The 144,179-nt window shown below is 36.5% G+C and overlaps 5 protein-coding genes across 5 annotated transcripts in view; 3 read left to right on the forward strand and 2 right to left on the reverse strand.

Moving 5' to 3' along the window:
• The first annotated feature begins 4,598 nt into the window (after positions 1-4,598).
• Positions 4,599-24,138, forward strand: Ldhb (lactate dehydrogenase B). The gene is made up of 8 exons (XM_026391918.2): positions 4,599-4,706; positions 7,357-7,491; positions 14,648-14,765; positions 16,616-16,789; positions 19,476-19,649; positions 21,102-21,219; positions 22,224-22,347; positions 23,794-24,138. The coding sequence occupies exons 2-8, from the start codon at positions 7,363-7,365 to the stop codon at positions 23,959-23,961; spliced, it is 1,005 nt and encodes a 334-aa protein (XP_026247703.1). The 5' UTR covers positions 4,599-4,706; positions 7,357-7,362; the 3' UTR covers positions 23,962-24,138.
• Positions 24,139-36,005: 11,867 nt separating this feature from the next.
• Gys2 (glycogen synthase 2) lies at positions 36,006-93,560 on the forward strand. The gene is made up of 16 exons (XM_026391934.2): positions 36,006-36,126; positions 46,222-46,403; positions 50,238-50,429; positions 52,783-52,965; positions 57,140-57,284; positions 62,500-62,617; positions 62,922-63,042; positions 65,413-65,519; positions 66,160-66,219; positions 66,928-67,006; positions 67,751-67,864; positions 77,929-78,055; positions 88,330-88,425; positions 89,364-89,527; positions 90,707-90,787; positions 93,339-93,560. The coding sequence occupies exons 1-16, from the start codon at positions 36,006-36,008 to the stop codon at positions 93,558-93,560; spliced, it is 2,112 nt and encodes a 703-aa protein (XP_026247719.2).
• A 7,153-nt stretch (positions 93,561-100,713) lies between these two features.
• On the reverse strand, positions 100,714-109,151 carry Spx (spexin hormone). The gene is made up of 5 exons (XM_026391952.2): positions 109,071-109,151; positions 108,846-108,903; positions 108,235-108,297; positions 106,755-106,838; positions 100,714-101,973 (listed from the first exon to the last, which is right to left on the reverse strand). Exons 1-5 carry the CDS (start codon positions 109,149-109,151, stop codon positions 101,915-101,917), a joined length of 345 nt encoding a protein of 114 aa, XP_026247737.1. The 3' UTR covers positions 100,714-101,914.
• Positions 109,152-115,617: 6,466 nt separating this feature from the next.
• On the reverse strand, positions 115,618-130,569 carry Golt1b (golgi transport 1B). The gene is made up of 5 exons (XM_077798554.1): positions 130,429-130,569; positions 124,934-125,025; positions 123,432-123,610; positions 120,857-120,938; positions 115,618-118,190 (listed from the first exon to the last, which is right to left on the reverse strand). The coding sequence occupies exons 1-5, from the start codon at positions 130,451-130,453 to the stop codon at positions 118,152-118,154; spliced, it is 417 nt and encodes a 138-aa protein (XP_077654680.1). The 5' UTR covers positions 130,454-130,569; the 3' UTR covers positions 115,618-118,151.
• A 153-nt stretch (positions 130,570-130,722) lies between these two features.
• Recql (RecQ like helicase) overlaps positions 130,723-144,179 on the forward strand; it is a 34,452-nt gene continuing 20,995 nt past the window's right edge. Inside the window, exons 1-3 of the mRNA XM_026391925.2 lie at positions 130,723-130,794; positions 132,799-132,846; positions 143,376-143,573. Coding sequence (XP_026247710.2) covers positions 132,831-132,846; positions 143,376-143,573 — 214 coding nt within the window. The 5' untranslated portion in view covers positions 130,723-130,794; positions 132,799-132,830. The remainder of the gene's footprint in view (positions 130,795-132,798; positions 132,847-143,375; positions 143,574-144,179) is intronic.

A 144,179-nucleotide genomic window follows, 5' to 3' on the forward strand; every position in this document is an offset into this window, starting at 1 on the left:
AATATGAAAAATTGCAGAGAAAAATGTAAGAGACTATGGCCAGGGGTGTGGTTCAGTGGTAGAACACAGGCTTAGCATGTAGTGGCCCTGGGTTTCATTCCTAGCTAAAAATAGACCTAAGGAAGGAAGGGAAGATGGGAGGGAGGGATACTAAACCAAAGGATGTCCTAACTCTAAATCTTGACTTGGGATTCATTTGCTCACATTGAATCTAAGTTTATGGGTGTCTGCTGGGGGACATAAAAATATCTTGTCCAAGTTTTTTTGCTACTTGGAAATATAAAGATGAATAAAATATTCTCAATAAATTTATCAATCTGATGATGTAAGTGAATCTGGTGTGTACCTACAGAAGAATAAAAACAGAAAGTAGAATTGAGAAAAAGATTTCTACAAACAGGAACACAGTGCCAAGAGCAAAACTATTTTTGGTTTTATTCTTTTTATTGGCAAATAATTAATGTACATATTTATGGGGTACAGGGTGACATTTTGATACACAATACAGTGACTGTTGGCCTCACTGAAATTGCTCTATAGGTAATTGCTATATCCTTTGCCTCAAACATTTACCATTTCTTTATGTTAGGAATATTCAAAATCCCAACACAAGATTAATTTTTAAAGCTTTTATAAATAGGTAAAATCATGAGGTGTTTCTCTTTGTAGCCCGACTCATTTAATTTTAACATAGGAATTTTTTTTTTTTTTAACCACTGAGCCACATGCCTGGCCGTTTTCATTTTTTATTTTAAGATAGTATCTTACTAAATTTCTTAGGGCCTCACTAAATTGCTGAGGCTTTCCTGGAACTTGAGATCTTCCTGCCTCAGCCTCCCAAATTGCTGGGGTTACAGATGTATGCCATTGTACCTGGCTTCTGGTTTCATTCTTAACTCATAGAATAATTTAAGGCCAGTCACTCAAATACTGAATATTCATTTAGATTAGATTATCTCCAAAGATACTATTCCTTTCTACAGTTCAATGACCATAGTTTGAAAATAGTTGACCATCTAATAACAGTAGACTGTAAGGCACAGAAGGTTAAAACAAAAACAGCAGTTTAGGGGCTGGGGATGTGGCTCAAGCGGTAGCGCACTCCCCTGGCATGTGTGAGGCCTGGGTTCGATCCTCAGCACCACATACAAACAAAGATGTTGTGTCCGCCGAAAACTAAAAAGAAAATAAATATTTTTTAAAAAAATTCTCTCTAAAAAAAAAAAAAAAAACAGCAGTTTAGTGTCATTCACTACAGAAGCAAACTACTCTGCCCTGTGCCATAGGCTGTACATAGTACATCATAAATAAATTGTCTCCAAGGATCCACAGGCCAGACAGTATGCTGTCATGTTTTTGTTGTTGTTGTTGTTTGTTTGTTTTTGTACTGGGGATTGAATCCAGGTGTGCTTCACCACTGAGCTACATCCCCAACCCTTTTTATTTTAAGTTTTGAGACAGGATTCCACAGTGTTGCTTAGGGCATTGATATATTGCTGACTTTGGCTTTGCTTAGGGCATTGATATATTGCTGACTTTGGCTTCGAATTTGCAATTCTCCTGCCTCAGTCTCCTCAGTCACTGGGATTACAGGTATAGACCACCATGATTGGCTACATTCTTTATCCTACTATTTTTATTCATGAACGTGCTTATCATTTATAATTCTCTACTAGAATGACATTTGCAGGCATTTTGTCCCTCTTTATCCCTAAAACAGTGCTTGTCACATAGGAAATTTGTCACTACACATTTAAAAAAAAATCTCTCGACAAAAAACAGGGGCTGGGATTGTGGCTCAAGCGGTAGCGCGCTCGCCTGGCATGCGTGGGCCCGGGTTCGATCCTCAGCACCACATACAAACAGAGATGTTGTGTCTGCCGAAAACTAAAAAATAAATATTAAAATTTAAAAAATAAAAAAAACAGAAGAAACAAAACTCCTTTTCAGTTTTATAACTCATTTTCTGGGAAATATTTATCCGTATCTCTAAAATATTTGGCCATCATTGCCTGTGTGTTTTTTGTTTTTGTTTTGTGTTTGGGTTTTTTTTTTTTTTTTTTTTTTTTTTTTTTTTTTTTTTTTTAAAGAGAGAGTGAGAGAGGGGAGAGAGAGAGAGAGAGAGAGAGAATTTTCAATATTTATTTTCTAGTTCTCGGGGGACACACATCTTTGTTGGTATGTGGTGCTGAGGATGGAACCCGGGCCGCAGGCATGCCAGGCGAGCGCGCTACCGCTTGAGCCACATCCCCAGCCCTCCAAATGATTTCTTATAGAATGGAATGGCATGAGGAGTATATTATTGCTGGACATGGTGGCGCATGCAGCTCTGGAGACTGAGGCAAGAGGATAGCAAGTTCAAAGCCAGCCTCAGCAACTTAACAAAGTCCTAGGCAATTTAGCAAGATCCTGTCTCAAAATAAAAAAATAAAAAGGGATAGGGATGTGGCTCAGTGATTGAGTACCCCTGGTTCAATCCCAATACAAAAAAAAAAAAAAAAAAAAGTGGGCTGGGGATGTGGCTCAAGCGGTAGCGCGCTCCCCTGGCATGCGTGTGGCCGGGGTTTGATCCTCAGCACCACATACAAACAAAGTGTTGTGTCCGCCGAAATCTAAAAATAAATATTAAAAAATTCTTTCTCTCTCTCTCTCTCTCTCTCTCTCCCTCCCTCCCTCCCTCTCTTAAAAAAAAAGTATATTGTTGTGACCATTGTATATATAAAACTGTCCTTCGATACTCACACTTAAAAATAAAAGATTACTTGTCTGGCATACAATTTTAAGAATGTTTCAGAGTGGTACCATGTGCTCCCTTCTCTCATGTATGGGCACAAATTGAAGAATTTGCTTTGCTCAATCAGATTGGCATTTTGTGGGGAATAATGGGGACTGAGTAGAAGAAATAGAAACCTCTTGTCATTTTTCCGCCCCACACTCAAAGACTCACATCCCTTTGTAAAAGGGAGAAGAGGAAGGGGAATAATTGTGGAGATAATTAGAAATAAAGTCTATGGAATCTGGATACTATTGGGAAAGTAGATGAGAAAAAGATGAAGGTATATTTTAAGTTTCTTGTGGTGTCTTGCTAATCTGGCTTCAAACTTGTATTCAATGTGATTGTAATACTTTTGAGATTATCCCTTAAGTTTTTTCTTTCCCTTATCATTATCTTTTCATTTATAACTGAGATGTATTTTTCCCCCTCAATATTCAAAAGGAGGCTTTATTAGGACTTATACTGCAGCATAAGGAGAAAAGTACACAGACATCCCTGTAACTAGCCCACAACTTCAGACTCATGCCAAGTCCTTACTACCAGGATGTTAAAATCAGAGAGATGCTGGGAGAGTTAAGGCTTATCAATTCCTCCCAAGACACCTCTTCTTTAGTGATTCCTTTCTTTGAAATTGATTGTGCTATTTAACCAAATTTCTATTACCATGTATCACATTGTATTGCATGCGAAATAGTTTGCCTACTTGGACTAGAAGCATCTGAATGAGCATAGGTTATAGTTATATTTGTGCCTTCAATGCTTGACACTTAGAAGAAACTAAAGCAGTTGTTTATAGAATTACATACATTTACCAACATAATAAAACAAAAAACAGGGGCTGGGGATGTGGCTGAAGCGATAGCGCGCTTGCCTGGCATGCGTGGGCCCTGGCTCGATCCTCAGCACCACATACAAACAGAGATGTTGTGTCTGCCGAAAACTAAAAAATAAATATTAAAATTTAAAAAATAAAAAAACCAGAAGAAACAAAACTCCTTTTCACATATAGTGAGTTTGTGAGATTGCTATATTTAGAAGCAATTTAATTAGAAGAAAATACAATAGAAACTGAAATCTTCAGAATACCTCCAATTGCTTAATCACTCATTTGTTAATACTGAATTAATGTACCCAGGACCGGGCTGGGTGTTGAAGACAGAGATGATAACATCCAGCTTTATTCAGCTTTAGAATTATTCAGGAACTAACAGAAACTGCGTCTTGCTTAGTGGACCCCTTATCTCCCTTCACTGCAAGGTTGGCCCTTGTTGACCTTGAAGATTTGTGAAGGAACAGCAGAGTGCAGAAACCAGGCAGGCCTCATTCAATTTTTTTTAAAATTAGTTGAATTAAGGTGGGGGGGAAAAGTCACAGTTTCATCAAATGAACTTTAAATGCTGATGATTAAAATTCAGTTGTATTTTTAAAAAGGTTCAGAAGCAGTGCTACCCATTGGAGAGAAACACATCTAGGATTGGTCCTCTAAAGTTGAACCTCAATGCAACCTAGAAATGTGTATCTATTTGTATTAAGTCTATCCACACAAGATGGTGAGAGTCCAGAAGAGTCAGCGACAGGCAGGCAGGTTTTAGAAATTACTCGGCGACCGCATTGAAGAAAGAGCCTGTACGCTGTGACATTAGCTGAGAGCGGAGGCTGCCTCATCCGCGAGAAGGTGACCTCCTCAATTGGGGAGTGGGGGAGGGCGTGCGCCTACTGGAGCCCTTGTCCTTGAAGGGGATTGAGCGAGCCGAGGGGAGGGGGTAGGCGGTGCTCGGGTTTCCAATCACAATAGAGAAACCTAAGAGGCTGCGGAGGGTGTGGGCCCCGCCTCCTCCTTGGCTGCAGATCAGGCGCCCGAGGAGACGCGCGCAGCTGACATTGTCTTCGCAAGACTCTTCCTGCGGTCTCAAGAGCCTTCTATCTCCTGGTAGGTTTCTGTCCAGGACCCCGAATCCTGGCTCACAGACAAACTGGATGGGATGTGCAAGGGAGTAATTGAGGGGCAAAACGGGAGGAGGGAACGAGAAGCACATCTGCTCTCTGGGGCTTGTGCTCCTGAGCATCCCCACTTGGGCCCTGACCCTCGGTTTGGGACCCGGACCTTGTGCGAGTCCCGGGAACCGAAGCTGGGGAGGAGAGGCTGCGACGGAGCCCCAGGCTTTGTCCTCATCGCTGCAGGCTCGTCTTCGGCCTGCGTTCTACCTGGGGAGAGACTTGTTGCATTTTTTGCCAAAACCCAGGCCCTACCGTGCCCTAGATCAGCTCAGGGCGGGTGCCATCCCCTGTGCCTACTGGTGGGATCCGGGACACGTGCTGGAGGAGCTAGGGGTGGGGGAAGGAACCAGATGGGTTATGAAGGCTGGACGATTTTGAACCTAGATTCCAGGGTAGTGGAAAACTGCTCCTGCGTTTGCTGGGATGAGGGTAAAGGTATCCAGTGATCTGCAAATTTGGCCCCGCACTACATTTTTTTTCTCCCCTGGCCGCAGGAACCCTATGCGGGCATTTTCCTGGCCTCTTGATGCTCAGGAGCTTTGTTTACTGTGCCAGCATTGGGTGCTGAGAGGAAGGAGGGCCTAGACTTCTCCTCGGAGACTTTATCCAAGGAGATCTGGGTGTGCTGCCCGCCCTCCTCGTGACCTGCCCTTCTCCGCTGCCGCGCGCCTGGAGAAGAGGTGGCTTGTGGGCAGGGAACCATGCACACTGCAGGTGGGGCCTGCGCTGTGGGGGAAGGGGAGAGCCGGCACGCACTTCGTGGAGGAATTAGATGGCTGTACCCTGTTTTAAAGGGTTAGGGTGAGAGAGATTCTGTAAAGAGGATCTTTGTTCCTGAACTTGAGGCACTGGCTCATTTCTAGTAGTTTATTTATATCCCCAAGGGTGAGGGATGTAAAGGACCATGAGTCCCTGGTTGCTTTTACGTAGTTTGTCATTCTTCTTCCCAACAGCCACCACTCTGATTTGGCAGAGGACTTAAAAAAAAAAAAAAGACATTCTAAAAACAAGTAAAAATAAATAAATATTGCCTATTAGAATACCACTCTATTTTTATATGGCAGCTAATTCTGGATTTTTGTTTTTCCATGGCTAACTGGAACCCCTGTGTACCTAAAGGATCTTAAACTAACAAACAAAAATAAGCTTAATGGGAGGAAGTTGCAGTTTTAACTGAGTTCTGCAAGAAGAGATGTAGCATTCTTATGATTCTGCCCAAGTGCAGGACAGGTTTGAATTTCATTTTAAGGTCATCCATTTGTGGAGGCCTTTGCAGGACATTGTATCTTTTAGCATTCACTAGAAAACTGTAAGTGGGATCTGAAAAGGCAAAAATCTCTCAATTTAGTTGTTACCGATTGGGGAAAATAGTTTTCAGAAAGAAAAAAAAAATAGAACATGGAACCAAAATAGTTATTACATGATTATCTCCGAATTCAGGTACTTTATTCCAACTGAGAGTCTTATTGACTCTACAACATGTACAATTACTAAATCTGATTTTGTTACTTAAAGTCCATTGGAGAGTAGAAGCAAAAATAAGACTAGGGTGAGTTGACTCAGTTCGAAACAGGTACAGTAGCCTCAGATGCAACAGTCTATCACAAAAATGGAAAACAAACTTAAATATTAGACATGTTGGGTAACCATTTATAATACATAAATTATGAAGAAAAGGCTTATTAAAGGACTGCAACCTATTTAAAAGGCAGGAGAGTATATTTTGTGTACTAAATTGCCACAGAATTTTTAAGTTTCAGTAAATTTTCTCATTTATTTCAACTACCTAGAAAATTTATCTGATGGCATAGATAAATTGGGTGGTACTGTATAAAATGCTTTCCAACAGGTTGATTTTTTAAAAAAAATTTATTGCTTTATTTCAAATGGTTTGCAGAGTTTTCATTAATATTATTCATCACCATTTTGTTGTCATCATGTACTTATTAAGCACTTACTGTGTGTTCAGTACATTGTGACACATTCTATATGAAATTTAAGAACACCATATATGATACAATTTCACTATAAGAACCAGCCCTTATAATAGTTATTAATAGAATATATTCATGACTGGCCATTGTTTTTGACCAATCTTAAATATGGGTTAAATAGTTTACATAGTTACATATAGATAGGGGCAAAAGAAACAAATTAGCTTGTTTAAATATAAATGTTCCTGTGTTTTAGCCAGTAAATGAATGATTACAACAAAAATGGGAATAAGACTAATTAAATATATGGAGTGGTAGGCTAAAGAGAAAAATCTCAATTCTAAGGGATTTCTTGGAGGTTTTGTCCTTGATTAAATTTTCCAGTATATAAGTCACTTGATTCCTTAAAATATATTCTGTGTTCTAGAATGTTATTGGGATTTTAAATTTTTTATTATTTATTTTTGTGTGGTATTTGTGATTGCATCCAGGGCTTTGTGAATGCTAGGCAAGTGCTCTACAACTGTTAATTAGGCTCATTTTAAGTTGTACTTTAATTCAAAATCGCAACAGTAACATTTTAAGGGCAACTTCCATTCAGATTTCTTATGTGGACATATGTATAATGTTTTGATTCTTTTCTTGCAGTTTGAAATGGCAACCCTCAAGGAAAAACTCATTGCACCAGTTGCAGAAGAAGAGACCACAGTCCCAAACAATAAGATTACTGTAGTGGGTGTTGGTCAAGTTGGTATGGCGTGTGCTATCAGCATTCTGGGAAAGGTAAATTTTAAGAACACCATACATGATACAATTTCAGCTTGTAAACAGTCTCTTTATGCATCATAGGATATTATTTTGTCCTTTAAAAGATTTTTCTTTTTCCTGAAAAATTTGAAGTAAGTTATGGTCATCATGGCACTTCATTTAAGTACTTGAACATGCATCTGCTAAGAGAATTGTATTCTCCTGTGTAAACTTAACAGAGTTACTACACTCAGGGAATTTAACATTCTTACAATACTATTATGTAACATAGAGCATACATATTTAAAATTCTCCATGTTCTCAAAATTATGTCCTTTATAGCTATTTTCACATCAATCCAAGATCAACTACTTCATATACTTGTGATGTCTCTGCTTCTTTAATCTGGAACAGTTACTCAGCTCCTCCTTTTTAGCATTGCTGGAGATTGAACCCAGGGTCTCATGCATACTAGGCAAGTGTTCCACCATTGAGCTACACCCTCAGCCCCAAACCAGCTTTCTTTTCTTTTCTTTTTTTTTTTTTGTAAGGGGCACTTAATCACTGAACCACACCCCCAACCTTTTTTTTTTTTAATGTATTTTATTTAGATATAGGGTCTCCCTGAGTTGCTTAGGACCTCATTAAATTACTGAGGCTGGCTTTGAACTTGCAATCCTCCTGCCTCAGCTTCCTGAGCTGCTGAGATTACAGCACCACCATACCTGTGCCACCATACCTGGCTCCCCAACCCAACTTTACTCCTTGTATCACTGACATTTTTATAGGGTTCATTCAGTTTTGTAGCATGTTCCCCAAGTTATGTTTGTCTAATATTTCCTTGTGATTAGGTTCAGGTTATATTTTGAGGGATGAGATTAGAACCATGTGATATCATGTTCTTCTTGGCACATCACATCAGGAGACACTTGATATTCAACTCATCTCATTTCCAGGAATGCTGAATTTATTCCCTTGGTTAATAGGATGGGTGTAACATTTTTTATTGCAATGGTCTCTATATCCTTTATAATTAAGTAATCTGGTTTGTTGTTTTTTTTTTTTTGAGATTGTGAGAATATCTATAATTCCTCTTAAACTTTCAACTAGTAGTTTTATTTTGAAATAATTTCAAACCTACAGAAAATCTGCAAGAATAGTAAGAAAATTAAAATTTTTGTATGCCGTTTACCCCAAATTACTAATTCTCAACATTGTGTTATTCTGTCAGGCATATATTTGAGAATAAATTGCAGACATTATGTTCTTACTTCTAAGTCTCTCAGTAGATTTCCTCAAGTAGGACATACTCTTACACAATCAGTGCAATTTGCAATTGCAACACAGCTGCAATACCATTTTCACCTACTTCTCAAGCCTTTGCTCTCTGTACAACTCCATAGACTTTTGGCTGGCCTCATACATACCCCTTGTAATCCAAACCAGTTTGTTTTCTTTAGTTCCTCAGAGCTTTTGAGGAAATGAGCCTTTTTCTTATTTACCTCACTGAATTGGTTCGTTGTTTGTATAGATGGCTGCCTTAAAAGTAGGAAGAGGGAAAGGAAAACAAGCAAGCTCTTTTTACCCTCAGTAGAGCACATGGACCACTTTGTATCATGTGTGAGAAACTCCTAGCCAAGCCTAATTCTGTTTGCAAAGTTTTTTTATGCTAGAGATTGAACCTAGGGCCTTGCACATGCTAGGCAAGCGTTGTACCATCGGGCTTTATGCCCAGCTTCTACAAGTTTAAATTCTAAAGGAATAAATTTTGAATCTTTGCTGAGAAAGATACCAGAAAAATCATTTGAAATATGAAGTACACCACAAAAGGGGGAAAAAAAAAATGAAGTGTACTAGTGAAAGTTTTATTCTTTGGCATATATTTCTAGATAGTTTGATTGAGTAGATACCGGTAATTTGAGTAAAGTAATACAAATTCAGTAGTCACTGTTCTTTGGCAGCTTACATTTCTGTATTCAAAGTATTTAATTTAAAATAATTTAAAAAATTTTAAACAACTTCAAGATAGGGACTATTCATATTCTTGTTTTCAGATAAGGTGGCTGAAGCTGAATAAATTACACAGCCTGTCACAGCTAGCTTGATAAACCTATACGTTGAAAATAAAAGAAAAATGCATTTAATACACTTATTAACCTACTGAATATCATAGCTCAGCAACATGGTATACTGGAGAATATTGTGATTGTGAGGTTGACTGGGAACTGCAGCGAGGCCAGGAAAAGATCAATAGGCAAAAATAAAAGTGTGCTTCCTAGGGGGCATGTATTTTCCCACACTTGGAAAGTTAAAAAACCTGGAGTCAAAACTTGGTATGTTGGAGTCCATGTCTATTTTGAAGCCAGCACTCTCACCTCTTACCAACAGACTCCAGTTTTTTTTTTTTTTTTCCTATGCCAGTATTTAGGCAGTTAAAAACATAAATATATTAATAAAATACTAGTAAAGGAGTTTTCTTTCCTACTGCTGATCTCAAAACTTGTACTTTTCAGGAAAATCTATTCATAAGAAATGTGGCTATGATTATTTTAGTCAAATTTTAAAACATCTCCAGTAAATATATCGAGACTACATAATAATTTGGCCAGGCCAGTGCTTGAGAACAATCCCTGCTGCTAGAACAGCTGAAGTTTTCAAATTTAAATGCTATGATTTCTGTTTTTCAATGTTATACTCCTTTTCCCTTAATTTTTCACGAAATGCCTTAGAAATTATGTGGAGACCATCTAAGGATAGTTTTGAAAACATAAACAATGTAAGAAAGAGTTACCTTGTTGAAAACCATTTGCTAGCTAATGTTAAGATATTTTTTAATGGATAAGACTAAAGTAGTTCAAAATTGTTGAAATATTTGGGAAAGATTAGAGAAAGGTTAATAGAGAAAGAAAACAGTCCATCAGGTGTTTGCTTATCATTTTATTAATTTCTTTGTGAAATCTGTCAGCAGGTATTAACATCTCTTACTGTTGGGGAGAAAAACCTCACAGGGGCTAAGAGCACCCAGACTGTAAGTGCCAGGCCTGGCCTTTTTGAACGCATGGCTACAGAATACACATTTTACTGTGCCTCCAGAAGGTGGTTGAAGTTGTAGTATCAGAGCAAGAGGTTGTGAAGGCACAAGCCTTCTCTAGACTAGGAAGAAAACTGAGTCTTCCTTGCACAGTGCCCTACCATTAAGAGGATTCCTTTATCTTCCGCTTCTCCTTTTATCTGCTTACCCCCCAGCCATTGCCTACATAGCAACCAAAGTAGTGGCTCGCCTACTGAAATTCTGTAGGGCCATATGGATCGCCTCTGCCTGTCTCAGAGCAAGGCAAAGGTGTGCACAGCTCCAGGGGTACCAGCAGCACAGCATAGCCACTCCTTCTAGTGCATGATCACGGTACCATCTCTGACTTCATCTCTTACTCCCAAACGCCGAGTTCATTTCTGACTTGAACCCTTTTATGTGGTTTTCTCTTGGATGTTCTTCCCTAGACCTCAGAGTTGCATGCTCATGAATGATAAACTCAGGGATCTCATTCAAGGGCATGACCTTTGCAGGCAGGCCTGCACTGATATCACTTCTCCTTTTGGTCTTTTTTTTTAAACAAGTGTGTTATTTCTTTTAATTTTTTTTTTTTTTTTTTTTTTTTTGCTGTATATAATTTGTCTTAATTAGTTACACATGACAGTACAATGATCTTGTCCTTTTGGTCTTAATAGCACTTCTACCATTAGAAATTCCTATTCCCTTCCTATATATCCTGAGAAAGCAAAAATTACTGGATTTGTTCTTGATTCTGTTCTTTTTTATTTATTCACTTATTTATTATTTTTGAGTAATGGGGATCACATCCAGGGCCGTTATGTATGCTAGGCAAGTGCTCTACACTGAACTGCACCCATCCCTATTCGTGACTGTATTCTTGATTAGTAGAATAATGTCTGGCATATTCCATAGGAAATATGCATTACACTAATGAATACTCTGGATATTACTGATTAATTGCACTTAAATTTTGTCAAATTTTGGCCCAAGTTTGCCTTTTCAGCTTCTTTTACCAAATATGCCTTGCCAATCTCAGACTCTGCATTTTAGCTTCCAGGAGGAGGATCTGAATGTCAGCTCATCATGTTGCCAGGATTGTGCAAAGCTTTCAGGCAAGATCACCACTATCCCCCAGCCTGAATCCCACTGTCTTGATTTGGGTGTCCTTGCTTCAGTCAACTATAACTGCATATATATCCTGTCTTGGGATATAAACATAACACAACTCTTAGGAGAAGCAACATTGTAGACATGTTGTAAAGTAATTTTTATTTTATTTTTTATTTTATACTTCTAGGGATTGAACTCAGGGCTGCATGCATGCTAAGCAAGGACTTTACCACTGAGCTATATCCCCATGCCTTTTTAAATTTTTATTTTGAGACAGTGTTTTGCTGTTTCCCAGGCTGACCTTGAGCTCACATTCTTCCTGCCTCAGCCTCCTGAGTAGGTGGGATTGCAGGTATACACCACTGTGCCCAACAACAAAGTAGTTTTTTCAGTGCCAGGTTTTGCTTGACAGTAGTATATACTTAAATTTTGGTATTTGTACAAGGATAGATAGATGAATGAAACAAACTAAAAGCCTGAGAAGGACCCAAATTATATTCAATAATATGGTAAAAGTGACATTTCCGAGGGGAAGAAAATAAGTTATTGAATAAATGGTGCATGTCCGTTTAGTTAGGTATTTGGAAAAATAATTTCATGCACATTAACCACTTGACCATAAAAATGAAACCATCAAATATTAAGGCATTGGTGCTAGTAATTTATTAGCTAAAAGAACCAAAAGGCAGAACACAAGACCCTGCCCAATCCACATTGGACTTGAGATTCAAAGACACTTTTGTGGTACATTTAACAAGATGTCAACAGTGGTATTCTTATCTTCTAGCTGGTCTTACTCCTTAATAAGATTATTGCTTTTGCAGTTAATGTAAACCTTGCTGTTTCAAACAGTTTTAAATATAACTTAACAGCTTAAGTGGAAAATGTGTACGATAAATTCATAGGATATAGAACATGTGAATAGAAGTGGATTTATTTAAGTCAAACAACAGCATCAGTACTTGGTCACACTTGTTCTATTTGTGTGCCTCCACCTTTGGAGGACATTCAGTCATACAGATCTAGCTAAATTTGGCACTGCGGTTCTTTTTTTTTTTAGCGCTGGATCTCTTCCTTCCTTGTTAGCTAAAAATGCACTTCTCAGCCAATTCTCTGCACCCACTCAAAAAGAGAGACAGGATCTCAGATCCTGTGACATCCTTTTGTACTTAAGCAGTAAACACTGTTGCTCTGTTGACTCGAGCCACATACACTTGACGTTTCTAAAATAAGATTGATATTCCTAGTGTTCAGTACCTTGACTGAATGTTATAGCTATTATTAAGTTTATTGTATTTGTTAGGACTTAGAAAACACAAATGGGGATTTTGTGTGATCTTATCAGAGGCTGCAAAGGAACAAAACGGTTTTTAAAATGCCAAAATGTGTTTAAGTAAAAATGGATTTTAAAAAAATCAATACCAGTATTTGATATATACTCATCCCAGGACCCCTGTGACACCAAAATCTAAGGATCTCATACAATGGCATAGTGTTTGTACATAACCTACACATTTCCTTTATACTGTACATTTGAAATCATCTCTAGATTCCTTATAATACCTAATGCAATGTAAATGCTATGTAAGTTGCTGTTATATTTTTTAAGGAATAATGACAAGAAAAAAAATCTGTACATGTTCACTATAGATGTAGTCTTAAAATAAAAATAAAAAAAGTGTTATTGGCTGTTTGGCACTGTGGTGCAAGCCTGTAATCCCAGTGACTTTGGACGGTGAGGCAGGAGGATCACAAGTTCAAGGCCAGTCTCAGCAATTTAGCAAGACTCTAAGCCACCTAGTGAGACCCCCTGTATCAAAAAATGAAAAAGGTGCTGGAGTTAAAAAATTATAAAAGGGCTCAGTGGTAAAGTACCCTGGGTTCAATCCAGTACCAAAAATAAAAAAAAATAAAAAATATTTTTGATCCAAGTTTATTTGAATTCTTGAATGTGGAACCCTCAGAGACAGGACTGACTACCTGGAAATGAGAAAATATTTTTATAAGTATCCCACAGTTCACAAATTGGCCATATCAAAAGTTTTCAAGTACTGCACTTCAGTTGTTTAACATTAAACTCGCATCCATCCAGTTACAGGGAGCCTTCCCTCTCAGAGAGGCTCCTCCCCATCAAGTCCACTGAAACACTTTTGAGGTTAGCCGGCCCTTTTCATTCTGGCATCTTGGGACCCTGCCCATTTGTAGTCCTACAGCAACCAGGGCCTGCTTCCAGCTAAAGTAGGTCAAGTTTCTCATTGCCTTCTCACTTCTCTGCTGCTTCTCCTCTGCTGGCCTGTGCCCTCCTGACTCCTCCACTTCCACCTGGCCTGCTGTATCTGACCCTTCACACTGCATCCTAGACCCCAGTGGCCTACCTTTTCCTTCATCAATACCCTTTGCCTACGTGGATGATCACACTACTCTTCCTGGAGGGAGTATTTACATTTTTAAATTAACTCTAATATTGACATATCCTATTATTCATTATTTTACTAACAGTCCTAAAAACAGTAGAGGCAAGAACTTTAGTGGTATTTTAATAGTGGTATTTTAATGGGAGGGATAACCACTTCTAAATATTTTGTTTTAGTTGTAGGTGAACACAATACCTTTATTTTATTCTTATGTGGTGCTGAGGATCAAACCCAGCACCCCGCACGTGCTAGGCAGCGCTCTACTGCTGAGCCACAACATCAGCCCCAGCCACTTTTTAAATAGTTTGTAAATTATGGGCATCCATAAGAGATGGGAATTTCAAAGGTTGGTTGAGATGCATCTTCACACATAAGGATTTTCTTGGTGTTCCCATTGAAGTGTCTGAATTAATCAGCTTTTAAGTCCACATGTTTTTAAAGCATAATTGTATTATGGAATCATGGTTGAATGCCTAACCCCAAGGTAGAATGTTGAGGATTTTAGCTACATGGTGCTTAGCATTTAAATGGTCTCTCTGAGTCAGACCATGTGTGGAGGCATCCTAGCATGGCTTTAGGTACTAATGCCTGCTTTTTTGTTTTGTTTTGTTTTTAGTCTCTGGCTGATGAACTTGCCCTGGTGGATGTTTTGGAAGATAAGCTCAAAGGAGAAATGATGGATCTGCAGCATGGAAGCTTATTTCTTCAAACACCTAAAATTGTGGCAGATAAAGGTAGTTTAATTTCATGCCCAATGTGATCTGATATTAAATTGATGTTTTTAGTGAGGAAAAAAAATGCACTTGGAATGCACCTTACAGCATCATAAACTTAACTTTTATTTTGAATTTATCATTATTGTTATTTTGCAGTGCTAGGAATCAAACCCAGTGTCCTTGTACATGCTAGACAAGTGCTGTAACACTGAGGTATACCCCTGTCCTAAACTTATTAATTAGCAAAACTCAAACTTTTGGAACAGTTACTTCAGTGACTGTCAACAGTGAAATGTTGATGACCTATTTTAGTATTTTCTTCAAAAACTACAAAATTTCCATCTAATTATAATTTTTTTCTCCTTTAAAAAAACTTATTTCTGTATTATGTTCTAATTTTCATCCTTAAGGCATTAATTTTACCTTCCCTTGTCAATGGACAGTTATTAGAAATGAGTTTATTAGCCAACAATGATCATGGCTATATATATCACTAAGAGAAAATAACCCATTATGATAAATAGCATTGTTTGGGTTGTTGTGTACCATATTTCTCCTATAGTCCAGTTTTCTTTCACCAGTTTCTAGAAACCCATTTTCCATCCACTTTGCTAAAAAGCACATTGACCTTTTCACATTGGAAGAACATGTACAAAATGATCATGGATTCTACATTCCATGTAACTGCACTTGTTATTTTTACACCCCAATTTGATGATGCTTTTCCTCAAATGAAAGTTTGAATATACTTATTTCTTTAAAAGATCTCCTGCCTTTGCATAGGCTCTTGTCTGTGTCCTAAGACCTCTAGCAGGGCCTACATACATCTTCACAATTTGAAATGACCTGCATTTCCATGTGTCTCAGCTGCTTCTTCTCCTCCCTCATTCCCTGATGGGAAATTGGTCTTCCCATCCTGGTGAATCCAGTGTTGGCAGTTTCTTTTTTTCCTCCAATTCTAGCAATTTGAATGCCTCGAAGAAACCAAATAATAGGTATTGTTAGTTGAATTAGTAATGTGGAAGGGAACATGTAGAGCATTTTTTTTTCCATGTATTATCTTACTTCACAAGAGTCCTATGAGGGATCAATACTATTATTACCTCCACTTTATGGGAGAGGAGTGTTAATAACTGTTAAAAGTCACATTATATCAGTTCAGTTCTGTGACCCCCTCCATGGCTATTGCATGCAAGGATCACATTAAATCTTCAAGTCCAAAGGTTTTGAAACGACATACTTTGACCAAAAAAATGAAATGTTTTTCAGAGAAGTTCACACTGCTGAAAAGTGAATATGCTCCTTTAAAATTTCAGTTTATAGCCCAAAACAGTGTCTTCTCCTGAGATCTTATTAGCCTTCTATGCCTAAAAACAACTTAAAATTGATTTTCTTTATTTTACTTAATTTTTCTTCCTTTACTAAGAGTACAAAAATAGATTTTTGTTGTTGGAAGTCTGCCTATTGTACTTTAGACTCACTTTGTATGCTTTGGTTTATTCCTGAAAATTCAATAAATTTCTTAGGTAGAAACATAATTTAGGGTCATCTTTATTTCCTTGATTGATTTTTTTGAGTCAGTTTTACAGTTGGATTGCTTCAGTGTAGCTCAAGGAGGAAAATGGCTGCAGGGACATTGGACTTGAAAGTCTGTTTTGTTTTGTGGTACTAGGGATTGAACTCAGGGCCTTGTGGATGCTCAGGAAGCACTCTGCCACTGAGCTGCATCGCTAGCCCAAACTTTCAATACTGAAAACTTAATTGTCATTGAGTTCTAGAAGCTTATGTCTAGTTAGAGTGCTAGAGCATATCATATATGTTTGATGAAAAGTTGTATTTAAGGAATGCCTTTTCTTCCTTTTTTCAAGATTACTCTGTGACTGCCAATTCTAAGATCGTGGTAGTAACTGCAGGAGTCCGTCAGCAGGAGGGGGAGAGTCGTCTCAATCTGGTGCAGAGAAATGTCAATGTCTTCAAATTCATTATTCCTCAGATTGTCAAGTACAGTCCCGATTGCATCATAATTGTGGTTTCCAACCCAGGTATTATAATATTTTAAGTCTCAGTTTTGTTCCGTTTAATGTTTGGATTTTTGTGTTGTTGTTTTGGACTTAAAGTCGGTCCCTGTGTTTGCTAGCAGAGGTGGCTCACATGTCTTTTGTTTTTACCTACAAAAGGATGATGTTTGCAAAATAAATGACACTGCCCTCTTTTTCTTTCATCTGGGTTTATTGTAAAGTCTAAAGGCTTTCAAAATTTTTTAAAAGATTATCCTGGTAGGAAGAATAAAAAAGGGCTGAACCATTTGAACAGGGCTTCAATTTGTTTAAAAAAAAAAAGAAAGAAAGAAAAATTAACTTTTTGACCTTCTCTCTTCTAGAAAACCCAATCTGGTGTCCTAATCTCTAAAAAAAATTTTAGGATTGCCAGGTAAAATGGCACATGCCTGTAATCCCAATGTATCTGGAGGCTGAGGTAAGAGGATTACAAATTCAAGGCCAGCCTCAGCATGTTAGCAAGAACCTGTCTCAAAAAATAAAAAGGATTGGGAATGTGGCTCAATGGTTAAGGATCCCTGGGGTCAATCCCAGGTACCAAGAAAACAACAACAAAAACTTTTAGGATTGAATCAGATTGAAATTTGAAAAAAAAATTTTAAAAGTTACTAATCAGTTCCATTTTAAAAATAGAAATTTACTATATTGATGGACAAATATTTGCTGACACCAAATGTTATAACTTAAAAACTGCTTTCCTTGCTAAATCTATCCTCAAACTATGTGGATAAATTGCATGCAAGGATCACATTCTGACTGGAAACAATGCTACTTTTTTTTGCCTTCTAGAATAAAGGAGGCCATTGTTATGGACCAGGCTCCTGCACAAGGCTCTAACAGATCCTAGGGTAAAAGTCAAAATGGAGTCACTCAGGAGTTCCACATCACCACAGTGAAACTAAGCCATTCATCAGATCAGATAAATCTGGACTGGAGAGATATCAGCCAATTTTCCCAAACAGGCAGTTTCAACTGGCATGCTGTGTTGTTAATCCTTTTTTTTTTTTTTTGGTACTGAATATTTACCTTAAGGGTGCTTACCACTGAGTCACATCCCCAGCCCTTTTTTAATATTTTATTTAGAGATGAATTGTGCTTTTTAATGTTTTATTTAGAGACAGGGTCTCCCTAAGTTGCTTAGGGCCTTGCTAAATTGCTGAGGCTGTTTTTTGAACTTGCAATCCTTCTGCCTCAGCTTCTCAGGCCAGTGGGATTACAGGTGAGCACCACCATGCTTGGCTCTGTTTTAATCTTGACACAGAAGAAGTCATCTAAAATAGTCTGAAGTTAACTGGTTATTTTTCACTGTTCTGTCCTCACTTTATAAGGAATGTAACTGAAATGACCCATCCACTTCTTGTTGTTTTATCACTGCTTTTTTCAGCCTTTCTCTGCTTATAAAACCAAACTTTTCTGCTCAGCCAAGTAGACACTATAATTTATGGGATGAAGTGCTGCCTAATTCTCGAGTCAAAAATAAAGTCAATTAAGATCCTTAAACTAAGTTGTAATTTTGTTCTCTGACAGCTTAAATGGTTCATATTTACTCTATAATGTCTACAATTTGCCGTGTTGGTGAGCACAGCAGACACATTGATAAGATGGTGAAACTGATTATCTTTGGTATTTTACCTAAAGGAAGACTGTGACTAAGAGCCAGGGGAATCTTTACAGTTTATTGAACATTGTGAGTAGGAAGCTAGCAAGGACAGAGATGACTTCAGTATTATTCTTACCCACTTTAAACCTAGATTGGGCCTTACTAAATGGTTCTGTCTTGTTTATAAATATGTATGTGATAGGCAGATATAAAACAGGAATGACAACTAGCCCTATTAAGTTGTTGTACCCTGTGCCTCAGGCAGGTGTCACTAACTGATTATATATCTTTCTAGCTTAAGATAGCCTAGCCAGCATGTACAGACGAGTGGAGGTGGAGGATGCAGAGTTGACTTGGAGCTTCTTGTGTGCATATTTTTCTGCTCTTTCCAGCTTCTCCTCTATCTAAGTGCTGTGATCCTATCTGAGCCAACAGAAGTTTTACCTCTGTGGAGTTGTAAGGCTGTGCCACACTGAAACAAAGGTTATGTCATGGATGTCCTTTCATTAAATAGCAGAAAAATTTAATATCACCTACTGTCAACAAGAGGCTGAGGCAGCAGGATCCCAAGTTCTAGGGACTTCAAGTCAAGTTCATGGCAACTTAGTGAGATCCTTTCTCAAAACAAGATTTTTTAAAAAGTTTACTGAATAATATATGATAACATGCCTGGGTAATTTAGTGATAAATGGTTTTTGGTTTGTGATGGCAATTGTCATCATCATAGAATGTTAGAATTGGTGAAAATCTATGTGAGGATCTGATTCAACCCTTTTCTTTCAACTTAATCCATCTGCAAGGTTCCTAAGTATTCTTATGTCAGGTAATGATATAAATAGAAAGTCATAATTCATTGTGTGTTCCATATTTTACAGTCTCTCTCTAATAATGCTTCAAGGTTTGTTCTTGTTTCTCTCTCACCCATTATCTCTAATTATGAAAAGTGAAAAGTATTACATCTTTCTGGCCACATCTCCTTAGAGAAATGAGGAAGTTGGGGAGGAGGAAGCCAGGGATAGCAGTTAAAGTCAGTTTTTATTTACTTACCCGTATTTTTTCTAAAATACTCAGTGGACATTCTTACATATGTTACCTGGAAACTAAGTGGATTACCCAAGCACCGTGTGATTGGAAGTGGGTGTAATCTGGATTCTGCTAGATTTCGCTATCTTATGGCTGAGAAACTTGGCATTCATCCCAGCAGCTGCCACGGATGGATTCTGGGAGAACATGGCGACTCAAGTGGTAAAAAAAAAATAGAAAATGTTTACTGTATTCTTATGGTCTTAGTCTTGCCATTATTTACTCTGATTTGTTAAGTATAAATCATAGTCCTCTGGCTCTTTCTCCAAAAGTCCCTTAGTGTGTACTTACTAAAAACAAGGGTTTTCTTTTTTCTGACCATAGTACTGTTACCAAAATCAAAAAATGTGTCATTGATGCCGTAATATCTAATCTGCAGTTCATTGCGGATGTCTCTGTCTGTCACTAATATTACCTAAGCCCTTTTTCTCAGTTCAGGAGCCATCCTAACATTACATATTAATTACATCTAGCTCTATCTCCTTACTCTTTTTAATCTGGAATACTTTCTCAACCTTTATTTTTTTTTTTTTAATAATCTTGACATTTTTGAAAAATCAGATGAGTTATTTTGTAGAATGTCCATCAATAGGTTTGTCTTATGGTTTCCTCATGGTTAGGTTTAATTTTTGTACTTTTGATAAACACCACAAAAGTGATGTTGTCGTACCCTGGAGCATCGTAACAGGAAGCCCATGACTGTTGTCCACTGCTCTGTTCTCTCATTACTCTTTGATTTTTCCCCAAATATGATGATGATGATGATGATGATGATGATGATGATTTCCATATTGATATTGATCTGTATTGTCTACATGAAATGAAAGAGAATTAAACTGATCTCACATGGACACCATTATGCAGATTTCACCAAAGACCCTGAAAACGCCAAACTGGCTTGATGTGGCAAACTTCATGAATTAATGGGGTCTTACTTGACTGTGAGCAGCTTTGCCTTCATAGCTGTTAGCTACCCTAGACTTCACCCTGCCTCCACTTGTACTTCCTGAGTCTGGGTGTTCTCCAGAGGTTTCCAAGGAGCACATAACTTAAGTTTACAGGTCCAGTTCACATGCCAGTCTTTGTAACACTTTCTAATATTCTTCTCCCCTAAATTAAACAGACCCTTACATATTTCATTGTATCTGGGTGTAATTATTCTGTTTGGGGCTCTTACCCTAGATGAATTGATTAATTAATTAATTAATTTTTTACTTAGAAGAAATGGGTTCTATTAGAAAAAAGTAAGCAGTAGGCAAGTTTGAAAACTACTCAAATCAAAAATTCAGGATGGTCCCAAACTAGAATACATTGTGATTTGACAAACCTAGAGAGAGGCAAAGAATTTCCATATTCTTTGTAACTATGACATGGCGATTGTTTTGCACCAAACTTGTTGAAAATTAAAAGTTCAGAAATGTTGCTATTTGAAGGCAAGTGTCAGATCAAATGTCTTGGGGGGGACTGTTCTAGAGGCATTTATTTGTCATTGGAGTGGTATCAACCAGTATTCTGTGACTTGCATTAGAGGCAGAATCTGGAATAAGAGATTTTAAAGATAGAAATATTTAGAATGCCTGTCTTTTTTTTTTTTTTTTTTTTTTTTTTTAATAGTGGCTGTGTGGAGTGGAGTGAACGTGGCTGGTGTTTCTCTCCAGGAACTAAATCCAGAAATGGGAACAGACAACGATAGTGAAAACTGGAAGGAAGTGCATAAGATGGTGGTTGAAAGGCAAGTGGAAGGGAGCTTGGTTTAAGATGATTTCTTTTCCTGTTTACCTAGGTAAAATTGCCAGTAGTTTTCATGGCTGCTTAAACTGATTAAATGTAGTCAGTAGGTAGTTATCATCTTAGATTGGTCAAGCTTGCTATTTCAGTCCCCCTAGGGAAAGCAAATATTTTCTCTCTAGAGAGAGATCTATTACAGAGGTAACCCTAGCCCAACATGGAATTAACAAGGGAGGAGGGACTTCATGTTGCCTCCTGTCAACAAATAAGTTTAGTTTACTTAGGAAGGTAAACCTAGACACATGTCATCTCATAATTGCCTTTGAAAAGTACCAAAGGCAAATTGCTGAAAGTATTTAAACTGTCCTCTGCTGATCTTTTACATTCAACTAAAGATTACCCCCATCCTTTTTCTGTGGCCTTTGCCCATCGTAAAATAAAGTGTATTTCAAAATAGTCAATAATATGGGTCTAGGTTTACATCACGACACTGACATTGTGTAATCTTGGGAGCCTTTCAGCCTTTAAAGTGAATCTCCTCTGTAGAGTTGTATAGTCATAGTCTTACTGCTGAAATCAAGTAAAAGCATACTCACATGGGGACACATTTATCATTGATAAGCATTCAACAGGGTATACATTATTTGCAGACAATTTTTACAGTAAGACTAACTGACATCTCATAGAAAATTTTGTCGAATTTAATTTTAATGGCTTTTTTTTGAGGAATTTGACATGTAGAAAAAATAATCTCCAATTTGAAAACCTCTTCATAAATTATCAATACATTAATAGATTGCCTATCATATGCTATTTGCAGTTTGTGCATTTTGAATTAATTTAACACTACTTAGTTTATGAAATAGATAACATTACGTCCATTTTAAAGAAGAGGGAACAAGCAAGAAACATAAAATAATTTATTCAAGATTGTAGTTGGTAAGAAATAAAGCAGAAGTCAAACCCAGGGCTCTGGTTTTAGTGATCCTTATGATTTATTTTCCTTAGTGCCTATGAAGTCATCAAGCTAAAAGGATACACCAACTGGGCTATTGGGTTAAGTGTGGCTGACCTCATTGAATCCATGTTTAAAAATCTATCCAGAATTCACCCAGTATCAACCATGGTAAAGGTAAGTCATATAGTGAAAAATATATAAATGTGAGCATTATATTCTAAAACAAATTTATTTTTTAAAGGATAAGGTAAAATTACAGTTCACAATTTTTTCTGTATTTCAAAGTTTTGTATAAACTCTTTCCTTATTCCAACAGAAGTCTAGAACAACAGCACAAAACTTGAGGAAGTTATGACATCTGACAATTTTTTATAATTTTTTCTTCTATGATGTGGCAAATTAAACATTACGAATGAATCTTTTTCAGCATACCCTTACAATACATGATTATTTGCATGTGTATAACAGTTTCATTTTAAGTTGGTGTGATGAACTTGTAGACCCACTTGTCATGTGTATTTGATACCTTAATAAATTTACCATCATTCAAAAGCTGTGGAGCAAAACCACAAAATAGTTCAGATTATATTGAAGCATTGTGTAAGACAGCTGACTCATTTTCCACAAGTCAATGTCAAGGGTGAAAAAAATCAGTGGGGAGTGCAGTAAGCAAAAACAAACACGCAGAAGGGAGACACAGAAGTCTTTAGGGATAAAACATGGTATCTCTAGATGTTTGTTTTATAATAGTAACTTTAAAAAGCAAGTATGGCAAAAATTGAGTAATGGCAACGTCTTGGGATATGTACTGTACTTTTATATATGTACAAAAAATTTTGAAATTAAAAGTTTAAAAGATTGTATTGAAGTAACCTTAATATAATTAAGTAATCTGACTAGTTTTAGAGTTAAATTGACCCTTTGAATAAATTACCTAATATGACTAGTAAAGTGCTTTTGGAAATGATAATTTTTTGTCAGCAACTCTTGGGTGCGACAAGAATCTCAGCTTTTAGTGGCCTCCAGCTACTCCTTAGGACATCAGGTTGGCCATCCTCATTCATTGTTCCTTCTGCTTATTAAATATTACCACCTATTTAATTCCTTCCTTAACTAAAAATCTTTAAGAAACCTGGGGATTTGTGAAAGTAATCCATTAAGAACTGAAGTTGGGCTGGGGATGTGGCTCAACGGTAGCACACTCGCCTGGATGCACGGGGCGCTGGGTTCGATCCTCAGCACCACATAAAAATAAAATAAAGATGTTGTGTCCACCAAAAACTAAAAAATAAATATTAAAAATTTTTCTCTTTCTCTTTAAAAAAAAAGAACTGAAATTGGCAACAATCTAATTTGAAGATTCATTTATCAAATTTTATTCAAGTGCATCTAAATAGAGAGCAATGTTCAATAAAGCACATTCAGTAAAGCTCAGTCAAGGACTTATTATTTTCTTATAGCTATCTAGTTTTATCATAGTTCATGTTTGCATTCTTCATGTAGAAACCCTACTTCAAAACATGAGTCTAGAATGAGTTTGTGCTTATCCAGTTTTCTACAATTCTCTGTTCAAACACAGTTCCTTTGATCATTTTTAATCAAATGCATTTTTTCTTGCAGGGGATGTATGGCATTGAAAATGAAGTCTTCCTGAGCCTTCCATGTGTCCTCAATGCTCGGGGATTAACCAGTGTCATCAACCAGAAGCTGAAGGATGATGAGGTTGCTCAGCTCAAGAAAAGTGCAGATACCTTGTGGGACATCCAGAAGGACCTAAAAGACCTGTGACTACCGAGCTCCAGGCTATAGAAATTGGAAAACCTGAGCCTTTAGTCTGCATCCATGTACGTGGGTCAGTTTGCTGCTTCTTTAATATGCGATATGGGCTACAGGATCAAAGCCCAGGCTCGTTTTAGTGCTTGCAATAAGAGCTCTTGAACAAATAAAATTAACTGTTCTAGTGTGCTTCCATTTCTGGAATGATTTCTGAACGATTTTAGTCAGTCTTTCAAATTGTTTTTCCCATGCCCCTAAATCCCAGTACCAGTTACATTGCATCTTCTGTTTTCCTCCCTCCAGACAGCACAAAAGTTCTGTTTCACAATATATTCCATAATTTCATGGTGGTTGTCCTGAGAGTATGGTTACTGCTTTAAGGTTACAACCAAAGTTGTAATAGAGTTCAACAGGTATGAACTCTTCTCTGAAAGGAAAAACCTCTAAAATAGAGCTTTGTAAACTTGGAGTTAACTGTATGTGAGAATTACTTTTCTTTGATAGTGAAAGAAAATGGAAGTTTGGGTTAAATCATCCAGATCCAAGCTACTGGAAGACAGAATAATATGGAGATTTAGAGGGAACATAAAGCAGATTTTTTTTTTTTAACAGAACTTGTAATTTACATGTAATCTCTAGTGTTTAGTTTAGAAAGTGGTTTTTTTGTTGTTTTGTTTTTTTTAAGCATGGGCTTTGGCTTCATGTATACTTAGGTTTGAGTGCTGGCACTGTCATTCAGTAACTGTGATTTTGGGCAGTTCAGCTGCTCTTCTCTCTTCTGAAGCACTCTTAATCCTCAAATTCTTTACCTATGAAACCGTGATGATAGTATTCCCTTTCGATGTGATTGCATTAATTCAAGAAAATTACATAAAATTTCTAGCACAAAGTTTGGTCATAATGGTAGCTAATATTTAAGTAGTTTTTACTATTCCAACCATTTTTTAGATATTAAAGGTAAAGGACATGGAGAAAAAATTAGCACATTTTCTATGGAAGAATAAACATTTTAATGTCCAAAGAATAGGGAGATCATATTTGTTGGAGACTGTGAGCAGAAAGCAAAACATTTTGGATGCAGAGCCAAGAGCTGGGTCCTTCATATTCAAGGAGCTGCTCTACCAGCTACAGCCTGCTTCCAAACTGCCTTTACATGAAGAGGAAAGAAACTCCTGTCACTATTATTGGAAATATCTCCCTCAGCTAACCAGACCTAATTATAAATGACACATGCCAAGATTTTATTGGTAATAACCAATCCTAAGGCAAAGTAGCTGAAAGCAGGTAACTTCAACGAGATAGGCATAATGACAAATAGCAAAAGAAAGTGCCATAAAATCAAGAAAAGTCTGAATACCCACATATTTAGTTGGAGCACATTATTTTCTTGGGAAAATGGAACTGTTCACATTCCTTAGGAATTAAGTGGAGGTCCAATAACACCCGACTAGTTAATACATGGATTCAGGTATTTTGTAAGTTATTCAAAATGTGAAAACTACATATTGATTCAGATCATGATGTTAGAATTTAAAGTCATCTTTGCCCAACCTATTTCACAGAAGAGAAACATACCCCCCGAGTACTTTGGTGAATCAATGGTTTAGTACAAACAAACAAAACAGGGTGGAATTTATTGGTGCACCTACCTGAAAAATCAAGGAATAGTACTGACATTAAGCAAGATTATTTTGAAGGACAAAGAAATGTCATCAGAATTAGGAAGTTTTTCCTGACCTAACTCTTCTTTGTGTGTATATTTATTTAACTCTTGGGTTCCGCTGATGGTAAATTGTTTATAGCAGCTCCGGGGTCATATCCTCACTGGTTTAGAACTAATTTCTATTGCCTGCTTTGGAATTCCAGAAAATATCTCACTGCATCTTATTGGCTGTCATGGAATAAAAGGCATGTCTCTGAGCTCCTGTGTCTTGGAAGATGTAGTGATCTCATTGATAAGTAACTTGTTTTTTCTCAAGGCAAAGTGAACTGAGTGGTGGAAGGGATGGGTCCCAGAAGAATTTTAAGGTATCCTCTTCAGTCATAAGGAAAATAATTTTTGAGGTGATAAAACAACAAAACCAACAAATGTCTTCTATCTTGGCTGAACTGGAGCCAAAATTCTCAAATCCTGACACCCAATTTGCATCTCCTTTCTTCCTTCCTTTCTTTCTTCTTAAATGGTACTGGGGACTGAACCAAGGCACATTCTACCACTAATCTGTAATCCGGGCTTTTAAAAATTTTTTTTTGTAAGAGAGATTTTTTGCTGAGACTGACTTTGAGTTTACAATCCTCTTGCCTCAGTCTCGAAAGTCACTAGGATTACAGGCTTAATACCACACCAGGTCTTTCTATTAAGACACTTTACTATTACTGTATTACTGTTCCCTAACAGCTACCTGCTAAATTCTTTCTGTTATATCTGGATTCTGTCTTGGTGAAAATTTTCAGGTAGAATGAAGATCTTTTGGAGGAAAAAAGACTTTTATTCTGGTGTCGGCTCAACCTGATTCTTATTATTGGAGCTCCCACATAGAAATACTACTCTGCATTAACAAACTGAGCCCAGTGGGAAGCAAGAATGCCTTACCTGGTTTTGGAACACTGGTTTCTGTGGGAACAAAGTTAAAGAAGTATCTATCACAGGAAGCCATGACACATGAAATGTTTATTGAGTACCTGGTATAAGTAATTCTTCTAGCTGCTATGATAGTTCTATCTTCAGGGAAACAAAACATAAACACGCACAATCAGAAAAATGAGAAATTATACCCCATTTATGTGTGATACGTAAGTGCACGAATGCATTCTACTGTCGCTTATAACTAATTCAAGCAAATTTTAAAATTTATAAAGAAAGAAAATTTCAATTCATATCGCAAGCAATGGGTGAGCTGCCTTTTTGTGTAAAGACTTCTTAGAGATTGATATTGGAAATATGGAGAAAAATTAAAGAGATGTGAATAGATAATGTCATTAAGAACCAAATTGAAGCCCAGGGCTGAGGTGCATGCCTGTAATCCCAGTGGCTCGGGAGACTGAGGCAGGAGGATTGCAAGTTCAAAGCCAGCCTCAGCAAGGGCTAGACACTAAGCAACTCAGTGAGACTGCCTCTAAATAAAATACAAAATAGGCCTGGGGATATGGCTCAGTGGTGGAGTGTCCTGAGTTCAATCCCTGGTACCCCCCTACCCCAAATAAAATAGAACCAAAAGAATTGCTGTTAAGTATGTGAAAAAATAAATTTATTTACAAATGTATACTAAAAGTATATGTAAGTAATTTACCAGTGTAAACTAAAGTTTCTCTCACCTAAAAGGAAAAATCCAAATGTTGGTAACACATTCTATTATTCATGGGGAAATGGAACTCATAGATTGCTGGAAAGAGTATGATGGTAGGCAATTTAGCAATATCTACCGAAATGAAAAGTGTATGCTCTTTTACTCCGTTTCATTTTGGGGGATTAACCTGCATTCTAGCAAAAGAACAACATGATATAGTCAGTATGTGCTGTTTTATAATAGCAAAAGATAAAAACTGAAATGTCCACATAAGGTTTTTCTATTCAGTAGAATAGGGTTCCATTACATAAAAGAATGAGCATGCTCTCTGCATATCAATACAGAAAGATGTAGAAATAGTTTCAGGGAGAAAAAGTGTATTTTTTTTTTTAGTTGTAGATAGACACAATACCTTTATTTTGTTTATTAATTTTTATGTGGTGCCGAGGATCAAACCCAGTGCCTCAGACACGCTAGGTGAGTGCTCTGCCACTGAGCCACAACCCCAGCTCAGAAAAAGTATATTTTTATCTGATTGTGTTTATATTAAGAAATTAAAAAGCTACAGCTGGGCATGGTGGCACACTCCTGCAATGCCAGCTATTTGGCGAGACTGATGCAAGAGGATTGTACCATTCAAGGTCAGCCTGTGTGCCAGAAAGAACGAAATTTTAAAAAATAAAAAATAAAAGGAAAGAGGAAGCAAACAGGCAAGCTAGATTGAGAATAAGGCTACAAAAATGTCTATGAATCTTTAAAGTTCAGGGGGTGGTGTTTGGGAAAAGGGAAAGTGCTAAGCCTTGGACAGATAAAAGAGAATTTAAAGGTGTTATTTTTGTAGTTTATGGTTTTTGAACTAAGTGAACATATTGTTTATTTATTCTTTTTTAATGAAACAAGAAATGTTAGAAATTCCTTTCCAAGTCATTAAGTATGACATGAGGGTAGTAGGTCAGATGGTGGAATGAGATGAACATCACGACCCTAGGTTCAGGTATGACTGCATATACGGTACAACTCTATGTTGTGTACGACCCGAGAAAGGAAAAGTTGTGCTCCATTTGTGTACAATGAATCAAAATGCATTCTGCTGTCATGTATAACTAATTAGAACACATTTTTAAAAAGTCAATAATAATAGCAAGGACATTAAAATCTTCAGAAATTCTGAGAGATTAATATTATCTTCTTGTTTCTTTTTTTCAGCCTTCTACCTTAGAAAAACAACAACTTTTTTCTTTTATAATGTGCTTTTTACAAACATTCTTAAAGTTCTAGTGATGATTGATTCCTTCATTCTTGTCCAGATGATGAAATAAAGCTACCTATGACAATTCATTCATGAGATTTTTAAAGAGCTGTTTGTTAGAGTTTATAGCAATCAGAGCTCACAAAAATTTTCAAGGTTAGTGAGTAATTTTCTCTTTGGGAAATTTTGAAATTCCACTAAATGTTACACTTTATAAAGTGTTTTCATTATATAACACATAATAAGCATTAATTAATAGCAAATAATTCTGTTCCCCTTTTCAAGCCCACAGAACAGGCTCTATCTGAATAGACACAAGGTAAAGTGAATGTAGCATTGAGGTGGACATTTCCTTATTTCTAGATTACTAGCTTGAAACCCATAGAAGCTGATGATGGAAGAACTATCATTTCCTTTAAATGTCCTACATTTAAATATCCTGTGCCCATATCATTAAGGACAGGTTTACAATGTCAAAACCAATACATTTAACTTACATCCCTAAAAGACAGATTTAATTAAATTTATTTTAATACAACCAAGAAATTTTATTACTAGGGATAGAAGAAGAACAGACACACAGTTGGTGAGATTATTCTGAGATGAACCTGTGTTCAGGTAAAAACAACTTTCCAGGAAATGTCGAAAGCCTAGAGGTTACAAAGGGTTAAATAACACAGTACATTTTTCTCCCAAAGGGGAAAAATCAATCAAAAGGGGATGACATCTTGCTTCCCAAGTTCTCTCTTGTTTGCTCTATTGACATGGAACTAGGCACCCACATTACAAAACACTGATGGTTGCCAGGCACGTCCTCTGAGCTGTGAGGAACTAGATGACTAGCCTGGACATCATGCCTCACACCTGACACCAGGCAGCTGGCGCTTTCAATTCATGCTGAAGGCACAGTCATTTCTAATCAGTGACACAATTCAAAGAAAACAATGCTTAAGATATTTTTAACTGTAGATAAAAATAACATAATATGTACTAGTCAAGGTCTTTGCAAGGAGATTACCTGAGCTGCTTATTTAATATTGAAAAATGTATTGTAATTTGTCTACCCCTAATACTAGTAAGCAGTCAGTAGGGAGGGAAGGTTGCACAATGCAATCTTTGTAACAAATATTAGTTTGATTGCATATTTACAGAACATAGACTGATGTTAAAAGCCGATGTTAAACCTAAATATTATATTTAGTTAACATCCACATAGATAAGAAAATATATTTTTGTCTTTACGTTAATTTTGAATACTTTTTAAGCCCAATAATGCATTTGCATATTACCTTAAAAGTAAATGACTTTTAAATACTTTCTTAACTGCCTTGACTCATAAATATTAAGGCCATTTAAATTTCAAAAATAAAAATGTTTTAGAGCATCCAAAACTCATTTAAAGATAAAAACAGGATCTACTAAAAAACTGATTTTTTTTTGTATTTGTTCTAACTAGTTATACATGACAGTAGAATGTATTGTCATACATCATACATAAATGGAGTATAATTTCTCATTCTTCTGGTTGTACATGATGTAGAATCACACCAGCTGTATAGTCATATATGTACATAGGGTAATAATGTCTGATTCATTCTAGTATCCTTCCTATCCCCATACTTCCTCTCCTATCTTCACTCCCCTCCCTTCACTCCCCTCTGCCTAATTCAAAGTACCTCTATTTTTTCCTATCCCTCTGCCCCCTTATTGTGAATTAGTATCCACCTATCAGAGAAAATATTTGGCCTTTGATTTTTTGGTATTGGCTTATTTCTTTTAGCATTATATTCTCCTGCTCCATCCATTTACCTCAAATTCCATAATTTCATTCTTCTTTAAGGCTGAGTAATATTTCATTGTGTGTATATACCACATTTTTTAATCCATTCATTTGTTGAAGGGCATCTAGGTCGGTTCTGTATTTTGGCTACTATTAATTGAGCTGCTATAAACTTTGATGTGGCTATGTCACTGTGTATGCTAATTTTCAGTCCTTTGGGTATAAACCAAGGAGTGGGATAACTGGGTCAAATGGAGTCTTGTTAAAGCAGTCAGTTCCTAAGCCAACATGGTGAAGATTTGGGCCTACTGTTTCTTCTATTAGGTGCAGGGTCTCTGTTCTAGTGCTTAAGTCTTTGATCCACTTTGAGTTTTGTGCATGGTGAGAGATAGGGGTTTAATTTCATTTTGTTACATATGGATTTCCAGTTTTCCCAGCACCATTTGTTAAGAGGTATCTTTTCTCCAATGAATGTTTTTGATGATTTTTTTCTAGTATGAAATAACTGTATTTACATGGGTTTGTCTTTGTGTCCTCTATTCTGTACCATTGGTCTACATGTCTATTTGGTATCAATCATGCTGGAGAAACTGATTTTTTAAAACATGATCATTGAAAATAGAATAAGACACATTATATCCTGTCTCATGTGGACTGACAGGAAACATATTTTGCAGCATATTTTGAAGTCAATTCAGGGTGTAAAGAGTTTCAAGTGACAATATTCAGTTTTAATCTTATTCTTGGATATGCTTTATCACTGCTGTTGTTTTCTTTTTTAACCCTACGTTCTCACTATTCTATGAATCATTGATGCTGGTGTTGAGAATCATGGCTCAAATCCTGTACTCCCAGCACTAAAGATTGAACACCCGATAACTGACAAGGCAAGCACAAAAGATTTTATTTAAAGGATGGGGTGGGGAGGAGATCCTCTGCAGAGGAGGGAGTCCAAGTTGGTGCCCAGGGGAGTAGGAGTGTCCTGCCCCTTTTATAGATATTAGATTTCTTTTTGTTCTCATGCCCTCTCTTCCCATCCAACCTATTTGACCCAAAAGGTGGAGTGATCCAAGGGAAGGAACAAAGCCACCCAGGGGTAGGTGCAAGAAGGGAGCTACCCCGGGGCTACTCATTAACAACTCCTTGCAGAGAGAAACAATTCCCTAGAGGCAGGTAACCTTAGCAACAGGTTAGAGGAGGGGAAAGTGCTCTGGAGGTATTAGCATTTTATTTCCTTTGAATTAGTCCCTATCTTCCTGACCCAGTCATTTACTACCTACACTGACTGTCCTTCTGTCCCCCATCATTGAAATATTGTCTCACAAATGTGGACAATATCATATAAAACTACCCATGAAACAGCAACAGCCTACACCTTCTGACTTTTATGGAGTGCTGTGCTATGCCCTGTGCTGGAAGCTACAGTTTGAAGATAGAAACAATAGAGTTTCAGCTTCTTTGGACTTGGTGTAGAGGAGAAACAAATGCAAACACTGAACTTCATTATAAAATGTGCTATGACAGGTGTACTTATAAATATGCCCATGGCAATCAAGGAGCATTAGGAGGATTACATAACAGAATCTATGGGGATGGAACTCAGGAAAGCCTTGTTCTCCGTGAAAGAGTCAGAGAATGAAAGAGCTGGCTAGGTATGGGATGATGGCAGACAGGCTATTCCTGGCAGCTGGAACAATATCAGCACTGGAAGAGAAGCAGGCCACAGCATGGTGCAGGGGCTTTGATGTCACTGGGGAACACTGGATTTGTGGTTCTGAGTGTTAGATGATAAAGTTGGATGGAGCAAGTGGCAGGTGCCCACTTCCACAGAGATCAGTCAATTTACAACATTGTGATGATAAAAAGATGAACAGGGACATCTCAAAATCTAGTGAATACTGACAACATTAGACTACTTTAACATTATTATTTTTCAAGATTATTGGATTTCTGAAAAATATACTCATAGGAAACTCTGAAAGAAAAATATTCATTGACATACATATTTTATTATAAAACATAAATAATCTCTTCCTTAGTTCCTTAATCTAGGAATCAACTGCTCCACCCACAGTGGGTACATCATTAATACACTAACAAAGTCATTCTGAATATGCAGGTCCAGGCTAATCAAACCTTGGAAGTCCTTTAAAGACTTTCAAAAAGATTCCAAAATGTCAAAGCAAATGTGTGTTCTTCTAAATGTATCTAGTGACCTCTGCTGGAATATTTATTTATCAAGGAAACCAAATACAAGTTGTCTTCTTTTCTTTCTTTTTTTCCTCCTAATTTGCCCTCTTGCCTCTTCCCATTGAAAGATAAGATTTTAGTGTGGGAGTGAAATTAGGAATCAGGGTCTTTTGAGCACCTTTTTCCTACCTTAGAGAAGTCCTGTCTCCCTTTCTGCCTCAACAGCTCTTATCTTTCTGCTGCCAACTCATTTATTTGTGCTGTTAGCATAAACCTTATAGGACAGTATTCAGGGATTTGGGAAGCAGAGAACTTTGTCTGATCCTCCTCCAAATCTGCAGAAATGACTGCCTTTCTCTGCACATACATATGGAAGAAGGCACTTCATCCAGAGAGCAAGGATAGATGAAAACATGGACATATTTCTTTTAGTTCTATTTATTTCACTTCTCTTGACTCCAGGAGCAATTTTGAAAATAGCATTTGCCACTAAAAAGCCAAGAATTGGTGAAGAGTGACCTCATGTTGAGAATAACAAGGTTAAAAAAAAGTACAGAAGCCTGATGGGAGGTGTCATTAGGAGATGATATGTGCTGAAAATACTGGTACTTGATATTAAAAATAAGTCAAATGGGAACTAAGGACAAGGAATTTCAAAACATCACAATAACAAGAGTAGAATTGTGCAAAACCTTATGATACGATTAAATTTGAAAACCGTTTTGATTTATCCCGTGCATGGTGTGCATATCTGTAATTCATGATTATTACAGAAAATTTGTAAAACACAAATAAGCCAAAAGACCACATAAATACTGGTCATAACCACTATCACTTACAGACAATAACTGTAAGAGTTTTGGCATGTATCCTCCCAATTTTTTGTTCGTGTCTATTTTAGTCTTCTCTTCATATATACTTCAGGACTACACACACACACACACACACACACACACACACACACGTTATTACAACATTGATTCAGACATACTACTTATGTTATCTTGTATCTTAGTTATTTTCAGTTACCACATTATAAAATATATTTATTAATCTAAGGTCATTTTCTTCCAAAGTGTTTAATATAATAAAATACCAAACAGGTAACAAACATGTATAGTACAATATAAAAAAATTAAGAAAATTAGCCTCCCATTCCTCTCCATTGGTAACCAATGCCCTTTGGGGAAGGTTTTAATAGGCCACCATATGTTTTAAAAATAAGGCTGAGCATTACTAAAGTGTTTGGCATAGTGCCAGGCACTACATTAATTCTCTTATGTAAATTATCTCATCCTCATTATAATAAGTAAACTAAAGCTTATATAAACATCTGCTCAAGGTTACATATCTGATAAGTGGCTGAATGGACGGTTCCAGACCAAGCACTTGCCACCTGGAACATACTGTAAATGAATAAATCACTCTTTTGGTATATGTTGAATAATGTGAATCAGCTCTCCCTTGGCTTGTTCAATCCTGGAAAAACCAATCTCAAGGTTGTTGAGAGGAAGCACTGCAAACGCAAAGGTCTATCATGTCCTTGTCATCCCATCTCATTCCTCATCAACATGTCCTTCTGTTGGGCTTTATTGGAATTTGTATTTGCAGAACACTCAGAAGTTAAGTCAACACAAACAAATAAATCATTATGTAAAAAAGTCTTTTCAACAACATAGCCTCATATCTCTATTATTTTAGTACTTGATTTTTTGATTAGCCATGTAGCCTTTTTTTTCCACAATTCAAACAAATGGATAATAAACTGTGTATGTATATTTACATTTGTAGAAAAAGATAATCAAATATGTTGCTGAATCACGGAAGACATGTTTATTTTTCTTGATTTACATAAATTATTAATATCACATAATAAAATATGATTTTACCTATCTTGAGTCATTAAAACAGGCTTAAGTCAAATAGGCCAACTACATGGAGTGAGACTACAGACCCACTAAATGTTTCTAAAATAGTATTATAATAAGGAACAAATTATGCTTTGACAATGTACTTATAATTCTAACCTGAACATTATTTTGTATGAGCTTCAATTCTGCTACTACATGGTATAATAAAAATACAGACTGCCAGGTAAATCTGTAAAGCAAGATGGTTCAAATTAAAACATGCTGTGAATGTCCTTACTTTAGAAACAAAATTGTGTGTGTGTGTGTGAATATATTGATACAAATACACATACAAACACATGATAAAGCAAATATATGGCATTTATTGGCAGTGTTATCCTAATGATATTTCTATTGTAACTTTTTCCCTGTATTTGAACATATTCCCATCCACATCCATTAAATTATTATTATTAATAATATTTTTTTTAGCACTGGGGATGGAACTCAGGTGTGCTCAGCCATTGAGCTACATCTCTAGCCCTTTTTTTAATTTTAATTTTGAGACAGGGTCTTGCTAAGTTGCAGAGACTGTCTTCAAACTTGTGATCTTCCTGCCTCAACTTCCCAAGGTCCTAAGATCATAGGTGTGTGAAACCACACTGGGATCATTGCATCATTCTTTATCAATTTGATCATATTTGTAAATATACAGTGTGACTAAAATTAATTTCTACTAGCTCATTTAACTGTGGACTGATAATGATTGACCAGTCAAAAATACATTTATTATATGCTATACCTAAAGACACACTGAGATTTATACTTTTGATATGGGGGGGGGGAATTTAAGTTATTAAGAAAGAGATAAACAAGAGCTATGCTTATCATCAAAATTAAATTTGTAAGTGTAGAAGGAAATAACCAGAAATAAAATTTTTTAAAGCTCTAGAAAAAAGTGTTAAAAAAGAAAGAACGGAGCCAGGCGCTGTGATGCACACCTGTAATCCCAGCGGCTTGGGAGGCTAAGGCAGGAGGATCTCAAGTTTAAAGCCAGCCTCAGCAAAGGTGAGTTGCTAAGCAACTCAGTGAGACCCTCTCTCTAAACAAAATAGGGCTGGAGATGTGCCTCTGTGGTTGAGTGCTCTTGAGTTCAATCCCTGGTACCCGCTCCCCCTCAAAAAACAAGAAAGAAACAAAGAATAGAAAGCTAAAAGAATTTAAAACTGGAAACATATCTCAACCAGTTCTACATGTAGTCTGCAAACTTTATGAGGGAAATTGCTTTGCTAATATTGGGTTGCTCTGGAAATGATGAAACAAGCCCTGGAGACAGTGTGAGTCTAGCTTGGTCAAAAGGACAAGGGCTAAAGGGCTGGATTTGTATCACGCTCAATCTGTCCCAGGAGGAGCCTGCTCAAGCTCTGAACAGCAGGATTTTACTCGAGATTGCTCTGGGTCATTTAGGTAGATAGTAGTAAGGGATAGTGTCCTCATTGGACAAAAAGATAAGCCCTCCTTCAATTGGGAGTTCTCTGGGAAGCACTGGAGATTTTGTTCTACTGGTTTACTTCTTTGAGTATCTACTAGAGCTTGATACCTACCGGCTCTAAACTTCTGTGTTTCTAAGTGCACCTAGCAGGAATTGCAATTAATTGAAACAGGGAATCCATCAAGGGTTTTTGAAGACTGGAAGAAGAATGCTTCGAGGCCGATCATTATCTGTAACATCCCTAAGTGGGCTTCCTCAGTGGGAAGCTGAAAAACTTCCTGTGGAGGATTTACTGCTCTTTGAAGTTTCTTGGGAGGTGACCAATAAAGGTTGGTGCTGCTCCTGATGGTAACTATTTCTCAGGTTGTTGAAGAATATAGATTCGGATTTCATAGGTGATGCTTCAGTGATAATGCATGAGCAAGGGTGACATTTGATCTAATCTATTTCAACAGGCAGTGACAACTTAAGACTTGTGTATGTGTTGAAGAGGAGTAAGTGAAAAAATTAGTCATTGCCAGAAAATGTGAATTCAAATAATAATTTTAAATCCATGTTACAATAAAATAAGAATGAAAAGTTTATTTCTTGTTGTTTTATGATTTTTTTCATCAACAAAATCTTCATAAGCACTTTAAGTACTTTTAAGTCCTTTATTTTGGGAAGTACTATATGAAGAAACTTTAACTCCATAGCAGTTGTATGAAACGTTTCATAGTATTTCTAATAATTCAAGATTAGTTTTGAATTAAAGTTTTAATGTAAAAGCTGATCAGAAGACAAAATGCTGTACTGCTACTCAAAAGACTGAAAGTATTTTTCTTCAATGCGATGCATACACAGAAATTATAAAATAAAAAAGAAAGTCAAATTGATCAAATAATTTCCTAATAAGATATAACCTGATTATGCTGGGTTAGAGAAGGCAACTTAAATGGGTTTTAATAACAGAGGTACCTGTATAATTATCAAAGAACAATTCTTATAGATTGATAGACTCTAGTTTAAAAGTGTTATGAAGGAAAAAACATTAACTGAGAAGAGATAATGGTTTTGAAGGCTGCGTCCTTTAATATTATGAAGGAACAGGTCCAGAGATTGATGGGTAAATAGCAGTGACAAGCTGTATAATTTGAAGAAGCTGAAATGAAAACATAAATGTGATGCATGACTTTTCTGCTTTTTGACTAGTTAGAGCCAAAATAATCCCAAATTACAATTACACTTGGCTTCTGTTCTGATTTTGATCTTATGCCAACTGTTGAAAAATTGCATTTGTAAAATTCCTTAAATCAAAATTATCAATTAATTCTGCCTATGCAAAAGGGCAAATAATTCAGGTGAGAGAGCAAAATCCAGTCTTCCTGGCTGCATTGAGAAGGAGCAAGGAGAAAAGGGACTTTACTGTAGAGTTAGAGAAGTATTTTACAAGTAGATCTTTCCAATGTTCTTTTTCCTGTCACAATTTTTTTCTGCCCAGTTTTTATTTTATTTTATTTTTATTGTCAGCAAACAAGTTTTATTTTGCAAAATATTATGTAATATGAACTCCACTGCAAAAGAAGGGAATCAATTAATTTTAATTACGTAATCCAGAGGAAAAAGAACAGGTCGAATGAAGGTCCTGGATCTAATGGATCTCTCTATAGGGACAAGAAGAGACAAAAATATATCATCCAATATCAGCTAAAAGAAAACAGAAACCACATGAAAACTATTCCTTTTTGCCCAGTTTTAAAATATGGCCAAGGTTTCTGGCATAGAGCCACCACCACAATACATGAATCCCAGGGTGTACCTTGAAATGAAGATTTCCTCAATGGAGTAGGCAAGAGCCCAAGGACATAGCTCCTTGGTGGAAAAAACTGGGGTGAGTGGTTCTTAGCAAACAGAGTCAGCCCAGATGACTTCAGCCCAGTGGCCGCACTTTAGCAAGCCCCCTTTCTTTCCTTCTCTGCTCTCCATTTATCAAACATTAATGGAACTAATGAAAACTTATCCCATGGGTCTTAAATCCCAATCGTGTGCATGCTGATTTCTGTCCTGATATTTTTAATATCTCACTCGGCCTGATTTTGTCAAAAATTTTAATAGAGACATACAATGATTCCATTCATCCCTGACAATATAAATTTGCTTTGAACTTGACTTTCCTGCAGTTCATAGCCACAGTTTGAGGCATCTTGGAGATTTTAAATCCAACCCCTCTATTTAATACACAAAATAGATGAATAGAGGCACTAAATGAACAAGCAAACGGGAGACAGAGGACTAAGATGTAGGTCTCTTCCCAGTCTGATTCCCCTTTTTACTGCCACATAAGAATTAAATATTGAGACCTCTACTGTCTAAGGATATGTCCTATAGATGAAAAAGCTCTGTCTTGCAGTTAAATGTTAGAGACCTCTGAATAATAAAAAAAAAAACCCTCTTGAACTATCTCAGTATCAGATTATTCATGAATAAAATGAAAATAATATGTTCGAGTCATCTTACAATTTCTATGGCAAACAAGGAAGTTTATTCATAACAAAGAAAAAAAAGGGTTTTTTAGAGAGGAACAAAATTTCTCACTACCAGGACTTTGCCAGTGAGTTATGGAAATGTTTAAAGTATAACGGGGCAGGGGATGTGGCTCAAGCGGTAGCGTGCTCACCTGGCATGCGTGCGGCCCGGGTTCGATCCTCAGCACCACATACCAACAAAGAAGTTGTGTCTGCCAAAAACCAAAAAAAAAAATAAATAAATATTAAAAAAATATTCTCTCTCTCTCTCTCTTAAAAAAATAAAATAAAATAAAGTATAACTAACAAAGGAGTCACAATTAAACTATTGGTTGTTAATAATAACATCCAAATAACCTTTCAGTGGTACATATTAACCTTAAATTTCTTGCTTTTATTAATTTATCCATTTTTTTGTTATTATCCATCTATTATTCAAAAAAGATTTATCAAGTATCTGTTAGGTGTCAGACACTAAAAGACTAGAGAGACAGAATTTAACAAAATAGAATTGAGCTGGGCAGGGTGGCACACACCCATAATCCCAGCAGCTTGGGAGGCTGAGGCAAAAGGATCTCGAGTTCAAAGCCAGCCTCAGCAAAAGCAAGGTGCTAAACAATTCTGTGAGACCCTGTCTCTAAATAAAATAAAAAATAGGGTTTTGGAATGTGGCTCCATGGTTGAATGCCCTTGAGTTCAATCTCTGGTACCCCAAACAAACAAACAAACAACAAAAAAACAGAATTGATTTCCAATTTTCCAGCATTTATAGACTTGTAGGAAGATTGACATTGAACATGTAGCTATAGACACATGCAGTAGTGTAAGGGTTAGAGAGAAAGGTGCTTGAAGATTATGTGTGGTGCTATTTTGGTAGTGGTTATGGTGGGATTCTTAATTGAGTTTGGGGTTTGTGGAGAACCTTTCTAATGAAGAGAAATTTGAGTTGATATTTAAGTTTGAACTGCTGTGGGGCAAATATGACAGAGGAGGCAATAAAGATAGAGAGTTCTGTGTGAGAGACTTACACAGGCTGAGATGCATTGGTACACATGCCAAGGTGCAGAAGTGCGCCCTGTTCAGAGATCTCAGTGCAGCTCAGAGAGGGAAGAGGAGGGAATATGAAGGAAGACAGGAGAAACCTTCAGGGGCTAGATTGTGAAGCTCCTGATGAATTATTATCTTTAAGGATAATAATTTTATCTCCAATCCATGAAAAATAAACAGAGCCATTAACTTCTAAATAGTGGGAAGTGCTAAATATCTGATATTTTTTTTTAAAAAAAAGTACTGTTAAAAATTGGGAGAAAAGAATAGCAGAAAAGTTGCACTGCCTAAGATGGGAAGTTTTTTCCAAATGTTGGGGGCAGGGAGGAAGTTTACTTTCTCTCTCTTTGCTCAGGCCTTACTACAGTCATTTCTTCTGCACAGACTTTCCCCAAACCTTGTCAACTATAGCCAGATTATCATATTGAAGATTTTGGATCATAAAGAATTTAATGGAATCTGTCACAAATAAAATGAAACTAAGAGGTATAAAGACTTTTGAAATTTAATCCTAAAATAAAAGCTTTCTTCTCAAAACAGACCAGACACAAATTGTTTAGTCCCAAGTCAGCATGTTACTGGACATAATACCTTTACCTGCTGCCTCATCAAACTGGAAATCACAGCTCTAGGTCACATGGCACAAGGGCACATGGACAAACTCAAAACTTGTAGTCAAATGGCCTGGTAGAAACCCAGTCTAACCACAAGTTTACTCTTCTGAGGGAGGCATTCTGTCGGAGAGAACCTTGATATATGTGGGCCTCAAGGAGTCTGTGAATCTTTAGAAATTGTATCTGAAAAGATGTGTGCATATATTTTTAAGAGTTTTTTTTTTTGAGAAGAAGACTACACACTTTTGTAAGATCTACAGAGATTTCTATGATTGATGTAGGAACCATGATTCATATGAAATGTCTATATAAGATCTATATTGCCCATTTTTAAATTGGATTTCTTTTTTGCTAGTGTGTTATTTGTTTTCCTTATATATTTTTATCTTAATCCCTTACTAGGTTGTATAGTTTGCAAATATTTTCTCCCATTCTGTGGGTTCTCTTGTTATTCTGTTCTTTTTCTTTGCTTTGCAGAAGATTTGCACACATGTAATAAAATCACATTTGTCTAATTTCACTATGTTGTATCCACAAATCCTTGCCTATTCCAATGTCCTGAAAAGTTTCTCCTGTTTTCTACTAGTGGTTTCATAGTTTCAGATCTCACATCTAAGTATTATATTTTGACTTGATTTTTGTAACTGGTGCAAGGTTGAGGTTTAGTTTCATTCTTTTGCTTGTGGATACCCAATTTTCACAGCATCATTTATTAAAGAAACTGTCCTTTCCCCCGTATATGTTCATACACTTTTGTCAAAAATCTCTTAGCTATAAATGAATGGTTTGTTCCTAGAATTTCTTTTTTGTTCCACTACTCTGTCTTTGTGACAGTAAAATGCTGTTTTGATCACTTTAACTTTGTTGTATATTTTAGAGTCTGTTAGTGTGATGCCTCCTGCTTTTTTGTTTCTCCCTGCTCAAGATTTCTTTGGTTATTTGGGTTCTTTTATGCTTCGATATGAATTTTAAGACTGCTGTTTAAGTTTCTGTTATGAATGCCATTGGTATTTCAATAGGAATTTCATTGAATATTATGGCCATTTTAACAATATTAATTATTACAACCCATGAACATTGTATAGCTTTTCTTTTTTAGTGTCTTCTTCAATTTTGTCATCAATGTTTCATTTAAAATTTTTTTTTGTAGTAGTGAATAGACAGAATGCCTTTATTTTATTTTTTTATTTTTATGTGGTGCTAAGGATCGAACCCAGTGCCTCATACATGCTTGACAAGTTCTGGGCTGGGGCTGTAGCTCAGCAGCAGAACTCTACAGTGAAAACTATAAAGATCTTTTACCTCTTTGGGTAGATTATTTCGTAGATATTTAATTTTGTGTGTAGTTATTGTAAATAGAAATGCTTTCTTGATTTCTTTTTTCAGATAAGTTGCTATTGGCATATAGAAATGTTTGTTGATTTTTGCAAATAGAAAACTATTTAGAACTTTGCTGAAGTCATTTATGTTCTAATAATTTTTTTTTTTTTTTGGTGGAGTCTTTGGAAGTTTCTACATCTGCAAGGAGTGACAATTTGACTTCTTTTTTCCAATTTGGATGCCACTATTGCTTTCTCTTGCCTGATGCTCTGGTACTTTATAAATAAATAAAAGGGTTAAAAGTTTGCATACTTGTCCTGTTACAGATCTTAAATAGAAAGCTTTCAGCTTTTACCTATTTGGAAGGATCTTAGCTGTGGGTATGCTTACCCTGATTTGAACATTATGCAATCTATACATATACTGAATCATCATATAGTACCCCATAAATATGTATAATATTTATACGTCAGTTACAAACAAAAAAAAAAAAAGAAAGAAAGAAAAGAAAAAAGAAAGAAGATTCGTGGTTCCAAAATACTCCAAGCCCCTAAATTCCTTTTTGTCAATTCAGAAGATTCTAGAGCAAAAATAAAGTAAAACAAAAGAACTCTGTTTCCTTCCTTCCCCACACCATTTTTGAGAAACCCATCAATTTGTTGCTCCATACATTTACTTATGATTTTGCTGACTTTAGCCTGGGGATTCTGGTGTCAGGCTATTTAAGTGGAAATCCCAACTTGTCCATTATCTGTGTGATGATGTATCCATTTCAAACCTCTCTTTGTCTCAGTGTCACCATTTAAAAAATAATGATTGCATTTACCTATAGTGCTGTTGTGAAAGTTTTAAAAAATATCAACCATAAGTTATTTGCAACAGTACCTGCATTTAATAAATAGCTTATTGCTATTAATTTTTCATAAAATTTATTTATAAGAAGAGAAAATTAAATAATCAATTATCATATTGGCTTTCTCTTTGAGTGATTCCATGATTTTATTTTAAACACAAGATTAGAAAGAATAAATAAAAGATACAGGTCATGGTTAATTAAATCATGGATGACATAGTAATTTAGGGTTGCAGTTTCTTTGCCTGGCAGAGATAAGTTAATGGCATCCTAAGCCATACCACATGAGCCACACAATTCAAGCAAAATCTGCATAGCACACACAGATTCAAGACAAATATCAGTCTCCCCACTTCCTAGAATACCATGTTTTCCAGAATATCAAGCTTATCCTATATAGAACATTTGAAAATATCATTGTAGATGTATCAGGGTTGGTGTGCTTTGCCCAAAGTTGAATATCGCCTCTCACTGTGGAGACTGCAGCTACTTTGATTTAAACCACAGACTTAATAAAATGCTGGGAACACAAATATTTAGGGAGGGACTGCCTCAGAGAATGATGTCCTACCTGCATAATGACTGTCTTTGCTCCTGCAAATGTGTCTTGGTACAGGAGGGTCCGATTAACAATTACATATCCTGAAGTAGACAAATGGCTTCCAAATTCTGTAACCTGAGCATTTTAAAATAGTCAAGATTTAATCAGTTTTATTATGGAAGTACATAATAATAAATACTAATGGGTGCGCGCACACACACACACACATATGGAGAGAGTGAGGTCATTATTATGGCTAGTGTCCATTCTATTTTGCTTTGGAATAGTGATTTTTAGTGAAATTAGCAGTGCTCTTAGGTGAAAAGTTAGGGGTTTAGCTCCTCTTTGCTATATGTGCCATGGTAGCTCATCTTTTCTTGCTTATGAAAGGCTTGATATTTTGTCCTCACACTAAAGACAACTCCCATGTTGTTTCAGGAAAACACAAATCAATAAGATACAAAGTACTTGTTTGAAAGTGAAGGTGAAGTCCAGATTCAATGATCTAAACTGTGGAAAACCAATAATTGACTAATAATATTGAATGTGTCTTTTGAAACATAAAATGGCATTTATTTGCTGATTTTAAAAAAGAAGTATGTGTTGGTGAACCTCTGACTTATACCTCAAATTTGAAGATGAGAGACTCTATCTCTATGCCCTGCACTTAGTAATACTCCAGCATGCTAAGAAAGAAGGCTGGGGCAAAGTGTGGTAACAGTAAAAGCCGAGGGAAACTAATTGACAAATAATTATGCAGGGGACAAGGAGAGGCAACCGGTGCTGAGTATATGAAATAGCAAGAAGAGGATGTCCCCACAGGATTGTGGAGTGGAACCTGTATTTATAATCAGGTCTCAATCCAACCTAGGTTGTAATTTTTTTAAGTTTCATATTTTCATTCTAGAAACTCTAAAAGAGCATAGCCATTCTATTTATAAACACACTGGCTATTTTGGAAATATCTATATAAAGGAAATGAAGTAGCAAATGAATTCACTGATTATCTTTGTATTTTGATTCTGAAATCTTATCATTTGTTTTTTCAAATAAAGAATTTCAGAAACTGGGGGTATAGCTTAGTGGTAGAGTGCTTGTATAATATGCACAAGTCCCTGGGTTTATCCCCAGCACCATTAAAATATTTTTTTTCTTTCTCCTTACCTTCTTTAGCAAATAAAAATATATTTTAATTCACTCAAATCGATTTGAATTTGAAACATATAACATAATGAACATCGAGGATGCTCTAAAATCTATGGGTGAGACACATAGTTACAAATAAGGATTTTCAAGAATAAAAGTGAAGGTATGGCATTTAATAAATATGTACCACCAAAACTCTGTAGCCTATTCCCCTGATAGGGTGAGAATATAGAAGAGGAGAAATTAATTGAAAATTTTGCATTTTTGTAGGTAGTGGTTTTGAATAAAACATACATGTATTTAAATGTGTTGCCAAGATGTGACTCTCACACTTCAGAGTTCCTTTTACTTGCTCTTGCAAATTGCTTCTCTAAAGTAATTTTCCTTAGCAAATAATGTCAACAGTTCACAAAAATTTCCAGAATTTAGGGAAATATTTACATATAGTTGACCTGGACATAAATTTACATAGATGTAGACCCATGGTTGAATGGGGTAAGTGAATCACATCAATTCTGATCCAAGCAAGAAGCTCTTACCAGTACGTTTTGCACAGCCTCTTCAGGTGTTCCCTGCTCCCTCCTTACGGGCTGTGTGTGATTGATTATGTTCTCATTAGACTGTTCAAATGACAGTTCAACTTTCTTTTGTGTAAAGACAAAACGTCTTTCTTTACAGATGAAGAGGTCATTGCGTAAGTGCATGAAAATGGTTTGCATTACATTTTTGGAGTCACATTAGCTCTTTGATATATTAATGAATCTGGTTAGCATCACATAATAGTACCAACGTTTGCCTTTTGTGTCTCACTCCCTCAAAAGGGAATTTTCCAAAAAGTGTATTTTGAGTGCCTCAGGTTTAAAGAAAATTTCACAGCAATGATGACCATTGGTTAAAACTATTGAGAAGACTAATGATTTAAAGTCTACTGAAATAAGAAATTTAAGAAATACAGTAGTTATCAAAATCCATATTCCAATTAATTAGAAATTTTTTTGTAAAACAGCAGTAGAAAATGAGAAGAAACTTTCTTTTCATTGTACAAGGAGTAAAATCTATCTATCTATCTATCATCTATCTATCTATCTATTTATTTGGCGGGGGGGATACCAGGGATTGAATCCGGGAGCACTCGGCCACTGAGCCACATCCCCAGCCCTATTTTGTGTGTTATTTAGAGACAGGGTCTCACTTAGCACCTGGCTGTTGCTGAGGCTGGCTTTGAACATGTGATTCTCCCGTGTCAGCCTCACGAGCCGCTGGGATTACAGGCGTGCTTTTAATTGAGTTGAAAATTGGTGCCCAATTCTTATTAGTTCCAGAATTTCACACTGAATTTCTTGAGTCAATCCCTTGCTTATAGCTCATTCCTAATTTTTTCATCCGTTTTAAGTGACATCTTACTTGTTTTGTTTTTGTAGTGCTGGGGATCAAACACCAGAGTCTTAGACATGCTAGGCAGGTACTTACCATTGAGTCACATCCCAGCCAATGAGACCTGGTTTTTAACACTGCCACTACAATCACTCTTTCTGCCTAAGCTAACTACTACTTAACCCTCATATAACAGATGAGATAATTGAGCCTTAGGCTAGTTAAGAGAGTTAACTAATTCAATCTAAGTCGGTGTTAATTTTTTGCCATTATATCGCTTCAATAGATACCCTGCACACATATCTTTGGTCACTCTTCTTATTTTCCCCCAGGATAATTTTCTAGATTTGGAAGTGCTGAATCCAGGAGTACACACAGTTTTTTTGGTTTTATGTTTTAATACTGGTAGCAGCAATGCCCAAGGGGGGAAATAAAGCAATGACACGAGCCTGAAAATTTGTGTCACTGATTGCCATCAGAGTTGGCCCCGCATTTCCCATCAAAATCTATCATGTTTTTCCCCTTGTCAAAAGGAACCTTGCCTAGGCCTTAGAAAGGGAATGCACCTTAGCCTGGGAGATTTTTCTCCCAATTGCAAGCAACAATGGCCATGACTTGAACATGCCTGAGCCCTTTCTTGGAGAAGGGAGAAGAGGTGAAAGGTGACTACTGCAGAGGACATGTGACAATGGCTGTTTGTCCTTACTTTGAGGCTTCACTGTGAATGGAACTTTAAACCAAGCGCTGTTTTACTCCAAGCCTCTCTTCAGATTCCTTGGAAATGTCCCTATCTGCTTCTGCCCAGAAGCGGCTTTAAAATTGACCCAGACTTGAACCAAACAGTAGCCTTTTGTTAGCATCCCTCAACAACATGTCAAACCCTGTTCTTTGAGAAAGTTAAATAAACTTTTGTGCTGAGAGGATCCCAAATGTTAAATTTAAAATGAGAGTGAACTTCCATCCCTTAGTCACTTGAAATGAATTACTAACCCCAATGATAATAGGGCCTTTTTTTTTTTTAACAGTTGGAGGTATCTATACTGTGATTCAGACAAAGGCCAAAACAACAGCAGATGAATGGGGAGAAAATTATTTTCTGATAGGTCCATATTTTGAGCATAACGTGAAGACTCAGGTGGAACAATGTGAACCCATGAATGACGCTGTCAGAAAAGCTGTGGATGCAATGAACCAACACGGCTGCCAGGTAAAGGACTGACATTGAACCTCACAACTCTCAGTAAACTGTTATGGGAAACAGGACGAAAATTTCAGCAACTCCTAGGAGAAGACCCTCCACCTACTTAGGGAAAAGAGAGGGTTTGTGAGAAGGTTGATGAACTTGGTCTTGAATAGATTGCACTTGAGACACCTCATGAAGACCAAGGTGAACTGTCTAACAGGGCAATGGATTTGGAGTTCTGCAGAAGGTAAAGGGTAGAGATGGTTTTGAGGAAGTTATTTGTATTTAAATTGTGAAGTCAGTGATGTTAAACAAAGTGTTCAGTGGAAGTTTATAGACAAAGAGCAAAAGTTTTGAGCCAAATCTCAGGAAATGTCAATATGTTAGAGCATTCTTTAAAAATGAGCCAGAGATTGTAAGCATAGAAACAACGTTACAAGGATCTCCTAATCCTCAGAACCTCTGAATATGTTACCTTACCTAAAAAAAGGGACTTTGTAGATATGGCTGAGTTAAGGAAGTTGAAATGGGCAATAATCCTGAATTATCGGAGTGAGTTTAGTGTAAGTATAGGAGACCTCAGAAGAGGGAGGCAGTAGAATTAGAATTGCAGAAGTGTTGACTATGGAAGGAGAGGGTGGAGTGATGTACTTTGAAGAAAGAGGAAGAGGCCACAATGAACATAGGTGGCCTTTAGAATCAGGAAAAGGCAAGATAACATATTCTCTCCTAGAGACTCCAGATTGAAGGCAGCGTCTGCCAACTTTGTCCTGTAATGTTGACTTTGTCCTGTAATACCTGTTTTGGATGACTGACCTCCATACCTGTAAGATAATAAATTTGTGCTGTTTTAAGTCACTAGGTTTGTGGTTCTTCATTACAACGGCAATAGGAATAATGATGTTAAGACAAGGGAGGAGAAAGTTTCAAGTATGAAAAAAGGATTAAGGTAACAAATGATTGAGCAAAGGTCAACTGGGTTGGGAGATATTCAGGTTATTGGTAGCATTGCTGAATACAGGTGTTTTTTTTTTTTTTAGGAGAAGGAGAAGTTAAATCAGATAGCAATGGGTTAAGAAATGAATGAGTGGTGAGAAAAAGGGTATAGAAGTTATAGCTGTGAGATTTTTCTTTGAAAGGGGAAAGATAATAGTTTCAGATAACATGGTTTTGAGAATTGATGTCTTATTAAATATGGGTGAAACCTGAGCATATTTATATGCCAAAACGAAATGTACTAAGATAGGGAGAAGTTGCAAGGTCAGAATAAATACATGATTGAAGAGAGTAAGGTTAATGAGAATGGTAGGAAAAAACATGATCCAAAGCAATATTGAAAGAATTGTTCTTCACCCTTTTCACTTAAACAGGAAATAAAATATGAATGCAAAGAGTTGACTCAGGCTTATCTCACTCAATATTTTCAATGATCTTACTAAAGTAGGAGTTAAAGGTCATCTTGTAAGAACTGGAGGCAAGCGTTGAAATAAGAGAACTTGAAGGAAGAAGTACTGAAAAAATATGTAAGGAATATATAAGAATTTCTAGATATCTTTGAAGTGTAGTCAGAACTTTTTACTAAAACAAATGTATTTGACAGTGATTATTTGTAGCAGAAACCAGCAGCCTGAGTGAAAGAGTGGGGAGTTGAATAGATGGAGATCCAATGTTGTTTGATTTCAGGGTTCATATAAAAGGCAAAGCAGCACAGTGTTGGAGGTAATTGTGAGAGGGATTGGATTGATGTGCCTTGGTATCTAAATGGACAGGAAAGGAGGTGATAATGTAGGAACAGATGGAGGATTCCAGGAACTGAACGTTTTAAAGAAAAAAGAATACATACACCAGGAGACACACTGAGAGAAATAGAATTGTAGAAGTTGTGTAGTAATAGGGTGCTGGAGTGGAATGTTTCAGAGCAGCAACAGTTCAGGTTGACAAGGGTAAGACCATAGCCATGAACCTAGGTGGCTGGAACCAGATGTACATGAAGTTCTTTGATTTCTACAAGATCAAGCAACTATGGAGTAAATGTGTAGGTTAAGAAACTTGAGATATTGCCTAGGATAAGGTAAAAAAGAAACTAGAAAAAGTAAAAGTAATTATGTTTGGATAGCATATGCAAATAAAGAAGAAGGCTTTAAATGTTTCAGAGCAGTTAAAAAAAAATAACTTTCCCTCTTACTTACTTATTTCCCAAGAAATACAGTTTCTGGAGATGAAAAAAAATGAGAAGTCCTCACTTGAGGGGTCTGTACATAGTGGTGTCTAGGAGGTACATGCAGTTTAAGAAGCACAGTATGTAATTAACGAAGGAACTGGAGGTCCCAGAAGCACTAGGAGAGAAAATAGCACAGAGAATGTGAGGGAAGTGACAGAAGGGTGCATGTTGTACTATTGGGATAAAAGTAAGGGTTTTTCCAAGGCAGAGGAAGATGAGAAGAACTTTGGACTGACTGGTCTCATGATTCGAAATCCAGGCCATATTCTCCTCAAACAGCTGGGCCAGAGATTCCAGCAGCCTCAAAACTCTATGTGCTTATCTAACCTGCTTCTTTGTTTGTAACGGCCCCTAGGAAATTGGAAAGCATCAAGTCCCAATCCTTATTGCCTGGAGAGAGGTGGAATAGAAGCCAGTTCCTTAGCATGCAGCTAAAGGGGTTGGGATATTAGAAGTGCATTTCGGTTCCTTTTGACAAAGGTATTGAAAATTCAATCCTGAAAGGAAAGAGTGGCATGATGAATACTAAATTACAATGGAAGCAACTTAAATGAGGTCTTTCAAGGTTGGTCAAAGTTTGGATAGGGTAGAGACATCACCACACATGCCTGAGTCCCATAAGAGTAAGTGAGAATTAAATTGAGCTTCCAGGCTCTGCAAAATTTAGCTTTGGTTGAGTGCCAAGGGTAAAGGTGTAAACAATGTGGATACATTCAGATTTCCAGAGAGGTTTGGCTATGCAATGAAAGAGACTAATCTTAGTCTCTCTGAGTTCTAGAAAGGAGTTGAAGTAAGTGGCTTATAATGTTGCATATTATCTACTAGGATAATATACATAAAATAAAAATCAAGGTAAAAGAACAAGCAAATTACTATAGAAATATAGAGACCAAAGGGAAGTTGAAGCTTTGATACACAAGTGACTAATATCAATAAAACTGGAAAAATAACTGAGATAATTAATGCATTAAAATTTGCTTGAGATAAAATAGGAATCAAAAAAGTCAATTTGAAGACTAACAGGATTAGACTTTCAGCTGCTAGAAAAAAGAGATAATGTATCTTTGGCAAAATATTTAGTTAAGATGTCTGGCAGAAACATAATTAGGAAACATTTTGGGTCACATCTTTTTAAATAGGAGTAGTAAGATAGATCATACACATTTGTCTACAGAAGCAGCTTCTTTTGTAGTTGGAAGTATTGTAAATCCTGTTTCATACAGGGAATTACACAATACAATGACTGTTACATTCAGCTCCAGATTGTTAAAGATACAGAGCATTTCATCTGTGACTGTATCACAAAAGCATAGACTATAATGCTAAATCCTCTTTGTATAAGCTCAAGGAACCAGGAGGGTAAGGAGTGACAAATGAACAAAAGTTATGCTATCTAGATACATTGTTCTTAAATGACCAAATTTAACAAAGATCAGAAAGTGGATATTGAATAGGAATGGATGTGAGTCCACTTTAGCTAGGTACAAACCTCAGATGTCATCAAAACTCTTCTCTATGTAGCATGCCTAATCTGCTATTGAGCTCCAAATAAAGTTTGCATCCTCTATGCTAATATACATTTTCTTCTCTTGTATTATTTAACGTTATTATGTGGCTATATGTTCTCTACACAACAGGTGCATTTTGGAAGATGGCTGATAGAAGGGAGTCCTTATGTGGTGCTCTTTGACATAGGCTACTCAGCTTGGAATCTGGACAGGTGGAAGGGTGACTTTTGGGAAGCATGCAATGTCGGCATCCCTTATAATGACCGAGAAGCCAACGATATGCTCATATTTGGATCTTTAACTGCCTGGTTCTTAAAAGAGGTACAGTTTACCATATAATAATAAGACAGAGGAGTGGCACAACTGCAGTCAGTGCCTAGAAATAATCCCAGGAATTTAGATTAAGCAGATTTTGAGATAATGCCATTCTTGATTGTCCTAATACATTTTAAAGGAATTATAATACATTCCAAGAAATTGTCCAGCATTCCTCAACTGAATTCCAACCTTTGGAACAGAGTAATAATAATCATGCTTTTTAATATGTATTCACATAAGACTTAAATGGAATTGTATGTATAAAATATGCAATTATGTAAGCTGAGTAGATGAAACACAATAGATATGCAAGAAAAAAGAGGTGATTTTCATCATCCATTATACACATGAATTGTGAAATTTGGGGAGCAGCAGAGAATTTGAAATATTCTGTTTGGCTTACACATGAGTGCTTGGGCAACAGGAGTGACTTATAGATAGTCTTATTATTTCCAAAGGGCAAAAGTATTCTCATAAGCTATTTATAAGTCCTTTGAAGTAGAATAATCCATATATGTAAAAAAGAAAGAGATTAGAAGTCAGCTTTTGTTAAACAAGTCAAGCTGGAACTCTCTTGACTCCTCAAAGCATGGCAGTAGGATTTCTTTGCATCCCTTTCATTACACCTAGCCAAAAAATCAGATGGTAAGGGAAGAGCATCCCTAGCAGTGGGAATAAAGTCTAAGGACAAAAACATCATAGAACTGAGTGTTGAGAAAGTGTTCCCCTTAATCTTTCCTTCTGATGAAGTCATGTCCCAATAGCTGTAGAAGGCTGCCTTCAATTGAAGGGGACTATGGACAGGTATTCCTTCTGCTTTATGCTGGGGACAGCATAGGAGAAGAAGGGGGAGGGTATTGGCAGAATCTGTCCTAATGCAGACACTTGGTCCTGTTTTAGATCAGTTAGTGAACACAACTCTCTTTAGACTGCCTATCTGAGGACACAGCCTCAAGGCTGAGGCCAGCAACAAAATTGTGTGTATGTGTATGTGTGTGTGTGTGTGTGTGTGTGTGTGTGTGTGTGTGTGTGTTTACCATCATTCTTTCTGATAAGAGAAATGGAGAGAGAGAGAGAGAGAGAGAGAGAGAGAGAGAGAGAGAGAGAGAGAGAGAACCAGAGAGTCTCAGTTTTCTCTTAAAAGAAAAAAAGAAAGAGGGAGAAAAAGAAAAAATTCCAAAAATAGAGATTTACTTTGGTTCAAAGGGTCAATATGTAGAGACATTGAGGCATAGGCAAAACTACCAGGCAAGCCTTATCTGTACAACTGTTAATAACTGATTTTTCTTAAAGAGCAGGCAAAATTCAGAGGGCTTAGCCTTGTCAGTGGTTCTCAAAAGAGTATTTCCTTGGACCACCAGCAGGATAGTGAATTAATTTTTGTAGGAGTGAAACAAACTAACTTTAAGGCAAAGAGACTAATGCCCAACCTGGTTCAGTGTAATGGATTTAGACCTGGATCTTGGGTCCTTACTAAGCTGCTGTTTAATTCTAAACAAGTTATTAGAATTTCTCTTTCTCCCTAATTCCATTTTCTTAAAATAGTAATGTATCAATTAAAATTATTTGGCTTTAAGGAAGAGAGAACTCAAATAAGACAGATGTAAAACATGAATCACTTGTTATTTATTTTAATTTTTTTAAAGTAAACTGTAAATGCATTGAAGAGGGACTGATGCAGTGAAGGGAGAGGGAGCGTGCTGGGGGAAGTGCTGGGGACTGAATTGGAGCAGGCTGTGTTCCATGCTTTTGTGATTATGTCAGGGTCTATCCTGAAGTTGTATATAACCAAACACAAAAAATAAATAATAAAAAATGAAACTTGTTGGACTGGGTATGTGGTTCAGTGGTAAAGTACCGACCTGGCATGCATGATGTCCTGAGTTTGATCCACAGCACTGCAACATAAATAATAGGTAAATAAAGAAATAAATTTTAAAATACAAAAGCTTATTAAGTGGGTAGTTCAAACTTACTCAGACACTCAGTGACATATTCAAGAACATTATTGTTATCATTGATTCATCCACTCAACAAATATTTCTTACTAGTAAACATCTATTCAATTTTTAAATATTATTACTAACATTCATTATTTAGTATTTCTGTTAATATTTTTTCTTCTGTGCATATAAAAATAAGTCTGATATATCACTGAAAGGGAGATTAAGACATAAAAATATATGAACTTTATAAATATGCCACTGAATTCTATAAAACATTTACCCTTGCTGAATCTGTATGGCTCATATTTAGACCCCTTTAAATTTTAGATACCATGACTCTCCATTGCTGTGGATGATGCTCAAGATTATGTTTCACCAATAACTTTTCTCAATGCCTTTTTCTGGTGTAGGTGACAGATCATGCAGATGGTAAACATGTCATTGTCCAATTTCATGAATGGCAGGCCGGAACTGGACTGATTCTTTCTCGAGCCAGGAAACTCCCTATTGCCACAATATTTACAACCCATGCCACACTACTTGGGAGGTATCTCTGTGCTGCAAATATTGATTTTTACAACCATCTTGATAAGGTAAATAGTCCTTCCACTTCTCCCCATCTACATTTCTTCAGATCACTGAAGATGAGGGATGAAAAGCATTGACCTTTATATTTCATCTGCCAACCAGATGGCAGAAATGCCCTTTTAGTTAATCAATATTCATGAGAAGGTCTCCCCTGGGGTGACAGAGAGCTGATGTAGCTTAACTTTGCTCAGAGTGCAATGGAGTGTGGAGGTGTAAGACCTGATTTCTGTCCCACTTGGGAGCAGCAGATCCACAGAGGCATGGTAAAGAGTGACACACTGTGTGAACCCAAGACCGGCCTCTTGTTCCTTCCTGTAGCTTGGAAAATGCTGTGAAGATAGATGCTGGATTCACATACAGCTCTGAGTGCAGGTAGAGAAAGGGATTCTAGGTGCACTACAAGCCTTATTTCCTCTAACTTCTCACAGAACAATTTATTGGAAACACATTATAAGTTGATAGGTGAGATTTTTTTTCTGTAACTCTGAAATGCATAGGTGGGATTCTTGGGATTCAAGTAGGACAGAAGTTATAGAAAACAGGAATGTGGGTTGTTACATGATCAAATAATTATGTTTGCTCATTTTAAGAAATGACCCAATTTCATGATACAAAGTCCTTCAGTTTTGATTTCTTTCTTTCATTTTCCATCAATTAAATTAGAATAATAAAAACACATATTTTATATTATTGGGTCAGCAATATTAATAAGGCATTTGTGTACCATAAATTAAGAGATTTTGCAGATTTGCAGTCTATATTACCAATCAAATGGATTTAGGGTTTTAAGGTTCAGTTTCAAAATCAGGAAAATTAGGAATTTGGAAAGTTACTATCCAAAGTCTTTTTTCAGTTTAAAAATTCTAGAATTCTATGAAACTGTATGTGTGGGGGTGGAGAGTGGGTGTATACATACTCGTGCATGCACATGGGTGCGTATTCCATGAATAACATTCAGAAAACGGTACTAGAAAGTTATACCACTAGCTCAAACACACTTTGAGAGCAAGCAAGTTCTTTCTGAAAAAATTTAACGTTTGCAAAGCAGTGAGAGGCCCTAATGAGATTCACCCTATAAAAAGATCAGCCCAACCTAAAGGTCAGATTACAAGGATCAGGTGTACATTTGAGATAGTTACTGAGGAATTCAGACAACCAGGAGCTCAGGGAAACATCCTAATGGTGTATGAGAAGGGTGGACTGATAAGGGCAAACCAGTGATCTGTGATGAGCTCATCAGCAATGCTTCCCAGAGAAGAGCAGCCTTTGCTCTTTCTAAAAGAGAAAATAATAGGTTGGCATATTAAATATTTCACTCCAGAGGACTTAAGAATATTATATAGTAGCAAGTAACTAATAAAAAACTAGTAACATACATTGGATGGTCTATTTTTAAGGAGCAAATATATTGTAGTAATTAACTTTATCTTTTTGATAATGTTATCCTTTATTTCATATTATCTTCAAATATGATATCTCACTATACATATGTACATATATGCATAAAATATCAATTTCAAGCTCCTCTCTATTAGGTATATAAGCTTAGTCATACCCCAGTCCAGCTTTCTAGGAGATTCTTCTGCCAAGACAAGAAGATAAAAAGTAGACAAAATTTAGATTTTGAGTTAAATTCTTAATCATTTTTCACAACAGAACCCCCTCCCCCCCATATTCACATTAGGTTTAGAATTTGGGTGGGTGATATAAATAAAACACTGGTTACATACATGAAATTTTTTAAAAGTTCAAAATAGGAAATGAGTCATAATTCAGTCTTAATGCAAATTACATATCAACTCAGGATCACTTTCAGTAAGTTTTTTTTTTAAAGAGAGAGTGAGAGAGGAGAGAGAGAGAGAGAGAGAGAGAGAATTTTTTAATATTTATTTTTTAGTTCTCGGCGGACACAACATCTTTGTTTGTATGTGGTGCTGAGGATCGAACCCGGGCCGCACGCGTGTCAGGCAAGCGCGCTACCGCTTGAGCCACATCCCCAGCCCCACTTTCAGTAAGTTTTAACTCAGATAAATAAATCTGAGGACAAAATTGGGATAAGAATAAAATATGGGGCTGGGATTGTGGCTCAGTGGTAGAGCGCTCACCTAGCACGGGCGGGACCCGGGTTCAATTCTCAGCACCACATAAAAATAAAGGCATTGTGTTGTGTCCATCTGAAAAAATAAAAAAAGACATTCTCTCTCTCCCTCTCTCTCTTTAAAAAAAAAGAAGAAAATAATTCAATTTTTGTAAAAGCAGAAAGATAACTTTTTGCTCAAATTTAATTACTAACTATAAACATTTTTTTGTAATAGTCCACAAGATTTTGATGTTGTCTTCCAATTTTAAGTAAAATTCATTAGCTGAAAGAGCATTGCAACTATTTTCAGTCAGCTTATACATTTTCTGAAAATTTCCAAGAAGATGTTATGTTTTCAAACTCACTATCTTAAGTTTGGCCATTAGTTACCCACGCTGCCTCTACTAAAATGTACATATAACTAATGCTTTTTTTTTTTTTTTTAAGACCTTTAGTGTGTGTGTGTGTGTGTGTTTCTTTTTCTTTTTCGGTACTGCAGTTTGAGCCAGGGAAACTCTACCACTAAGCTGCATTCCCATCCCTTTTATTTTCTTTTCTTTTTTTTTTTTTTTTTTTTTGATATAGGTTCTTGCTAAGTTGCTAAGACTGGTCTGGAACTTATGATTCTCCTGCTTCAGCCTCGCCAGTAGCTGGGATTACAGATGTGCGCCACTGCTCCCAGTCTCTCTTTTCTTAAAAGTAACAGAATTTACTGGCTGGAAATCTGCAGACTGTTTAGGATTAGTAAATGAGGAAGGAAGACTTAGACAACTAATGTATTTTAACTCTTTCTTCAAACCAAGTTTGAATTAGTCAACTTCAGGGATAGGGTTACCCTCCTATTTCACTGCATTGTTTTATTTATATACTTCAATCTTTTTTTTTCTTTTGTACATAATATGCAGAATTCAATAAAAAGTTATGGATACACATAGTAAGACACAAGAAAGTAAGGTGCCTTGTCAAAAGAATCAGGTCTAGAAAGGCATTAGATGTTGGAACAATCAGACAGAGATTGGTGCTATGTTACTTCATTTGAAATTGACAAAAAACTCGATGAGGCAGGAAACCTTTCGTATTGCTTTCCAAGTTACTTTTCCTTAAAGATAGGCTGTGTCTTTACCATTTCTCTAAATAAACCCTTTAGGTGGCTTTCCACTGAATATAGGACAAAGGCTAAATTCTCAGTTGAATCTTCAGGGATTTTGGTGATAGGCCCTATTATATCCCACCATTCTCTGTCTCTCACATTCCACACTCATCCCTGCCTCCACCCCTCTGCTTCCTGGCTGCCTTGAGGTGAGAAGCTTTCGTCTGCTACATGCTTCTGCCATGATGCTCTGCCCTACCTCAGGCCCAGAGCTATGGAGCCAGCTGACCATGGACAGAATCTCTGGAATTGTGAGCTAAAATACAACTTTCTTCCTCTCAGTTGTTTTTGTTAGGTATTTTGGTCACAGAGAAGAAAAGCTGAAAAACGTAACACATTTCAGCATTTTAAGGAGATTCAGTATGTTTTTGTGCTTAGAAGAGTGTCTAACATACAGTGTTAAAAAGTTAAAATGCCAGAATTAGAGATGATTTCACAATCTAACACACTAGTTTAAAGTAACTATTAGCCTTTTGAATTATGAAATATCATATCTTTTCAGGTTCCCTTTAGCGCATTAAGGATGATATTAATTATTCTTATTTTCAGTGTCAATTTTAATGCCAGTTTTGTTTTATAGTTTATGGGTAAAATATGATAAAGTGCTTTGGGAAAAGGAACTTTCCCTATTTTTAGAAAATGTGAGATTAGTAAAATTATAATAAAATTCCCCAAATTCAAAAATTCCAAGTGATTATAGCAAAATGAAAAGATCACTCAGGGGGATTAATAACAGATTAGAAGAAGAAATCAAGTAAACAGTGATTTTTAAAAAAATCAATGGTTATATATTTTAGCAATAGTTTAATAAAAATTTATCAGTACTTTCACTGTGATCGTGCAATTTTTCCACATCCTTGAGGAGAGACAATTCATAAAATGTATGACTTTGGTTTGCTTGTGAAAGAGGATCAGTATAAGCAAATGTATGCTTGTTTGTTTTTAACAGTTTAACATAGACAAAGAGGCTGGGGAAAGGCAGATTTACCACCGCTACTGCATGGAGCGAGCTTCTGTTCACTGTGCTCATGTGTTCACCACAGTTTCAGAAATAACAGCAATCGAGGCAGAACACATGCTGAAGAGAAAGCCTGGTAATTATCACCACTGAGTTTGTCACCTCACCTATCTTTCAACTGCAAATGATATTAGAGTATGAAGATTTTATTTTTTTTCCAGAATAAATATTAGATGAAAAATTGTACTTATTGCTACCATATGATTCATTACATGCATTTCAATTCTTCATTTCAGTGGGTGTGTGATAAATTCAAAGCTAAGCTATTACTGGAATATAGGAAGAGTTGAATCTTATTGAATAAGTGAGTTATGCTTTTAAAGTCCTAAGTACAAACAGAGTTTTCAAGACCTATTATATGTAAGATAACTAACTTGGCATTTCTCTTTTAAGAAAATAAAAGTGAAGGCGAATTTAGAAATTTGTGGGAAATTGTCCCAGTCCTACATTTTATAATATTACCTCTTTGGTGCTGTTTTGTATAAGCCTGCTTTACCTCTCCCCAGACTTCCTTATAAATTTTTCTAGAAAGCATTCCCAAATCCTACCAGATTTTTCAGTGCAAGCATGTTCATAAAACATCATGTGGCCACAGCTGATTGGTGCAGAAGTAGATACCTGATATAAGCTGAGCCAATCAGAATGCTCCCATGGGTGCCAGTCTGATCAGATGAGTCTGTTTGAATGCATCCTTGTCTTGGCATAGTCTCTTTTCCTCTTCGGACCCACTGGATACAAAGAAGGTTAGACTACAAACTCTTGAGCATCTGGAGGAGGTATTTTAAGGTGTTAAATCACACAAACAAAAAACAAGAATTCAAGTAATGAATAGTGGTAGGATGATCGTTTATGATATGTGATCTTTCCAAAGATCCTTTTGGATTTTGGATTCTCTGGGATTCTCATTCCCATGTTCCTTGCAGGAATTTGTACCATTGATATGTTCATTTCTCTCCTGGATCTGTTTTCTCTATCTACAGTATCCTTTTCTGAACTTAACAAACATGTTTTGTTTTTTTCCTATTCTAAAATGAGAAATTCTCACCAGGCAGCTACTCTGTCAAATATCTATGTAATCTCCTGACACCAAGTATGTTGGAATAACAAAACTACAGTTACCGTTTTCACTTATTAGCCCCTTGAACTCTGGCTTCTAAACCCTGGAAGTTTGAAATTGATTTTCTAAGAGAATGACCAAATTCAGGATTCTCTGATTTTTTTTATGCTCTTTGACATTAAAAGTGATGAACACCTCTATCTTCCCCTCACTTTTCATGACACTGCATATTCTAAATTTTCTCCAATATGATTATTTTCTGGTGTCCCTAATAACTTTTCTACTTTCTTCTGCCTTTTAAAAGTAGGTCTTCCCCAAGATGATTCTGCATCTTGCTTTCTTTATTGGTTATTTTCTAAAAGTTTTATTTTCTCAGGGATACAACTGCAGAGTAATGGTGAAAAGCATGGACTTGACGTCAAACTGCCTGAAATCAGTATCGAAAATGATTTTGGGCTGAGTAAATGTCACTAACTATGTGACACTGTAAAAGTTATTTAAGCTCCCTGTGCCTTACCAGCATAATATAGATAGTAATTCTACCTGTAGTGTAGAATGGTTGCAGTGATTTAAAGAGTTAATATATGGAAATAACTCAATATCTGGTTCATATAAATGTTGAGAAAAAGTTAGCAATTGTTATGTGGTGTGGATCACTGTCTAGATTTTCTTAGGTTTTCTGTATCACTGGCTGCCTACAAGCTAGCTTCACAAGCAAGTTCCAATAGAACTATAAACACTTCAGTCTAGTTCACTTTCTGGCTAGTGGTAGAAATACATGGTGGTCCTTATTGGAATTGTAAAATCTTTGAACATTTTATGGCTAAAGGAGGTCAATGCACTTTTAGTAGATCATGAAACATAAAAAAAAAAGCAAAAGCATTCTAAAAAGAAAAAAGTATTATGTGGAAGCACCATGATTTTGTATTCTCTATTTTTTCTTGAAGTTCTCTACAGTTAAGAGTATTTTTTAAAAAAGTATAACTACAGGGGCTGAGGCTGTGCCTCAGTGGTAGAGCGCTCGCCTAGCATGTGCAAGGCACTGGGTTTGATCCTCAGCACCACATAAAAATAAATAAATAAAACAAAGGTGTGTGTTTGTGTGTGTGTGTGTTTGTGTGTGTGTGTTGTGTGTGTGTGTGTGTGTGTGTGTATAGTATAACTACAAGTACAATGCTAAGGTCAAGCTACATAGGCAAGAGGTAAGTGTTGGCTATATCAACAGCTAAAATGAGATCATATATTTTTTTAAATCACTGTGTACTAATTGGCGAAAAGACCCATTTAATACTGTATTATGATTGTTGTTGTTTTGTATTTTTATTTTTGGTACTGGGGATTGAAGCCAGGGGCACTTTATCACTGAGCCATATTCCCAGCCCTTTCTTTAAAATGTTGAGACAGGGTCTTGCTAAGTTGGTGAGGCTGGCCTCAAACTTGTGATCCTCCTGCTTCAGTCTCCCAAGTTTTGGGGATTATAGGTAGGTGCTACTATGCCCACTTGTATGGTTTTTACCATAAGTTTGATTCAATGTCTAATGTTGAAAAGATGATATTTTGTTTAAAATATTGGAGAAAAGGCAATTTTATAAATTTATTAATTACAAATATATCACTTAATACCACATGTGCCTTAAAGATCATATGATGATATTTTCAACATTGTGTTTACACTTCAAGTTGTTAGTTTTGCGATTATTGATTTCTCAGTTTGTGGTAATACTTATAACTGAAATTCAAATGTCACCATTTAGTCATTTTTTCCTGTGTATCTTCAGAGGTGGAAGACATCAACATTGTCTTCTACTTGGAAATAATAGCAAGATGTTCATTCCCAGTGTTGCTTTCAGGGAGAGAAAAGAATTAGGGAGAAGGGGAAAGGATATGTTTTCAAAGCATATCTCAGAAGTTTTGATATTTCAGTGAATGTAAATGAATTGATAATATAACTAATTATACTTACATAAACTAATTAATAAAATGAAATTGAAAGAAATACCAAATGTAGAGGGGAGCGGCTCACAAATTGGAGACTTTTGTTTATATTGAGATGATTTTTTTATAATATTAAAGTTGATATTAGATTTTTTATTCTAAAGAAAAAAAGCACAATTTAAATTGTGTCATTATGTAAGAGCACCTATATATTTCCAAATTTATCAATGAAACATAAAAACAGTCTTAAAATCTTATTTCTTAAGCTATGTAGACAGTGGTGTGCTAGAATCAATTCATTATGACTTCCAAAGTCCATTTGTTAAAACTTCAGGATATTTGTGAGCTGGTTGCCAAACATAGCCATTACTAAACATTTATTTATCTAAAATTACAATTTAATAACTATGTCAACATTCAAATAACATCATGTCCTAATTATTTTACTACATTTTAATAAATGCTCTTAGGTATGTGTGTATATTTATATATATTCTATATATAATACAATTTATAATATATAAATACAGTGGAAATACTACCATGGTGTTACTAAACAACATGTTAAGTACAGTTTTCTTCAAATATTTATTAGTACTATATACAGGAGTAGTTGGCCCTAAGTATCAAAGGGTTTGCATCCATGGATTTAAGTAATCATGGATCAAAAATGTTAGAAAAAATTGTGTCTATTAATTATGTATTTTTGTCATTATTTTCTAAACAATGTGGAATAACAATTATATACATAGTATTTACATTGTATTGTAAGCTAAAGAAGTATAGTAACCTAAAGATGATTTAAAGTTTAAGGGAGGATGTCATAGATTTTATGCAATTCTACACTATGTTATTTTATTTTTGGAACCTGTAAATATGTTTAATTAGTATGTGTCCATTTAAAATAAAAAGTAATGAAGTGAAGGTATTTTTCATAACAAATTATAATCTAATCCCAATGAAAAAAGAATAAAGTTATTTGTTTTAAATAATAAATTCCTGTAACAAATTTAATTCATGACATTATCCATATGAGTATTGCTAGGAAATCTTCAGAAACAGAGAGACATGTACACAGAAAGTGGAGAGAAGACATGAATTACTGGTGGTCTCCTGAGCTACTCCAATGAGCAGGTGTACCACCCCTTCTTAGTTTCTGATGTACATGAATATAGAGGCCACCAGGTGAGCTCAGAGGGGCCATGCTAAGTGGTACCACAGACTGGGATAATCTGGCTATAAGTGGATGTCTGTTGGGGGATGGGACAACCTAAGGTTCTGATTCTGAAATGGGGACATCGGAAGGTGAGGGTAGTAGCCTCTATCTTCCATCTTCAATATAATCTCATGACCTCTGAGGTTTTCCTAGGTCTCATTCCATTGCTCCCTACTCCAATTCTGTCTGAAACCTTGTCATTGGGGATCCAGGAATGGGAAGGGCCATCTCTTTATGTCCCCTAATGGGCAAGACCCACCTCTTTATATGGGACTTGAGCATCCACACATTTTGCTATCCAAGAGGATCCTAGAATCAATCTTGAATATTAAGGAACAACTGTGTAGCAAATGCCAGATTACTTAGTAAAAACTCATGAAAATCAAAAAAATTTTTTTCACATAAGAAATGATTGAAAAACTTGGGACCATTTCTAGAGAACACCCTTTTATTAATAAAAGATTATTCAAAACAATATGACATATTTCTAATTCTAGCTCAAATCTCCATTGCAAAAATTACCATTGCTGGGTATTAAACTTTTTGATATAGCTTCTTTTTTTTCCCCTTGTTTTTGTTTTTAGTGCTTCTAAATGTGATAACCCATGTAATCAGTTCAATAGGTGGTTTCTACTATGTGCTCTGAGTAATCTCTCTCTTGTTGATGACCAATATATTGAAAACCAAAAATGTCTTCTTGCCAGAACAAAATGTTCGGGGCATAATGAATCATTTGTATTAGAAAGAAGAAATTAGCACAATGTGTCAAACTGTGTTCTACTATCATGTATAACCAATTAAAACAAACAAAAAAGTCTTTAAAAAAGAAATTAGAACTAACAAATCAGGAATAAGAAATAGAAATTTTATTTCATTGTACCAATCACTCATTATTTTTTAGATCAAGTACTCCTGATTTCCTATCTCCACCAAAAGACTGCATTCTGAAGTTTTATGCATTTTAAATTCTATGGTTACAAACTGGAAATGTTAGTCTAATTTTACAGACTTAAAAATACCTTTTCTCCCCTAAAATGCTACTTACTACCTCTCAAAGGCTTCACTTTTGTTCTGCTTTTCCAGATGTAATTACTCCAAATGGCTTGAATGTTAAGAAGTTTTCAGCAGTGCACGAGTTTCAAAATCTCCATGCCATGTATAAGGCCAGGATCCAAGATTTTGTTAGAGGTCATTTTTATGGGTATGCTTTTCTGGGCTATTTGTTTGTTTATTTATTTATTTAGGCACTGGGGATTGGCCCTAGTCATTTGCTTATACTAGGCAAATTCTCTACCACTGAGTTGTATCTCTAGCCCATGCTTTTCTTTACTTAAAGAAAAAAAGAAATTAAAAGCATGTGATTTTTCATATCTTTAGTAGAGAGAAAGCAGGATCATTTTAGTAAATGTTTCTCTATCACAGTCCCTCTGTTCTCCAATGGAATTCACGTGTACATTTTGTTGCTGTTGCCTTATTTAATATGAAACTGTTTGGCTTTGTTTTAGTCATCTGGACTTCGATCTTGAAAAGACTTTATTCTTTTTCATTGCTGGGAGGTATGAGTTTTCAAATAAAGGAGCTGACATCTTCCTAGAATCCTTATCCAGACTGAACTTCCTGCTAAGGGTAAGAAAGCTCGAGGGCAGGACACAATGCTTTTCTGGCGATGACTTTCTTCTTTAAGAGTGAAGAACTTTCTGGCTTCTTAAATAGCTTTCAAGAGGATGTATGATATTGAACATTTACAAAGGTAACCTTATCCTGAAAGTGACACTGCCCTTTCAATTTACATATTAGAATTATTGAATTGTTCACCTGCATATTTATCTGTATTGTCCAGTATGTTTTTAAAAGAGAACCTCACACCATATGTGCTATTATAAGAAGTTGTTATAACATTTCTTTTTCCTCCCAGGAGCTTATAATAAGTTGAAAGATAAATATAAAGAAATTGAGTGGATAGATAACAAATTACCACTCTTTTTTTTTCTAAACCAATGAAGATGTGGCTTGGGCATATCTCAATTGCAGTGGAAGATGTAGCTGGAGTATATGACAAATGGTGTCCTAATACTGACCCTGGGTATTGCATTTAGCCATTCAATCACAGGTGTTTCTGACCATGGCCACCCTCCCCCAACTCAAGCAGACCTTCAGAGTAGCATGTGCCATGTGGCTACCTGCTAAGTACTACAGCACTAGCTCTCTGAAGAACAGGACAGACACATGTCAACTGTTTCTCCCCAACTCACTAGCCATATTCCCTTTCCAAGTTTAAGAGTCTCAAACTGCAAGTCTAGGAGATGTCCTTCCACATGGAAACACTAAAAAGGAAAAGTAGGCTCTTCTTCCCAGAATTACGGCATTTCCCCACCTCAGGAAGATGGGCCTTAAAGGAGATTCTCAACTAATTCAGCAATAAAATATGTACCATAGAGATAACTATTTTAAAAAGGTACCATGACATAGTAACTGATTAAAATAATTTGTTTATATTACAATCCTATTACATACAAATATAGAATAAGTAACAGGAAAATATCCCCAAGAACCTTATGTAAAATTTTGATCTTATTAAGATACTGAGCCAATCTAGATTTCCCTGAGTTCTGTATTCTTCTCCAGTTAATTTTTTTCAGGGACATAGATTCATCTTTGCCTTAGAGAAGATATTGTACCAAGCACTCTAAAAGATTCACTGAAACCACATTAATAAGGAAGAAATACATGAATAAAAATCCCATTTGCAAAATAGAACCCAAGATCAAGCAGATGATTCTGGTATAATCTTATTTCATATATGAGTTCATTCAATAATCTTAAATAAATGGACTCACAGCTATATCAAACATATATCATGTTTAGGAACATTATTAATAAATCTATCAATATAATTATTATTGAGAGTCATATTATTTTTAAATGTGAAGAAAAAAACCTATTGCTATTATGCTAGTCAACAAACATAATTATAGTACTTGGAGAAGTCAAAAGAAGGCATTCTTTTTTCCATATAGTGTGCATTTTTTCTTTGGTTGCACATTGACCACTTCTGTGGTGAGTTTCTTTCTTATCCTGTGGTTTTTGGAGATTTCCTGAACAAAATGTCAGGCCCCAGAGTGCAGAGGTCACATACTTAATGGTCAAATGCCTCACGCACAGGAGATAGTCAAACACGCATATGTTTGCAGTTGGAGTTTATACATTTACTTCCCAAACTGCTAGGCTAATAGCACTTGTGGGACATGGAAAAGAATTATGGATTTTAGACTCAAAATCATCAGTTTAAATCTCAGCTTTGCTCTAAGGAGCTCAGAAGAAATATTAAACCTCTCATGGCTCCCTTTTGATATTGATAAAATGAGGAAAGTGATATCTATTGTATGTGGTTATTATGAGCACTGGGTCAAATTATGTGTTTTAAGTGCCCTATCACAGTGCCTGGTGCACAGAAGTACTGAGCCTGTATGTATTCCCTTGATTTAGGCCTGAAAACCAAAATGCAGCATATGGACAATCAAGACATTTGACAGAAAAACATAAATGATCTATTGGTGCCAATCAATGTGAATAAACTAAAAAAGATTAAAAAGAACAAACCAGAAGTCAGTCCTCGTTAAATTTCTAATCTCAAATTTTAAAGAATTAATTTCAGCTTGGAAATATTAACTCACATTTATGATTAATTTTTTAACCACAGAAAAGCACAGTGATATGGCTAGCAATTGTTACCTATTTTAGGTGATAGATTTCATGAAAATTTTATTCCTAAGTTTTCAAACTGTTCATTGAAAAGTCTTGACTGAAAGCCAGATTTAAATTAAATTGCTGAAAAAGTCTTAGGAAAATAAAAGTCATTTCTCTGTGAATCATAAGTAAATCTTTCTGTCTAAATACATGTAAAAACACTATTTTATCAAAGTTGAAGGTCCATTTGTCACATGCTTTTGCAATCTTTGACAGTTGACTCTGTTGTGTTTTCTAATCCCTCATCAGATGCATAAAAGTAACGTCACAGCAGTGGTGTTTTTCATTATGCCTGCCAAGACAAATAATTTCAACGTGGAAACCCTGAAAGGACAGGCAGTGCGAAAACAGCTATGGTAATCTCACGTCTCGTGAATCTCAAAGCAATGAATGTAAAGGGGTTTGTTTTGATCTGTGAGATATTTCCTTGAACATTGTTGTTTTTTTAAGATTATTATAGCACAAATCGATTCTCTTCTATTGGTCTGCTTTGTTGGATTTTGTAATCCTGATGACATCATAGGTATTATTGGAAAATCTTTGGAATGAGCACACATGCAAGGAACAGTCTTCTGTAGAAATATTTAAAGATGGGTTAAATGCTTTCAATTGTGGAAATTTTTAAACATATGCCAAAGTAAAGAGATTTAGTGTAGAGACTTCTTCCATGCTCAGCCAGATTCAGCACCATCAACCAGTTCCCACACTTGCCATCTCTTACACCTTCACCTTCTGCCCTCCCTGCTCTCAACCAGCTCCCATCACCATCAAGCAAAAGAGTTGAAGCTCTCGGAGTTGATCAAGGTGTTCTGTTGCCTCAGCTTTGAGGTTTCTCACTCAAGCTAAATTGGCAAATAAAAAAATAATAGAAGAAGTTGTGCAGAGGAGACTTGTAATTTCAAAAATTACAAGTGATGAAACAATAGCATTGTTATGACAAATGAAGATTGAAAGTTATAGTGCTGTCTGAATTAGAAACCTTTCCATTTCAAACAGGGACACTGTGCATTCTATGAAGGAAAAGTTTGGAAAGAAACTCTATGATGCATTATTGAGGTAGGTGTTCGAAAAACACACACTTCAAACATTTAGGACTTCACTATTCAAATTTAACCATCCAGACACTACCATGTACTTACTTTGTTCTAAATACAAGGTAATTAATATAATAGCCTTTGAAGATACGTTGTCATGTGAACAGTAGTTTTATGCTTTGTTTGACAAACACCAGTAAACAGCTTGAATGTTTGAGAACACATTTGCTTATGCTGGCAGATTCTATGTCCATGGGAACTCTTTACAGGTTAGTATGTCTATCTGAAACAGAGGGTGAGCTCAAGTCAAAATGCAGGTGTGTGTGTGTGTGTGTGTGTGTGTGTGTGTGTGTGTGTGTATACACATATATATTTAGATATATTGGTCATGATGAATATTCATATATCTAATTTGTATTTATTTACATGTTAAATCTATGTTATCATCCTTACTTAATAATATGGATAGCATAATAATAAATAAGAAATATATGTGCATATGTCTGACACTTAGAAAGCACTTAATTATTGCCAACTATCTTTACTTTTTTAAAAAAAAAATTTTTTAATTGTAGTTGGACACAATACCTTTGTTTCATTTATTTTTTATTTTTATGTAGTGCTGAGAATCCAACCCAGGGCCTTGCATGTGCTAGGCGAGCACTCCACTGCTTAGTCACAACCCTAGCTCCTGTTTTTATTTTTATTGTTAACACGTTTTTCCTAACAGAGGAGAAATTCCTGACATGAATGATATTTTGGATCGTGATGACTTAACAATTATGAAAAGAGCCATCTTTTCAACGCAGGTAAAAAGAAAAAAAGTGCCCACCATTTCTCATAACTGTTAAAATCAATCTAAGTCAATATTTTAATTTGCTGGAATGTACTAATTTGGGAAATTTTTAGACTAGAGGGTTATAAAAGACATTCTCACATAGTTACCTGAATCATGTCCTTTTTTGAGTAATTTTAAGGATTTCTTTTAAAACTCTCATGAAACTTGTTTTTGTATCCACTTACAGAATTGATTTGTAATTAATTTATCCAGTTTAAAAACTATATACTAACAACACCAAAAAAAAAAGCCTTCTAAATTTTTCCAAAAGCATAGAATTTGTGTTTATGGTTGAAAAAAAAGTGAATGTTGTTTAGTAGAATGGAATTATTGCAAAAAGGATAAATCGTGTTAGGCATGCACTGGAACTCTTGTCCTAACAAGAAGGTACCAGGTGCAAGAGGGCAGTTCTGGAAAATTCCAGGACACCCTTATATTCCAAACAAGTCTCCAAAGCAGTCACAAAGTTTAGATCTTTCACGTGGTGGCTTCAGATGGAAAACAAAAGTTACATGTGCTTATCATCTGTGAAAGGAAGTTCTCAAACCCATTATCTTCCTCTGAAACACACACAAAACTTAGTCATGCCTATCAGTGTCATCTACAAAGTCTGAGAACCATAAAGGTTGCTTGAAATGTCAGTGACCTATTGTTAAATTAGTCACCCTTATTAATTCTTTGCACAATTGACATTTTCTTCCCTCTATTGCTTCAGCGACAGTCTTTGCCTCCTGTGACCACGCACAACATGATTGATGACTCCACAGATCCCATCCTCAGCACCATTAGGCGGATTGGGCTTTTCAACAACCGTGCAGACAGAGTCAAGGTAGACGTAATTGGCTTCGTAGGCCTTTTCACAGTTATAAGAATACATTTCTGGAGAATTGATGAGAAGTCTTAGTTGTTTCAACATCTACCAGGATGTTTTAAACATTTCTAAATGAAATTAATTGCTTCTTCTTTTAGGCAATTACAATATAATGAATATTTTGGTTTCAATCTTGAAAAGCAAGGCATATTCATGGTTTTGAGTCAGAATTCTACAACGTATTGTACAATATTATCAATAATTATAAGAAAATTGACTATAATACAAATGTATTCCAAGAATTTCCTTAATGAAGGAATCTGATATTAACATGAATTATGCTTATTTTTTCCTGATAGAGTTCTATTTAAAGGGATAATATGAGAGACTATCAGTTTTAGAGAAAGTGTTTTTATGTGCTTTTCTAGAGACCAATTCATCCTTTTGACGCTTGAGTTTCTGTAATGTCTAGGTACAGTAGTGCATGCTGAGGATATTTACATGAGTAAGATCCAGTTCTGCCACTATGTGCTTCACCTGATGTTTACTGAGCCTGTTCTGTTCTGGGACGGAGCTGGGCGTGGGTGGCAATGGTGAACTTGTAAATAGATGATTGCTTAACTCTGCTCAGTTTCATTCATCAGTGTTCAAGACGGAATTGTCAGAAGCTGTTAGGAATCTTTTCTAAGCACCCCACTCTTCCTTTTTTCCTGACACTTTTAACATATGACTTCCTCTAGAATCCTGTGTTATCTTCAGCATCCCTCCAGCGGACCTCAAATATAGGTTTCAACTTTTTTTTTTCAGGTTCTGTGAACACTTGTGGAATCTCATTGTCTCCCATATTCTTAAGAAACTTGCTCTATGAGTTTCTCTCTCTCTCTCTCTCTCTCTCTCTCTCTCTCTCCACAGTGTGTCGACACCAACTTGGCCTCATTCTTACATAGTTCATCATAGACCTATATTTGTCAATTTTTTGTGTCTTAGAAATGACATGGTGGGGGCAAGGAAAGCCTCATGTTTTCCTGTACATTTCTGTTTTTCTCAAAACCTTTCTTGTCACACCCATATCTAACTCTGGTCCTTTCTTTGAGGGTCTGCCAGGAGCCTGGCATTTGTTATGGACAATGGAGATGAAAGGAAGGAAGACTGGGAGGTGGGAGGGAAGATGATAGGTCATGAGGGAGCCCCCTGCCCTTGGGAAAACTCAAGCTGGAGAGTCCTGTTATGAGCCTGTGTGACTGTGGAACCCTGCCCTGGGTAGGGCAGTGATTTGGATTGGAAATATAAGAAATAAGGGAAATAAAGACAAATAAACAGAAACAGATGAAACAGGACTCAGCGGATCACCAGAGCTCCTGGTAGGAGAATGCTGGCAGACTATGAGGAAGATCTGCACATTTATTATATAGGTTTAAACATCAAAGGGATTCACTGTGAAAAGGCTTCTTTTTAAATTTTACTTATTTATTTATTCTGATTTGTTATACGTGATATCAGAATGCATTTCAATTCATAGTACACATATAGAGCAGAATTTTGCATGTCTCTAGTTGTACACAAAGTAGAGTCACACCATTCATGTCTTCATATATGTATTTAGGGTAATGATGTCCATCTCATTCCACCATCTTTCCTACCCCTGTGCCCCCTCCCTTCCCCTCCCTCCCCTTTTCCCTATCTAAAGTTCCTTTATTTCTCCCATGCTCTCTCCAACCCCCATTATGGATCAGCATCCACATATCAGAGAAAACATTAGGCCTTTGTTTTTTGGGGATTGGCTTACTTCACTTAGCATGATATTCTCCAACTCCATCCATTTATCTTCAAAAGCCTTGATTTTATTCTCTTTTAATGCCGAGTAATATTCCATTGTGAATATATATATCCCACAGTTTCTTTATCTATTCATCTATTGAAGAGCATCTAGGTTGCTTCCACAGTTTGCTATTGTGAATTGAGCTGCTATAAACATTGATGTGGATGCATTACTATAGTATGCTGATTTTAAGTCATTTGGGTATAGACTCCTCAGAGCCTATACCCAAATGGTGGTTCCATTCCAAGTTTTCCAAGAAATCTCCATACTGCTTTCCAGATTGGTTGTACCAATTTGCATTCCCACCAGCAATGTATGAGTGTGCCTTTTTCCCCACATCCTTGCCAATACTTATTGTTGTTTGTCTTTGTAATAGCTGCCATTCTGACTGGAGTGAGATGAAATCTTAGAGTAGTTTTGATTTGCATTTCCCTAATTACTAGAGATGTTGAACATTTTTTCATATATTTGTTGGTTGATTGTATATCATCTTCCAAGATGTGTCTGTTCAGTTCCTTGGCCCTCTCACTGATTGGGTTGTTTGTTTTCTTGGTGTTAAGTTTTTTGAGTTCTTTATACATCCTAGAGATTAGTGCTCTATCTGATGTGTGTGTGGCAAAAATTTGTTCCCATTCTGTAGGCTTTCTACTCACCTCACTTATTGTTTTCTTTTGCTGAGAAGAAGCTTTTCAGTTTGAATCCATCCCACTTATTGATTCTTGACTTTATTTCTTGTGTTATAGGAGTTTAATTAAGGAAATCAGGGCCTAATCCGACATGATTAAGATTTAGGCCTACTTTTTCTTCTATTAGGTGCAGGGTCTCTGATCTAATTCCTAGGTTCTTGATTCACTCTGAGTTGAGTTTTGTGCATGGTGAGAGATAGGGGCTAATTTCCTTTTGCTGCATATGGATTTCCAGTTTTCCCAGCACCACTTGTTGAAGAAGCTTTCTTGCCAATCTAGGTTTCAATTATTTTTTCAATGCTGGGGATCAAATCTAGGGCCTCACACAGGCCAGGCAAGCACTCTGCCACCAAGCCATACTTCCAGACCTGAAAAAATTATTTGTGAGTTCAATAAAATAATTTACCAGGAATGGAGAAGCCCTTTATTTTATAAACATATAAAACACTTTGGTATCTTTGTGCCTATGCAGATGTTATTATCTCTTTCTGAAACACCTTTATTGTAATCATTTAACAGTTTCTTTGGGAGCAAAACTGAAAGTTTTCTCTTCCTTACACCTTCTCCTAACACACATTCCTCTACACCACAGGGAACAAATTGCTTCCTTGTCTGCATCCCATGACACTTTATATCTACTGTTACTGTAGAAATCATCACGTTAAGTTATGTGTATATTTTAGAAATATATATATCCTCTGCCCCAGAAACACTGTTTGAGGCAGTGATCAGTTCCCATTTGTATTGTCTCCATTTGGGTCCTCTCTGAAGCTTATGCCAAGGCAGGATTAGATACGCAGAAGAATTACTGGAGGAAATGCCTGTGAAGGATAAAGGGGCTGAAAAGGAGAGAAGGCCAAGAGATGCAGGCCAGACCCCCATGAATGGAGGCCAGGAAGAAGGAAACAGGAAGACCACAGAAGACAGCCCAGTTCTAAAATTAGCTTAGCCTTTCTTTCCTTCTCTTTCTTTTCTCTTTTCTCTCTCCCTTTCTTTCTTCTTTTCATAAAGGAAAGTTAAATGCATTTAGTGAAAAACTAGAATTAACACATTAGTTAGCAAATAGGCCAAAACTACACACAGCAGCAGCAGCACTTACGGTGACTCACAAAGGGGGACAGCGTGGTAGGACCACTCGACGTGGTTTGTCAGTTAATGAAACTAAAACTGCACACACGTACACGTATGAACACAAAAATTAAAACAAAAGTGATTTTCAAGGACACAATCTACAACCAACACAAAATGAGAATGATTTAGAATTATTTTTTCTTAATACAAAAGATGATTAGTGTGTGTGTGTGCGAGTGTGTGTGTGTGTGTGTGTGTGTGCATGCCAAATGATATTCTGTTGAGTTATTTAAAATATGTTCTCATTAGTAGGTCCAACTTTTTCCTGACTTTAGCAACCTTTCTTTTCTGTTTCATCTTCCTGTACACCTTCCAGTTACCAAAACAGTTTCAGAATGGCAGACATCTGGGTGCCTTCTTCTATGAGCAGTTTTAATAGGGATTCCTATTAATAGCAATAGGGATTTCCCAAGCAGAAGTTGCCCATTAAAGTAATCGCCTGTTGGGAATAAATGGGTTGGCAGCAGCACGGGTCTCTACCAGTTTATAGGCTAAGAGCAGCTGCTGTAATAGACCCAGAAGCTGCAGGCAGATGGGGCTGTCAGTCAAGATCCCTGGGGCCAGGATCTCTTGAAGGAAACCTGAGCTGTATTTCCAGGGCTGCCATATTTACAAAGAAAGCCACATCCTCTCTGACTTGCAATTCCTGCCACTTTTTCAACTTACGAATTTACTTATCTGCGTGTACCTCAATGTTCTCATCTGTAAAATGATAGTAAAATAATCACTCATGCCTAGAATTGTGAAGGTTAAATAAAAAGTAAGTTCTACATTTAGCACAGTACCTGGCACACAGTAAATGCATATAACTATTTGCTGGAAAATGGATGGAACTGGAGACTATGTTACATGAAATTATCCAGACTCAGAAAATCAAGGGTTGAATGTTTTCTCTCATGTGTGGAAGCTAGAAAGGAATAAAAAGAATAGAAAAGGATCTCACAAAAACAGGGAGAAGGAAGGGGATCAAAGGGAGGAAGTTACTGGGCAACGGAATCTACCAAATTGTGCTGTTCACATGTGAATATACTGTAATGAATCCCATTTTTATGTATGATGATGATGATGATGATGATGATGATGATGATAACAACAATAATGGAAGGGAGATCAGTAGACTAGGATTGTGAGAAGGGTGGGAAAGGGAAGGTATTAGGGAATTAGATTAATCAAATTATGTTAATGCCGTACAGATATGGCATAATGAACCCCACTATTATTTATAATTATAATGTACCAATAAAAATAAATACATTTTAAAAAATAAAAAGAAATAAGTACTTATCCAAGTACTTAGTAGATGATAGGTACTCAATAATTTTTATAAGAGAAATATGAACAGTTTGGTGAGTAGAAAAAAGTAGTTTTGTCTTTGACTCCAGGATTTGTTAAGATATTTTATAAAAGTTTTGACACATTAGCTGGTCTTGACCAACAAGCGGTTTCTTGTGCAGACAGAAAGAAGGGCAGTCCAGGCAGAGGAAAAAGTAGATGGAAAGGCACAGAGATATAAAAGCACATGGTTTATGTAGGGTGAATGGAAATGGACATTTGTCTCATACAAATTATTTTTATGCAGTTAAACTCATGAAAATATCTTTTTTCATGAATATTTTGAGATGTACACTTCTTATTATCATGAAGCAACCACAAACCCAAATTAAAGTATAGCAACTTCCTGATATTTAATATATATTCAAAGCACTGAGAGAAACTTCTGTCCATTCAGCATTAGGTATTTAATTTTATTAAGAGAATTCTCTAAAAACTTGACAATAACTTAGGCTTGTGTTAATATAAGTACCTGTTGGTAACCTGCACATGGAACTCTATAGACTGGATCTTAGTGTTCAGAGTGGATTAAGTTTTTGATATTAAGTACAGAAAACATTGAAGATTATCTTGAATTTAAATATGTTCATCTTCTGTCCTGCCTCGGCAATATTCTACTTTGGGAAAAGTCCAGACTTCAGGCCTCAGGGCTATGCAGGTACCCTGCGAAATTAAATGAACTTCCTGAAACTTTACTTTCTTCATGGATAAATAAAGAATCAGATAAGTTTTCTTTTGCTTTTTCCTACTAACCTAGGGCCTGCTGTGATCCAGGTATGCTGCTGGCATTGTTGGTATACAAGCGTTCATTGAACCCGATTACCTGACCTCTGGAATCCCTTCCTCAGCCCTGGGCTTCTGCAGTTGGATGTTTTATGGCTCAGAGCAGCTGCTTCCATATTTTAGTTGTGCATCATTCTGTTTGACTAGGAGAAAAATGAATGAGAGGTGATGTTTTCGTGTTCTAAGATGAGCTTCGGAGAGTAATTTTCCTGAGCTTAGAAATTCTAACATATGTAAAATGTTTTTCTTGTTCTTGGCAAAAGGAGAACAAGGGGTTGTTGATTTGGTGACTACACAGATGCAGTATCTGCATCGTTTGTATTTTATTTTATTTTAGTGCAGTAATTTGCACATCATAGGAACTCAAATCATGTTTTAGGAAGGAAAATGTTTTATCTTACTTTGCCATTTTGTAATACTTGTGATTGAACGAACTGCCAACTTTATTGGCTTTGGATATTTTACAGTTTTATTTCTTCTTAAGTTTAACTTATTCCTATGATCTACTGAGATATGACTAATGGTTGTAATGTCCTTGCAGATCAATGAGTTAAAACTCTTCATTAAAGTGAATACTTCAGACTATTTTTCACTTTAATTCTTCTCATATGATGAGATTGTAAGACAGTAAAATCAATTTAATAATGATTTAATAATGCAATGGCCCTTGTTATGTCCTAGTTTCTTATAAAATTAGAATCATGAAAATGTCTATTCTACCCATCTTACAATGTTGCTAAGATTAAATGAGGTAATATATGTGGAAATCACTCAAAATATGTAAAGTGATATGCAAATGTTGTTATGATTATTGTTACTTATTCAAATTAGGGCTTTTCTTTAAAGTGATCTCTTTGGAAGAATATATATTTATTCCAGGAAGAAAAACTGAAGTCTTGTTTTTTGTGCTCTGCCTTTAGATCTCTTTCCATCTCCTTCCAGGACAATTCAGTTCTAAAGCTATTGGGTAGGGCGACACAAGGCAGGTGTCTGTACTTGAGTGAGAAGCATGCCACCATGTTAGTTCAGAGAAAGGCAGGAGGCCCCAAGCAGGATGAGGAAAGTTCCCACGACAGAGAGCAGCCTGGAGCAATAGCAGAGACAGATGTGAATGGGGAGGACATCTATGCATGGAGGAAGTGGCAGGAGAAATATGAATTACAAAGAAAGAGTATGATCCAAGAAATGATAATTTAATGATAATGGAAGCCAGGGATAGTGTGTGTGTGTGTGTGTGTGTGTGTGTGTGTGTGTGTGTGTGTGTATTCCTTATCCCAGTCCACTGGGGGTGTGGGCAGAGTGACAAGCCAATAACAATGAACATACCTAGCACTTAGGTTTGGGGTTCTAAGTACCATTCTTCACTGAAAGGAATTAGTGTTCCATGGAGAAATGGCTGAATTTAGGTACAGGGAAAGCTGAGAGATAATCTAATAATAGTAACTGAAGATCATATTAAATATGAGAAATAGGAGCATTCATTCATACAGGTAGCAAATTAAATAGCTGTTCAAGTCACAAATTTCCAATTGTAACTGTGATTTCTTGCTGCCTTTCAGAACTTTACAGGCAGTGTTGTTCATACCAGTGCACAAAAGTCCATTGTTATACTTTCAGAAATATTGTGAGCCAGTTTGAAATATAGCTGTCATTAAATCTTATGTAAATTTATAAGTAAATAAATAAATTATACTAAAGAGAAAGGTAATGCTTACAATTCAGCAAATCTTTATTTTTTGCTACATGTTATTATTGCCTATGCTTTGAGGTTATTTATGCCTATCCTATTCATTCGACCCAAGTACTCGATAAGGATGTGCTACTGTTCTCCCCACCTCCAAGTTCAGAGACATCACATTGGTAGCATGAAGTTGACCATCAGGGGATTATTTGTTTTGTTTTGATTTGTTTTATTTTGAGACAGAGTCTTGCTAAATTGCTCAGGTTGGCCTCGAATTTGTGATCTCCTTTCTCAGCCTCCCGAGTCACTGGGATTACAAGCATGCATCATTGTCCCCAGCACATGGGAGTATTTGTAGAGTGAAAATAGGCAAAAACTACAAATCACAGATGGATTTATTTGTGCATTGAGGGCTGAGGATGTTACTCAGTGGTAGAGTGCCTACCTGGCATTTGTGAGAACCTGAATTTGATCCCAAGTACTGCAAAAAGAAAAAAAAAATGTGTATTGACCTCTGGATTTAAGAAAGTGATTTGAAAATATTAATAATGCAAAAGAAACTTAGAAACATGTTTTGTTCTGTAGCCATTATGTTGTTAAGACACAAAATATTTCCTCCATATTAAAAATCTAATATTCAATATGTTTAATAAGAATTGTGATGCATTCCACTGTCATGTATTTAAAAATAAAAGCAATTAAAAATAAAAATACATAAAAATCTAATATCCAAATTAACAAAGAAGTCAAATGTCACACTGATGAATCTATGAAATTCTGATAAACATCTCTATCTTTCACTTTTACTCATTAACAAAGGGAATCAACATTTAGGCCAGAACTACATTCAGTCAATTGAAGCTATAAACTGATTAGCAAAGATTTTGGCATTTTGTGAGAACTAATTGACTATATAGAATTTACAATAAGGAGGGGCTAGGGTTGTGGCTCAGAGGTAGAGAACTCACCTAGCTCATGGGAGGCTCTGGGTTTGATCCTCAGCACCACATAAAAATAATTAAATAAACAAAGGTATTGTGTCCAACTACAATTTAAAAAAATAAATATTAAAAAAAAGAATTTGCGATAAAGAGTATTATAGGGCTGGGGATGTGGCTCAAGCGGTAACACGCTCGCCTGGCATGCGTGCAGCCCGGGTTCGATCCTCAGCTCCACATACAAACAAAGATGTTGTGTCTGCCGAAATTAAAAAATTCTCTCTCTCTCTATCTCTCTCTCTCTCTAAAACAAACAAACAAACAAAAAAGAGTATTATATACATATACATTTTAATAGACTTCATTTTTTTAGAGCTATTTTAGGTCACAGCAAAATTAAGAGGGTTTCTATTTACCGCCTGCCCTCAGGTATGAACAGCCTGCCCATTATCAACATCCTTCACCCTAGAGGTACATTTGTTACCATGAACCTACATTGGCACAACATTATCACAGGACACCAAGATTCACTCTTGGTGTTGTACATTCTGTGGATTCTGACGAATGAATATAATGACATGTATTCATTATTACAGTCTGGTATAGAATACTTTCACCGCTCTTTGCTCTGCCTATCCATTTCTCCCTTCCCCCTAACCCCTGTCAATCACTGATCTCTTTACGTTCTTCATAGTTTTGTGTGTTCCAGAAAGTCATATAGTTGAAGCCATACACATTGTATCCTTTTCAGATTGGCTTCTTTTACTCAGTAACATGCATTTAAAGTCTCTATGTCTTCATGACTCAATAGCTTAACTCTTTTCAGTACTAAATTATAGCCCATTGTTTGCATGTATTATAATTACGTCATCCATTCACCTACTGAAGGACATCTTGGTTGCATCTAAGTGTGGGCAATTATGTATAAAGCTGATATAAACACCTGTGTGCAGGTTTTCATATGTACATTTTTTATTATTTGAAAATTGTATGCTATACATCACCTGTATGATTAGAGTTTATAATAAACATATCAAATAGACATTTATACTCTGGTTTCTCAGTTTGTAGATGCCAGCATACCACTGCAAACAGGCCAGGGTAAACATGTTGTCTTTTACTCTGAGTGAAAAGAGATTTTGAGCAGGGGAGTGACTGACATTTTTAAAGGGTCACTTCTATTGTTCTGTTGAGTAGGGACCTTGTGGGAAAAAAAAGCAAGGAGACATAGTAGGAAGTAATTGCCTCCAAGTGAGAGAGTATGGTGGCTTGGGTGAGATCCTCTTGTATGATCTGATCTGGATGGGATCCTTGCGCATGGAACATGTGAGAATGGTCTGTTACATAGCTCCCCTCTTTCCTACTTGAGTTACGAATAAATTGATAAATAAGACAGAATCAGTGATTGCAGGAACAAATATAAATCAGGGCTAGATTGGAGGATATGTAGTTTAGGGTGAGAGTAAAAGTAAGCATGCCAACTCCCTAGCCTGCCATCTGAGCCCTGAAACCAGAGGAGGCATTATACAGAGTGGAGAGGGGAGGAAAAAAACATCTAGGCTCTTTGCTTTTTCTTTTTTCTTATCTCTTTCTTCCCTCTTCCTCTGGACATAAAACATAAGGGTTCTATGGAAATAACCAAATTGTTGGAGATATTTTGTTGTTTCTTAATTGTCCTCTTTTTCTCACTTGAGTTTTCTTTTTTTTTTTAGGTGATTTTACACCCAGAGTTTCTATCCTCCACCAGCCCCTTGTTACCCATGGATTATGAAGAGTTTGTCCGAGGTTGTCATCTTGGAGTTTTTCCATCATACTATGAACCCTGGGGTTATACTCCAGGTACGTGACATATACAGATTGTAGAATGTTTGGATTTTTTATTACTATTTTATGTGTATGCATATAATATTAAAGTTGATATGTAATTTCTACTAAGGTCTTGATGTTTCAGTTTGTTTTAAAAATGATTTTAATTGGATCTATCTCAGTGGTCAATTTTATGCTTTGTAGATCCTGATTTGAGAAAAAGGACAAAGATTATGTAAGTATAACATGATATGGTTGGTCATACTTTTATGGCTATTTGAATTATTGGTTCATTGCAATCCAAACAAAAAGAAGGTTTTCTATAGATTACTCATCCTCTTCACTAATATGAAGGAGAAATTGCAAGTAGAGTTAATGTGATAAATAATATTCTAGTAATATAGTTCTCTGAACTTATTTAAGAATAATATGTTTTGTAAAATTAAGGGATGCATTCAATCTGTATTAGGTAACAGTCACATTGTTAAAGAAAAAAGTAGTAAAGAAAAAAGTGCACAGGGAAAAATCTTCACATTCCTTCCTCTCTAAAAAACAAATGAAGAGGGCTGGGGTTAAGGCTTAGCGGTAGAGCGCTCTCGTAACACAAGCATGGCCCTGGGTTCAATCCTCAGCACCACATAAAAAATAAGTAATTAAATAAAATAAAGGTATTGTGTCTGACTACAACTAAAAAATGAATATTAAAAAATGAAGAAACAACAAGCAAAAAAAAAAAAAGAAGAAGAAGAAGAAATAATATTCAATGGTAGGGATTGTCACCAATGGCATTATCCCATTGAGAAGCTCCTCCCACTCCTGTTTTTTTTTTTGTTGTTGTTATTTGTTTTGTTTTGTTTAACAGATGGTGGATTGTCAGATCTGCTATTTGTTTTTCCTTTCTGGTCTCTAATAACAGGATTATTGTTAGCACCAGGTTTGTAAGTCAGTGGTAGAACTTGTGATCAGCATGCACAAGGCCCTGGGTTCAATCCCCAGCATCACAAAAAAAAAAAATTGAATAAATAATAAAAGGGAAATAAAATTTTGAAAGATACTGCAAAAAATAAATAATGACTTTCTTGTCTCCTATTGGCAATCACAGATATTCTTCCTGATTTAGATACAATTCTTTTAATAATTTTAGAAGATGAAGTTCAGAAAAAATATTTATAATTAAGAGAATAAATGTTGCTTTTTGCATCTCAATGCCATCACTGACGTAAAGCTCCAGTAGCTGAGGGCAGCACAAGCCAAGGTAAAGGGAAGAATAAGCTGATTATGAAAGAGAAGAACTTTTCTAATATTTGCATTCTTATCCCAGAATTTAAACATAGAATTTAAAATCCTGTAGTAACACCTTGTAATTCTTATAACAGAAATGACATGAGAGTTCTGCATCTGTCAATAAGGTCTCTTCTATTGCTTGAGGTTCTACTATGGATAATTTCCTTATAGCTGTAAAATCATTAAAATGTTTTGAAAAATTAGACAAAGGATTACTACTTCTTGAAACATGACGTAAAATTTTTATTTTTCTAACTCCTCTGACTATCTCTCTTATAGTTCTTTTTTTTTTTTAATTGGTCGTTCATAACATTACATAGTTCTTAATACATCATATTACACGGTTTGATTCAAGTGGATTATGAACTCCCGCTTTTACCCCGTATACAAATTGCTGTATCACATCAGTTACCCTTCCATTGATTGACATATTGCCTTTCTAGTGTCTGATGTATTCTGCTGTCTGTCCTATTGTCTACTATCCCCCCTCCCCTCCCCTCCCCTCCCCTCCCCTTTTCTCTCTCTACCCCTTCTACTGTAAATCATGTCTTCCATTTGTATTCTCTTGACTTACCCCTCCTTACCTCTTATATGACATTTTGTATAACCCTGAGGATCGCCTTCCATTTCCATGCAATTTCCCTTCTCACTCCCTTTCCCTCCCACCTCTCATCCCTGTTTACTGTAAATATTCTTCTCAAGCTCTTCGTCCCTACCCTGTCCTTGTTTACACCCCTTATATCAAAGGAGTCATTTGGTATTTGTTTTTTAAAGATTGACTAGCTTCACTTAGCATAATCTGCTCTAATGCCATCCATTTCCCTCCAAATTCTATAATTTTGTCATTTTTTAATGCAGAGTAATACTCCATAGTGTATAAATGCCACATTTTTTTTATCCATTCATCTATTGAAGGGCATCTAGGCTGGTTCCACAGTCTTGCTATCGTGAGTTGAGCTGCTATGAACATCGATGTAGCAGTGTCCCTGTAGCATGCTCTTGTTAGGGCTTTAGGGAATAGACCGAGAAGGGGAATAGCTGGGTCAAATGGTGGTTCCATTCCCAGATTTCCGAGAAATCTCCATACTGCTTTCCAAATTGGCTGCACCAATTTGCAGTCCCACCAGCAATGAACAAGAGTGCCCTTTTCCCCGCATCCTCTCCAGCACTTATTGTTGTTTGACTTCCTAATGGCTGCCAGTCTTACTGGAGTGAGATGGTATCTTAGGGTAGTTTTGATTTGCATTTCTCTGACTGCTAGCGATGGTGAGCATTTTTTCATGTACTTGTTGATTGATTGTATGTCCTCCTCTGAGAAGTGTCTGTTCAGGTCCTTGGCCCATTTATTGATTGGGTTATTTGTTATCTTATTGTCTAATTTTTTGAGTTCTTTGTATATTCTGGTTATTAGGGCTCTATCTGAAGTGTGTGGAGTAAAGATTTGTTCCCAGGATGTAGGCTCCCTATTTATCTCTCTTATTGTTTCTTTTGCTGAGAAAAAACTTTTTAGTTTGAGTAAGTCCCATTTGTTGATTCTATTTGTTAACTCTAGCGCTATGGGTGTCCTATTGAGGAATTTGGAGCCCGATCCCACAGCGTGTAGATCATAACCAACTTTTTCTTCTATCAGATGCCGTGTCTCTGATTTAATATCAAGCTCCTTGATCCATTTTGAGTTAACTTTTGTGCACGGCGAGAGATAGGGATTCAGATTCATTTTGGTGCAAATGGATTTCCAGTTTTCCCAGCACCATTTGTTGAAGATGCTATCCTTCCTCCATTGCATGCTTTTAGCCCCTTTATCAAAAATAAGATAGTTGTAGTTTTGTGGATTGGTTACTGTGTCCTCTATTCTGTACCATTGGTCCACCCGCCTGTTTTGGTACCAGTACCATGCTGTTTTTGTTACTATTGCTCTGTAGTATAGTTTGAAGTCTGGTATCGCTATACCGCCTGATTCACACTTCCTGCTTAGTATTGTTTTTGCTATTCTGGGTCTTTTATTATTCCATATGAATTTCATGATTCTTTTATCTATTTCTACAAGATATGCTGTTGGGATTTTGATTGGCATTGCATTGAACTTATAGAGAACTTTTGGTAATATCGCCATTTTGATGATGTTAGTTCTGCCTATCCATGAGCAGGGTATGTTTTTCCATCTTCTAAGGTCTTCTTCTATGTCTTTCTTTAGGGTTCTGTAATTTTCATTGTATAAATCTTTCACCTCTTTTGTTAGGTTGATTCCCAAGTATTTTATTTTTTGGGGGGATATTGTGAATGGAGTAGTTGTCCTCATTTCCGTTTCAGAGGATTTGTCGCTCATATACAGGAACGCCTTTGATTTATGCGTGTTGATCTTATATCCTGCCACTTTGCTGAATTCATTTATTAGCTCTAATAGCTTCTTTGTAGACCCTTTTGGGTCTGCTAGGTATAGAATCATATCATCTGCAAATAGTGATAATTTAAGTTCTTCTTTTCCTATTTTTATGCCTTTAATTTCTTTTGACTGTCTAATTGCTCTGGCCAGTGTTTCGAGGACTATGTTGAACAGAAGTGGTGAGAGAGGGCATCCCTGTCTTGTACCAGATCTTAGAGGGAATGCCTTCAATTTTTCTCCATTCAGAATGATGCTGGCCTGTGGCTTATCATAGATTGCTTTTACAATGTTGAGGTATGATCCTGTTATCCCTAATTTTTCTAGCGTTTTGAACATAAAGGGATGCTGTACTTTGTCGAATGCTTTTTCTGCATCTATTGAGATGATCATATGGTTCTTATTTTTAAGTCTATTGATGTGGTGAATAACATTTATTGATTTCCGTATATTAAACCAGCCTTGCATCCCAGGGATGAATCCTACTTGATCATGATGTATAATTTTTTTGATATGTATTTGAATCCGATTCGCCAGAATTTTATTGAGGATTTTTGCGTCAAGGTTCATTAGAGATATTGGTCTGTAGTTTTCCTTCTTTGATGTGTCTTTGTCTGGTTTCGGAATCAGGGTGATGTTGGCCTCGTAGAATGAATTTGGAAGTTCTCCCTCTTTTTCTATTTCCTGAAATAGCTTGAAAAGTATTGGTGTTAGTTCCTCTTTAAAGGTTTTGTAAAACTCTGCTGTATACCCATCCGGTCCTGGGCTTTTCTTAGTTGGTAGTCTTTTGATGGTTTCTTCTATTTCCTCTATTGTTATTGGTCTGTTTAGGTTGTCTATATCCTCCTGGCTCAATCTGGGCAGATCATAGGACTCAAGGAATTTATCTATGCCTTCACTATCTTCTATTTTATTGGAGTATAAGGATTCAAAGTAATTTCTGATTATCTTCTGTATTTCTGAAGTGTCTGTTGTGATATTGCCTTTTTCATCCCGTATGCTAGTAATTTGGGTTCTCTCTCTTCTTCTCTTCGTTAGCATGGCTAAGGGTCTGTCAATTTTATTTATTTTTTCAAAGAACCAGCTTTTAGTTTTGTCAATTTTTTCAATTGTTTCTTTTGTTTCAATTTCATTAATTTCAGCTCTGATTTTAATTATTTCTTGCCTTCTACTTCTTTTGCTGTTGTTTTGCTCTTCTTTTTCTAGGATTTTGAGATGAAGTATGAGATCATTTATTTGTTGGTTTTTTCTTTTTTTGAGGAATGAACTCCAAGCAATGAATTTTCCTCTTAGCACTGCTTTCAATGTGTCCCATAGATTCCGATATGTTGTGTCTGTGTTTTCATTTAACTCTAGGAATTTTTTAATTTCCTCCTTGATGTCTTCTAAAACCCATTGATCACTCAGCAACCTATTGTTCATTCTCCAGGTGATGCTTGCTTTTTCCTTTCTTCTTTTATCATTGATTTTCAGTTTCATTCCATTATGATCAGATAAGATGCATGGTATTATCTCTACCCCTTTGTATTGTCTAAGAGTTGCCCTGTGACATAGTATATGGTCTATTTTTGAGAAGATTCCATGTGCTGCTGAGAAAAAAGTGTAGCTACTTGATGTTGGGTGGTATAGTCTATATATGTCAATTAAGTCTAGGTTGTTAATTGTGTTATTGAGTTCTATAGTTTCCTTATTTAACTTTTGTTTGGAAGATCTGTCCAGTGGTGAGAGAGGTGTGTTGAAGTCTCCCATGATTATTGTATGTTGGTCTATTAGACTCTTGAACTTGAGAAGAGTTTGCTTGATGAATACAGCTGCACCATTATTTGGGGCATATATATTTATGATTGTTATGTCTTGTTGGTGTATGGTTCCCTTGAGCAGTATGAAGTGTCCTTCTATATCCCTTTTGATTAGCTTTGGCTTGAAATCTATTTTATTAGATATGAGTATGGACACTCCTGCTTGTTTCCGCGGTCCATATGAGTGATATGATTTTTCCCAACCTTTCACCTTCAGTCTATGTATATCTTTTCCTATCAAATGCGTCTCCTGTAGACAGCATATTGTTGGGTCTTGTTTTTTGATCCATTCTACTAGCCTGTGTCTCTTAATTGGTGAGTTTAAGCCATTAACATTTAGGGTTATTATTGAGATATGGTTTGTTCTTCTATCCATATTTGTTTATTGATGTTACTAAACCTGATTTGTTATCCTCTTTGACTACTTTCCCCCCTTTACTGTCCTACCTCCCATTGTTGGTTTTCAATGTTGTTTTCCATTTCCTCTTCCTGTAATGTTTTGCCAAGGATTTTTTGAAGAGATGGTTTTCTAGCTGCGAATTCTTTTAACTTTTGTTTATTGTGGAAGGTTTTAATTTCATCTTCTAACCTGAAGCTTAATTTCGCCGGATACACGATTCTTGGTTGGAGCCCATTGTCTTTCAGTGTTTGAAATACGTTATTCCAGGATCTTCTAGCTTTCAGAGTCTGTGTTGAGAGATCAGCTGTTATCCTGATTGGTTTACCCCTAAATGTAATCTGCTTTCTTTCTCTTGCAGCTTTTAAAATTCTCTCCTTATTCTGTATGTTGGACATCTTCATTATAATGTGTCTAGGTGTGGATCTCTTATGATTTTGCACATTCGGCGTCCTGTAGGCTTCTAGGATTTGGGATTCTGTCTCAATCTTCAATTCTGGGAAGTTTTCTCGTATTATTTCACTGAATAGACTGTTTATTCCTTTGGAATGGAGCTCTGTGCCTTCCTGTATCCCAATGACTCTTAAATTTGGTCTTTTGATATTGTCCCATAATTCTTGGATGTTCTGCTCATGGTTTCTTAGCAGACTTGCTGAGCTGTCTATGTTCTTTTCCAGTTGAAATACTTTGTCTTCATTGTCTGATGTTCTCTCTTCTAAGTGATCTACTCTGCTGGTAGTATTCTCAATTGAGTTTTTAAGTTGGTTTATTGTTTCCTGCATTTCTAGAATTTCAATTTGTTTGTTTTTTATTACCTCTATCTCCCTGTGAAATTGATCTTTTACTTCCTGGATTTGTTTGTCAATGTGATCTTTCATTGTCTGATTTTGCTGTCTCATGTCTTCCTTGAGACTCCAGATCATCTGAAGCATGTATATCCTGAACTCTTTATCTGATATTCCATCTGTTGCAGCTATTACCTCTTCTAAAGTTGAGTTGACCTGCATTGCTTGTGGTCCTTTCTTTCCTTGTCTTTTCATACTGCTCGCGTTTCTTTCTGCTTGGTGCAACTGTTGTGTTTTGAAATTTACCCCCTATTTATTTATGTTGCTCTTGTATACTTGAGAAGTCTCCCTTGCAGGTGCGGGCGGCGGCTGTGCCCCTACTCCAATTGGGGTGACGTGTCTACCACGCTGGCGGCTCTCTGGGCCTGTTCCGGGAGTGGAAGGCGGCTCTGCTCTGTCCCTATTCCAATTGGGGTGTCGTGACTACAATGCTGGCAGATCGCTGGGCCTGTTCCGGGCGTGGGCGGTGGGCGGTGGGCTTGGCTGGCGGGATTCCACCTAATGGCAGTCCCTAACCTCCCTGCTTGCTAATTAATGGCTTCTCTGAGGCGCCACGCCTTCTGTAGCTGCGGGGCAGGCCGCGCGAATCAGTTGGCCTGGATCTCCGGGGTCCTGCTGCTGGCTGTTTTGATGTTGCAAGCTGTTGGAGAGTGGTGGTGTATTCTTCAGCTTTCCCGGATGGTGGCCACTGACTGCCTGGATGGAGTGTCCGCTGTTTTGATGTTGCACTCTGAAGGAGAGTGGCGGTGTATCCTTCAGCTTTCCCGGATGGTGGCCGCTGACTGCCTCGGTGGAGTGTCCGCTGTGGGGGATGGGACTGTACCGCTTCCTTCCCCTTCTGAGAACCCGTGCTCGGCCCAAGGGTCCGTGTGGGCTTGGCTGGCGGGATTCCACCTAATGGCAGTCCCTAACCTCCCTGCTTGCTAATTAATGGCTTCTCTGAGGCGCCACACCTTCTGTAGCTGCGGGGCAGGCCGCGCGAATCAGTTGGCCTGGCTCTCCGGGCCCTGCTGCAGGCTGCTGGGCTCTCTTATAGTTCTAAAAATTGTTATTGGCACAGCTCCACTTTTGTGAAGTGGTAACTTTATGAAATGTCCACATAATATCTTAGCTTGTTTCTTTAATAGAACATTTAATGAAATATTTTACTCATGAACTTAACACTTTGTTATTGCTTCTGTTATTTCTAATAAGAAATGCAATTTACACCAGGCATAATGGCGCATACCTGTAATCAGCGGCTCATGAAGTTGAGGCAGGAGGATCTCAAATTCAAAACTAGCCTCAGCAAAAGCAAGGGGTTATACAACTCAGTGAGACCCTGTCTCTAAACAAAAGAGAAAATAGGATTGGCAATGTGGTATGGTAGTCGAGTGCCCCTGAGTTCAATCCCCAGTGGTAACCCCACCCCCAAAACAGAAATGCAAGTTACTATTGGAAGTATCACAGATAGAAGAAGAGTAAAAGGCAAATGCGTGAATGAACAAAGAAATATGGGGAAACCATTTGTGTTGGGTGAAGAGAATGTTATATCACTAACAGTTGTCTTTCCACCAGAATGTTATTTTATAGAAACAGGGCAAACTTATAGTTTCCTAGATATAGGAAACTATATCTAATGTTGTCAGATAAAGGCCAGAGATGATGTTATAAAAGATATGTAGATGGGGAAAGGAATTTGTGGAATACTCCAGAGTAAATGAGTCCAGTCTGTCTTTTAAATTAACCAAAAGGATTTGGTCACTGCTCACCTAATCTATAATTAAAGAAACAAGACTTTGGTGGTATAAATTTAGCAATCACATATTAGATAAATCAATCTTATGTGATATTGGGTCTAATTTATTCCAAAATGCATTCATTAAAGTCTGCTCTAATGAATACAAACACTTATTTAATTTTTAACTTATTTTTTCCACATTTTTATTTTTAATTTTTTTAGTTGTTAATGGACCTTTATTTCATTTATTTTTATGTGGTGCTGAGAATAGAACCCAGTGCCTCACAAATTCGAGGCAAGCGCTTTAACACTGAGCTCCAACCCCATCCCTTTTCCACATTTTTATTGGTGCATTGTAGTTGTACATATTGATAGGATTTGTTGTTACATATTTATACAGGCACACAATAGAACAATATAACTTGGCCAATATCACTCCCTAGCATTTTCCCCTTCCTTTCCTGCTTCCCGCCACTTGGTCCCTTTCCTCTACTGATCTCCCTTTGATTTTTATGAGATCCATCTTCACCTTCGTTTTCCTTTTTCCTCTCTAGCTTTCCCATATGAGAGAAAACATACCACCCTTATGCTTCTGAGTTTCTTATTTCACTTAAAATGATGGTCTCTAGTTCCATCCATTTTCCTATAAATGCCACAATTTCATTCTTTATGGCTGAATAAAACTCCATTGTGTATATATCCTTTATCCATTTCTCTGTTGATGAACACCTAAGCTGGTTCCAAGGTTTGGTTATTGTGAATTGTGCTACTATAAACATGGATGTGCATATATCACTATAGTAAGATGCCTTTAATTGTTCAGGGTAAATACCAAGGAATGATATAACTGGGTCATAGGGTGGTTCCATCCCTAGTCTTCTGAGGAGCCTTTATACTGATTTCCATAGTGGTTGTACTAATTTACAGTCCCACCAACAGTGTAAAAGAAGCACTTATTTTATTTAATTTATTCAATGAACAGATATTGAGTTTGCATGGTTACCTGGCAATTTACTATTAGGTGTTATAATGGTATTCAATTTAAAAAATAAGGATCTGTGAGTTTCCATGGGTATATAAGATTTTTCTCTGGTGAGAAGTTTCAGAATTTTCATCAGGTTTTCAAAGGGATTGGTAATATCTAAGCACTTTTTTCCCCTTCATCATCCCCCCAAATCAGAGAATCCCTTGTGCTCTTTCTAGCCAGGAGGAAATACTTGCACAGCAGGAGATGAAACTGCTGCCTGAACTTCATGGGTAATGGGGAGATCCCTTTGTTTTCAATAGTAACTCCATAATGAAATATAGATTCCTTGTTAGAAATTCAGACATTCTGGAAGGCAGTAGAGTGTTAAAGATATAGAAGATAAAATATATTCTGGGAAACAGATTTTGATCAAAAAGTGAGGGAGGACTGAAAGAGATCATGGGTTCACCAAACACTTAAGAAAGTGAAAGGAGTTTGTGCAAAGAAGACTCAATGAAAGGAGAAGCAGATTGTGTTTGAGGCATATTTATTCTATCCCATAAACTTGACAAGTCGAGTCAGGAGCTTACAATGGAGCAAACAAGCAAAACCAGGGGCACTTAGAGAGGCAGTGGAGCATACATTCAGAACAAGAACTCTGGAGCTGGATGCCTGGTTTCAAGTCTCAGCTAGACCACATGTCCTGGCTTTGTGAAGGGGGACAAGTTACTTCACCTTCATGGGTTGATGAGATGATTAAATGATTAATAATGCAGGTGAAGAGCTTAGTACCATGCCTGACACAAAGTGAACATTGCTTTTACTAGGCCACCTAGGGCTTTTTCCTCCTCTGCCTGCATATAGAAGGTAGGAGCCAGTTGGAAGTCAATGAATTCCTTTGTTTTCTCCTGGCAGCTGAATGCACCGTGATGGGTATCCCCAGTGTGACCACAAACCTCTCTGGCTTTGGTTGTTTCATGCAGGAGCACGTGGCTGATCCTACTGCTTATGGTGAGGTTTTTCATCCTTAATCTAATCCTGGGAGGACTGACCTCTAACCACATAGAGCGCAGGGTCTTAACGGAACCTAAGTCTAATGTTGTTTTGATAATTAAACTGATGTTTATACTTCTTTCATAATTAAAAACAGATTCAATTATGTGATCCATAAATAAGAATGCTATTATTAGTAACTATATTTCCCCAAAGAGAAACTGCATAAGGACTGCAAAACCTGGACAAACTTTGCCCTTTACCTATTTTTTTGTTTTGTTTTGTGGTGGTTGTTGCTTTGTCTTAAGTCTGGTTAGGTCCTCTACTTCCTAGAAGTGATATTACAATAACTATAGTCTTAAGAGTACCTATAATGATTGTTATATAGAAAAAATATATTATTATTTTAAAGGTCATTGCAAATTGGAAAAATTCACGTAATTTTTTAAGATAGGAAAATTTGTATATCACCATCTATTTGTTTATGTTGCTTAGCGGAAAGAAAAGTTAGAATGGAATGGATTCTTTGCCTACACTATTCAATTCCCTTGGTACTTACCATGGCACTGCTCTCTTACCTCAGACTAGAGTGTGGTTCTCAGCCGTGGCGGCATGGTGGGAATGCTGGGGAGTCTAAAAGGCACTGATACCCAAGTTCCACTCCAAGATTCTGGTTAGTGAGCATCCCCTGGAAACATAACTAGAGAACCAGACTTTTCTAAGTAAAATTCTCTTCATTGGACGTGTGCTGGTGATGGTTTTAAGCCATTAGAAGGATATTACAGAAGAAAATTAAGCCTTAGAAGAGAAAAGACCAAGTGGAGGCAATAATTGAGTCAGGGAGCATATGATGCATATGGTTTTTGGTAGAACTAAAGAGATAATGGAGAATAAGAGAATAAATGTTTTAAGATTTGTCCTATTTTTACCTGTTCTTTAACTTTTGTGCTCTCCAGGTATCTACATTGTTGACAGGCGATTCTGCTCTCCAGATGATTCTTGCAATCAGCTGACTCAGTTTCTCTATGGATTTTGCAAACAGTCACGGCGCCAAAGAATCATCCAAAGGAACCGGACTGAGAGGCTCTCAGATCTTCTGGATTGGAGATACCTAGGGAGAGTAAGCAAATTTTTTGTTAACACAGAGGACAACTTTAAAAATTCCATTAAAATGATGTGATTCTGCAATCTGTATTTGGGGTAAAAATGGAGTTCATAACCCACTTGAATCTAATGTATGAAATATGATATGTCAAGAGCTTTGTAATGTTTTGAACAACCAATAAAAAAATGTTGATTCTGGTTATAAATCTGTGAAGTCAGTTCAGTATCATAATTGCTAAAATCTCAGTGATATTTTCATGTACTTTTAAACTTAATGTGAGTTTTCAAATTCCTAAACCCAATTCTTCACATTTGGTTTGAGTCTATCTTAATAGCAAGTCCATCAGGATCTAGCAGTAATCTAACTAGTTATTCTATTGCTGATGCTTAACTGAATGCATTACAAGTATACAGAGACATTTCTTGAAGAAGAGGAAAACATCAAGAATTTCCTCACCTGCAGTAGGGGACTGGAAGTGACATTATTTTTCAAAATGACAAGTACAGGAAAGGCTCCCATTCAGTCATGCAATAGGTTTGTAAGCTCAAATAGTCACATTCTTAGAACTGAATGTTTTAATAATAAATATATGGACTTTGCTAGGCAAGCTGAACTTTCCCAGCCAAATGACAGATGCTGCCATTTGCTAAGCATCTATAGGAAGTAATGCCAGTGCTTCATTACAACTTGGAGGGTGAATTTTGCTATCCTTATTTTTAAATGAAAACAGTAAGACAAGGCTCTTAGAAATTGTTTCTTACCTAAAATTTGAAGCAGGATTTACACCTAGTCTGTCTGACTTACAGCCTCATCTCCTTTCTGTGCTGTGCTGTTTCTCTAGAATGAAACCAGTGTTTTCAGTCACCTTAGTGCTCAATTCAGAGCTCAGTGTGGTCTGTTTCCTCCCAACTTTGTATTTCTTTTTTGCCTATGCATTGAAAAATAATAATACTATAACTAATCATTTCTTTCCTAATTCTCAAATTGATTGAATAGTTTCTGCACTTTAAAATATATGTGTGTGTAAACACAAACACATTTATATATATATATATATATATATATATATATATATATATATATATATAATCTGTTATATATGTGTATAAGAAAAAAGTCTTATATAATAATGCAATTATTTAGATATCTATATCTATCTATTGTTTAACACATGAACTGGTTTTCTATCGACAGTATTACCAGCATGCCAGGCACCTGACATTAAGCAGAGCTTTTCCAGATAAATTCCATATGGAGCCTACATCACCACCAGCGGTAAATATATAATGTATTGTTGATTTGTTTTTAAAGATAAATTTTTTTATTTATGATAAGTTCTAACAACATTTTTTAATTTGGGAGTAGCTAAGTAATAAGCTTTATACTTTTTTATGGTGTCAAATCAGAGCAATAAATAGACGAATTCACAAATCATACTACTTCAAAGCCCTCAATTCAGAGTTCAGTGCTGCCTAGGATGAGTAGATAGCTGATTCCTGTCGTTGGAGAAACACCCCCATTTTGTAACTCCCTCCAACTTAATGCTTGAAGTGGCTCTGTTAGGCATCTATTCTTTTAGAAGTTGTTCAAAAATAAATTGGTCTGCTTTAACAGGATTTGTTATCCAAGGGAATGTTTAAATATAGGGTGACCACTTGGCAAGAATAAAATAGAATAAATTCAAGCATCACAGGAGGAATTGGACCAGATAAGCACTTACGTTCCATTCAATAGTGCCCACCAGGGAGTCTTCTTCTAAAGTCCAACACGATGTTTATATTTATGAAACTAACATGGGCCACATTTGCCATCAGATTCACTTAGAAGGGTAGAAGACAGGAAACACAGTTTAAAGCAGGGTGGCATCTGGCATTTTTCTTTAATGAGATTAGTCCTTGCAAGAGTCTAAACAGTGATCAGAGAAGTAAATTTCTTTGGACCCCTATGTGCAAGAAGATAATAACCAAACCATTGGGTATAAGATTCACCTCAGTGGAACCTAGTGGCCTATCTCTGTAGTCCCAGTTACTCAGGAGGCTGATGTGGAAAGATCTCTTGAGTCCACAAGTTTGAACAAATCCAGGCAACATAGGCAGATCCCATCTTAGAAACCAAACAAACAAAGATCCAATTTAACTTAGTAGTTCTATGCCCATCTGGGGCCAATATCTTGTGCAAATTTTCACAAACACAGTTCTACCATCCCCACAAGCAATATGCTCAATGACAAGAGTCATCAAATTCAGGGATTCCACAAATCTGTGGATTCCCATCAAGTATTTACCAGTCCTTCAGAGTGGGTGGAATCTGATCAGTCTGGGGTCAATTTTACATAAACAGTTTTGCCTACTATCACAACTTATAGTCTACCTACATAGGTTTCCAGAGGTACAGATCTAGAAAGATTAGCCTATACAGAAAGTGAAAGAGTTTTCTTAATTTCCGTATCTATAAATTCCCACTCCTGTGTTTATGATTCTAGCAGAGAGTTGATTGCTTAGCTTATTTAGAGGCAGTCACTCCACTTGATTACTTAAGATATATTCATCCACTTGTCTAGTTATTCAACTAATTAAGTATTTAGCACTTACTCTATGATGGTCCTCATGCAAGATTCAGCTCTTTTTTTTTATATTGCTTTCAGGTAAAGCATCTTAATATCGAAATGACCGTACATGTATGACATGATAATGTGTAAAAATGATTGAAACACACTGCAACATGTTTATACATTTGGTCTTCAGTTCAAGCCTTTGCACTCTTAAAGGGTGGTGATCATGCTTTTCAACTTGTTCCTCATGTAGCATTGTGGTGCCTGATGCATAATTGGTGCTCAGTATGTGGGTTTTTTTTTTTTTTTTTGAGAGAGAGAGAGAGAGAGAATTTTTTAATATTTATTTTTTAGTTTTCGGCAGACACAGCATCTTTGTTTGTATGTGGTGCTGAGGATCAAACCCGGGCTGCACGCATGCCAGGCGAGCGCGCTACCACTTGAGCCACATCCCCAGCCCACTTTTTTTAAAATATATTTATTTTTTAGTTTTTTTTTTTTTTTTAGGTGGACACAATATCTTTATTTTTTACATTTACATGGTGCTGAGGCTCGAACCCAGGGCCTCACGCATGCTAGGCGAGTACTCTACCACTGAGCCACAACCCCAGCCCCCGTTTTTTTTGTTTTTTTTTTTTTTTGAGAGTTTTCTTAGTGAATCTTAAGTAGCAGGACCATTCGATAAAAGTGATATTTACTTATTAACTACAATGACAGAATGTGATGGAGTTTCAGGGTCAAGTAAGTGGCCTGGCCTCCAGGATTCTTTCTAGAGGTGGCCATTCATGGCATGCCCAGTTGCCTATTTCCTGCAACTTTGCTATCCACATCCATAGATGACATAAAGACTGCCAGTATCGGCAATGTACATGGCCATTGAGATTAAATACTTTGGGTTCATCACAAACTTGGTACAGATATTTGCTTACCACTTATGTGGTTTAGAACCTAGGACAAGGCATTTGGCCTTTCTTCACCCTCGATTTTCTTTTGTAAATGAGAACAAATCTATCAGAGAGTTACCTAAAAGTTAAATGAGATAACCTGTAGACAGCATCTGCCACATGTCAGTGCTTAATGAGGGATAGCTGTATATCTAATGCATTTCTCTTGAACCTGGTAGTACTAAAATCAAAATGAATTAAAGTTTGATAGCACCTGAACAGATCACAAAAGATATCTAAACTCATTGTTTTCACAAAATGTGCATACATAGTGTTCACATCACTGCAAGAAGTCATTATACTGTTTCTGTCTTCCTTTTGTCTTTGGCAGACAGAAGGGTTTAAATATCCCAGGCCTTCCTCAGTACCACCTTCCCCAGCAGGGTCTCAGGCCTCCAGTCCTCAGAGCAGTGATGTGGAAGATGAAAATGAGGATGAGAGGTACGATGAGGAAGAGGAGGCGGAGAGGGATCGCTTAAATATCAAGTCACCGTTCTCTCTGAGCCATGCTCCTCGCGGGAAGAAAAAGCTGCATGGGGAATACAAGAACTGAATTGCACACTTGCCGAGCACAGCTAATGTAGTAAGAATATGGTAAGAATGATTATTTTAAAAGAATTAAAATGCTGCATTTCTTCGAAGTGTTACAATGGAATTTATTCACTGCCTTAAAAGTTTAGGAGATTAAGTGAACAGCCATTTTGTAATTTAGAATGAAATCCAAGTTACCGCTCCCAAGTCTTGTTTCTCCCTTAAATTTAGGCATGAGGAGGAGTATTAAAGGGACAAGACTGGACGTGTTTTTAAAATGGCTGATTTAAGCAATAAGAATTTTCTTTTAGCAGTGTTTATTTTTAAATTATCATTATTTTAATCCTTTGCTGTATAGTGTCTATACAGTTTCTATATCCTACCAAAAAAGTCTCCCATTTCCCTCCCAAAGGATCCCGATCTTAGCTACGAATGTGTACTACCTACATACTTTAAATAACTGTCTTTATTGATTATTTTTAATTTTTCACATGTATCAGAACCATTAATTTATATTTAGTTTTCCAGAAAATCATCAAAATCCATAAGAAAATAGCTATCCTAGATCAAGATCTTGATGCATATGAATGCATATTTTAACAACTCTTCTGAATTATAGAATTCATTTTCAAATTAATGACCAAAAGATGTTACCACCTGTAGTGTATCATCTTACTGTAACATTTTTTTTTCTATTGTTAAATGGAAAGCCCTTTTGAAAATTTGGTTAATTTTCCACAGATGACAAATTGTTAAATCCAAATGAATAAATCCAGAAGTATTTAAAGATTTAACATTAATTCACAATATCTTGTTTTAAAATCTTTTTAAAATGTCACGTGGAAAATGGTTATGAATAGTGTCTAATAATAACATTTGAAACTATCTTTTTAAAAAAGAATTAGCAAAAAATAGATTACTTCATCAAGGACAGTGTTTCTAACATTCTGTGGTGTACTTAGAGATATTATTGGATAATAATAATTAAGCAGATTTATGTTTTAAATGTAGTTAAATCTAAATTGGCAAAGAACAAAACAAAGCACATTCATTCTTGGATTCCTTTCTTATAACTGAGTAGCCATTCACTGTGTGTTCCATCTAAGTGCTCAGTGAATATCTTGATTGACAAATCAGTTCGCCTTGGTCTATAGAAGTTCTAAAAAAAATTGTTGGTCTTCCACTGGGAAGACCATTACTGGATTGGTAATGATAACAGTGGAAGAGTCATAAAGACAGTATGTCTGATAGTTCAAGACTAATGGAAAACTGTAATACAACTATTTTCTAGCTGGGAAAAAGTAGAAGAATAAATGGACATATCAACATAAGCAAGCCAAAATGGAGGATAGTTGCAAAACTCATCTTTTTTAAAAAAGATTTGTGAAGAAAGAAAAAAAATTATCTAAAGCCTTATCCTTGAAAAATGCCCTGTGAGTGTCAGTTAACCTAGGGCCTGCAGAGTGATCTAAAAAATTCTGCACTGGACAGCAGGGAAAAAAATGATATGGATTTCTACTATATACTTATTTGCTGAATTACTAAAAAGATCTTATGCTTAAAAGGAGGGAGGGTTCACTGTTATGACAACCATAAAAATGCATCCCTAGTGAAGTCACACATTGTATATTCAAATGATATTCTTGATTGGTAATTGGATGGTCTACTATTATTTAAGCATGAATATACAGTAAAATACATCAAAAGAAAACTTTAAAATACAAGTCTTTTTAATTCTATGATTAGAAATGCATACAATATAATACACAGTAATTAACAAATGCCAACACCTGTATTTGAATGGCACGTGTGGGAATCTTAATTTCTACCTGCACTTAGCCCCCTACTCAGAATCAGCCCCATCCTTCTGTAGTCATTTATTTATACTTTTCCCAAGATTGACAAAGTCTGTGAGGATAAACAAATGGGATTGATGGTTAGTAAATGACTGTGTCTAGTATAGTGCCTTGTGCACAGGAGTTGTATCAATAAATGGTTTTACTGAGAGAAATAGAGTTACAAAAATTTATGCTTTTTAAAATTAGAGGATTATAGTTATTCATAATAGTTGGGGTCATACATTCATATAATTTGATTTCAATCCCCATTCCCCACCCTTTTCCTCTCTTCCTTCCTTCCCATCTTTTCTTTCCTTTATTGGTTTTCCTTTCATTTGTTTATTTTTGATCAGTACTTTCTACATAAACATAAAGGTGAAATTCCCTGTGGTACATTTGTATATGCATATTATGTGATTTTGTTAAATTCATTCCACCCCTCCCTTTATGGTCCTTCCTACCTCTCAATCCTCCACTGCACACTGATCTTCCCTAAATATTTATGATATGTGGATCCCACTTCCAATGCCTTCTTTCCTTTATTTTACTCTAGTTTCCACATATAAGAATTGACATTCAATCCTTGACATTCTGAGTCTGGCTGATGTCATTTAGCATGATGTTCTGTTTCCATCCATTTACAGGCAAATACCATAATTTTCTTCTTCTTTATGGCAAAGACTCCATTGTGTATGTATACCACATTTTCTTGATCTATTCATCTATAAATGGGCACCTGGGCTAATTCCATAATTTAGCTATGGTGAATTATGCTGCTATAAATGTTGATGTGGCTCAATTACTCTAGTATGCTGATTTTAGTTCTTTGGCATAAATACTAAAGACTGGGAGAGATGGGTCATACAGTGATTTGATTCCTAGTTTTTTGAGGAATCTCTATAATGCTTTCCAGAGTGGTTGTCCTAATTTTTAGTCCCACCACCAATGTATCAGTGTTAACTGTTATGGTTTAGATGTTGTGTCCCCCAAAGGCTCACATGTGAGACAATACAAGAAGGTTTGGAGGAGAAATGATTGGCTTATAGCCTTAACCTAATCAGTGAATTGAGTGGTAACTGGAGGCAGGTGGGGTGTGGCTGGAGAAAGTGGTTCATTGGGGGTGTGGCTATTTTGTATCTGGAGAGTAGAGTCTCTCTCTCTCTCTCTCTCTCTCTCTCTCTCTCTCTCTCTCTCTCTCTCTCCCTCCCTCTCTCCTCTCTCTCTCTCCCTCTCTCCCTCTCTCCTCTCTCTCTCTCCTCCCTCTCTCTCTCTCTCTCTCTCTCTCTCTCTCTCTCTCTCTCTCTCTCTCTCTCTCTTCTCTCTCTCTCATCATGTGAGCTGCTTCCCTCTGCCACACTCTACCTCCATGATATTCAGCCTCACCTTGATCCCTGAGCAATGGAGTCTGCTGTCTATGGATTGGGACCTCTGAAACTGTGAGCCTCTAAATAAACTTTTCCTCCTTTATAATTGTACTGGTCAGGTCATTCAGTCGTAGCAGTGAAAAAGCAGACCAAAACAGTAACTCTCCCCTGACATTCTTACCAACATTTATTATTATTTGTGTTCTTGATAATTGCCATTCAGACTAGGGTAAGATGAAATTTTAGTGTAGTTTTTATTTGCATTCCCTTGATTGCTAGAAAGTTGAACTTTTTTTTAATATATTTGTTCATATATTTTCAAACATTTGTGTTTCTTCTTTTGAAAAATGTCTGTTTAGTTCTTTTGCACATTTATTGATTGGGTTATTATTATTATTATTATTATTGCTGTTTTTTGAGTTTTTTACATATTCTGGATTTATTTTGGGGGTGTTAAGTATTTTTAGCTCTTTATATATCCTGGATATTAAACCCCTGTCAGCAGAGCAGCTGAAAAAGATTTTCTCCTATCCTGTAATCTCACTCTTCACATCAGAAGCTCACGTGTGAGACAATTCAAGAAGGTTCAGAGGAGAAATGATTGAATTTTAATAGTCTTAACCCAGGCTGGATATGAAACTCAGTGGCAGAGCACTTGTCTCACATGTGTGAGGCATGGGTTCAATCATTAGCACCACATAAAAATATAAGGGCATTCTGTCCATCTACAACTATAAAAAACAAACAAACAAACAACAAAACCAAACCAGGAAAAGAGAGAGAGAGAGTGAGAGAGAGAGAGAGAGAGAGAGAGTATCAGTCTTAACCCAGTCAGTGATTTAATCCCCTGATAGGGATTAACTGAGTGGTAACTGAAAGTGGTAGGGTGTGGCTGAAGGAGGTGGGAATTGGGGGCGTGATTTGGGGTATACATTTGTATCTGGCCAGTGGACTCTCTAAGCTTCCTGATCACAATGTAAGCTATTTCTCTGCCACATTCTTCCACCATGATGTCCAGCCTTACCTCAAGCGCCATGGAATGGAGCCAGCCTTCTATGGATTAAAACCTCCAAAACCAAAACCACGAACCCTCAAATAAACTTTTCCTCCTCTGCAATGTTTGGGACCTTTTAGTTACAGCAGCAAAAAGCCTGACTAAAACAACGCTCTTAACCATTTCCTTGCTGTGCAGAGGCTTTTCAATTTCTTGGCTTCCCACTTAGTGATTCTTTTTTTTTTTTAGTTTTAAATGGACACAATATCTTTATTTTACATTTATTTAGTGCTGAGGATCGAACTCAGTGCTTCAAACATGCTAGGCGAGCATTCTACCACTGAGCCACAATCCCAGCCCCAGGGTTTTATTTCTTAAGTTTTAGGGGTTTGTTGAGGAAGTTGGTACCTGCATCTGTATGGTGGAGTATTGACCTTATGTTTTCTCCCAGCAGTTCCAAGTTTTCTAGTTTAATTCCTAAGTCCTTGATCCATTTGACTTTTGTGCAGCCTGAGAGTTTGGGATCTAATTTCATTCTTCTACATATGGATATCCAGTTTTCTCAGCACCATTTGTTAAAAGACTATCTTTTCCCCAGCCCCCTAGATTTTATTTTTTAATTTAATTTTATTTTTTAATTGAATCCAAGGGCACTTTACCATTGAGCTACATCTCCAGCCCTTTTTATTTTTTGTCTTGAGACAGGATCTTGCTAAGTTGCTGAGGGTCTTACTGAGTTGCTCAGGTTGGTATTGAACTTGAGATCCTCCTATACTAGCCTTTAAGTAGCTGAAATTACAGGCGTGAGCTCATGTACCCAGCAAAAGACTGACTTTTTTTTTTTTTTTTTTATTGGTCGTTCATAACAATGATTTGAATTACCAAGGTTTGAATGTTTGTGTCCCACACCTCCCTTTCATATTTGAAACACCAATCCCCCATGTGATGATATCAGAAGGTGAGGTCTTTGGAAGGTGACTAGGTCATGAGGGTAGACCCCTTGTGAATGAGATTGGTAACCTTTCCAAATTTCTTTGAAGCGATGTGGGTGACAGAATTGCCTGCTTCCCTGGGTGATTGTGAGGATCGGATCAAAGTAGAAACTACCTCTTTCTAAAGGAATTTACAGATAGTAAGAAGAGACTGGACTAAATGAAGTTTCTGTCCCAACTTGCCTTTTCCTGAGACCAAGATAAAATAATATAACTCAAGGTTGATGAAATACACATTTTTATTTATCATTGGTAGGTGAAGAAGAAATGTGAGCTATAGGCTGATTGGAACAAGCAAGCTAGGCCTCTTTGTCTTTTTCTCTCTTCTTAGGACTACAGTGGTGGTGGAAAGGGAGAAGGAGAACAAATAATAATTAATAACTCAGGGAATAAAGAGTAATTAAGAACCCAAGCTGGAGGTAGGATATAGAAGCAAAGAGGGAAAAGCAACCTGAACTGTACAGAAAGTGTTTGATAGCTCTATCTGGAGGTCAGAATGTTCCAGTGAGTGTGTATAGGTTGAAGGCAATCATTTCTTAATTTAGAATACATGCCATATAATGTAGAAGTTTGTTGATTCATAATTACTTCATCATTCCAGTTTGTAAAAAGATGGAAATAAAGAGAATTGCAGACACCTTACTAGGCTTGAATCTGATCTGTCCCGTCTAAAACTCATGTTGAAGTTTGCCACTGTGGTGGTGTTGGGAGGTGGGCCTTTACAAGGTGATTGGGAGACAGAGCTGTAGCTCAGTGTTAGTGTGCTTAGCCTGCATAAAATCCTGGGTTCAATCCTAGCTCCAAAAACAAAACAACAAAAAAGAATAGCTGAGAAAGGGGCACACTGTAATCCCAGTGGCTCAGGAGCCGAGGGCAAGAGGACCGAGAATTCAAAGCCAGCCTCAGCAACTTAGTGAGGCCCTAAGCAATTCAGCAAGACACTGTCTCTAAATAAAATATGGAAACGAGGATGTGGCTCAGTTGTTGAGTGCCTCTGGGTTTAATCCCTGGTAACAACAAATGACCACAACAACAAACAAACAATGTCACAAGGTGATAAGTTTGTTAGAAGTTGTTAATTCTCTGGGAACAAATAATAGTCACCATAAGCATAGGTTGTTATAAACAAGGCCACCCCTCATGTTTTGCCTCTTCCACACATGCCCGCTAGGCCATGAAGCAGCATGAGGCCTTCATCAGAAGCAGAGAAGATGCCAGAGCCATGTTCTTGGACCTTCCAACCTCCAGAATCCCAAGCCAAAATAAACCTCTTTTCTCTACAAATTTCCCAGCCTCATGTATTCTGCTACAGTAATAAAACATAGACTAAGACACACCCTAAGATACCTGGAAAGCTATAGCAAACTAAGGAGAGGGACCTTTGTAATTAATCAGCCTATTTGTGTGGCAGAACATTCAAGGAACTCAAAGACTTATAAATACTTATGGTTGTATTTTAGCAGCTAGTGGTCATTCAGACAGTTTTTTGAAACTGCATTTTAGTATGAAATACTTGAAATTATTATGGTCAGATCTGGGAAAAATTATTTCTGAAGATTAATGTTAAAATGTTCTTGAGCTAGGCCACGATGGTTCATGCCTATAATCCCAGCAACTTGGGAGGCTGAGGCAGGAGGATGGCAAGTTCAAAACCAGCCTCAGAAACTTAATGAGCCCCTCAGCAGGATAGTGAGATCCTGTCTCAAAATAAAAAATTAAAAGGGCTGGGGGTGTGGCTCAATGGTTACACACCCCTGAGTTAAATCCCTGGTACCAAAAAAAAAAAAAAGCATTCTTGGAATATACATAATATTTAACTAGGCAATATGAATAAGTTTATGTCTGGTGAGTAAACAGTAATTTTCAATAAATTGGATGTATGCATTGTCTCTACTTAACCAACTTTAAAATCAAATCATAATTAATGACAGACGCCTATTATAATGCCACAGAAGTTTTTAATACATGTATATTAATTTTTGGCAGAGATAAATATTATATTAACTTGACTATTATATCATTATTCAGTTATGAAACAAGAGCCAGATAAATCTTATAAGCATGATTTTGATTACTTAACAGAGTGAAATTACAATTTCAAGTTGGAGACATTCACAGAAAGATATTCTTTAGCTATTAAATAATGGCTACATCCTGATTACCATAAGAATCAACAATACTTTCCACTTACAACATTTATCAGTAACAACTCTGAATTGATTAGGTTAAAAACATGATGGTCATGTGATAATTCCAAATAAATTATTATGCTTGCCGTAGTGGTGTGACTGTATTTGTGTTCAGGTGATATTGAACCCAAATTGACTTTGAAAAGTAGTAAACTAGTTTATATTACATGCACTATGTTATCAGGGTACCTTAATGTAATGCTCTAATGTCAAATAAAGCCTGAAGATCTAGGCAGTTAGAGTAAGCAGAGGATTAGAATTTGCTGAGACTCTTTAGCCATGGAAAATGGGTTACCTCTAGAAATCTAGCTGGTTCCCTTTGTATGATATATACACAAGCAGAGTCTCCATTTGCTTAGGTCCCTAACTTTTAGACCCAACTTTTTAAAATGATTTTTGGGAAATCTCCTGAGGGCACATGGGGAGCTCCTAGCTATGGCCCTTCAGCAAACCTTTTACTGGCTCCAGCTGAACTGCCTGTTCCCCATCTCAGTAACCACACTCATGTGCTCTTACAAGGCTTCTTCCCAGCCAGCCCATTTCCACTTCCTTCCTTAACAACTTAAATCTCCTGGAGAAACCACACAGTAAGACTCTCCCTTTTCCAGTCCTGCCAGGCCTGACCCTTCTCTAAGGAATAAGAAAAAGGGGAAACAGGGAGAACCACTGCTGAGTGACATCAGAATGCAAATGGGTAAGGGGATGAAAAACCAACAACCAAGATCAAGCCAGGTTTTGGCTGTAATGAGTTTTCAGCCTTATTAGAAATGCTCCAAAAAAAATTGTGAAGTAAGACACCAAGTGATCTGAACAGGATCTGAAACAGCCAAAGGGGTGATAATGGTCTTAGCTTAGAACTCTACATTTCTTTTGCTTCTGAAAAATACAACTAGTGGCGCATATTTCTAAGATCACAGTAAAAGGGTCCAGGGGCTTTATTCACATGGTTCATGTTTTCAACAAGAACAGAACTATGCTTGAATGTACTCTGGTATATTTTCACCAGTTTAGCAGACCATCTCCCAGGAATCTGCTTTGATCAGAGTTTTTCTCTCCATCTGTAAGAAAAAAAAAATCATGCAAAATAATCATACACATTCCTTTGTGTGTGTGTGTGTGTGTGTGTGTGTGTGTGTGTGTGTATGGTGCTGGGGATTGAACCCAGGGCCTTGTGCATTCGAGGCAAGCACTCTACCAACTAAGCTATATCCCCAGCCCACATTCCATGTTTTAAAAGGGAGGAAAGTAAATGAAGAGAACCTCAGCAAATAAAACATTTAGTCCACTAATTTATATTAACTATTGAACTCTGCTATTGAAAATTTTTTAAAAATGGGTTTTGATTTGTTTGGTTTAAAAAATTTCCTCCTCAGCTTGGGATATATCTGAATATCTATGATGAATGAATCTATAACAAAGGAAGTGTGGTAGAACTCGGAAAGGGCCATATGTCTGGACATATACATATAATATACTTATACTGATAATTATGCTTCTTGTCTAAAATACCCACAATTATGACCATCCATTTGCATCAAATTATTCTCTCTTTATTTTATCTCTTCCTATCTTACTTTGGAAGGATTATATAGCAGAACATTTTTTTTCTCCTTTCCCTTCCCTCCCTTTGGTCCCTTTCCTCTCCTCTACTGATCTCCCTTGGATTTTCCTGAGCACCTCCCCCTCAACTGTCACACCTTGCATTTTCTTTTTCCTCTCTAATTTGCACATATGAAAGAAAACGTAAGACCCTTGACTTTCTGAATCTGGCTTATTAACATAATGATCTCAAGTACATAGGAATGCATTTGTGAAAGTTCCTTTATTAGGTGATTCCTTCTGGGAAGGGCAATAAGTCAAAAGCAAGGACACTTGTTAGCTCTTGGAAACTTGCAAAACTTCAGAGCATGAGATATCACATCTGGGCAGGAATACCTAAGGACTCAGATGGCAGCAAGTTTCTGGGATTCTAAAACTACAATAAAAGGGATAAAACCTGCAATCAGGTAGCTCCCAGGAGTGGCCCAGGGCAAAATGCATCTCCTAATTTTCTTTAGAGTCATTTTTGGATTAAACCATATTCCCTCAGTAAGTTACAATATAATTTGAATAGCCCAGCCATATCTTAACCTGAATTGCTAGCACATTCTGAAATATTATAAACAACAGGCTGATATTTAGAGAAGGGGTAAAAACACACAGCCAAAAAGGCATTCCAATATAAACTCCACTGAGATGAAAGACGACAATAACAGTTAACAATATTTTCTACTTATAATGTTTGTCTACATTAACTACATAAGAGTCTCCCAAATAATTAATACCTAGGAATTTCAGAATAAAAACACTACAGGATGCTAGTGATCAACAAATCATATGGGAATCCAAAACTTGTCCATCGATTTAGATTAATAAAGTTTATCTTCTTTATTTCATCTTCAGTGACAAGTAACTTACAAAACTTTGATAATTCAAAAAATTATGTTTATTTTTCTAAGAGACATGAAATGGGGACCTATGGAGAAATCCTTTCTCCTCTGTAGAATTAGCTCTTTCTATTCTAGCTCATTTTCTTTCCTAGCTCTGCACATGCAATCCAAAACTTCCTGTTAACCAGTCTTCATCAGAGCCCTTTTCCTTCTGACTTCAAAAATCATTGTCCCAAAGCTTGAATTTAGAAAAGACCATCTTAGATACAGCAACCTCCATCTATTCAACTATTTCTCACCTTTCATTGCAGTTCTGTGATCCAGGCCAGTTCTCCAATATCGAGTATTTTCCATTCTGCAATTTACTTTCTTGGACCAAATTCCCCCTGATCAATGTTTTGGATAGGATGCAGCAGCAGGGAATTGTGTCATGGCTAGAAGCTGAAGGGAAGTCTTATGGACTCTTGTTTCATGTCCTGCATTCTGTATTCACTCTAACCATCCTGCTAGAGTGATGGTTCTGATGACTGTCTTCTTGAACCTTATCATATTTGACTTCTGGGAGATTCTGATTCTCCTTTTATATTTTGGCCTGCTCTTTTTACAATCTTCATCAGTATGATTTTCTCCCTTGTCCCTTGATTTTGGGGTGTTTTGCAACTCAGTCTTTTACTATCTGTTCTTTTCCCAAGACACCTAAGCCCCTAGAAGTGATCTCCATTATGGTTTCAACCCTTATTAACTACCTCTGAATTTTCATTTGTTCTCAAATCTGACCCGTGCCAGAGTAATGTCAGAGGGGACTTGTTAAGGATACAGATGCTGGGGTCTCACTCAAGGAGTACAGAATCAGAACCTCTGGGCATAAGGTCAAGAAATAAATGTTTCAAGAAACTCCTCAGTTATCTCTGATAAAACCAGTCTGCCCATGGACAGTGAAGACCAACTGGCCTACACCTTGAATTACCAGAATATCTCCATCAACTAGAACTGAACTCTTCTTCACATCCACAGAAATTTTTATGCTTTATTATCAGGATTGCCATTTTTAACTCTCACATACAACTTGACAAATGTGCTAGACTTTGGAGTCTCCTTTATGTCTTTAGCAAACAGTTATCCCATCTTACCTATACTTCTTGGCAATATACCTCAGAGTCAAGCCCCTCCATCAAGCCCCACTGACCACCAACCTCATTCTTCACTCCTTCTTGTTTCCTTGGCTTCTCACTGGGTCCTCATGCCAGCCTTTCTTTTCCAACATAATCCATGAGGTGTCATGGCATCATCAAAAGAGCTACAGAGTCACCAGTCATGAAAGAAAATCTCAGAATCACCTCTTACTATCTGTATGACCTTAGGAAAGCAAATACAATTCTTAAAGGTCCAGTTTTCTGAGTCTAAAGATTAACAATGCTGTGGGACACATCATAAGTGCTCTCCTGGATGGTTGAAATTTTTATTGCTTTTATTATTACTTTGTGTATCATAATCAGACTCATCTTCCTTTACCATGCCATTTCTCTGCTGAAGATCCATATATTGCATCATTCATTCTAAAATACAGAATAGTTACCTTCTCTGATGGTGAGCTAGCAACTTGATCCTTCTGTGCCTCTATTTCATCACCTATAAAATGTGGGTTAAGAGTATGGCAGAGCGCTTGCCTAGCATGTGTGAGGCACTGGGTTTGATCCTTAGCACTACATAAAAATAAACAAATAAAATAAAGGCATTCTTCTCCATATACAACTATAAAACAAATGAATAAATGAATGAATGAATGAATAAATAAACCTATTTAAAATCACAAAAGAGTACCCATGTCCTGGGGTTCTTGTGAGGATTAAGGTATACATTCATATCAAGTGCTTAGTACTGGCCCACTGTACTACAGCAAGGACTTGATCGTTATTAGCTATCATCATCATCATCATGATCAGTAGCAGCAGCAGTATTATAGTAGTTCTGTTATAACCACCGCTCCTGTGTTCTGCTGTGCCACTCCCTATTGACCCCGTCTTTTTCCTACAAAAGCTACTGTCATGCCTGCTTTGGCTTAGTCTCTTCTCTCCTCTGCCTGCCACAGTGTGTGGCACCTAGAAGGCATAAATGTATAATTTCTGAATAAGAATTATAATCTTCTCTATGTCCCAGTTAGCCCTGGCATTTTGGGTTCAAAAGACTTCTTTGTTCCACTCTCTTCGATGTGCTGCTCACAGGCACTGTTTCACAACAAAGGCAAAACTTCAGCCTAAGAAGTACCTTCTGCTGTCTTCCCTCCTCCCACATGGCTCAGTTCAATCCTAAACACAGCACATGTTTGTTCCAGTAGCATAAATGTCAGGGAACCATGGCTGTAGTATGTGCTTTGACCACCAGATCACTTGCCATATATTTTTAGACCTTTTACATTTTAAATTATGTCATAAATATGATAGCATTATAATTTTTTTGTATTGGGGAGTGAATCCAGGGGCACTCAACCACTGAGCAACATCTCCAGCCCCTTTTGTATTTTATTTAGAAACGGGTTTCACTGTGTTGCTTAGGGCCTTGCTAAATTGCTGAGGCTGGCTTTGAACTCACGATCCTCCTGCCTCAGCCTCCTGAGCCACTGGGATTATAGGCATTCACCACCATACCTGGCTCATTGTAATTTTTGAGAGAGAAAATTCTAGGTCTATTTATTATGCTTTGATGACTTTTATTCTTAATAGTAATAAGAATTACATACCTTGTTTATTAGGCCCTTGTTGAGACCCTGAACATGGATATCATGACACTAAGACTCAGGACCACCCAGGTAGAAAAGCAGTAGAGCCAGGATTTAAACTAGGTTGATTAGCCTCCAAAGACCCAGCTGATCCATTACCAAGATGTCTAATTTAATTAGTAGTTTTATTGCCACATGGACAAAATGGTTCAACTTGAAGATTTTGCCCAGTCCTGGTATGGAAGAGGCTATACAGTGTAGTGAAAATCAGACAGGCTTAGAATCAGAACTGGTCCTTATCTATTTGGGTGAACTATTTAAAACTTCTACAAGTAAAAATGAAAATGGTTGACTTTCAGCAATATTATTTGGTTTAACTTTTAATAGGGAACAACTGGATTTATGATTATTCCATTTTTTTGGTTTCAGTGTTTTCAATTACAAAATAATAAGCTCCATCAGCTTTGAGTTCTAAGAAAAACAACGATTAAAATAGGCGATGGATTGTGAAATTCATATAAAGTTCACCAGTCTCATCAGTAAATATTTTTTTATATTCTCAAGCCTCACTTTAATGACAAATATATTGGTCTTTATAGAATACACATCTTTGTGACTTTTTGGAGTGAGAAGAATGTACTCAAGACAGAATCCTGCTCTGTTCTGCAGTAAAAGGAGATTACTATACTTGTACCTTCTTGTGGTTTCTGCAACAAAGCCAGTAATAGAGCTGCTGCTTCTGGAAGAGTTAGTAGTTGGGGATTTGGGCTTCGTCTTTCTAGAGGAAAAAAAATTATAAAGATTCCATTAGAATTTAAATATTCATATAAATAAATACTATTCTAGTATGCTACAATAGTAGAAATACCTCTATGAAATAGTTTTTTTTTTATCCCTAAGCAAAGAGTACATAGGACACTGATGTGTGTGTGTGTGTGTGTGTGTGTGTGTGTGTGCGCGCGCACACATATGTGCATGTACATCAAACCCAGGGCCTCACTCAATTTAGACAAGAGCTCAACCACTGAGCTATATCCCCAGTCCCAGAACACTGATTTTTATAAATGGAAACATTTCATACTTCCCTTAGAAATGACTTCCCAGTGATTATATCTTTTACTTACAGGGTAGGGAAGAATATTTTGAACTATGTTCTTAAGAGAATGGCATGAAAGCACAGAGGACTAAGAGAAAGAGCCCATGAGGAATTTCCATCTTCATAACTTACAGAGATGTCTGGGCAGAAAGATGTTTGTTTTGTTGTGGTAGTTATAATTGTACCCAAGAGCATTGACCACTGAGTTACATCCTCAGCCCCCTTTAAAAACTCTTCTTATTATTTGAGACCTAGTCCCATTAACTTGCTGAAGCTGGCCTTGAATTTAGGATTCTCGGCCTCCCAGTTGCTGGGATTACAGGTTTGTGACACTGTGCCCAAATGGGCAGAAAGGTTTAGATATTTTTTCAGAATAAGTATATATTTTTATTCTTTAGCATTTCAATCTTTATAATTTTTTTAAAAAAATTGTGTTATAATCTCTAATTCAATGACATGGAAAGGTGTATCATGAAAAACAACAGTGCCTGGCTCCATTCTAATGTCCCCCACTTACCTAATTTTGGTTTTGAACCTTTTAATAATAGCTCTTTTACTGATATAGTAAAGATACATTTGAGGCTCCTAGGTTAATGATTATTTTAATAATAATAGCAACAATAATGTTTAAGAGGAAACTGAGCAACACTCCTGCCATTAATGCATAGGTACATTTCTAGAAGCAGTTGTACAGTTCTTTATACCCCTCCCTACCCCTCTGAGCTGGACCCCAGATTTTGCCTGTCCGCCCTTGCCTCGCTTCCTGAGGACCTCAGCAAACCCTGGCCGCCAGAAGACTGCGACCCAGTCAAGCCTTGGTGGCTGCCGCGCCTGCTTCCGCGCCACGGGAGCCCTGGTCCCCAGGGTCAGAGCGTCACACCCCGGCTCCAGAGCTGCGAGTCCTGCCGCTGCTGCCCACTTGAGCTGGATTCAGGCCAACTGTAACTCAGGGCACTTGGAGAGCTGCGTCTTTCCGGATCGGGGAGAAGCTTTCCTTCCGCGCCAGGGCTGAGCGAGCCCTGCTCCACCTCTGCAGCTTCAAGACCGGACACCAGCCCTCGCTGTCTAGGTCACTCACCTGGAGGCAGCCTGTCGGAGAGGTCCTTCCTACGGCTCTGGTCGGAAATGAAGCGGCGCCCCTCTGCAAAGCAAGACACCAGGCTCAGCCCCGATGGCCTGGGGCAATTGCCGGTTAAACCACCGCAGCCAGATGAGGCAACAGCGGCAGCGGGTGGCTCCTGGTCAGAGCCGTGCCTGGCTGAAGGGTTTAGGGCGCTCAGAAGGCAGTCTGGCCCGAGCCCGTGCTGCGGAAACCCGCAAAAAGTCCCAACTCCTCCTCACCCTTCCCGCCCCCTGCCGCCTCAGCCAGATGCTGCAGGGGCGCGTTGGAGCCGAGGTCAAGTTCACAGATCCGTGCTCTCTTCCCTAGGAAGCCTCAGGGTTGTGTCTGCACCAAGAAATGGCAACCTTCAGGTTTAGAATGGAAGGTTTCTAATTACCAGGGAGTCTTGCTCTCATTATCCTCCTTCTCCTATCTTTTCCTGGATTACCAGATGCCCTCACTTAGGTAAAGGAGCAAAGTTTGATATTATTCTGTCTTCAGGCTTTTCAACTATCTGTTCATGGATTCATGCACCCTGAGAGTCTTCCATTACCATTGTAGGACGAACAAAGTATTTGGGAACTTACGTGCCCCCTTCAGGTAGAGCATAGCTTGAGGAGTCCAGTTTCTTCTATTAAAGAGTTTCTATAAGCAGGAGAAGAGAAGAAAGGTTAATAAATTATCACAGCTCAGTCCTCCAAGGGGCGTGGAGGAGAGGGAGAAGAAGAAGAAATAAGAAAGGGGAAAAAAGAAAGAAAAGAGAGAGTGGGCACAGCGTGCCTGCAACAGATTTGTTCTTTGTATCTGGTTACCTGAGGAGCGCTGTTTCCCAGGACAGAAAACACCAGAAGAAGAGCCAGGGTTGCTGCTGTCAGACTTTTGGCTCCCTGCATGACATGATGAACCAAAGAGGGTCATTCCCCTGCCCATTGGATTTTCTGCTTTCTTCCTCTATGCCTGGACGATTACAAATCCCTTACTTCTGGCTATGTTCTGTTTTAATACTCGGTATGTGGAGGTATTCTCCCAGTCTCCCTTTTTATTAACCCACAGAGTTCACTTAGAAAAATTATTTAGAAATATATTATTTTCATTACCTCACCCAAATGAGGAATTGGGTGAATAAGTGATGTTTTTTTTTTCCTAGGTAAAATCAAACAATTCTATTTTATAAAAGTTCAATATCATTTAGCCTCTAAAATGCTCACTAAAAATAGGTGAAAAGTTATAAAGCTTTTTATAAAATAACTAAAATGTCTCGAGTAAATAAAACTTTTACTTACCTTCATGTTCAGCTTCTTTCAGAACCCTGAAATAACTATGACTTTACCTGTGAGTTTTCTAATCTAATCCTGTTTTGAATTTAGAGCTTTTAAAGTCTTACTGTCAAAGACACCTCCCCATCTACACAGTGTTGGGGAATCCACAGGGACAACTTGTCAGTCATCAAGATTGAAAGGATCTGATGACTTCTCCAGGGAGATTCAATTGCAGGAAGTAGAGGAATGATTGATGGATGGAAATTGTTTGTTTAGATATTGATCACATCAGCCAGGAGACATTCTGAATGTGTCAGCATCATTGCCATTGCTTTTCCTGTTAGCTGCCCAAAGCACTTTATCAACGTCATCTATATTATTAATGAAAATAATCAATAGTCCAAGGTGGAAGCAAAAGTAAATGAATAAAGTGACCAGCTATCAATTTATCATTGTTGGCCGAAGATGAATAACTTGGGTAGAAATAAAAAGGCTAGGGAATCTTAATGGAATTTGACATCAGTCATTTACTTAATTATCTATTGATTCAATTATTTAACGAATACATATTGAATGCCTACTATATATCAGACTATCCTCCTTTTAGTTCAAGTAGAATAGATGTGGACTAAAAAAGACATGCTTTGATCAAGCTTACCTTCTAGTGAGGGGTCTTCAGGTCATTAGGGCATACCTTTGAAGTAGAAAGTAGACCCCAGCCTCTTCTTCTTTTCATTTGCTTCCTCACCATCAGGTGAATAGGTTTGTTTCACCATGAGCTCCTGCCTTGATGTGCTCCTATAGGCCTAAATATGATGGATCCACTGGATCATGGACTGGAACCTCCAAAACAGTGAGCCCAAATAAAACTTTTCATAGGTTGATTTTATGATGTGAGTTTTTTTTTTAATGGTAACAGAAAGTTAGCAAATATTACTGGGAAGCTTTTAAATAGAAAATCCTTACCTGGTTCTGAAGCCTGAGAATCCAATATCAAGATATGGGCATGGTTGAGTTCTGGTGAGAACTTTTTGACCACCTCTCTGCTGAGTCCTTCCATGGAGGAAGAACCAAACAAGTTCCCCAGGGCTGTTTTATGAGGGTACTAGTCCCTATCATTTGGGCTCTACCCTCATGACTCATCACCTCCTACATACTATTCACATTGGGGATTAGGATTTCAACATATGCATTTTAGGGGTATACAAACATTCAAATCAGAGTAGTCCCTGCTAAGTAAGGGCAGTGCTGCTCAGGCATAGTGCACCAGACTTAACTAGAATCTTGTTAAAATGCAGATTCTGATTCAGAACTGTTCAGTGGGGCCTGCAATTCTAATAAACTGCAGGTGATTCTGATAGATGCTACTGAACCTTGGACATTTTTAGTAGCAAAGCTTAGAGGGATATAGGAAATGAGGAAAACTAATGGGCAGAGTCTGTGTGACTGGGAGAATGATTAGAAATACAAATTTATGGAATTTGAGAATAGGAACAGACAAGTTTCATTTGGGATTGAAATATGAAGAGCTAATGCTGTCTATTTGCAAATACTCGGAAAAGGCAGATTGGAATTTGGGCACTTGATATTTTGACTTGACAGTCACATAAAAACAGGTTTGGCTAGTAAATTAAAATGGAATATAGGAAGTAGTTTGTAGGTAGAAATTTGAGAACTATTTATTCCCTGCAAGGAATAAGTAAAACAAGCAAGAGCCAGAGCCATTAATGCAGAGTTTATTTCTGCTATCTTTGAAGAGAAAGATAAAAACTAAGGACAATAAGGTTAGTACTGAAACTGGATAAAATTGTAATAAATATTAGATTTTAGAATTTTCGTTTCAAAGGATTATAGCAACTATCTCCAAAAACAGAGCCACAAAAGATTTAAAATATGCATATTTCTGTTTTAAATTTAATAATAAGTGAAACCCAATGACTAGGTTATCTAACAAGTTAAATGCATTTCTTCTCTTTCCATACCCCATACTCACTTTCCATACCCCATACTCACCTTCCTCTCTCACTTCTTAGAAGTGAGAGAGGAAAGTGAGTCAATAATAAAATGTGTTTTGAACTTCCAATTTTAAGGAAAAATCATGTGCTTTGTTCATAATAGTTTAGCAAATTAATTCACAAGTAGATGTTCTATGCCAAAGCTGCCATTTTCAGTTTCATATGCACAAATGAAGAGAATGGTTTTGACATGTTATCAATATTGTTGTCATACCACAAGCCATATGCCAGAATGTTTCTTTTAAAAGGATTTCCAAAGGGCATTGACCTCCAGTAAAATGTTTTTGTTAAATCACAACATTTTAAAGACTTACAGGTTTAAGCCAAGAGATGGGCTAAGTCGTTTGGTAGAAAACAGATGACAGGCATGACTATTGAATTTTATTATGCTAACAGTATGACCAGGCAGTGGATGTTGAACAAATAGACTTTTAAACATTTTTTAAAGGCTTTTAAAAGGCATATTCAATGGAGACAATTTTGCCTTCCTCACTGTATTCTTACAATTTGATGAGGGGGCCCAGTTCCTATTTAAACAATAATCACCTGTCACTGTTCTGAAGACATTCTTTCAAGTCAGTGTTTATTATGTTCATGTACAAAACAGCTGCTATCTTGGAAAAAGTTTATGGACAATCTAGCTATTGTAGTACCAGAATGTTCAAATTACTTTTTCTTCTTCTACATTTTTTTTTTTTTTTTTTTTGGTGGGGGATAGAATCCAGGGCCTCTGAGTTACATCCCCAACTCTCCAAATTACTTTTTGAATGACAGAATAAATTTTGGTTGGCATTATATGAATTAGGATATGGGTTCCATCTTCTATTTTGGCTTCATTCTCTGCCAGGGCCTGTCTGTTCTACCTGTCAGTTAAGAATAAATCATTTCCCCAAGGGGCTACCAATTTTACGAGGAGCTTTAGGGGCAATAAGGTTGGCTATTCAAAATAAAAGGCTTGCTATCCAAAATAAAACTTCCTATTTATTGATCAGTGTCTTTACCCAACCTTCCTTTAGTTAAGGTTTTGATTCCCAAATGAACTAACACCTCGGGATAGATAATACAATTGTTTTCTGGTTACAAATCCTTCCAGATGCTTTCTCCAGTCCTATACATAGGGGAAGGGAGGAGAGAATTTGAAGATACTAGTTTTTTGAGAGTCAGTAGAACCTAGGGATTTGGGGGTTGATAAAGAAAAGTGCAGTAGGGGAGGCTAAAATTTACCTATTTTTCACTAGTAGATTTTAACACTCTTTTAAAATGACTGAGCACAGTGTGTGAATTAATGTACAGTCACCATTACTCTAAGATAACCAATAGTTACATAGTTGCTAATGATTGTATAGTATATGTCATGTAAAAGCAGCACAAAGATATAGCAAAAAGGCTGTGGATCAAGATGCAAGCATCAAAATACTACTACTGATAGTTCTTTGTAAACACTGAGCTTCAGAAACATAAAGGAGACAATATTTATGTAATATGGATTAGGTTGAGCATTAGTCATAACCAGGTATGACCATCAAATAGGAAGGTGGAGCAGGCAGTCATCCCAGTGGTCTTCATCTAGGTCCTTGGGCTGCAAATACTCTCAGGACATTAACACCTAATATTTTCATAACACTTAGACAAAGCTCTATTACATCCATTTTTTAAAAACTCCATTAAAATTGTTTATTAGATACTGAGCCTCACTTATGAGCAGACTTAGAATTTGAATCATCAGGATGTTAAGTGGTAGAGTTAGTGTCAAATCCAGTGCTTATGTTGCTTCAGAACTCCCATCTGCCTCATAGGATCACAAACATCAGACCAGAAGGCTCTTTTTCAAGGATCCAATTACCCATCTTATTAGCACTGTTTTATACATGTGAGAAATTGCCATACCAGTGACTCCTTTTTTTGGGGGGTGGGTAGCAGGCATTGAACTCAGGGGCACTTGACCACTGTGCCACACCCCTAGCCCTAGTTTGTATTTTATTTAGAGACAGGGTCTCACTGAGTTGCTTAGCGCCTTGCCATTGCTGAGGCTGGCTTTGAACTCATAATTTTCCTGCCTTCCGAGCCACTGGGAGTAGAGGCGTGAGCCACTGTGCCCAGCTCAAGTGACCCTTCTTCTTCTTTTTTTAAAAAATATTTTTTATTAATTGTTGATGAATTTTTAAAAAAAATTTATTGGCATGTGGTGCTGAGAATCGAACCCAGTATGTCACACATGCTAGACAAGCACTCTACCACTGAGCCACAACCCCAGCCCCCTCAAGTGACCCTTCTTGATGTGGGATATTTTTTCTCTTTCTTTGCTTGGGGAATAGATTCACTTCATAATTTTCTCCTTGGGATTGTTCTACTTCATAATAACAATTCCCACTACAAAGCCACCATCTTGAAAGAGAACCAGAATCTCTTTTATTTCATACCGAAACAAAGGCAAAGAAACTGAGAACCAGCAATTCATACCAGCCTCAAAATTGTAGCAGTTTCTGGGTATCTCCAGAAGCCCCCCTTTACTAGAGAAGAAAGGTGCCAATCTGTAGGCATAGTCTTTATGATTCCTTCTCTCTATGGACAAGCTGCCCGGTTACATCATGTATTTTTCAAGTTACAAGAAATGTGCGGCTGAACCATAGACTTCTGCAGGGTCAGATCATTTGATTCAGCTTTATGGCTGATAGAAACCTGCTTCCATGAGGCTGAGTTCAACACACAAGAGGTGATTAGTGGGGACAATGACAGAAGAGCTGGAAGAATTAACTTTCATTTATTCCAACATTTACTGGGCACTTACTAAATGCCAGGAACTGGAGATACAAATATAAGAGTACTTAAACTTCAAGAATATTTTCCATACTCTAGTACAAAACAAAATTCTGTGTGAGGGAGGATAAGGAAAGGTGACCTGTCTTGGCCTAGTGGATAGGAAAGATAGAAGTGGCATTTTAATTAGACCTGGAGAGCTGAGGAAAGGTATGGTCATGGAAAAGCATGCCAGTTGGTAAGTTTGGGGCATGCTACTTCTGTACCCCATCTCCCACAGGAGATCCACAGGATCTTCCATACAGGTAGAAGGCTAGAGGTTGGAACCTTTTAGCCCAAGATAAGATTAGAGATAATCTAGGTATTTAATAACAGATTCAAGAGTTCCATTCAACTGACAATTGTCAAGACTTAAGAGTGTAATTACTGGATTCAACAAATTTTTATTAGATACTTTAATGGTGGGCTTGGCCTTTAACAAAATTTATGATTAAAACGCTGTAGATGGGAAGATGTTTTATTCAGGTACAGATATTTAAGTATTTATATTCCTTCCATTTTCAGAAAATATTTAAGCATTTTCCACTAGTTTATAAGTTCATTGTTCAATTTTTAAATTAATGGTGGCTTTCAGTAAATTGTTCCTTCTGTAGCAAAGAAATTCTATAGCAGGCTTCTAGATACACAAATAGCAATGCAATGACAGTTTTAAATCCCCAGGTTTACATATTTTTTAAAAGTTTTCTTCAAAAATGAAAATAAAAACCTACAAGTTGAATACATACAGAGTTTCAAAAAAAAAAAAAAAATAACATCTTGAGAAAACTCCCAGAGTTAAAAACACCTTCTGAAAACAGCAATCAATCACACTGCTGAAAGGCTCAACAGTCCTAATAACTCTTGACTGGGAGAAAATAAGAGGTTAAGATGGCTAGACCACAAATTTTTCTACCACCATTTGTTTGCAGGATGATTTATTGGAAACGAGGCTAAGAATTTAAGTTACAAACTCTACTTGGACAGATGCCACATCTTACCCTTCTGGGTCGCCTGCACTCAGTACAGGACTTTTAGTTCTCAGCAGATATTCAAAAAATGTCTGTTGAATAAGGAAATGCTTAGCAGACCTTAGAGTCTGATTTGTAAAAATAGCAAATTGCCAGAGGCAAGTGACATTTTTAATTTTAAATTAGTTTTCAAAATTAAGAATGTGAAGTCTTAAGTCTACTTGTATTTATGATTACATTTAAACAATTTGAAAACAAAAGATTCAAAACCATTTGATAGGCAAGAAAACTATACATATGGCTAATTTAAAAAATGAGGTGAGTTACTTTGTAGTGCTAAATTAAACTTAAGAATTTCAAAATAAAGATACACTTGACCACTAATTAATAGAAAAGTACCCTTTTATTGAGAGGTAAGACAAGTGTATTTACAATAGTCAATTGTTAGATTATATAATAATCTGACTGTGAGACTTTTTAAAGCAGCAGTATTCTAGGGATTACAATTTATAAGGGGAAAAGAAAAACATTCCAAATATGTTTCTGTTACAGAAAATACATTTGAACAATGACAGAAACACTTAAGGCTAAGTAGTATTAGACCTTTTCCTCCATCTCTATGGGAATAATCAAAGTACATTTTTGTCACAAAGACAGAAGGCTGATTTTGTGTATGTGTGTGAGGGAGAGAAACAATAAGATAGGGTTTCTGTCAGAAGGCTAGTATGTTTAAAAATAGAGCTCATCAAGGTTCTGTATAAGAAATATACAATGCTGCCAAGCAGTCCAAACTCACATTCGATATTGACTGCAGACTCATTTGAAGATGAAAACTGCTCTAGCCCCTGCAACCATATCAAGGACTAGGAGATTATCAAATCCTTTGAAGTCCAATAATGCTTTCTGAAATAAGATTGTTGAAAAAAGGATCTCTGTTACAGTGCAAAGAACATTTTGATAGAAATTCATGTCTACAAAGAAGTTAAATGATACAGATGCTCCTTACATTAACATTTACTGTTCTTGCTCTAAAAAGGGAGAAATATCTAGCAATTGCAAATAATATGGGTCAGTCAAAAATATGTATTGAGAGTCCTACAGGGCACCTTATATAAGTCAGTTCTCAAAGTATATATATATGAATATATTTGACACTCTCCAAGTGAGGATATTAATTTTTTGAAGAACATTAGACACAACACTAGGTCTTTTATTATTCCATGAACTATTGAGGTAGGAGTCTCCATTTATCTCATTTTCACAGATTATATAATAAAGTCAAATGCAAGTACCAAAAATGACAGTAATCCACAAGACTGAACCATTACACTATATACCAAGTCTTTCCTTCTGCAGATAAGCAAGTTTGGGAGTTCTCTGTGCATCAAGAAACTTAATTAAAAATAACAAATGTTGTAATATTTTGTAGACATGTATATAAATAAATACCACAAATTTCAATTGTGATTTTATGTATTTTTGCAACTGTTAAAAAATAAATAGTGCAATCATTAGTGGTAACACAAATAGGACTGTGGCTTTTTGAAATGTGTTCCTACATCTATCACAAAAGCTGCCACCTTGGAAAACTAGGGAAACATTTGCTGTTTTTTACTGTCTGACCATCAGCAATGGAAGGGGGAAAAATCCACTATTTTTTTAGTGTCAGATTCTCAAGAAATCATAGCCAGTTTAATTACAGTAAAACATCTTCAGCATGTGAACTTGCTTCACCCTCTCAGGGTGAAGACTGAGCATGAAGCATACGTCACGTATACCAATATTTGTACGTTTGTGAAAAAGCTAAAAATTAGCTCAGATTACATGAACAGCCCTTAAAACACAGTTACAGGTTTAAATTTTTACATGTTACATTTTTAAAGTAAACATTACCAAAAGTTAGTTAATTTACGAAAAAGAAAGTAATAAATCACAGCTGAATTTTAAAAAATAAAAGAAAAACAACATCATGACATGGGAAAAATCTATTTGGTTTGCATCATTGAGTATCTTAAAAGACTACTCAATGAGACCAGCTTTGTAACATACTATTTCATGGTCAAGAATGCTTTTTGTTAGATGTGTATATGTGATGAATGATACAAACAGGTACTTAGGCAGTCAGACTCCCAAGAAGTATGAGTATTTTCAAAGTGGGTTACTGACCAAAACAATTCTTTGTGAGCTATAATTTAAGAACTAAAAGATAGTGAAGAATGACCTCTGCACATTCCAACAAAGAATCACTAGTTCAGATTTTCACCTGGCTTTAAAATACTAAGCTTTGGAAAAACCACAAAAGTTTTATTTTAACCCCATGTTTACAAAAAAAGTGATTCATACATGAAAACTGGGTTTTCACCGGGTTTAATACATCAAAATGACATAATCCAATCCTACTCATGCATCACTTTCAGAAACACAGTGCAACTGGAAATATTTTTGCCATCACAGTGGACATTTCTAAAAAGCAAATGCCTATGGGTGCTCCTGAGCCTTCAAAATAATAATAATAATAGTAAAAAGAAAAGTAACAGACACCACAGTTCTCTAAGAATGGCTGTGTTCTGCACATTGTGGACAGATAATAAAAATAGCCTTCTAGAGTTTCAATGCCTCGTAACATGGATTTCATCTCCCTCAGTTTGCTTGCTGACTTCTTAGATCACATGATTAGAAGCCTGTTTTCATTGCTTCTTTACTAATTGCTGTTGGTACTTTGTAGGCTACACCTTTTAAACTTCTGTAAAGAACATCACAAGCTATTTCATGTAATTTAATTTTGTGCTGAATATTCTTCAAAGAATTTTATAAATAATACAATATTGTAAATGAGTCTTCAAATTCTCTTGTTGTTATACCATATTGTTGCTTTCTCCAACTTTATCTACAAACTGTAAGGAAAAGAAAAGCAGATAATTAAAGAGAGTCTACAGCATTATATAACACTATATCAACATTTTAAATCTTCATTAAATAAATCCAGCTTTACAAGAAAATTTGTGGAAATTTAAAGTATGATTGACAATGATTAATCCAGTATTACTCACCACCATTTTCTGACACATAAAGATATATATTTTTTCAAAGTTGTTTTTGTATGACATGTTGTACATATGAATTAAGGGTGCAACATGAAAAATGCAACACAATGAATAAAAAAATTGTATAAAATGATGTTAACACTGCTAGCTTAACAAAACAAAACAAAAACAAAAAAACAAAATTGAAATGTCAGCCACTCATGCATTAATGAACCCAATAAGATATTTCAACTGACCATTATTGTGGATCTCTTCGGGGCCTATGTCGTCTTTGAACAAACAGATTTAACTCCATTAAGTTCAATAATTAACAACAGCTATTGACTAAAAATACTTTAAATGTGTATTCTGGACTTCAGACTGAAAGTGGCAATGGCATTAAAAACAGATTTAATGATGCAAAAATTTATAATTATTAAATATAAACTTTAACACACATTAATGTAAATGGTTATTTACTTTGGTTACTCCACCCCAAATAAAAAGTAGTTTGGCTTTCTTCAGCATTCCAGATGGTAAAGATTGAAACAAAGTATGTAATTAGTGGAGATACTAAAAGTAATATCACCCCAGTGCTTATAATCTTATCAAATTCTAGCAATCATCTATTTCTTTCACTTCACACTTCATAGTTGTATTTAAATATTTATTATAACTAAGTACTAATGGTAGGAAGCATTATTCTGTCAGGTGTCCATTTATGCAAATATTGCAGAATTCTTAAATTAAGGACACAAATATTGATTACAACTCTTTAAGAAATTTCAGTAAATTCAAGTCATTCTAAATATAAACATTATTACTATATGAGTCTGAAGATAAATGCAAATGAAATCAGGATATACCCCTATAAGCCTAGGTTTCAACATTTTGTATTATTACAGGTAGGTAATCAACGCACCAAAGCTAAAACTTGCTTGGAAAGTATTCATGAATTTGCTAGAATTTTAAAGTAAATTTCAGAGCCAAAAAAGTACAACATTCTCTCTCTAAAGGAAAGATTCCAACTCTAAAATTAACCCATGGATAGAAATGTGATTAGGCTTATAGTGGTATTTATTTTCCTGTGGACAAGCCATCCTTTAGCTCTTTGAGAATTCAATCAATGCTATGGACTTTCTCTTTAGAAACACCTATAAAAAATATGTACATGACTTCAGAAAACTGATGGACTTCCCAAGACATAACCAGAACTTGGGATTCCTAAAATTTGCTTTAATGCCCATTTGTCCTGGTTGTTCAGGATAGACTTGGAACTATGAAATTTCTCCAAAGGAGGTTATGAAGAAGGTTAGGTAATAGAATTACTTCTGACATGGATCATATCCAGAGCCAAAAGGATTGTTCCCAACGCAGATCAACTCCAGATTCTTTTAGGATTTAAGGATCTCATTTAGTTTTAAAATTTATGGAGGCTGACTAAAAAACAGTTATCCAGAACTGTCTTGAGATAGACCAAATTCCCTCAGGATAACAAAAGATCATCCTTCATTTATTTTTTATTTTATTTTATGTGGTGCTGGGGATACAGGGCCTTGTGTACACTAGGCAAGTGCTTTATTACTAGGTTACACCCCCAGTGCATTCATTTAGCAAAAATGTTTTGAGTTTCTATTATATGCCAGCTGTTAGCTGGGCATTGGAATAGAAGAATGATTAAAAATAAAACTCATCTCTGTCCCTGAAGACAAGCCTTTCTCTTGACAATCAAAACAAAGATAATGCTATGATAGAGGCGTGCACAGGGATGCTACAGAATCAAACCCCATGCCAGCAATAGCATGTCAGGAAAGATTTTTCTAAGGAAGAAATAAGGAAGTTGAATCCTATAAGGCCGTCTGAGCCCCACTAATAGGTGGGATGACTTAGTACCAAACATTTACTGAAAGAACCTTAAATAAAGGGAAGAAAATTCTCTTGTCATTTTTAAAAATGTTTTCTTTAACCTTTACTTCTTATTTGATTTGACTCCTTTATTTTATCAAGATGAAAGTCAAGGTCTACCAGGGGAAAAAGATATGACAAGATTGTTCAAACTTTGGACAGGGCTGGGAACAGAATCTTGTCAACTGATTTCCAGTGTAAGAGTCCTTTATCTAACTTTCTTAATCCATTCAAATTGGTATTACAATCTGAGAAATAAAATAAGTGCTAGACATAATGGTTTCTTTTTTATGTAATTGCTTCTAAAATTAGAGATTATATAAAAGTCAATGGAAAAAACCTTGAACTCTCAAAGAGAAAGGAAGCACAGCATTATCAATCTGAGTAACACTAAAAAATAGAGAATAGTAAAAATGGACACGGTGAAACAAAACTAGGTTTTACAGGCTTAGCAATGTTTATTTTCTGGTATTCTTGGTAACCATGATTTATGTGATATAGTCATTTATATCATAATGAAAAACTTATCAATTAATCATGTACCAATTACTCAAATTTCTAAAGGTAAGAAGCATCAAAATGTATTCATTTTGGTGGTCTAAAAACACATTGCTAAATACATGATTACTTACTGATCTAATTCCAGGTAAATTTAAGAGGGATCCAAGCACTGGCACTCTTCTAATAAAGCCAACAACCACAGGAAAGAAGCCCCTGGGAGACACAGAAAAAAGGTTCTTAAAACTTACATATTTCTATTACCAAGATCAAGCACGAATAACTAACTAAAAAGAAATGATGCCATTAAAAATGTGAATGTTTTAGAGAATCATGAATTACTACAAATGTAATGTAAAAACTTTTGACCACTGGTTAAAAACCTGAGAAACAGCATAATAAAGCTTAGCTGTGTTGTACACTCAGATTCTGTATTATCTTGGTTCAACTGCTAAAGATTTCCTCAACCATAGTGAGTTGTACGAGGTAAAACTGATCAAAAGAAAGGAGCTGTGGAGACCATATGTATAGAACCATGAAAGTAATAATTGCTATCATTTACTGAATAAATAGTAAGTGCCAGCATTTAACGAACAATGACAGACTACCTGTCAGATGGTAATCCTTATATTGTGTCACATTTTTGGGTAGAAATACAAGCCCACAGAAGTACATAGCTTCTAACTAGTTTAACTACCACTGTACAGGAAGAGGGAAATAGTTTATTTAAAAAATGCACAAGGAATAAACTTTCTATGGGTCCTAAAGTTAGGCATATAGGGATGAAAATACTACAGTGGATAGAATTCAGAAATGAGCAATAATGAATCTGCAACATATATGAACTAAAAGGATTAAACAGAAAGCAGTAGCTTTTAAATTAGAGAAATAGTTCTTTTATTGATGGTGCATTGTACATGTTTCAAAGACAATTATAATTGTTTTCTAGCAGTATTAAATCCAAAAGGATCATTTTATTTTGTTTTAAAATAATTTTTAAATATAAAAATGTGTGATTTCAAATGCTACCATTTAGGATTATAAATATCTGGAAAAAGAATGTCAAAGATCTTTGGCACTATATCTCAAACTAAGAACACCTTAAAATATAAAACTCAACAATAAAAAAACTTCCCTAAACCATGGAGCCAATGTATCATTCCAAGTTACCAATGATGCTGACTTCTCATCCTTTATTCATCTCAAAGATCACTTTGGCATTTAACTTTTACTAATAAAATTCCTATTGAATGAAGAAAGTTAATGATTTCCCCCCATGGTCCTTAATTAAGGTACTCGTCTTCTGCTGGAACATAATCTGCTATGATGAACTGCTCTTCCTCACCCTCTCCTTTCTTGGCCACTATGATCCTTACTTCTAGTTCTTCTCTGATCTCTTCCAGTGTTTCTTTCTCTTCCCTAAAATGTCAAGGGGTTCTAAGATTCCAATACTATCATTCTATACTCTGTGCTGTATCAAGAGCCTCTTAACTAGCTTCTCAGTCTTCTCTTTTCAATACATGATTTATCCTAAGGTTAGAACAATTTTTCTAGAACATTTACCAGGCTGTATCCATTTATGCTTAAAAATCTTTGTACCCCTCTCTTCCCCAAATACTTGTCCTTAGCACAAATTTGGTAAGAGAATAAAGTAACAAGTCATTCAAAGAAAGTTTGCAACCTGACCCCAAACTTCCTTTTCTGTCTCATTGCCAACCATTTTCTTCCATTTATCACATGCTCTTTTTCTGTCAGACTATTATTTTTAGAACAAGCTGTGACTTTCAAGACCCTGTCTGCTACTTCTGTCAGTCAACTGCCCTTCATTTTCTCATTTATGGGATGAATTCTAACTCATTCTTTAAGGTACAGTTTATTTGTTAATATTTCTTGCCTCTGCTTGGATTAATTCCTTAATTATACATGCATATATATAAAATAACATTATGACTATATATATATGTATGTGTATATATATAATATATATGTATATTATATATATATATGTAAATAATATTATGACTATATCTGCTTCGTATCTTTATGGTCTTCTTTCCATATTAGAAATGAGAGATTTCCTAAAGCAGGTTTGGCCCTTAAGTTGTTTTTATGGCTCTTATAATAAAGTGCCCAGTAGACAAAAGACAAAGGATATGCATTGTTTAAACAAATAATTAATGCCAACCTTAATAAAGGTATTTTCTCACATGCATGCTTTTGTTGATTTACTTGCTAACTGCCATTTGTAAAAATATTCATTGATCTAAATCGCCCATAGTTCCTTTGGTACAGGATTTGCTAATATGAATATGTACTAATAAACAAATTACAGTCAAGTGGACTGTCACTTGAACTATGAAGTATCAGTTTTTATATGTTAAAATTCTAGATGTGTCTATCTAGCTATCACTGTTTGTTTAGTTGATAAAAATATCAAACATAAAGATACTGTTTTAAAATGACACTAAAATGAATTTTACTGCATTGAAAGTAATTTACAAGACAATTTATACTTATTTAGGCAATCATGTACATTTGGTAAGCATTTTTATAGTTGGTTGATCTAAAACCAAAATAAAAAATTCAACCTAAACCACAATTCATTAAAGGAAATGATCATATTACTAACACTGATATATGTACCTGAGATTTTACAATAATTATCTGATATGCCAATTTATTGAAAGAGAAAATAAAATCATTGCCTACCTGAACAAGAGAAAGAATCCATAAATTTCGAAGATCATGCCTATCAAAGGCCAACCAATAAGGACTACAAATACACCACCTAGGAAAAATCCTGTAGCTTTCATTTTATGTTTTTGGAAGAAGAATCTGAATGTTCTTTCTAAACCAATTACAAAAGCCAAGCCAGCCACAAATAAAACCTAGAAGAGAAAGAAAATGCAACACAGGAAAAGTAGTTAACCACACAGCATAAATTTAGGTCAATGCTAAATATAATAAAAAGAAGGACATTTGACTTTTAACATGGGCAACTGGCCAAGAGAAAAACCAAGAAAGAAAACCAAGGAGTGGGTTTAAGCATGTTAAAATTGTAGCTGTATTCCACTCATCTTATTCCTTTTCTATTTGATTAAAAGGAGAAAAAGAGAAACAAAGAAAGATGTTACAAAGGGGCATCTGTGTTTACAGTAGTTTCCTTAGTGTGGCTGGATGAGGATAGCTTAGTGGAGTGATAAGCTGGCAAGGCTCAGAGAAGCTGCCTATAGATATGTCATTCAAAGGTATTCCTTCTGGTTCCAAAATATTCACATGGGCCAAAAGAGTTTCTATGGATGGGAGAAATATTGACATGACTAGAACATAGTAGAACAGAACATACAATGCAAAGCTAGGAAGGATATTCCAGTTTTATTACTTCTAAATATCTGCTTGGCATCAGAAATAAAAATACAACCAGGTTTTTAAAAATATACATATATTTTGTATGTTCTGTTCATGAACAAGTAGTGGTGAACTATTAAGAGTCTTCCTTTTCCTGTGTTTTATTTTGAAATACTTCCCTTTCCCATTGTTCTTCATTAGTGAAAACTACTTCACACAGATGTATATTAAGCCTAACAGTTCAGCTTCATATTCTTGCGTACAAATGCTGTTTATATTATCATTTATTAAAAGACCAATTTTGGTGTCCTTTAAATGTACTTCAAAAGAAATGTAATCATTATTCAGTAACTTTATTGCCTTCTTAGGAGGGTTATTATTTCTGGAGCTCTTATACAACCCCCACACGTGGACAGTGCACTACACAGTCCAAATAGCACATAACCTTTCTAAGCAAGTCAATTAATAACACAGTGGTATATTTTAAAAGATTTAAAAGGTTATTAAAAATCTGTTTATTTCATGCAGCTCAATCGCCTCAGATGTTTATAGTCAAAACATTTTAATACATTTACTAAGCCATGGGACTATCAAGACATCTATTTTGAATGGCCATTTAAAGATAACCTTTACTTAATTTGGTGTAACTTAACAAAATAGTTTTGGAATTAGAACACCTCATTAAGTGTTCATCTTTTATTTAAACAGAAAGCTGACAGGTTGCATTCCTGATGGAAATACAGTATATATTAGTAATTACACAGGAATAAATTATATTTCCCAAATCTGACAGCAGGTAATAATTCATTTGTAGTTAAAAAATTCTTTATGAATTTAGTTAAAATATATATTCCAAAACTCACATTTCCAATAGCCAGTAGTGCTTTGTCAAAAAAGAGAATCATTCCAAAGAACAGGAAAAACACTCCAAATCCTGTTAATCCCATTCCAATTTCTGCAATAAAAGTTATATGGTTAAGGATAGAGAAAAATTAAAGTCACATTAATATCCCTGTAAAGTAAACAAGAATAATTTTCTACTTTTTCTTTTGGCTAATATAAAGAAATCACTGTCCAATATTGCAGGTTAACTTCATAATGACATTCATTCAGATCTCAAACAAATTAAACTGACATCAGCAAATTACCTCAGAATTTAAAACTATGAATGGGAATGCCTAATCCACATGTAGGGAGACAGAATTTCTTACACCCATAATAGAAAAGATAAATCAGATGTTAAATCTTTGATTGTATTTTTTCCCTCCTAAAATCCTCTCTGGCATTAGACATAAACATAAAGATTTCCTTTATTTATTGCTTTTCATATTCTATAATTATTACTTATAGGTACAATATCTGTACTTCTTAAAATTAATTCCTTCCTCAACTCATTATAAATGTTATAGTAGGTCAACACAATCTACTTCATTCAATTATACGTTGCTTCTCACGGTGACAACAAGAAATATTTTGAGATTATGGTAGCTGTTGTTTCAAAAGTTAATTTTCAGAAGGTCAGGCATTACTTTTCACTTTTTGTTAAGACATGGTCTATGTTACCCAGGTTGATCTGAACTCCATGGGCTCCAGTGCTCTGCCTGCTTTGCCTTCCATATAGCCAGGATTACAGGTGTGTGCCATGCCTAGCTCACTTTCAACTTCTTGATGGCTTATTATGAATTTATCATCTATCAATTTATCTGTACTACGAATCCATTCATCTATTTAAGTTTAGAGTCCTAAAATCAACTCTCCAAAATTTCAAATACTGTTTAACCTAATATTAGTATTCTAAATTTTTACTTTATCATTAAACAACAAAGATCAACTATTAAGAGGCCAGGAACTGTTTCACATACTGAATATATAGTGGTGGACAAAGTGTAAGGTTTGACATCTCGGTTCATCTTGAATATAAAATCAGTAGTTTTATTTAGTTTATATTCTTAGGTGTTATCTTTTTAGTTTGAAAGGTCTTAACTTTCTAAGGTGACAGACACACTCTTCTGTTTAAGCTACAGAACACAATCTACTAAGCTACCTCCTTGATCATTTTAGTTTGGTTTTTAGAGAAAACAGCCATTATTTTATCTAAAAGCACTATCAGCATACAGACAATGAGTCAGAGGAGAACCTGTTTTTGGAAACACAATATTAAATATACTTCAGTGATTTCTTTTTTTTAAAAAAACTATTCATTTTTTAGTTTTAGGTGGACACAATATCTTTATTTTATTTTTACATGGTGCTGAGAATTGAACCCAGTGCCTCACATATGCTAGGCGGGCGCGATACCACTCCACATCCCCAGCCCACTCTTAGTGATTTCTAATCTGTTACTTAACCTTTTTGCCTCAGCTCCAGAAAACTAAAATCTAGGTCACAGTTACTTCAAAAATTCTTAAGCCACATAAAATGTTCTGATAATTGGAAAATTTATATCAACTTTATCTTTTTCTTTATTTCTGACCTCCTAAATTTCCTGATAGCTATTATCTTCTCTTCTAGCCACCTTTTGCTCCCAATGTCAGTCTAAAAGAATTCAGGTCCCTGCCTATAAATACAGAAAAGTTTAAATGCATTCCACCAGTATAAAATTTCAATAAAAAATTGAGGCTAATATTTCATGCTTAAATATCTTAAATGAATTAACAAAAATAACTATTTAGATATTAGATAAAATTTCCTATAGGAAAATATGGGTAAAAGAGCAAGTAAAATTCCATCGTACAACTATTTAGTAGCTGGCATTTAATTATTACAGCTGTTATTAAATGACTAATTTCTATCTTTTCACAAATTATCTTAATGATTACATAAACATTTTAAGATTCTGGCTCATCAGAAAGGAAATGATATAGAAATATACTATGTATTGAGAGTTTACCATAAATTAGGTACTATATGGTTTTTTACACAGCTTATATAAATTTATCATCCCAACACTACTAGAATGTAGAGATAATGAAATCATGTTAGAGATGGAGGAAACTGAAATTCAGAAAGGTGACTTAAGTTGCCCCAAGTCACACTTTTGGTTAAATGTTTTAGCCAGATCTATCTGAACTCAAAGCCCATATGATTAACTATTATTAACTATTATAAATACTTCCACCCACAGGATGGATGGGTGTATGTGTACATATGTGTGTGTGTGTGTGTATTCTCAGTTTAAATACATTTGGTAAAATGAAACTCAAGGATATTGGAGTACACTGAACTATGGGAAAAACACACTTAGGTGATTTAAATTTGATATTAGTGTATACACTAGATCTATTAAAAATTGACTGCAGTGAAAGAGGACACCATCTGATAAATGGCTTATTGGTTAAGAGTTGTTTATACAGTATCTGGTAATTCCTTTAATAAAATTGTGAGGTAAACAGTGCAATGGCCCCTTGTTTCATATGGACAACCAAGGACTCAGAAAGATTAAGTGATTTGTCCTGGAACATACAATCAGCAGAAATATCTTTGTGTGTGATACTGGTATGGAGTCAACTTAGAATGCAGGTCTGGTCTTCTCACTTTCTAGCCAATGGTCCTACAACTACAATGCAGGAACCAAAACATTCCTACTGCTTTATTCAGTATAAGTCAGAAGGGAACAGCTGTCTGTAACACCTTAGCCAAAACTAGCCCTGGCATGATGTTCCCAAGTATTGTCAGATCTACATAGGCCCAAAGACTCAAAATGGTCTCATTACCCTTTCTCATTTACAGAATTCAGATCCTAGTTCTTCTGGCCCAAAAACTTTTTGTTCTTTTCAGTGTACTCCACTAGTATCTAAAAAAAACTTTGAGGTCCTAGAATGAGGACTGAGTCTGTAATATATATGTATATATTAAAATATGACTTATCCAATTCAGAAGCCCTGTAAGGCTATTAAAAGCCCTACAGAGAGCTGCCTTCTTTCTACTAGAATAATAGTAAAATAAATTCATCTTCCTTTTGTATTGTATCTTCATACTCCTACCCTCAAATTAAAAAAAAAAGTTAACAGATTAATGAAAGCAAACTAAAAAGTGAATTTATTTAACATTAAAAAACCTATTATGGAAGTTTTATAAGGAACAATATGTGTAATACAATGGCAATCACTGCTAGCATTTTAGAACTCATTCATAATTGATTAAAAGGAGCACTGTCTTACTATACTCTTAAAAAAAGTCACAAAAAGAATTCAACTGGATATCAATTGTACTAAATAACTCAATTGAATTGAATATCATGATAGAATTTTATGCAATGTGAGAAAATAAAGTGACAAATTGGATACAACATGAACTGGCTCTATCTCATCTTCCTTAATAAATCTTTTTTTTAAAAAATATTTATTTATTTATTAGTTATTGGCAGACACAACATCCTTGTTTGTATGTGGTGCTGGAGGATCGAACCCGGGCCGCACGCATACCAGGCGAGCGCGCTACCGCTTGAGCCACATCCCCAGCCCATCTTTTTGTTTTTATGGAGTGGAGAGAGTGCTATTATAGAATCCCCTAAGACAATCATGAATTGTTATTTTTATTCTACTCTTATTAGTGTTTGGTCACCCTCTCCTAGAATTGAAATCCCAGAATAATTCTGGCAAATCACTTGAATGATGGCCAATCTTTTGCAGTTAAACACAAACACAATTTGAAACTAATTATTTCATGTTTCATTCTGCTCTCTCACCTAAAACATCTGTTAAGTTAAAAAAAAGAGTAAAATTACATCTTTCTCACAAATATAATGAAGTCTGATAACAGACTAAACCAATCCCCCTTGTTTTGGTGTTTGGAAAGGTAGACTAGGCACTCATTCCTATAATAAATCTTCAATAGAAGAGAATCTCTATGCATAGGATAAGTCATATTTTAATATATACATATATATTACAGACTCAGTCCTCATTCTAGGACCTCAAAGTTTTTTTTAGATACTAGTGGAGTACACTGAAAAGAACAAAAAGTTTTTGGGCCAGAAGAACTAGGATCAAGTCTTATTTCTGCTATTTTTCTTATGAATTTCTTTTGTGCCTCATTTAATTTATGAAGGGGTATGCTTCTCTCTGCTTTACATGGCTCATATAAGAATTAACATGATTTATACACATGATAAATTGGAAGAAAATATATAATCATAGTAGATCTAAAGGTCTACACTTACATATTTTCTCTTTTCTCATCAGAGTGGAGTGAGGCTGATGGAACAAAGTGTACCAAAATGGGTAAGCATCCTGGGCCAGAGCAGGAGGCCCCAAGGTCCAGACCCAGTACAAACTCAGGAGGGAAAAGAGCCTGACTGGAGTGGCAGTGTGCGGAGAAGACTGAAAGATCTGTTAAGTTCAAGTCTGCCATGACTTGAATCTAAATCTTAAGACTCCATTTTGAAATAGAGCATTTTAAATGAAGTTCTACTTTAACTTCAGAGGATTGTTAATTCTTATAATTTTGAAAAATTGAGTAAGCGTACTCCCAAAAACGGAAGGCATGGAAGACAAAAGAAAATGAGCCAAAAGAGACTATCATGATCATTAAAAGGTAAGGAAGCACAGAGTTTAAGCAGTTTGTAAATAAAAATAAATTATTAAGATTCACAAGAAGGAATACAAAATTGGAAATGTTATCTTTCAAGAAAAGGAAACATCGAACCATACAGATGAGATGGGCTTGGAGAATTCTGGCAGGCAGAAAGTGATGCCAAAATAGTAAAACAAGCCATAAAGCATACTATACAATACTAACGAAAGAAATCTTTTAACTGAACATAATGTGGTTTTTTAATGCTGCTGAAACTTTGGCAGGCAGAAAAGTGAAATTATAAGGGATTTTTGGAAGGCAGCTTCCAGTGGTGGCGAAAGGAAAATCTTCAAAATATTTAAGCACGGTTTCAAAAACAACCCACAGCAGGTGACATTTAAAATACCACCTCCCCCAAATTAACCAGCCAGTGACTTGTAAAGGACTCCAAGTATGTCATGTGCAGAACCGACCCCACTGCGCGGGCCGCGCACCAAACTTTCTCTCGTGGCGGGCCGGCGGAACAAAGAGCCCATCTCACCCGGGTGAGGAGAGCAGCGCGACCCCGTCGCGAGACACTCTCAACTAAAGCTCCCCTTCCCCAGCTTGAGCGCTCCACCCAGCCCCATCGACTCTTCTCCCAGGCCAGGTCGGCTACTGCAAGTCCAGCCCGGGTCCGCTTCAGTCAGTCCTCAGGTCCCGGCAGCCCTTTCCCAATCTCGCAGGCCACCGCCCCAACGCAGAGCTTCATTCATTGACCCAGCCTGAGAGAACCACGGGCGAAACCAGCCCGAGCGAGGGGTGAGCGGGGATCAAGGAGGGGACCCCGGGGACAGGCGCTTACTCTGGGTGTCCGTTAAGGAGATCATGGTTGCAGTGGTGAGGGCAGCGGAGGCAGCACTTCAGAATGCCCAGGGTGGAAAGCTGAGTAGGGAGAAAAGAAGCCGGGGAGCAGCCCCGGAGAGCCGCCACGTCTTCCGGAAACACGCAGCCACCCACACCTCAACTTCAAGACAGCTTTCCATTGGCTAAACCTGCTCACAAAATCAACCAATAACCCGTGGTCTTGTTCGATGATGCGAATGCTGGCCACGCCCCTTGCTCAATTAGAGAAGGTTATTATTTGCGATTGGTTGAATGTGCCGACCCGGAAGGGTGGATTCTCCCGGCTGGGTGGCGGGAAGATTTTATTGCAGAGCAGGACCGACAGGTGGGTAGCGGTTTCCAGGCCCTGGCTGTTTGGGCTTGGGGACCCGGGTGTAGAAGGCGGCTTCTCTCACCCTCATGGACAGAGGTTATGGGGTGACTCCTGTTAAAGCTTTGAAGGGACAAGACGGCGCCCCTTTGATCGTTTTCTTAAGAGGGCGAACCGACCCATCCAGGATCACTTCCTTCCATCCACACTTTAGCGGAGGAGAAATCAGGGCGTTAATCACTGCCCTGCTTTCTTTCAGCTCAGGCTTTTGTGTGGCAAGTTCGCTTATGGACCATTTTTGTTTTTGTTTGTTTCTTAATCTCTCCAGACTTTCACTCAGGAAGCTTTGCTCCCCAAACCCCTTTACTAACAGCCATCATTTATTTTGAAATTACACTAAGGACGCTTCGTCTACCCTCTGCTTCACAGTGACATAAGAGAGGGAATTATCAGTACTTGATGGCTGCGAGTTGCAGGTGAAGTGTGGTGGAGGGATGTTTATCTGGTTTAGACTGTTGGACCTCAGCGGCATTTCCTTCAAATATTGATGACGGTTGTCACTGCGGGAAAACTTTCCTGTGGATGCCTAATCGACTTCTGACTGAAAGACCTGCTGTATCTTATTAATTTTTGAATACATTTTATGTTGAGATATTTTGCTATCAAATCACGTTATTTGGGGAAGGATCAGTCTTAATAGCATAATCAAAGGAGTCATTTAAAACAGTAGGGAAAAACTGGATATAGATCCTACCCTTTCGAAAGGATAGATGTAGTTAGTTTGCTAGGCGATGTGGATGCAAAGGTGAAGAGACTCAAACCCTGCTCAGCTAGAGGACCTTATAGTTTATGGGTGGAATGTCGTATTTCCAGGAGGAAGTGAAGAGAGAGTTACGTAAAGAATTAGAAGTCCTTGGCTATCACCATTTCTTAGCTGTCTTTCAATGATGTGCCCATTCCATATTTTTAGCATGTGCACCCTGCATGTCTTTCCAGCCTTTTGGTGGCTTCAGAATTCTACGTAGAAAGAATTGTTCTATATAGGAAATAGTCTTAGTAAGGCTAGGATGCTGCTGAAGCTATCTTTGGAAAGCACTAACATAGTTTTAGAAAATGTTGATTGTCATATGAGAGAGTTGGGGGAGGTTTTCATAGGATTATGGGGAATTTAAAATTCCTTCTCTCAAACTTTATTTTCCACTCCTTCATATATGTATGCTTAGATTTTAGTCATTAAAACAACACAAATCATGTTTTCTCCCCATCACTAACCTGTCTGTATTTTCTCCTGAAATCTAACCCAATAGAATAGAATACCAATATCTCCTTTAATATTAATATTAAAATATAAATATAAATTAAATTATATTTTATATAATTTAATTTATATAATAGAATACCAATTTCTCCTTTAATATTAATATTTAAATATAAATTAAATTATATTAAATATAAATTAAATTATATTTCTTTGAAGCAAGTGCTCAAAAAAGTGTTAAATGATTAATTTATTTTGACGTATTTTGCTTAATCTGGGACATTTGGATCTATCCAACTTGTTATTTATGATAGATTTTATCATTTCAATGTTGCATGCAGGGAAGAAGGCTTAGAGAAACAGGGTGTGTAATTTTGGGAAGGTCACACAATAATTTAGTGGCAGAATTCTTTAATATTTGTACTTTTTTCTACATCACTTTTGTTGGAGTTTGATAAATGTTATTGACATTGTAATTATCCCATGTATGTTTATGTGACTTTGGACACCTCTCTAAAACCTAGAGGGTTTTCTAAAAACAACAATTACAACAAAAACATTGTGGAAGAAACATGTAGTCCTCTTTGAAAGGTCAATAGTATTCCTTCCTTTTTTTTTTTTTTTTGTGTGGTAATGGGAGATCAAACTAGGGCTGCACGCATGTTAAACAGGCACTGTTTCAATGAGCCACATCCCTGGCCCAACTAGTACTGTTTGTTTAAAAAAAAAAAATGGTTGTTGTGTTTGTTTTTCATTTTTAGAAAGAAATTTGGATTTCCAATTCGATTTTAGAATGGCGTCTATTTCAGGTTAGTGAAAATGATTATAATTCACTTTGTTCTATATTGAATTGTAAGTTCCTTGATAAATGTTTGTTTTTAAAATGTTTAAAAATTCTAATTATAGAAATGATGGTTTTTTTTTCAGCTTTCTAAAAAATCATGGTAAAAGATACACAATGTTTCCCATTTAACTATTACTAAGTGAACAGTTCATTGGCATTAAATACCTTCACAGGGTTGTGCAACCATCAGAACCTTTTCATCATCCTACTGAAACTTTAAAACTCATTAACTCATTACTGTGTTTCCTTTCTATGAATTTGACTATTTTCAGAACTTCATGTGATGAAGTCTTTTGTGCCTGGCTTATTTCATGTAGCATAATGTCTTCAAAGTTCATCCATTTTGTAACATGCATCAGAATTTCATTCTTTTTTTTTTTTTTTTGCCTTTTGACTATAATGAATAATGCTACTGTGAACATTGGTGCAGAAATGTCTAAGTTTCTCATTTTAATTCTTTAGTGTATGTACCTAGAATTGGAATTTCTTGATCATAAGATAATTTGAAGAACTGCTATACTGTTTTCTAAAGTGGTTATACAACTTTATATTCCCATTAGTAATGCACAAGGATTGCAAGGAATGATGTTTTTGATAGGCTTCTAAGAACTTAAGAACATGAAGAAGAAAATAAATCACTTATAACCCTGCTACTCAAATTAATACTGTTAACATTAGTTGTATTATTTTTCCAACAAAAATTTTAGCATTTTGAACATATTGTTTTGTAATGTGATTTTAGAAATGTAATGTAAATATAGAATATAGATATATTGTTAAATAATTGTGTATGTGTTTATTTTTAATGCCTCACTGTCTTGCTTTTTTAAATGACATTATTTGTTTGTCTTTTTAAAATGTATATTGAACATATTCAAATCTAAATCTGTGTATTTTTCTGAGTATTTCCTTAAGATAAGTTCCTAGAAATAGAGTTGTTTGAAGCTTTTTTTTTTAAGTGCAAAAGAGAAAAACATGCATTATTCTACCTTTCAGACAAGCACTTGTAGCATTTTGATGTATTTCCATCCATTAGTTCACAAACTTGATCAGCTTTTGTTGTGCTTATAGATAAGATCTTGCTACTTATTTGGTTAGGATGGTTGTCAGAGGCAAGGAACTTCTACTGTGAGCTTGTTTCAGTCTTTTATATGGTATAGTGGATATGGTCTTTGCTACATAGTATCTCTACTCGTGGAGTAACAACACTGGGTTCTTTTCAGAATATATATATATATATATGTATATATATATATATATATATATTAATATGTATAGTATATTTCAGAAATATACTATTTCTGAAGAATGATAGTTCCCCTGCATCAGATGTAAACTTAGGAACACTGGAGTGCTTAATTTACTATGCTCTTGAGATGAAATAGTAACGTAAGCCCTATACACTTGCAGCCCCTCTCTATTATGGATTGGTGAAATCATTCACTTGACGTTTTAATCTCATTTTCTATAGTAACTTGTACTGTTATTAGGCCAGAATTAGAAATGGCATAATTCTGAACAATGTAAAATAGTCTGATTTATTACAACTAGTTGTACTTTATTTTTAATCCATTGTGGTTTTGTCTAAGATATGATGATGTTGACTTTGTTGCAAGCATTGACATTAAATTTGTATCATTGATTAGAGAAGCAGAAGTACTATCGTGTTATAAAGGATTTATTTTAAGGGTTTGTCCTTATGTGAGTATGGAAGTCTGTCTCTGTTGACAGTGTGTCTGGCACTGAGTATAAAGTTGGCAGAGCCAGCAGGTGGGAAGAAATGATGGATGTGAAGTGAGAAAAGCAAAGACAAACTACTACTTAAAAAGATGTACTTCTGTTTCTCACCAGAACATGTATTAGTCTCATTGCCACTTATCCAATTTTGAGATGCAGGACATCTGTTAGAAAATTGGTGTTCTTCATCATGGAATTGTGCCCAACCTGATTGAGGTTTCAGAGTAGCTGAAGGAGGCCAACCAAGAGGCCCTGGAGGAGCTGCAAGCTCCATTGTTTTCCAGTTATCTAGCAGCAGCTGGAGTTGTAAGCCCTGCTGCTGCCCCATGCCAACAAGGCCACCTTCCCTTGACTTACCCTGACCTTCTTAAATATGGAAAATATAGTTACTGTTCACTTCTACCTTCTAAATGACAAGCAGAGTTCTCTTATGCAGACCTAACCCAGAACTATGCAGGCAAGGGAATTCTATGAAATGTTGTTCTAACCTAACTTAGTCATTACAGCACAGAACCACCAGATTTTACCTCTTGCCTACGAGAATCTGTACATTCATTTTTAATCATATTTAACTTCCAAGCAATAGCACAACCATGCTTCTGCCTAAAATAATGTAAGTATCAATCAAGTACATGCTGACTCTCTCCCCAAAAGAGGGTACAAATTCTCTTTATTCATTTTTGAATGATGCTTATTCTTCTTTTTACTGAATCACATTCTCCCTCATAATCTTGAAACTTAAATCCTGACATGTGAGATTAACTACTATGAACATGTGTTTTTTTTTGTTTTGTTTTGTTTTGGTTTGTTTGGGGTACCAGGGATTGAACCCTGGGGTGCTTAACTACTGAGCAACATCTCTAGCCCGTTTGTTGTTGTTTTGAGACAGGGGACCTCCCTAAGTTCTGGCTTTGAACTTGAGATCCTTCTGCTTCAGCCCTTCGAGCTGCTGGGATTGTAGGCATGCACCACTGCACCAGGCTATGAACACATTTTATGAGTCACATCCTTCCTGATAATCTTGAAACTTAAATCCCAATTTATGAGGTTAACTACTATGAACATGTTTTATATTAGATGTTCAGGGAATAGGAGAGGGACCAAACAAAAAACACAAACTTAGTTTATTTGCAAATAAAATCAGAAAAAAAGTCTTAAAGCTACTGTGGTTCTTGTTTCTCAACTGGTCTTATAGTCACAGCTGGTATGGTCTTAGCTGCCTTCTTCAGCTCCCCATTCTGTACCCTTTGCCCTCAACAAGCACCTCAGCTGGTCATGGGTTCTTGCTAGGTGAAGACTTCCTTTAGCAGCTTGCTTATATTTGTTTACTGTAATTTTTTAAATAGTATTAATCACAGGACATGGTACTGTTAAGATGTACCCTAGAGGATTGCTGACATTCCATACTCCTTCTGTGTACAATAGCAGTCTATTTCCTCGTTTAGTCAGGATCACTTAGCCCAACCATTACATTAGCCCCCTTGTTTGTCTGTTGACATGAGAAACTCAAAGTGGCCAAGTGGCAGTCAACTTCCAGTTTAGTGGAACACTTGCTTTTTCCCTTGGTAGAAGCACTGCTTCCTTGTTAACCAGAACTTCAAGACCAGCAGTCCAAAGTTAATTAGCTGATCACTTGCAGTAATAGTGAGAGGAGTCACTCCCATTTGAATCTCTGCTTCCCAGGCCAGTGAATTGAAGACTTGGGGGAAAAACAGGATTCTTTGGTGTATAGTACAACTTAACGTAGAGGATGCTATTCTGTCATTTAAAGTGTTGCCACCCAGCTGTCATCTAATTGAATATTTGAAATGCCACTCCATTCTCTCAGGCCAGCTGCTTCAGGGGTTAAGGAACATGATGAGACCAGTGATTCCTTGAGTGTCAGCCTTCTGTTGTACTTCATTTGCTACAAAATGAAATTGCTTCTTTGGTCAGAAGCAGTTTGGTGTGGAATATAAAGACAATCCATAAGGCATTTTGTAAATTCACAGATGATAGATTTAGCAGGAGCATTGCTGGCAGGGAAGGTAAAGCCATGTGCAGGGTAAATGTCTATACCAGTGGAACAGAATGTTGCCTTTTTTATCATAGAATGTTCCAATGTAATCAGTTTTATATTAAACATCTGGCTGTCTCCCAGAGAATGGTGCCACAGTTGAGACTCAGAGTTGGTATGAGCTGTTTGCAATTTGGGCACTGAGCTATGTTATAGACAGCAGGTGTGTGTGTGTGTGTGTGTGTGTGTGTGTGTGTGTATAAAATAGAGAGAGAGAGAGAGAGAGAGAGAGAGAGAGAGAGAGAGAGGGAGAGATATTGGTCTTTTTGCTGGTGAAAGTTTATATTGCTTCAACATGGGTACTTTGTTCTTGACCTCATTGTACAAGGACAGGCTTGGCTAACAATGTGTCTGACTGATGTCCACGTCATATTGTCTACCTGATTAATTAGGATCTATCTTTGTGAATATTATTTTTAGTGATTTTTCATATGGGACACAAATATCTCCATATTCTGTGCCTTTTCCTCAGACCTTGCCAACAGTTTCCTAACCATCTTGCCAATTCATAAAGCCACTTTCAATGTACTAGTATGTACTGTACCTCAGGCAGGGTGAAAAATCCTGTACACTGCTTGAAGATGTGCTGCCTGGGAGATTTTTCCCTTCCAGTTGTTCTTCAGGGACCCTTTGGAGAAGCACTAAGTGCTTTTGTAGTTCATTTTTGGATAGTGCCAATATACCATGCACTCTTTTGTAAATTAGTTCTGTGTGTTTTTCTTTTTCAGTCCAGTAATAAGGAACTAGTCATAGGGAACTCCCAAAGAGATCATAGGTACAGGTTGATGAAGAGGAGTCAAGATGGCAGCATCGTTCACTTGCTCGTGACTTCACTTAGAACCTGCTTGGGCTCAGTTTTGCATATACCACTTCTATTGTGATGATGGAAGTCTGCCTTATGAATTGCTGGGTTAGATGATACCTGACTGATAGGCAGTGCAGGTCACATGGCAACTTAATCTCTTGTAAGACCCAGGAACAAGCCAGAATATATTTCCAAAAAGAGGATAATAGTTATCTGTAGAGAATGATATAGCTTTACTACACCAATCATGATGGCCTATGTTGTGTCTCATAGGTACAGCAGAGATGCCATATAGCATCACTGTTCAAGACAGACTTGAAATATTGGCAAGTTTGTTGGGTCAATGTTAAGACAAGATTGTATGGCAGTATTGTCTCTTGTTTAGGGCCCTATTCAGAACAGACAGCTTCTTGGGTTACTTTGTAAATGAAGTACATGTTGCATCCCAAATCCAAGTAGTCCCATGGGGCTTTGTGCCCTCTGTTAATAGTAAGGGGTCCATAGGCTAGGGATGTGGCTCAGGCGGTAGTGCGCTTGCGACTCGGGTTCAATCCTCAACACCACATACAAACAAAGATGTTGTATCCGCCGAAAACTAAAAAATAAACATTAAAAAATTCTTTCTCTCTCTCTCTCTCTCTTAAAAAAAAAAAAATAAGGGGTCCATATATCCAAGCTTGCTGTTTTAATCAGCTTTTTCACTGCTATGACCAAAACACATGACAAGAACAATTTTATAGGAAGTAAAGTTTATATGAGGGTTCATGGAGGTCCCAGTACACAGATGGCTGGCTCTATTGCTCTGGGCCTAAGGTGAGGAAAAACATAATAACAAAAGTATGTGGCAGAGGACAGCAGTTGGGAACATGGCACCAGGTAGGGGGTGGGGCGGGGGAAGTGCTCTGCTTTAAAAGAACAAAATATAAAACTCCAAAGCACACCTCCAGGGCCCCACCTCCTCTAGCCATACCCTACCTGCATATAGTTACCACCAAGGTAATCCCTATTAGAGGATTAATGCAATGATTAGATCAAACCTCTTATCATTTTTATCTCTAAGCTTTTTTTGCATTGTCTCACACATGAGCTTTTTGGGGACACCTAATATCTAAGCCATTACACTTAGCCCTTTATATTGTAAGGAATATCTCAATATCCCCCAGACCCTTTGGCTTACAGAAATTTCACCAAGTTGATGGGCTCAAATTTTTGTGGGATATATTTTCCATCTCTGGCATGTATCTGTCTTAATAGTTTATAGAATAGCTTCTAGAGTAGCTACTGTTGCTGTTTTTTGTTCAACAGTTTGAATAGGCATGATATTATCAAAGTAATGAGCCAGTATGATGTGTAGTGGAATGGAGAAGCCATCAAAGTCTCTGAAGATTAGATTGTGATATAGGGCTCCAGTGTTGTTGATACTTCTCTGAGATGGGATAGTGAAGATATGTTGCTAGCCCTTCAAATTGCTTATGATGGCCTTTGCTAAAAGGTAAAAAGATAAAGAGAATAAATATTCAGCAAATAAATAGCTGTATACCAGGTGCCAGGGATGTGTTTTGCTCCATCAGTGAAGCCATATATGAAATAGCAGTTGCTATTGGACCCACAGCTTTATAATTTTTCCATTAAGTATTGTTAGTTTCTGGGATCTACTTGTCTTCTGCACAGACCACGTAGGTAAGTTGATCAGGGATGTGGTAGGAATCATTACCCTAGCCCATGTAGGCAACAATTTTTGCAGACCCTATAGGTATGCAGTAAAGCTTTTGGTTTACTATATAGTTAGGTAAAGACAGTTTTTTTCCTCTTTCTACATTTTTTTAAATATTGGTGCATTATAGTTATAGATAATAGTAGAATTTGTTGTTACATAATTATATGTGTACATAATATAGCAATATAATTTGACCAATATCACTCCCCAACACTTCCCCCCTCTGGTCCCTTTCCTCTCCCTTTCATTTTCCTGAGCTCCATACCCCCATCCCCACCTTTCCTTTCCTTTCCCCCACCCCTAGCTTCCACATATGAGAGAAAACATGTGATCCTTGACCTTCTGAGTTTTGATTCTTTTTCTTAACATAATGGTCTCCTCTTCCATCCATTTTTCTTGCACATTTCATTTTGCTTTATGGCTGAATGAAACTCCATTGTTGGTGTGTGTGTGTGTGTGTGTGTGTGTGTGTGTGTGTGTGTATCACATTTTTTTTATCCTTTCATTCATTGAGGGGGCACCTAGCCTTGTTCCATAGGTTGGCTGTTGTGAATTGTGCTGCTGTAAACATGGGTATGCATGTATCACTATAGCATGATAACTTTAATTCTTCAGGAAAGATACTGAGGACTGGTATAGAGGGGTCACATGGTAGTTCCATGCCTAGTCTTTTGAGGAACTCCCATACTGATTTCCATAGTGGTTGTACTAACTTACAATCCCATCAACAGTGTTAGAGTGTTCCTTTTTCTCTACATCTTCTCCAGTATTAGGGTAGAGACTGATTAGGAGTGTGATGAAATCTTGGTGTGGTTTTCATTTTTATTTTCCTAATTGCTAATGATGCTGAACATTTTTTTTCATGTATTTTTTGGCCATTTGTATTTCTTCTTTTGATAAGTATCTGCTTAATTCATTTGCCCATTTATTAACTGGGCTATTTGATTTTTGGTGTTAAGGGTTTTAATTTTTTTTTTACACATATTCCAGGTATTAAGGTATTAATCCTCTTTCAGGACTGCCGAAGTCTGGCTGGGCACAAAATCACGAGCCACTCACACCTTGTAGATTCAAACAGCAACTCTTTATTCTCGAACTGTCACCGGCACTCTACACACAGGTTCTGGGCAAAATCCACGCTTCCACTGGGCTCTGCATCCCAAATACTCTCTGAATCCCATGAGAACTCAACAGGAACTCAAGGAGCGGGTGCCTGGAGGCAGCAGGATATGCCCAATTCCCAGCAGGATACACCTTAAACCCTGATCCGCCCTAAACCCAGATCCTCCCTGGTCCTTGAGCAAGGTCACCTTACATGCAATGTCACTGCAAATGACCTGGGTCATGCCATGCGTCATTCCTACTTGGCAATGGCTCTCAGCACAGGACAATAGCTAGCAAAGTTTTTTTTTTTTTTTTTTTCCAATTCTGTAGGTTGTTTATTCACATTTCTAATTGTTTCCTTTGCTGTGCAGAAGCTTTTTAATTTGAAGTTATCCCATATATTAACTCTTGGCTTTATTTCCTGAGCTTCAGGGGTCGTATTGAGAAAGTCACTGCCTGTGCCTATATGCTGGAGTGTTGACTCTATGTTTTCTTCTAAGAGTCGTATAGTTTCTATGTCTTTAATCCATTTCGAGTTGATATTTTGCAGGGTATGAGAAAAGGGTCTAATTTCATTCTTCTACATATGGATAACCAGTTTTCCCTGCACCATTTGTTAAAAAGCTGTCTTTCCTCCAATATATATTTTTTGACACCATTATCAAAATTAAGATGACTATAGGTGTTTGGGTTTGTCTCTGTGTCTTCTATTTTGTACATTTGGTCTGTATGTCTGTTTTTATGACAGTACCATGCACTTTTTGTTACTATAGCTCTATAGTATAATTTGAAGTCATGTATTGGGATGCCTCTAGCATTGCTTTTTTGGCTTAGAATTGCTTTAGCTATTCTGGTTCTTTTATTCTTCCAAATGAATTTTAGGACTCTTTTTTCTAGTTCTCTGAAGAATGCCTTTGGTATTTTGATGGGAATTGCATTGAATCTGTATATTGCTTTTGGCAGTATGGCCATTTTAACTATATCCAAGGACATCTTCTGAGATCTTCAATTTCTTTCTTTGGTGTTCTATGGTTTTTATTGTCTCGGTCATTCATGTCCTGGGTTAGATCTATTTTTAGGCTTTCTTATTTATTTATTTATTTATTTGAGGCTATTGTGAATGGAATTATTTTCCTGATTTCTTTCTCAGCAGATTCCTTGTTGGTGTAAAAGATTCTTGTATGTTGATTTTGTAACCTGCTACTTTGACTAAAGGCAGTTTTGCTGGCTTCCTCTTGACCTTTCCTACCCATAATAGCTCTCACTTATGGACTGTGAGGCTAGAGAATCCATTAAGTTTCTATTCCCTCTGGATCAAAATTCTATATTAGTTAGGGTTCAGTCAGATAATCTGACCCATTATGAGTACTGATGAACTTTATTAGAGGCTTTAGTCCTGACAGGGAAGCTGGTTAAGCCCCTGTCCCTGGTCAGCAGTGCCCGCAGTAAGGAAGATGGGTGTGAAGTATGGGACAGTAAGGATGAGCTGAAACTCATGAGGACAATGGGGATCCCATTTGTCTCTCATTGGGACTTGTGTCAGTGTGTCATCACTCCGAGGGTTCTGACTTACAGGAAGCAGGTATCCTGCTGAAGAATGCACTTTGTCACAGAAAGTTGCAAATATAACCAAACATTCAGAGAAGCCAAAGAAGCTGCAGGCCAACTTGCTGCAACAGGGAGATTTAGCAAGAGCTGGAGGAACTGGCTTCTGCCGCATGGCAACAAGGTAAGCCAGCAAGCAGATCCCTGACAAGAATGAGCTGCAGTAGTTCCTGACTGTGTGCCAGTCATCCTAGTGCAGACTTGCCTGCTGTTTGACTTCCACCTTTCAGATCTGCAGAGTTCACTTGTGGCTAGACCTAATGCACAAATCATGCAGGGAAGGGAGTTCTTGCAGTTCCTACCCTAATATCCTATTTTCAGTCAGAACTCTCTGATTTCATCTTACAAGGAGGCATTAAAACCCTTCAGGCAGATATTTTGGAAAACAATCTTTAAAATGTGTCTGGCTTCTGTTGGGAGGTTTCAAAAAGAATCTGACTTTGACCTTAATACTTGGACTGGTAAAAAATTGCACATTGACTAAAATCATAATATGTAATTATAAATTAGTTACAATGGAATTGTAATGTCAATCGCAATAGTATTTTTTTTAGTTGTTGATGGACCTTTGTTATTTAATGTATATGTGTTGCTAAGAATTCACCCCAGTGCCTCACACATGCTAGGCAAGCATTCCATCACTGAGCCACAACCTCAGCCCTACAGTAGTACCACTGATTTTTATTTTTGTTGCTTGCATCTCGTTTATAATTAATAACTCCTTATCTTTTCATCATATCAGCCAAAATGTGAACATTTTCATGAAGTAATAGCTAAGTAATTACCTTTACTTGACTTGACAATCTGGTCACTTTCTTTTCTTCCTTCTTTTCTTCTCCTCCTCCTCCTCCTCCTCCTCCTCCTCCACAGGGGATTGATATCAGAGGTGCTTTCCTGCTTTACCTTTGAGTTACATCCCCAGTCCTTTGTATTTATTGTTTTGAGACAGGGGCTTATGAAGTTGCTTATCCTAGCCTCAAACTTTTAATCCTCAGCCTCCTGAGTAGCTGGGATTATAGATGTGCATCACTGTCCCACTGTGCCCAGCTAGTCACTTTCTTTAGATGATTTAGGAGATTTTTGGACTACCTTCTCTGTACAGTAATAATAATGACAGTAACTATCAATTGTTAAATATTTAACAATATTTAGGTACTGTGTTAAGAAATTTCAATATTTCAAATTTCTCTTAATTCTTTTTAACAATACTGTGAAAGTTAGGTATGGTCCACATTTTATAGAAGAGGAAATTGAGGTGCACGTAAGTATCTTGTCTAAGCTTACTTGGGTAAGATGAAGACCTGACTTTGAACCCAGGTCTCTCTGACTTTGAAACATGTCATCTTGACCGCTCTGCTATACTGGTTTAAGTTTGTCCATAATATAGATGATGAGGAACATCCAGAAGCCTATAGGAAAGGGAAATTGTAATTAACTGTCTGGTCATTATTTCTCCTCCCTTCCTCATAGCACTAACGGAGGAATTGGATTCTGTAACTAGTGAGCTACATGCAGTAGACATTCAAATTCAAGAACTCATGGAAAGGCAACAAGAGCTCCTTCAGAAAAAATCTGTCCTAACAAAGAAAATAAATCAGTGTTTAGAGGATTCTGATGCTGGGACAAGCAACGAGTGTGATTCTTCACCTGCCGCTTGGAATAAAGAAGGTCTACTTTTTCTTTGCTAGTATTGTTTCTTCTCATTTCTGTAGAATTAAGTCATTCTGTGTGGGTCAGTGCTTTTCAGTAGTAGTTTGAGAGGTGAGACTAGCTCTTCATTTGGTAAAAAGGAATCATTCTAACCCATGTTCTGTATTCTTTCTAAATTAAACTCTTATTATTCTGACTTTATCAGTTTTTTTTTCACATATGGAAATTGAGATGCACGTAAGTAACATTGACCAGTGCTTGAAAAATAGATATTTACTTCAACTAAATTTTCTAGTATTTTTTTTGGAGGTACTAGGCATTGAACCCTAGGATGTTTTCCTACTGAGCTACATCTCCTGTTTGGTTTTTTTTCTTATTTTTATACAGGGTCTTGTTAAGTTGCCCAGGCTGGTCTCAAACTTGGTATCCTCCTGCTTCAACTTCTGGAGATGTTGGGATTATAGACCTGTACCCCTGCAGCCAAATTTTCTAAGTTTTAACTAAAAGGGAGAGAGAAGGAGAGAGAGGGAAAATAAATAAATAAATAAATAGTTACTCATACCACTTGCCAAAGTTTAGTCTTTCTTCCTGCTATGGTGAAGAAACCATTGATTCAAAATCTTG

This window comes from Urocitellus parryii, chromosome 5 (genome assembly GCF_045843805.1).
Source record: "Urocitellus parryii isolate mUroPar1 chromosome 5, mUroPar1.hap1, whole genome shotgun sequence".
NCBI classification, from domain to species: Eukaryota; Metazoa; Chordata; class Mammalia; order Rodentia; family Sciuridae; genus Urocitellus; species Urocitellus parryii.

Coding starts and splice junctions, on each gene's coding strand:
- Ldhb (XM_026391918.2), top strand. CDS start 7,363: ATGGCAACCCTCAAGGAAAAACTCATTGCACCAGTTGCAGAAGAAGAG. Junction 7,492..14,647: donor CTATCAGCATTCTGGGAAAG/GTAAATTTTAAG, acceptor TTTTGTTTTTAG/TCTCTGGCTGATGAACTTGC. Junction 22,348..23,793: donor CAGTATCAACCATGGTAAAG/GTAAGTCATATA, acceptor TTTTTCTTGCAG/GGGATGTATGGCATTGAAAA.
- Gys2 (XM_026391934.2), top strand. CDS start 36,006: ATGCTTCGAGGCCGATCATTATCTGTAACATCCCTAAGTGGGCTTCCT. Junction 66,220..66,927: donor CTCTATGATGCATTATTGAG/GTAGGTGTTCGA, acceptor TTTTCCTAACAG/AGGAGAAATTCCTGACATGA. Junction 78,056..88,329: donor ACCCTGGGGTTATACTCCAG/GTACGTGACATA, acceptor TTCTCCTGGCAG/CTGAATGCACCGTGATGGGT.
- Spx (XM_026391952.2), bottom strand. CDS start 109,151: ATGCAGGGAGCCAAAAGTCTGACAGCAGCAACCCTGGCTCTTCTTCTG. Junction 108,904..109,070: donor TGGGAAACAGCGCTCCTCAG/GTAACCAGATAC, acceptor TCCTGCTTATAG/AAACTCTTTAATAGAAGAAA. Junction 101,974..106,754: donor GTTGCAGAAACCACAAGAAG/GTACAAGTATAG, acceptor TTTTTCTTACAG/ATGGAGAGAAAAACTCTGAT.
- Golt1b (XM_077798554.1), bottom strand. CDS start 130,453: ATGATCTCCTTAACGGACACCCAGA. Junction 125,026..130,428: donor CTCCTTAACGGACACCCAGA/GTAAGCGCCTGT, acceptor CTTTTATTGCAG/AAATTGGAATGGGATTAACA. Junction 118,191..120,856: donor ATTTACCTGGAATTAGATCA/GTAAGTAATCAT, acceptor TTTTCCTTACAG/TTTGTAGATAAAGTTGGAGA.